At 40.4% G+C, this 144,179-nt stretch overlaps 2 long non-coding RNA genes across 2 annotated transcripts; one reads left to right on the top strand and one right to left on the bottom strand.

Annotated features, from left to right (window-relative positions):
* Positions 1-47,173: 47,173 nt before the first annotated feature.
* Positions 47,174-133,171, bottom strand: LOC137151886 (uncharacterized). The gene is made up of 3 exons (XR_010919393.1): positions 133,103-133,171; positions 68,835-69,042; positions 47,174-47,286 (listed from the first exon to the last, which is right to left on the bottom strand). It is a non-coding gene; the product is annotated as an uncharacterized lncRNA (long non-coding RNA).
* LOC137151885 (uncharacterized) lies at positions 58,077-58,850 on the top strand. The gene is made up of 2 exons (XR_010919392.1): positions 58,077-58,201; positions 58,638-58,850. It is a non-coding gene; the product is annotated as an uncharacterized lncRNA (long non-coding RNA).
* Positions 133,172-144,179: the final 11,008 nt, after the last annotated feature.

Here is a 144,179-nt window from a genome sequence, read left to right as displayed (position 1 = left end):
GAGGCATAACGCTGGGAAGCACTTTGTTTTATTTGCTCATATTGTACATCAAAATAAATCACCTCATCCAGCAATTCTCTGGCCTAGATCTGTTTGCTCACACTGCCACACACAATCCAGTCACACCTACTCACCTCCTCATTAAGGAGAGAATTGGAGATACAAGTTCTAATTTAATTTGATGAAGGCAAGTCACTGCATGTTCCTTAGAAGCCAGGCCCCGTCATCGATAACTGCGGCGTACTAAATATTTGCTCTAAACACACTTGCAGGAAGGTAAGTAAAAATAGTAGGAAGAATCTCAGGAAGCAGTTGGCAATCTTTAACTATTTCCCCTCTCCAGGAGCAGGGAAAGAAGAGGAGAAGGGGGTTTGCCACCAGGTTTTCCAACCTGGAGATGGTTGAAGTTGGTAAGTTTGTCTTGGTGGATGACAACTTGTGGGATAGTTCAGTCTATGTTAGTCAGATTCAAGGCAAGATAAAGGGCTTGATTCTGGGTTGTGAGTATAAAGTGAGCACTGTGACTGCAGTTCTGGGGGTAATTCTGGTATAACTTATGAGGTTATGCCATCCTGATTCTCCAATAGGAGCTTATACCAGAAATGCACAAGTTCAGACAGGAGCTCCTGTGGGTAGCTTTCCCTTGTCTCTGCAACAGTAGCCTGCAGGAGCACTGAAATCCCTGAACTGCTGGGCTTGTCGCTGCTCTTTGGGGAACTTGAAGAGCATCATAAGGGACATAAAAGAGTCTCAGCTAACATTGTGTAAAAATAGGCACAAGCAGTTCCTAAGGGAAATGCTAATTAAACCTGCAGAGGAAAAATTCCTTTCTGGCAGTGACTCCACTGCCAATAGTCACTGTAAAGTCTCCCAAAATCTGCGATAGTGCGATGCTTGTTCTGTGGCAGTCTGCAAAGCAACCTTTGCCCACTCCTGAGAAGCACTGCCTGAGATAGTTAGGGGCCCATTTCACTATAATCTGCTCAGCTGCTTTGCACTTTTCCTTCTTTCCCATATCTCCTGGCTCCAGAAATCCCCAGAGGTTTTCAATCACTAGCCCTGTACTTGTGTGTTCTCTGCGGGTGATTCTCCATATGACTGAAAGGTAAACAGGTTGCAATTTCCACACTCTACTTTCCAGACAATAAACCTGGGCAATAAAAGATAGCACAGGACGGGGTGATTGGAAAGGGACATATCTCCCCAGAGGACCTCAGCACAGCAGCAGACATGGAGCCTGGTATTCTTAGCTCTTATTCCCAAATAAAATCCCTGTGTATTAGTTTTGCACTTGATTTCAGAGCAGTCTCATGGTTGCTCTGGATTTTATCAGCCACTTATATTGACTTCACCCAGGCACTCAGCTGTTGCTAACCACTTCCCCTTTGGGCTTAGTTAGGATCCTTTTGGAGATTACAGCTCAGTTTGCTCAGCTAGTCAGTGACCTTGCACCTAAACCTAACTCGCAGAAGGGGAGAATCATTGCTTAAGTAGAGAGACAGAGCCGCTGACCTATGGCACAACACAATGAAGAATCAAGCCCAAAGCTATTTGGTAGTGACCTAAAGATCTGTTAGAGCCAAAGCCAGGGGCATTGGGGGCACAGCTCAAGTCTAATTGGTCAGATAGAAATAGTTCTTTCTTAAGGAAAAAGAAAAGAAGAGGAGAGAGAAATAAGGAAAAAATATGCAAAGCTAAAATATTATAGCATCAAGTGTCACCACAAGAATGAGAGGAGACCGCAGTCCTCTAATGCAGTCCGAGTCCTCAAACAGAACAGTTCCTGTTCCACTGGAGCTGGGTAGTTACAGCTCCGCACCCAAAGACAATTTTCCTGTCACTTGCTATTCCCCAGCCTCATTCATGACTCATCCGGCTCGTTGGTATGTGGTGGAAAACACATGACAGAGGCACTCCAAGAAACACTCTCTGAAAATGATGTCACGAGGTTCCATATTTAGCCTGACGATAAATCTAAATCAAATGTGCTTTGTGTACAAGTGAAGAGATGTGTTTCTAACTGCCAGCTCTGCACATTCGCTCTGGGATCTGAGGGTGTGTCTATACTGCAATTACACACCTCAGGCTGGCCCATGCCAGCTGATTCAGGCTCTTGGGGCTTGGTCTAAGGGGCAGTTTAATAGGGGTGTAGACATTCAGGCTTGGGCTGCAGCCCGAGCTCTGGGACCTTCCCACCTTGCAGAATCCTAGAGCCTGGGCTCTAGCCTGACTCCAAATGGCTACACCGCAATTAAACAGCCCCTTCGTCCAAACGCTGCAAGCCTGAGTCAGGCTAGCCGCGGGTTTTTAATTGCAGTATGGAGATACCTTGAAAGTCAAGCTGGACAATTCCTGGATCAAGGGTCTTCATCAGTAATAAAGGTTGCACAGGCAACATACTCTGTTATTCTTGGGGGAGATTTTCAAGGAATGGACAAGGATGTCGGGAATGGGAATTGGAAGGGAGAGATTCTAAGTGTGAAGGAAGAAGAATCAGGATTCAACAAAAGGGATAAGAAGGGAGAGGAGTCAGGTGACATGAAGGTGCTGGGCCTGGGGAACAGGGATGATTTGCTGTGAAAAAGAAAGGAAGGCCAGGGGAAGACCTGTGATGGGGAGATGAGAAATTCTGTTTTGCCATATTGAGTTTGAGTTGCAGGCTGGATATCTTGAAAGAAGGATCCCAGAAAAACAGTGGCAGACACAAGAATCAGTAGAAATGAGCAGAGAAGAACAGAGGTAAAGTAATAGATTTGGAAGTCACCAGCACAGAGATGTTCGTGTCAGCCACTGGAGTGGATGGGCTGATGCAGGGAGAGTGTGTGATAGGACGGGTAAGGGGGGAGGATGAAATCCTGTGGTGCACCAATGGAAAGGAAAGGAGGGGGCACTGCCAAAGGAGACCCTGAGGAGCTGTCCAAGACGTAGGTGGAGAGCCCCTCAAGCATGCAATCATGAAAGCTCTGAGAAGAAAGAGAGAGTTGAAAAGGATGGTGTGGTCAAGAGTGTTGAAAACAGCAAAAAGATCAAGGATGAAAAGGTCAGTGGTGACCTTAGAGCAAGTTCATATAAAAGAAATAGCTCTGTCCTGGCTCAGATAGTCCGAGGACATAATGTGACTGAAGGGACTGAAACTGGAACAGATGTTTTCCAATTATCAAGGAAGAAGCAGTACTCTCCTCCCGTGCTGAAATAAGCTCTAAGCAGTAATCAGGTGCTACTTTATTCTCTTGTGAAATTATTGTAACTTTCCTTACTGGCTTCTGCGATGTGACTGGCCTCTCCCCTCCCTCCCTCTCTTTTGCTCTTATCTGAAACTAAGTCTGCTGACTTTGGCAGCGTGACTAAAATAGGTTCCTCTTTTCTCTAAAGGCCTTGCAGTGTCCCATGAAACAACAAAAACCACTTGTGCTGGAAACTTCAGATGAATGCAACATCAGACAAAGTAGGCAGAAACTGAGAGAATTCCCATGGGTTAGGGTCAAAATGACACAATCATGGGAAAGAAAAACCACCATAGGTGAGTCCTAGAGGGTAGGGTAGGCTAACAGGATTGCCTAGGGCCAAGGAAAGTAAATGCTACCAAGTTTCAGAAATAGTTGTTGGTTGCTCTCGCTCCTGCATGACGCAGAAGTTCTCGAAATCAGGAACTTGGGGTTTCCTATAGATGATTTATTAACTCATTCACTAAATGCAGACAAAACTCATTAAGAAAAATGGAGTTTGTCTCATGGGAGGACTGTAGGAAATATTCACATGAAAAATGAGAAATTGGTTTGTCCACTTGAATATAATACCATTTTGAGAGAAACTGGCTTAGGTTTTTGGGTCTGGCCAAGCTCTGCTCAGTGTAGGGCACAACGGGTATGGGAGAAAGGCGTTGCTATGCCCACCCACCACCAGTGTGGGGCTAGTTTGGCCTCTCATGCTAGTTAAAGCAGCCTCATGGCTGCTCTTAGTTATTCCTGGCTGTTACAGCCTCCATTTTCACAGCTGGGGTAGAATAATCGAGAGAGAGAGCATCTGAGCAGCAGAAGAAAGGAAAAAGAGGAACAGAGCCAGGAGGATTTTCTTCACCATGAATAAAGCTGAAAGGCCCACATGGATCCCAGTCTAAGGTTAATTCCCCAGAAAGTGATATTTGTTTTCATTCACATCCCGCAATCCCTCCTTAGAGCCTTACAGTAGTCCATGGAAAGACAGAACTTCTCTCCCTCACACACACAGACTCCTATGATTTCCACTCCCTGAGATACTTAAACAGATGCAAAATGTAGCACAGCCTTAATTCTCAGCTGGTCAAACCCTACATATGGCACTGAGAAACCCTGAGAAATGGTTTCTTCCTTCTACTGTACATCACCTTAAAGAAAGCAATAGTGTTTATTATGTGTGTAATACTGCTGCCACTACTGGTATTTAACAGATATATACTGCTTCACTAATCATCTCTAAACCACACAGCACTTTATAAAAATGGGTAAGTAAAAAAGCATTATTCCCATTTTCCAAATGTGGAAACTGAGTCACAGAGAAGCTTACAGACATAGCCGTCTCACAGATTAAATCAGTGGCATAGCTGGGAATACGATCCAAACACAATCCACTAGGTCGCACTTAGAGATAGGTGAAGTCTTTCAGACAAATAGTTTATTCTTCCCTCCCCCCCCCCCCCAAAAAAAATAATTTCAGATTAAAAAATGATTCACTAATTGAAGTAAAATTTGGCTAATATTTTCAATCAAAAAAAATATTGAAAAAGTCAAAACCTTTTTGTTATAACATTTTCAAAATGACAGGTTTCAAATTTTCCTTTTAAGTTGATTTATTTTTTTTAAAGATAAAAACCACCCTGAAAAACAAAACAATAGAGAAGAATCAGGGGAAAAAATCATTTCAGGTCAGATGAAACATTTTGTCTGACCAGAAACAATTTAAAAAAATAAATAAATAAAATTTCAGTTTGGCCACCAAACCAAAACTCAATTGTTTGCTCAGCTCTATTCACACTAATTCTCAAGCACACTGTATTTTTGTTGCTGTTGATTCTGTTATAAATATGAGCAACAGGGGACTCAACGCCATCCGTCTTGTGCTCACCAACTGACAAAAGGGGTACACTGCATTGTCTAATCACATTCTGTCCCATCCCATGCTTCTGAAAAAATCACTTGAGATCATTGCATCAGGCACCTTCTTCACCCTCTCTCGGACATCAGGACTCCATGGGAATGCTGCAGTGATTTCACTGCTTGAGGGAGTAAAATCCCTGTATCATGAATGTGCACATTCCAGCATCAGGCAAAGAAAGCTCTTCTCATTATCAAGTGCATGGGTCTAATTCAATTTTCTACAATGCGATGCTCTCAGGAGTGAGCAAATTCGGTTCAGCTTTCGACAGTGTGTAATTATAAGCACTGTGAGCAAGAGTTTGATTTAACAGCACCTCTTTATAAATTACACAATGGGGTTTGCATTTCCCCCTTTTAAGGAGCAGAAAGAAAAGGAACAATTTCATAGACTAAGGCTTTTAAAAATTGCAATAAAAATGCAATTAAATAAAAGGTTTTCCACAGTTTATAGATCAGGCCGGCACAGAACTGACTGGCAATGAGGGCCAAATAGCAGAAATTTGGGGAATTAGGGAAGAATCAGTGAATGAGCCATCTCTTATTTTTCCATTTTTATTGAATACTAGGTGACAGATAAAACAGTGAATGCTACTTACTTTGTGTAATGATTGTATTTGATTCTGCAGCTGCTAAGAAGAACAGGCACAGTTTCTAAGAGACTGCACAACTCCTGGTCACGCAGCTTAATATAAATCTTGTTGATCAGTATTAAGCATTAGCCAGTGACTTTCTCACAATTCTTATCACTTCCACCTTTCTCCACCTGGTCTGACATGACTTGATTTCAAGAGCAAGAATCCCTCCCTCTGCTAACCTGCACTTCTATTAAAAAGCCCAAGCCATCATTAACAGTATTATCTCTGCTCTGCCATTTCAAACAAGGAACATACAATACATATTTGGCCTTTGTTTGCTCTTCTATCCATGGCAAAGCACAAAGAGAGGGAAGCAAGGAAAGTAATCAACAGTTTTCTATTATTTTCCTTCCATAGTTGGATGGCCTTCATACACCTGCTTCACATATTAGTTCATCTCTATTCCCACATGCCTCTTAATACTTTACAGCTTAGAAATGGCACCCACATAACTGGAACCTTCCACTTTAGTCTCCAAACCATAAATTATCTGTTCATAATATGCAACCCCCCCCCCATTAAATCTGTCTCGACTTTTACACTGCATAGTCCAAGCCTTTATCACTGCTATTCTAAAGGACAGATATGTTATTTTTAACTGTCTTTACCTCTTCTTTTACTTGTTCTATCTTTTGTGACTTAAACAATCAGTCTCTTTTTTTGTTCTTTTCTTTGTTTTTCATTTTTACTTGAGAACTTCTATTTTTATTCCTCCTTCTGCCAGGTCTTCCTTCTCTCTAACAACCTGTCAGCAAATAACACTTTCTCTGTTGACACAGCTCTTTTCCTTTTGATCACAGACCTAAGGCACTAATGTTACTTAGAAGCATGGGAAGGGGACTGTCACTTCTGAGGTGATGACTTGGATACAGATAAGCTGTTCTGAGTAAGGTATTAAAGCCACTATTCACATTCCTGTGTTTTGGGATACCACTTTGATCCCTGTATCCCTTTTTCTCAAGAGTATCCATACCCCTGGAGTTCATTCTCTGGCAAGGACAACTGTCCAATGCCTTTCTGAAAAGCGGCCAGAATAACATCTCTCTCTCAAATTTGCCCAAGAACAGGAAGCTGTTACTGTTGATTTTGAGAGCTAAGGCCCTAAATTAAAAGCCTGCATGTGATAACTGGTGAATCCACTGACAGATGCCAACCTAGATTTTTGCAGGATGTGGGAACTCCTTTAATTTATACTGCCCTCGCATCCCCACACAAAATGACACGTTTAAACCTCCCCTCCCCCCCAAGTTCTGAGACCCTAAATGACTCTCTTTTTTGTGTTCATCTTTATTTTGGTTCACTTCAAGCCATCAAGGTTCTGAGGCATAGAGTTTTCCCCAGAACTATACTGATATCCTGAAGAGCAGGCCCAGAAACAGTGTTGATTTGCTTGGATTTGTGAAAGCTCAATGGGTTTACCTCATGGTTTTTTTTTTTTGTTGGTTTTTTTTTTTTTTTTTTTTAATTTTTGTTTGGTTTGGGGTTTTCCTTTCTGCCAGTGGGCCCATTCCTGCGCCCTATGAAGTCAAAGGGAGTTTTGCTATTGATTTCGGTCACAGCCTGACTTAAAAACGTAAATAAGGCAATACAGAAGAAAAAGAAATCAGCATCTGGCAGTTCAGACCCTGAGTTGCTCACAGAAGTAGAATGTTACAATGCCTGTGCTGACTTATTAACATCCCAGAGTAATGGATGTGTTATTAATACTGCTGCATCATTCTCCCCAAGTTTCATTTTAGGCAATAAGTGGCACAATAATGAGCTATTAACCCACACAGTACTAAAGCATCACGATACACTGTGTATGTTCCCTGCTGTAAGAACAGTCATTCCAGATCAGACCAGTGATCTATCTATCTATCTAGCGCAGTATCCTATCTCCAAAAGTGACCAGTACCTGTTGCTCAGATGAAGGTATATTAAACTCTGCAGTGGACAACTATGAAATAATATGTGTAGAGAGAATATTTATTCCTAATCCCAACAGTTAGTGATTGTTTTTTAAGACAAATGGAGAAAGCGTTGGAACAGAAATATAAAAGCCCAACGGGAGTTGAACCAGAGGAGTTTACGTTGCAATCACCTTTGGGTTAAAGGAAATCTGGGCACTGTGAGGTGTTTCTTGTTTGATTTACGTTTATTTATCTCACTCTCTATCCTTCTAGATCAGTTTTCACCAGATTTCAGTTTTCAGCCTCCAGTTTTTTCTCTGAAAGTAACCTGTTGTCATTCTGATGTTGTGATTATATGGCAAGCATTTGCTTTCACCGTCCAATCAGGGACAGTTAATGTCCTATATGGAGTCCTCTTCCAAAGCAAGATTCAGTGTGTGATCTTCTCTCACCCACTCTTATAACATACCACTTGGTGTGGAAAAGCTTAGTTCCAGGAAGCAGAAATAGCAATGTCTCCAAAGCTGATGTATGTGTGATTGTGGAGGGGATGTAGAAAAATAGTGAATGGAGACTTCTGATTAAATAGGATGAGGAACAGGAAAGCAATACCTTCATGATACAGATTCAGACAACAAGGAGAGGTAGTCAATCGTTTGGAAGAGACCAACAAAGCAGGAGGTGGAGCAGAGGGAACAATAAGAATATCTCCTGCGCATCTTTCGAAAACAACCTCAAATTTCTTTATAGCCCTAAAGTCTTAGCACAAGCCATAGTGTCAATTTCATCTTCCCAAAGTCCACCACACATCCTCTTTGTAGAGCTCATAGGAGCCCAAATTAAAAACAAAACCAAAACAACCTTGTGTCCTCTAAACAGAATAGATTTGTTAAAGGACTATGTGTTCCTGGCCATAAACCAAAGTGGATCCTGAAATCCCTTTTAAATCACTATCCATTAGGAATAATGCTCCATTGCATTTTCCAAAAAGTAAAATATTATAAGCAATAAATTTAATTTTAAAAAAGCTCCATTTTTGTGAATCACTCCTGTATGCTGTTCAGCACTCCCAAAGCCCCATTCTCCCCTCACAAGATGGAAGTAGCTGTTATTGACTTGTGGGTTTATGACCATAGGGTATATGTAAGTCTCTGACTCCCATTGATTTCAAGGAGTGTTACTTGTATCCTAAGGTGAGAAAAGTGGGTCCTAGAACTAGCTGTGTGCTGAAATTTCTAATGCGACTGTTTTTGAGCTGTCACATTATTTTATGGACTCATGGATCTTTCTCCAATTTGGCTTTTTTGGATCAACTTTATTAAATATAATTTGCTCCCTCTTTCGTCTGCACCTCTCACCCACTCCCCTCCTAGCAACAAGAACTTCTCTATCATTTATAATGGCACTGAGATAAGAAAAGCTAGTAGAACGTCTATTAAAAGTTCAGCTTTGGCAGGACTTCAGCTCAACAGCTTTGAAATACACAGCAGATACCATATTTGTTAGGTCACATTGGACCTGATCCCAAGCCCTGGACCTTTAGGATCTAGTGTTGAATCAGGTGAATCATCTTTGGTAAACACAGATAACAATTCAGAAGTAGTGTTTTTCCTACCAAAAGGGTGACCATATTTTTCTGCTAATCAGTAAAGCATAGGGAATGTGACTAAACAATATTAAGGCCCTGACCCCAGTGGAGATCGTTGTAAAGATTATAAAGATCAAACAAAGTGCGTTCTCTTGTTTATATTTGAACCTACATCTCATGCAAAATTTGAAGATTAGATTTCATGTTTTATTTCTTAAAGAAAGTTGTTTAAATGTTTTCTTAACCATTACTTTTTTCTTTTTGACGTTAAAGGTAATTAAGTGTTGAAGTTGTAGAGATCCAGTTGATGCTGAGAAAATAAAAGATATGAGCTATGAAGAATTTTAACTAAAAATATATCCCCAGCAGTATTTGAACTCACCACAATACCCTTTGAAATTTAAGGTAGATAGGTTATCCATGATTCTGTAAAGTCATTATTTATAGGGTATAAATTAGCTACTAATGGCCTCCCATATTGTTCTGTGAATGCAACAGAAACACACAAAATAAAAAAATAAAAAACTAATTATAAGATTAAGAGTTCAAAGTTTGTTCTTTAGTTCATACCAAGAACTAAGTGCATGCAAAATGTCATGCAAATTATAGTGCATCAGGTGTGATCCTATTCCAACAACAAAAAAGTGAGATAATGAAAAAGGAGAATTTTCCTTCAGCTTTGTTGTAAGTTTTTATGTTAGCCAAATCACTTTGTTTTGTATGTGATATAAGAGGGATTTGGACTGCGCAGAAACAGAATCAGAATAAAAGGCCCAGTGGTTGGTATTTCCGGGGCAATCAGATATCTATTATAAAAGCTAATGGCTTAATCTTGCTTAACTTTAAGTACAGGCTGAAGTCCCATTGAAGTGCATGGGACCAGAGACAGTGCTTAATGTTAAGTACCTGCTCAAGTGCTTTGCTGAATGTTAGATCATGTTTACAATAGATGGTTATGGTTTTTTTAATCTGGCTCATTGTTTTTATCCTAAATAAATGAATTTGTCACTATTACTTAGATTATAAACTCCTGGGACAGTGTCTGTCTTTTTGTTCAGTGTTTGTACAATGCCTAGCACAATGGTCTATGACTAGGGTTCCTATGGCAATACAAATAATAAGGCCAGGTGCATGCTACAAACTTACACTGGTAGAATGATGCCGCACAGGGGTGCGGATTTTTCACACCACTGAAGGACGTAGTTATACCGATCTGACCCCTGGTGTAGACAGCGCTATGTCAACACCAGAGCTTCTCCCATTGACATAGCTACCGCCTCTCATAGAGGTGGATTAACTATGCTGACTGGAGCAGCTCTCCAGCTGGCGTAGTGACGTCTTCACTAAAGCGCGATAGTGCCACTGCTGCAGTGTTTTAAATGTAGACCTGCCCTAATAATATATACAATAATAACGTATGTTACACTGTGGCACAGATGATTATGTTCTCTGCAGGAAAAATCCCATTGATGTACATATTATGTACTCAAATAAAAATGGGTCAACTTCTTAAAGTACAAATTTTTGAAAACATCTCAAACAATTTTTTGTTTTTGGCTCAGAAAAGGTTGTGAATCCTGTCTCCATTTTTTTTGCCTCTTCCCCCCAGTCTCTCTAAAGAGAACGTGGGCCCAGTAACATGAGTTTAACTTTCTAACCTACAAAGCTAAATGGGTTGAAATTTTAGGCAAAATGTGTTAGCTCTGTCCCAATGGCAGCAGCATGAGTTACATGACAAAATTATAAACTCCTACTTTTCTTAGATGTCTTCCTTCATTTCTTTCACTCTCATTCCCATGTATGCACCCACACAGAGTTGTGAAGTCATATTTCAAACCTAGAGGAAATCAGGAGACTATCATTGTCACAGTTATTTTCAAAATTCAGATAATTGATTTGTGCACTTGTAAGAGCAAGAGGAGATGGGTGTAATTTCGAAGCTCATAATCAAAGATTCAGCACTTTGTGATCATATATAAAAAAGCAGGATGTAACTGACCAGTGGGTTTGTAAGAATTTTTTTCAAACCACAAGAATTAAAGTGAATTTCAGTAACAAACCTTCTTCAAGAAGTGCAGTTTACAAGCTCATGATTTCCATCCAAATTTGGACAGAGTAAAAGCAACAACAATAAATTCCACAGACCACTCCCACTGTTACAGCTGAGCCTAATCATAATCTCAAATGCCCAGGTGCTTGCACATCACCATTTAGCTGATAAAACTGGCTCTGGCACATGCATGTATTTGTCACAGCCAATGTATCTGAGATTAGAAGCAGGCAGAACACTCTCTGCTACACAGCTTGAAGCGTCAAGTTCATCAAGAGTTCATTTACTTACATGAAAGTCTAGTTATATTTTTTGGGGAAAGGTATTCACAGGATCATTTAACTGTAACAGAATTCCCATTTCTTCCCTTTTCTCCATGTTCATTATTATTGTTTATTAATATTTATATTGTGGTGGCACCCACTGACTCCTTTTCACAAACACAAAGCCATGCATGGTTCCCAAAGAGTTACAGTCTAAGGCCCCAGTCTTTCAGTGAGTTCTCCATGAACAGACACTTATATCCGTACAGAACGCCTTTGAAGCCAGTGGGGGTGCAGGTTCAGGCATCCCCTGTAAAAAAGCTCATTGCAGAATGGAAGACTTAGATGTAGCTTACACCCATGCATTTAAAGACAATGCAGCAGGATTACAAGGGTGTTTAAAGACATCATAACTTCTGGGTAGAGGTATTACAGGAGCCCAAAACCCTTCACTCCTTGCTCCGGCAAAACTCCCATTAGAGCGCATGGTCCCCATTTCCAGTGAATGCCCTAGCACTGGTGTGTATACAATAAATACCTCATCGCTTATGGGATTGAATCAAGCCTTGGATCATGGGAACAATCAGTGCATTCAGTAATCAATCATGTTAAAAAAAAATTAATGACGAGAAAGCTGTAATTTGTAACTAATGCTAGAAGTGAAGGAGACAAATCGATATCAGAATATTAGCAATTTTGAGCATGAGGCACCAATGCAATGTTAACAGTGGGATAAACACAAATGCCACAAGAATGATCTCCTGCTTGCAAAAAAAAATAAAACACAAAGCTAAATTATCTCTGGAAGATATATGCCCATAGGACAGCTGTAGAGGAAGAAAAAGAATCAAGCACCACCACAAAAATCTGAAAGAAGAGATAACAAACACTTTCTTTTTTCAGCCAGTCTCCCAAGTAGTGAACAAGGCAGCTGCATACAGAACCTACTTCTAGCGGTGAGCAAAAACACCCTGTGCTCAGGGAAATGGTTTCATTCTATCTGTTGGATTAATCTTTGCCATTTTGTGTAATGAAGAAAAGCTGAAAATCTACTAGTTCAGAATTCTGTTTTTGGTTGGGTTTTTTTTCTCATTTCAATTAATTGTCTAGCAGCACAATCAATTTAACAGGCTGCCTTTAGAAATCCCTTCACCATCGTGCTGTGCCTCAAAGGAGACAGTTTAACTAGATGATTTTATTAGGGATGCAATTAACACTCAGGTCCAACCCCCTTCCCTTCACCGCCTCAACTAATCCATCTTTTTATTTAGCCCAAATGAGCAAACTCTACATCAGACTTCTGTAATAAAGTCTCTGTTACTCTTAGTGGATTTCTGACAAGAAGAAGGCTTTAAAGACAAGCACTTCTGTTTTTTAAAGGAACATTATAAACTTGTTTAGAAGAGAGGAGACATCCATGATCTACTTATTCCTAATATGGAGAAAGTGAATGAGAAAGTGTGAGGTACAGACAACTTTGGAGTTTGAATTCAACATAGTGAGAAATGGGGTCACAGGAGAGTTGTGCCAATAACCGATATTTCAGTTCACTGCCACATCTCTCCCCCCCCCCCCAAAAAAAGGGGGGGGGAATATAATTTTGGGTTGAACTGAAGCTAATTTTTCTCAGAATTTTCATCCTATTAAAAAAATTCAGAACTATTTCATTTGAGGTTGAACAAAAATTGAAATGTTTCATTTTGTTTCTGGGCATTTTTAACCTTTTAAAAAAAATAAAAAATAAATAAAAGCCAAGGAAATCAAAGGCTAGATTCACAAAAATGAGAAGGAAGATTCACAGAAATGAAGAGGAACACTGAATCACCCAGTAGCTAGGGCACTCACATGGGACGTGGGAGGTCAATGTTCAAGTCCCTGCTCTAGAGCCATTCTCTTTCTGGCCCAATGACAGGTATTTTATATAAAGTAAGAAGGCTTCAACAGGAGACTGAGGCAGCACCACACCCAATAGCCTGGTGGTTAGGGCACTCCTGTAGGAGGAGACAGACTTCGTGTTAAGTTCCTAATGCAGAGCAGGGATTCAAACACATATCTTCAACCAATCCAAATTCATAGAATATTCTCACTGACCCATATCTGCTTTTGTCACCCTCTTCTCCCCACTTCCCCCTGCAAAAAAAGTTTTGGCTAAAATGTTTTGCCCAGCTCTAATTCACAAATTGTTAGAGGAGATTTTGCCTGAGCTATGTCATTAGAGCTTGTCAGAAATTTTATGTTTGTTTTTCCTGCTGTAATTTTTGATTTTTTCATTAAAAACAAGAGAAATCTTTTGGCTGACACCCCACATTTTTGTGGTTTTCTGTCCTTCGAGGAAAACTTGAGATTGTTTAAGAAAGCAGACACTTGTCACAAAAAAATTCATTTAGTCAAAAAACAGTTTTGATGGAATTGTTTTCAACCTACCTTATATGTCATGCTACAGCACCTCTGTAATTCTACAACTGCCTGTTCTATCTTTCCAGGAGTAACAATAAAAGGATATCAGGTTTCAGGAAAGCAGAATTTAGAGCATTAGATAATCTAATTAAAAAGGAGCGATATGAAGAAATAGTAAAGTTCACAAGTATTCAAGTATAGAGGATTCTAGATATACCACATGTAGGGCCCTGTATATTCTGAGAGTCTGCATCAATGGAATTTGATGAAGAATATACTTCTTGTGATCCAGAACCTAAGCCCTCATTTTTCAAAAGTGGTCCATTATTTTAAAGAGAATCTTGAAAGTGTGACCAGATGCAATGCTGCATTCCTGAGATGACAGAAAGATTTGGAAATGATAAGCCACCCTATTCATCTTAATTTATGTAACTCTGAAACCTAATGATGACAATGTAAATATCGTTAACTGTTTCATTCTTGATCATTTTCAGATGTGCTTATCTCACAATCCCAAATAGCCTCCTCTCTCTCTCCATGTGCAAACACCCCACCTGTCTCAAACTGCCCTGACCTCCAGCATCCTTGCCCTATTCTTCTGTGGTGCAGTTATGTCTGTCACAAATCTGTGGTAAAATGAAAAATAAAGGAAAGTGTATGAAGGCTAAGAAATAAGTAAAGCACAGGAGATGAGAGAAATAAGGACTTTTACAGGAATATCAAGAGAAATAGACATACTAAGGAAAAATGTCCATTAATAAAGAGGAAGAGGGATGGAATTAATAATGGCTCACAAATTTTAGATATTGATCTTCTTTTTTAGAAAATGTTCTGTAGGGAATAAACCTGAACAGACACAGAAATGGGCTGAATGATTTTAAAGCTCTTTTCCAAGAACTTTTCTGAGCCTATGAATTTCACAAATAGTCCCTTTAGAATGGACCAAACCAAAACTCTAGATCTGAAATCCCCAAAATGTTGGAATAGGCAAAGGGAATTTCAGAATCTAAATCCTGATTTAGGTCTTGAGCCATCTCTGGTTAGATAAAACTATATGAAACTGGGCTTCTACCTCAGACAATAAGTCTCTCGCTGGTACCCAAAAGTTAGTCCATGTTTGCTTGGAATTTGGCCCAGTTCTGTGGCAAAGTTGGTGAACTTTGCAAACACGGCCTATATTCGGTGTTTGTAATGAAGGCAAAAACAATTAAGTTTTCCTTGGATTTTGGTTTTTTTGGGAAAGATTTGCATAGCTCTGTTCAGACCAAATACAAAACATGACAGAAATGCGGATGTGTGGCCATACAGATTTAGGCCCAGATTCTTAGCTCCAGTTCTGAGCACTGAGTGGCACAAAGAGGAGATAATCTGTCCACAGTTGTCTAGTTTAGAAGCCCTGTGGTGGAGGGGACAGCAGAGTCAGTTTCTACAGCAACTTTCTTCGACTGGTATAGGGTCCATGTCAAGGGGAGGAAGCACTGGGGACTCTGTTCATTTATGGCACTTCTCAATGTATCTTATTTATTTTGGGATCTGAGCAGCTTGAGAATCTCTCTTTCTCTGGCAGATCTACCTCCTTCTCATATATCAAATATCTCTGTCTGAGCTGCATGGTGCATCATGGGAGATATAGTTCAGCTCGGTCACCTGGCTCATAGGGAAGAATTGTGGCCATTCTGTGACAAAGTTTTGATACTTTAACTTTTCGACCTGATTTGAGACATAAATAAATGTTGAAATAGTGGAATTTTCCTCAGGACAGAAATCCTTATTTTTGACTAGCTCTGTTTCTGGCCCTTCGTATTTTGAATTTAAAATTCTTCAAGATGGAACAGAACCAGCCTGCAGGATACATTGTTTTCCCTTTTCTTTCTATTAAGGTCATGAAGACTAATGGTGAAAAAGCCATTTAATAATTGCCATTGGCTAAATTGTGCCTATCCAGCTATATTTCAGCCTTCTCCATGATATCTTGCTAATGACCATAACTTCAGAGGGTCTCTTCATTGTGTGACCTAACTGCTCTTGGCTGCCAGACACTTTCATCAGTGGGCAATTTCCAAATGAGGAAAAATATTCACATGGGATGGTGTTAAAACCACTTCATCGATCTGGGTTAGCCCCTCAGACTTCAATCCATTGTTCCTTAGGCCAATCAAGAATGATTTATCTCTAGGGTTTCTTGCCCTCCTGTCCTCCTCTCTAGCCTCACAACCCAGAAGTCCCATGCTCAGTAAATGATATATGTCCGTTCAGTGTGCCCATATCATCTGAAGGCCATTGATTCCATTTCTTATGTTCACTGAAAACAGAGCAGCTATATGGTGAGCATTCCACCTTGAAATAAAATGAATCTGCATAGAACTGAAGTGATATTTCCTTGCTTGTATCCTACCACTACACCATGTCTCTTGGCTAAACAGTTTTCTCCTAGTGTTGGGGGGGAAGAGAAGGGGGGACGGGAATGACAAACAATTCAGAGTTCAAGGTTGATTCAGATAAGCATCTAAAAGTTAAGATGTTTACCTGAAACTTATCTAAACTACCCAGATCTCCTGAGTTTGCAAAATTGGAATGGAAATTTCATGCTAAAAGGCTTTTTTGAGAGTCTCCTGTTACTTCCTGAGGCTGAAAGACGAAGAAAGAGAAGAATAGGGAAAGCAACACCCTTATGCATTTTTGCTCCATGTGCCATTCACACTCTTGGCACTAAAATAAAAAGAATTAAGTCAAGGGGCAAATCTAGCCCTAAATTGATATAGCTCCACTCACTGCCATGGATCTGCTACATTGATTTACAGGAGCTGAAGATCTGGCCCAACAATATTAACATTTTTTCTTAGGGCTTGTGTATACGGCAAGTCAGTAAGTGGCTAGCTAGGCTGTAAATTTACAGCGAACTAGCCTGCTGTGCATTAAGTTGTTGTGCAGGCCCAGCTACTGTGTACTAAAAACTCTGCAGCAGTAGGTCAAAGATCACTATGGAACTTTTATTGCCCAGCCGCAAGTCCACACAGTAGTTAGTGCAAGACATGCTAGTTTGCTGTAGATTTCCACCCCAGCTTGCTGCACACTAAGTCTTCATGTGGACAAGCCCTAGCATTTTTGCTATATCATGACCCATCCTTGTGCAGTCCTATTCAGAACCGGAAAATGCAGAGGTTAAAAAAAAATCTAAAATAATGTGTGAGGTAAACAGGGAAATTCATGACACTTCTTGAAAACTCAGAAAAGGGTTTTCTTTTTACAGTGAAGGCTATTTTGAGAAAGTTCCTTTTTATTATTATTTTAGTTTTCACTCAGAAATCATGGTTTCTACAACAGCTGTGCAAAAACCCTTGTGGTTCAGAAAATGCCCAATATTAAAAGTAACAAAAGTAGTAATATTTGTTGCTTGTAATGAGTTAAAACTGGACTGCTTTTTTGTGAATGTTTGTGATTTATCTGCAAAACCTTTTAGAGTACATATATATACACTTGTGACCATTAAAATTTTGCCCGTTTTACCTAAACTAAATAGATCAGTTACCTCAGTGTCGACAATATTTGCTTGTACTTCTCAGTACTCAGTAGGAAATACCTTGAATGCCCCAAATACTGATGTTATCTAACAGCAAATGCTTGCTTAGTTATCTATGGCAACTGGCAAGTTTTTATGGTTCTCAACTGTAGACAGACAGATACACATTGCTGCTCATGTCCTCACTGTTCCTAATCTTTCTGCTGATATAAAATGTTAGTGGCCTTTAAGGACAGTAGATATTTGAGTGCATTTCAGTCTCAAGACTAATGTCTCAATGTCATGAGGAAAGATGATTCAATCATCATATATTCTTAAACTTTCTCCTTTTACTTTCAGGAATTCTAATCCTTTACAGTTTGACTAGCTGGCTTTCAAAAGCGACCCCAGAAGAGTACGCATGGGCACTTTCATTTCCTTTTCTAAAGTGATATTCAGAAAGTCATTTTAGCCCAGAGATTTCTTTAAATTACTTCTTCATTTTAGATTTGTACAAATCCGTGGCGGGGGTGGGGGCATGCCACAAAGACCTAATACCTCATCATGTCGTTCCCATTGACGTTATTTCTCCACTGATCTTTGACAGATTTCAGGGTTTCATCTTGTCACATGAGTCTAGTAGCATGATATTTTATTATCAGATTGGTGACTCGGGAATTTCCACCCCCATTATTGCACGATTTTGTAAGATCTGGAATTAAAATCTGTGGGCCTGATCCCCCATTGTTACCCCAGCTTTAGGCTGAAACTCCATTGGTTTCAGGAGTAACACCACTGATTTCAGGAGTAACACATTGACACAGGCTCTGCACCATCATTTACGTCCATGCAAAGTGAGCACAGAGTGATCCTACCAAATCAGACGTCTCCTCCCACTAATGCAGGTGATAGAGCATTACACTCACTTTACACCAGTGCAAAAGACCATGCAAGGTCCAAGAAAGAGGTGAATCAGGCTGTGTTAATCCAGGACCCTGCAATCATAGAATCATAGGATTAGAAGGAACTGCAAGGGTCTTGTAGTCCAACCCCCTACCAAGCTGAAGAATTTGTCACGTCTAACCCATCCAAGCCAGAAGGCTAGCCAGCATCTTCTTAAAAATCTCCAGTGAAGGAGCTTCCACAGCTTCTCTAGGCGGTTATAGGTTATCGTGGGGATAAAATGTCTCCAAATGGAGAGCGATAAGGAAGATGTAATGTGATGTCACACCAAAATGATGGCAAAATATTGCCCCCTTTTCTTCAAAATTATATTAGGATTGAGAAGATATTCAACACAGCATGTCTACATCACATTATTCACACACCTCTGATCTCACATATTCAAGTCCCTTATTCTCATCTCTTTTACATCGTTGACTCCACTAACGGCAGTGGATTTATGCCACTGTATGAGAAGAGAACCACGGCCTTAGTCCTGTATTTGAGAGAGTAAAGAAAATGTCATGTGGATTCACTCTGATTTACACCAGTACAAGCGAGAGGAGCATCACACCTAACTTATTTATTTATATGCTTATCTAGCGTAGCTATTCAGTCCTGCTGAGAGCATATGTGATTGTCTTAAAAGACTTAGAAGCGCTGGGTTAATGTTAATGGAATACTTTATTAGAGATTCTTTTTAATGGATCAGATTAAGATTTTTAATGGATCAGATTATAATTTCAGGATCCCTTGGACAAATTACATTTGGCCTCTTAGGAACTGTTTGCATTAGAGAAATCTGTACTGGCATAGCTGCATCCATGCAAAATCCTAATGTAGACATGCATCACAGGGGAGATATACTGCGGTAAATTAATTAAATCAGTGCAAATTTCCCTAATGGAGGTGGGCCCTTTGTCCCAGGATTATAATTCCTAACTGTGAAGTTGCTGTTCTGGGAGTGAGAAAGAAGCATGTCTAGAAATAACCTATTTATTAGCATGCACTAGTACAATCATTAGTTGTCACCATTATCTGGTACAGACAAGGTGGGTGAGGTAATATCTTTTTATTGGACCAACTTCCATTCGTGAAAGGCCTGAAGAAGAGGTCTGTGGAGCTCAAACGCTTGTCTCTCTCACCCACAGAAGTTGGTCCAATAAAAGATATTAGCTCACCCACCTTGTCTCTCTCGTAGCCTAGGACCAACACAGCTACAACAACACTGCAACCATTATCTGGTAGCCAGTGGCAAAGCAAGTTCAACCAGAGAGAAGGGTCCAACACTAGGGGAGGCAACCGCTCTTTCCCAGTGCAGTGGGGGAAATGGGTGGGCGTGGGGGGCTGAGGTGGGCCAGACAGAAAATTGGAGGAGGCTATATCCCTCCTTGCCATGGGCTCCCCCACCCGGACCAAGTCAGAGACCAAAAGCCAGAGCTGGCCAGTGCGAACGCTGGCTGATTGAAACCCGTAAGAGCTGTGTAGGTGGGGGGGACCCAGCTCTGGGGCTGGCAGAGCCATCAGGGAGCAACAACCCCGGGGAACCCAGGAGGCTGGGCCAGAGCAGTTCAGTCCAGGCCACTGTGCGTAGCCCTGGATCCTCCACCTGCTCTGGGTGTTGTGCCCCGGCGGGTGGGGATACGGGCCAAGGGCTGGTTTCTCTCTCCACTCTGCCTTCAGAGCTGGGTGGCTGGTGAGTGGCAGCTGCTATAGGATGGCTATGGGGGGAGGGGAGCTAAGGCAGAATTTGGAGTGGCTATAGCCCCCGCAAGGCTGCCCCAATTGCAGCTCCTGCCCAACATGTGGTTCTAAACAAAGGACATGTCTACACCACAAATGAATGTGTAATTGTAGCCTGGGTCATCGTACCTATGGTAGCTTTAAACTAGCTAGCACTGGTAACAGCTGTAGCGAAGAGGTGGCAGCACAGATCCTAGGCCTCGGCCAGCAACCCAGCTACATACCCCGAGTCCCTGGTGGGCTGGTACTGGGGTAAATAGCCTGCACTGAAGCACCATATTCTCACTACCACTGTTACCCCCACCTCCATTTGTTTTGTAGACAGACCCTAAGAGAGGGTATGCTGAATAGAAGACAAAAAAAGGCTTCCTGCAATGACTGAGAAGTGTCACTGGAAGTGTTTCTGCTCTCACTAACATTGGCTTTACACCAGTCTGATTCCATTGACTTTAGCAGACCTACTCTTGATTTACACTGATGTGAATCAGAATCAGGCCCTTGGTGAGAGAGGCACCGCTTCGCCTATACAATTATGTGAGCAAAGGAGTGCCCAGAAACGGAGTGGGGCAGATATATCTAGATGTGTGTGTGAATGTGTGTGTCATCTCTTTCAGAAATGGCAAAATTCAATTCCTGCACTAGGGGTCTGGTAAAATGACCGAAGGTCAGCTGAGCACATTTTTCAGCTGAACTCCACTAGAAACAAGATTAGCTCCTAACCATTACACCTGGGCTGCTAACTGCATTATTCTGGATATTAACAGAATTCAAAAGGTATCTTAAAATAACATCTTAATTTATACTGTGCATTATATCGTTAACATCTTGGCAGATATGATTTTTTTTTCTGATTAGCTCCATTATGGCTTGCTGTGTGCTATTGTGTGACACTGCCCTGATACATTGATGAGAAGCTCTCTAAATCCTGATTCTTTCTTTCTTCCAAATTGGCAGACACTGAATTTAATGCCATTTCCCTGAGCCTGAAACACCTCTCCTGTTACACTATTACCCTACTGATGTTACACTGGTATTAGGTTTTTTAATAACTCTTCCATCCAACATGCTACACTTAACATTTTATTTTATCAGCCTCTGTATAAATTACTAAATGTTTCCAGATGGAGAAAATTCAGAGGGATCAAATTTTTTTTCCCAGTGATCGCAATATTTCATGCTTATGAGGGCATACACATAGCAAAATAATCAGTTGTAAAATCACGAAATTATTTAAGCGCATCTTTAATATATTCAAGTTTTGCTTAAAGAAAATCCTACGAAGAGGAAAAAATAATCTGTTTTGGAAAAAAAAAGTACGAATATATTCTGATCCTTCATCAAATATATTACTACGCTGCTCAAAAATGTGTAGCTCATGATTTATACAAACATTAAATTTTGCTATGTTGCAGGTTTTTTGAAAAATATATGTCTGACTTTAGACCTCAGATATAATCACCATATAGCAAGCTTTCAATCTTTCAAGACATAATGAAAATGTATAGGATAATGTCTAGCCTACTATATAAGCAACAGGTTAATCTGGGACTTGTTCCTTATTTTTAGATGTAAAATCTATTAAAATGGTTCAAAAACCTTTTCTTTAAGTGAAAGCCTGAGAATAAACATTTTAATAAATCAAGCTAAGCAGAGTCTGAATATTCCATTTGTATTTGTGAGTTTTCTCTCTCTTCCTTCATGTTCTTTAATATAGCAGGAGCTGCCATTCTTGACTATTTCCTTTCTTATTTGTGACCGTCACTAGGATTCTTTGTCAGGTCTCCAGGAAGGTAAACATGAACTGTCTTCACACAATTCCATATTTTACATTGTTAAAGCTACAAACACATTCTCCATAACTATCCAATTCTGTACTCAGGCAGCTCAGACTCCTATTCGTAAACTTACATTAAACACTACACAGCCTAAGTTTGCAATGGAACAAGATAGTTTTCTTTAGCAGCATAGGATTTTTTTAAGAGCAAAGCAGACCAATGGCCCATATATTCTAGTATTCTGTTTCTGGTGGCAGCTAATATCCGATACTTCAGAGAAAGCTATAAAAATGATGACCCCAATTTAGCAAAACACTTATGCATGTGATTAATTTTAAACAGGTGCTTAAGGCTTTACTTCAGCCTTCATGACAAAGAAATTCATGACTTCCGTGAGAATTTAAGCATGTGCTTAAGATCCCAGTGCAGGATAGCACTAAAGCATGTACTTAACTTTAGGTATGTGCTGATGTCTCTCAATGGGAGTTAAGCTCATTAGAGCTAAGCATGGATTTAAATGCTTTCCTGAATCAGGGCCTAAGCAATTTGCTGAAGAGAAACAGACTTGAGTGCACAATTAAGTGTTTTGATGATTTGGGGTCTCAGGACCTGATTCTTATCTCTGACTCTTTTTACACTTTTGTAATTACCTATATTTCAGTGGCATTGCTCTTGCCTGCATCAGTGTGAGATCAGAAGAAGGACCCAATAATACACTCATCTAGGCCGAGGGATCTACACCTTGCGAGGATGCAGGCCAGTGAAGGGAGGTTGGGGAAACATGCATTTTCTTTTTCCAGTCCCCACACAGAAATCCAGGGGGAAATTGAGGCAGTCTGATGCCGGATTGTCTCTTCCACAGCCCCTTCCTTGCTGAGAAGTGGCTGGAGAAGCTGTGGCAGCTCAGCTCCATTAGAACTTCACTGCCCAGAGGCTGGAGAGGGGAATGGGACCGTCTCTAAGCTGACATCTAGGCATGGATTTGGGGGTGACACTATTGTCAACTCTGATGGCAGGAACTGACCCTGAAGAGACAAGCCATAGCCCTCTCATGAAATGATTTAAAACCAGAAAGCAAATGAAAAGACCCAGCTTTTATTATTAAAAAAAAAAAAATCCATATTATTTTTAAGCCAAATCTCAAAATTTTTGAGGCTTGACTCATGATAGCTTACTTGAGCTTGGCAACACAGTTGGTATTTTAAAAGGATCCTGAACACTTGACTCACACATTGTAGACAAAATAGCAGTTGCCATCCAGCACCCAATGAAACCAAGTAGATAATATTGTTTTGTTCCTGACAATATTGGGCCATTTTCTACCCATTAATCTCTAAGCTAAAGCATCTCGAGTCAGTTGTAGATGGAAAGATTTTTTTTTATGTGTACTATTTGATTCAAGCATTTCATAAAATGAAGCATTTTACTTTACAAAGACTTTCCTTTTACTCAAACCTTTCATACAGAGGTATGATCTCAAATACATCAGAGGAAAATTAAGGAACAATTATAGAGACAGGAGTTCTTTAAAACAATAATTGCAACAGCAACAACAATGTAAAAAGAAAGTTTGGCTCGCTTTTCAGAGCTTGTATGAGCAAAAGGAGCTCACGGGAACCTTTTATGTAGGAGGAACCCAGCACCAGCACTCAATTTTTACTGCTTCACTAGACTATAGCAAAGATAAAATGGGGCTATGGGATAAAGGATGATTTACAACTGATCAGCTATGTGTGTGAAAGAAAGAGAACTGGGAGCATGGCAGAGAGAAGAATTAATTATATATTACTTGTTTCAGAGGCATTTAGAGCGCATACCGCTCAACAGTTCTCTGCTACTCAGTAGGCCCATTATTTTTACACCCAAAATTTATTTCCATCAGACATAAACCTGCTGTTACTCCACTGTCTATTTTTAAGTCACTGCATGAAAATACTGATTCTTTTACATGAAATAATAGGAAATATTAAGCTTGTTAAAGAAATGACTCCCCTCCCCCCCCCCGCCATATTTAACAATTTTATTTTTTGCTTCTCTATCCCGCCTTCTTCCCCATATCCTACCACCATTCCTTTCTCTGGATCTTTATCATTGTTATATGCTTTTCCAGACACCAAGAACAACCTTCACATCTAATCTGAATGATTTGTATTTTAACTTAAGGAAAACAAACAAACTAGACAGGACAAATATGAAGTCTCCATGTGAGCAAGCACCGTGTGTGCACTCACTTGGTAACAGAAGCCATCTTTAATGGCTCACCGTAATGGACAGCTTCACAGATTAGGTTGATGCTACAGAGTTTTGCTGGCATAGCTATAGCAATGTGGAGTGTGAAAAAAATCTCACCTCCTAGCCGACATAGCTATGCCAACAAAACCCCCAGTGTAGACACAGCTATGCAGCTCAGAGAGCTCTTTTGTCAGTATAGCTAATGTCATTCAGGGAGGTGGATCTAGCTATGCTGGCAGAACTCCTTCTGTCAGGGGGATCCGCCAGCATAGCTATGCCAGCCAAGTTTCTGTAAGGTAGACAAGCCCAGAGACAGGCAGACTCCTTTGAAATGTAAAGGTACATAGTCATAACAATTACATAGCAGTAACAGACAGGGAAGGAGGTCAACATTTAGTTTGTAAAGGGTTGAAACACACAAATTTTACAGTGTCAGTTCCACATGGCTCAACCTCCCACTTTTCTACTAAATACGCACATTTCCCATTTGACCATTTCTTTCTGAGAACCAGCTAGCTCCCAAGAGTGCCTCTCTATCTTTAAACTAGTGCAGTGAATCTAAACCGTAAGCCATAGAGATTGGGTGGCCACATTTTAGTGGTTTCTCCAGCTAAATTGCCTTTTAAATTTTATTTTTCCATGCAAGTAAATGCTGTAGTTGCCACAGGGATGTTACACAGTCAAGAAAGAGAGGGGAGATGGTTCATGTAATTGCAAATGAAACGGGAATTAGTTCACAAGGAAATCTTGTATTAAAAAGTGGTTCATTCTTCACTCCTTCAAAAAAAAAAAAAACCACACACACACACACACACACACGTTAACACCACTAGACTAGTACTTGTTCTCTGGCTACAAAAAACAATCTCATATATGCTAGGCATGACCTAGGAATCACAGAAGATTAGGGTTGAAAGGGACCTCAGGAGGTCATCTAGTCCAATCCCCTGCTCAAAGCAGGACCAACCCCGACTAAATCACCCCAGCTAGGGCTTTGTCAAGGCACACCTTAAAAACCTCTAAGGATGGAGATTCCACCACCTCCCTAGGTAACCCATTCCAGTGCAGTTACTACACAGTAGATTGTGCAACCACAGTTGATAATTACTGCCTTAAATCTAGCATTTTGGCTGGAATACAGGCAGAATATTTTGTACTTTTAACAAAAATAGAGAGCTTTAATAGAAAATGCTGAGTTCGATAGTCAAGGCACGGAGTGTTCTGTTTGACAGTCTCAATATACCTTTCCCCAGCAGATCAGATTTCATCCTTTAAGGCTCTTTAGAATAACACAGGAATACCCATTATAATACTGTAAATAGTATTACTGGGCTCTATTTTCCGTAGTGGGTATGGGGGGGGCGAGGGGAACTAACCTTGTAAAAATGACTTCTTGATGTTGCATTTCCTTTGTGACTATCCACTCATTATAGTTACCTTTAAACTCAAAAATGTATTCTACCTTGTAAAAATCAATTGAGCTTTTAAGCAATTAAATTCTTTTCTGCTTGCTTATACGTCTTCTTTTTCAGATTAAAGCTTGTTCCTGGGCTACCTGTGTTGGCTCCTAGGCCCAAATGCAATCGCCTGCTCCACACTCCAGCAACTGAGCTTGGAGCTGCAAAGATTCACAGGGGAATAGGCGTATCTAGGGGATGGGGAATGCTCCCCCTAAGGCTTTGATGTGGCTGTGGAGCTGTTCAGTGGCTGCTATTTCTCCACTGAGGTTGTAGTAGCTCCAGCAGTCCTAACATGTCCCTTCACAAGAGAAGAGAAGGGGAAAAGGTACGTCTGAGTAGCAGTAGAACTTCTAGCCCAGACTCTGCCTCACTCTCTCCTGATCTCTGTGCATTGGATGGCAGAGAGTAACAACAAACCTGAAAACCCCATAGAAGACATTCATCCTTAGTACAGCCTCCTGAAATACACCCCACCTTGGTCCCGCCCTCTCATACAGTGGAACCACACATGTTCTGCTATCAACAGACCTTTAGCAGACACAGAAGCTGGGGCAGTGTTTACCCTTTAGGGCTGGTCTACACTTATCTGGTGATTTCACGGCAGTCGACGGGAGTTACGCAAGCTATGCAGAGCAGCTTGCGTAACTCCCATTGACTGTTGTGCTTCCCTTCTGTGCGGTGTCTTCACTTCACTGTGCCGACGGGACCCACGTTCCCATCAATGCAGTGCTACGCCACTTGAAGAGTGGTTTTACCGCGTTGACTTCTGGTGTCTTCTGGATCTTCTGAGTGGGTCTTTACTGACCACTTAAGCGATCCAGATAGGTCGATCTGACGGCAGCGACTTTGCCGCCGTCAGTGTAGATGTATCCTTAGTAAGGAGAAAATGCAAACATTTTCAACTGTCCGGTTCTTCTGTCCTATCCTACTCTGACCTCAACTTTAAATGGAATATGAAGAGCGTGGAGGAATTCCGGCACTTTTCAACAATATGCTGACAATTGACTTTAGAGCCCTTTCACGCTTTCTGATTTCCCTGGTCATTTTTCTCTTTCAGCATGGCCATCAGTTAGTCATGAATGTTGTGTTTTGGCTAAGATCAAATGTAGCATCAGTGTAATATCTGATGTGCCTTCTATCAGGGGCTTTTATTCTGTCCAAGCAGCAGGATTGGATTCAATGACCTAATGGGTCTTTCCCATGTTTTGTGGCTACCTTTCATTATCAAGAAACAAAGAGAAAATTAAATGGAGGATTTTTTGTGCTTATCTATCAAAGAAAATTGGTTTAATTAGGTGCCCAGCTCTTAGAAATGGAGGTTAAATAATAGGGTTATGATTACTGAGATACCACATCTGGCTATTGCTCCCAGGTTCTCTGCTCCAGCCTAAGAGACTTCTTTAACTTGCGCCAGCTTGCGATGGTCCTCTGGGGACCATGCATCAGCTGTGGCTAACCGGAGTTCATTGAACTTCAGCCACTCTCCCTCCCTGTCCGGTGCAGACTCTGCTCTCAGCCCAAGTAATTTGGACGGTCAGTCAGGGAGCTCTGCAGGGGAGGTGACTGAAAAACTCTTCCCCAGAATACTGAGATGTAGCAGAGCTGCTCTGCTACTTGTCAGGAATAGCCTCTGCAGACACTGCACCTCCACTCAAACAGGGGAATGGGTTGGACCATCCTCAGACACAAACCTCCAATTGTACTGGTAAAGAGCTGCAACACCTCCCACAGCAACAGTAGGCCTGTGGAGCTGGTGTGCAGAAGTGTACGCCCTGCATGAGCTCCTGGAACTCTGGTACTGCTTCTGCAGAGCTGCTGTGTTAGGGGCCCTCTGAAATGACAGAGGTGGGGCAGAATTTGTCCGAAGGGAACAATTATTATTACTATCACACACACTTACAAGGCATCCACTGCAGAATTGCTTCAGAATTGCATAGTTTGTGAAAGGCCCAGAGTGGACTGGTTGTAGGCTGGAGTTGCAGTTAGGAGTGGGGCGGGGGAGGGAAAGCTCAGTAATTTCCTGTCTTGTTTTCAGTCATTTGGATTTTATTATTTGAAGGGGATGCTGTTGGCTATGAGAAAACAATCTCAGAGCTGAAGGTGTTTTGTTATGTACAAAATTGCAGTGGCATCTTAACAAGCCACAGTGCATGTTTTCCTTTCCTGGTAATTCAAGATCCTATGGCAGTTTGCCTCGGAGGAGGTTGCTAACCACAGCGTCCTGGGCACATTCCATTTTGAGTAAATACATTTTCCCTATCAAATTTCTCACTGAATACATTATTCTGATTCACTTTCTGTCTTAGAGCTGTGAGCGGTGGTGGGGTGCACTGTTGAATCGTTGACTTGATCCACTCCGTAGGTGTCTGCATTTCCATAGCAGTTTAAATGCTGTCTGCATGTATATGCAGCCCTTTTGTGCATTCCTCGTGAACTCAAAAATCTTGCCAGAGCCAATGACTCTTGGGAGTGTAGGGAATATTCAGAACTGGAATCATGCAAGCCAATGGAAACAAAGGGTCTTTGGCCTCTCTCAGGATTGGGCCCACAATTTGTAATGTGCATTGGGATTCTTTGGCATGGAAAGTGCTATATACTTGTTAGATGATAGTTATTACCTTGATGTGTGGTTTAGCAATAATTAACTGAAATTAAACGGTTTTGAGACCAAGGCTATGCTGTGTTTTTAAAGGGAACTTGGGAGGAATAAAAAATCAAACTTTAGTAAATAGCAGGAGATTATAATATAAAAACCTTGGGTGGTTGGGATTTGGAAGCTATAGATAACATTTGATGCTCTGGCATTTGGAGAGATTCAAGCCCAAACTTTGATTATCACATTGATCAGTTGATTAAAACGTCACCTGAAACTGGGTATTATGTACGGTGCTGGACAGGAAGAGATATTATTTGAGCCAAGAAGCAGGAAAGGTTATTGCATCTCATATCTTCACTCCGTGCTTAGACTATAGTGATGCCATTTATAAGATAGCAGGAATGACATATCTGAACAAAGCAAATATTCTGTATGACTGTATGTGTTGTTGACTTATTCCGGGCCATCGGAAATTAAAACTTTGGAAACTGCAGCCATGGAGAAGAAAGAGCATGTATTATACAGAGCAAGGGAGAGAGCCTGTTCTTGCAAGATTTCGAGCCAAATTATGCAGACTCGAGAGGTCTAGCTAAACTTTTCTGTGCTTATCTGAACAAAACCTAAACAGGCTTTAGAGATTATTTGGTGGTGTTGTCGTCGTTGGTCATGGTGGTGGTTCAAACTCAGCTTTAATTTTTGCATTTCATGACTTTGGATGGCTTTCACTAAGCAAGCATAGGGCCAGATTCTGAAATCCCTGCTCATAAAAAGTGGGCATTTACTTGTATCCCACCCACTTTAATGTAATTACTTTCCAAGGTAAGGAATTCACAATCTGCACCTTAGCGTGGTGTTATCATAGTAGGCCAATTTGATTCTTGTAGGCCTTTTTTTCTTAAATTTTCTTAAAGGAACGCATTTTTTAAAAAAGAAAAAAGAAAACCAAAAACAAACCCAAAAAACCAACCAAGAGCAATGGACTCACTTGATCCTTCTGCTGCCTCCTAGCCCCTTCAGATCAGGAAGTGTACTTCTTTGCGGGTTCAGGAGACATGAAGCAGCTGATGGGCATTGTCCAGCTGCTATATCAATCCAAGAAATGCTCACCTGTTTGGGTAAAGAGCTACAAAGCTGCATAAACACAATGGAAGGGCTTTCCCATTTGATGCCTCTTAGCCTCCCCTGGGCAAGAAGGGGTGCAACTGTAGCGCAGAGGCACCAGTGTGTCAAATGATTTCTTGCCACTTAATTTCTAATATGTAAGAGTGCAAGTGGAGAGGCAACACCAGAGCCCCCATAACAGCCTCTGCATCTAGACAAAAAGTGCTTATACATGTGCAATGCATGCCTTATCATGTTGCATCCCTACTAACTGAATAGGAACTTTCTCTTGCACAAGGTCAGACAAGGTTTTCCAAATATTCCTATTCTGTAAATAACATTTTTTAAAATCTATTTTTCAGACCAAGGACCATTAAGTACTATAGACTTGATCCTGAAAACTCTGATTACGTGTTTTGGAAAAAAATTTCGACATTTGTTCCTATAGTATATCCAGGCCCCATTGGTAGTTTCAAACTTCAGTCAATTTTGCTGCAATCCTGTCTAAATCAGATAGCTGGGATATTTTGAAACCAAGAGACTGTATTCTTTTTCATCCCTGATGAACTCAAAAACAACTGCTCACATTTGTTGCTCAAATTTTCCAAAAGAAAAAGAATCACTTTGGCTCTGAGACCATGCACAGAAAATTTCATCATGAAAAGTGGCTGTTTCAGAGTTATGAATACACAAAACCAAGGGGTTATAATGGAAAGTATTTGGCAACCTGAACTAAAGTGGACCTATAGGTGACCACTACTATATCACTACCTATATGGATCCAAAACAGAACAAGGGATCTAAGTCTCCCCCAAACTTTGGTGAAGTTTAAATCTTCATCTGAATTTCACAACTGAAGGAATTTCACACACACTCAAATAGTATAATATATACCATAGTTAAACTGCCCGTAAATATTCATTTGACTAGCAATCTGGATACTATGAACTCTTAGAACAATCTGGATACTATGAACTCATAGAACCCTGGGTTCTAAGAGTTAACGCTTTGTTTATATTTGAAATAGTTACCATATGATCACAATTGGGAGACCCATTGGTATGTTTCTTTAGGCAAATAAGTATTGACTTAGGAAGGGTCCTGATTATTTTAAAACCTCTTCTTTTGACAGAAAGATTGCATTTGTAGTTTGTGAAAGTCCAGGCATCTGGAAAAGCGACTTGTCCTTGACATTAGAAAAGGCCTCCAGGAAGGAGTGCTTGCTTGTTTAGCACCTAAAGATCAGAGCTGATTCCTGCAATATATAAGATCGCTAAAACCTTCTTCATAATTTCAGCACTCTGGTGTGTTAATGCATAAGGTTCACAATGGGAAAGATCTCATTGTCAGAACCGAACATAAATTCACCCTATAGCATGGCATTATTTATATTGACTATTATGAAACAGATTTCAAGGACCATGGCTGTGATTATGCCTGACACTCTTAAGTGTCCTTTCCTTTGAATAAACTCACAGCTTGCTGTCAGTATCCTGTAGAATGAAGTATTTTAACTAAATAAATAAGTATACAATGAAATCTGTTTTAAGCAAAAGAAGCCAACAAAAATTGGTTTCTAAATGTAAGTGATCTCCCAATAAAGGCAGAGTAGAATGGTACTTAGTATGTTTCTGGATACATTGGAGAGGTCATTTATGGGAATAGGGGCTGTCTAACAGGGGTGCCTTTTGCACAGGTTTCACTAGGCTTTGAAAAGGAAAATCTTGCTGGTATTTCTCAGAGCCTGCTATGTGGTGCGTTTTTCTTTTCAAAGGTAAATGTGAGTATCGGTAGAAATGGAAATCCCCTTTCCAGCTTTGAGTGCAACATGTGTCCCACCAGTATCTCGAGTTGAGAATCATTCCTTTGTGACCAAACAGTGAATCATTATCAGGATGATTCAGGGAAATGAGACTGATTCGTTGTAAGTTTGCAGTAAGCTCCATTCTTTATTTGGACAGTGAGAAGTAAGACATAGATTTTTATTTCACTGAAGTTCATTTCTGATCCACGGTGTAAAAATTCTGACACTGGGCAAACCTCAGAAACTAGAATTTGTCTTGAAGATTTTAATTGCCTAGTGGAGAAAAAAACTGCTCTGATGCCAAAAAAAGAAGAGGGAAGTTGTATGTGTAAATATGTAGGAGAGGGTGACTCAAGGGACAGGCCCATCCAGCTGCTCAGGCGGTGTAAAGCAGGCAAAAATCTGCTGCCCCAGCCCCCGTAGGCAGCAGAGGAAATCCTTGGGTTCTAAAAGCTGCTATGTCTAGGGCAGGCTGAGAGTGGAAGGGGGTGTGGTTTGTGCTTTGCTGACCCTGCCCTGGCACTGTGGCCTCTGGGAGGCTGTTTCTGACAGCATGCGTCAGAGTAGCCTTGACGCTGCTTTAAGTTCTCCCTGCAAGATCAGAGAAGCAGAAAAAAACATCTTTGCCCTCCCCACCCTGCACTCCCCCTCCCTTCCCCTCCTCATGTCCTGCATGAGACACAGCTCACCTGGAACTGAAGATCTAGCCCCACATCTCTGGCAGGGAGGGAGGGAATATTTCTGAGTGAGGAACAGAAACCGTAGGGCATGCTCTGGCTTCCCCTGCATGGCTGAACAAATGGGAGAAAGCAAGCGCTCTTGGTCAGTCTGATCTTCTGCATGGGGCAGCCAGAACTCCTGCCTTGCACTCCCTGGCTCTCACTCGCCCCCTGCAGCACATATGTATATTTCACTGATCTCAGTGGTAGTTACTTGTAACCTACAGGGAGAGAATCTAGTCTCCTTCGTGAAAGAGAGGGTAGCCATTGGTCCATTGTGCCGAAGCCTCCCAAAGGGTTGCAGTTTAGTTGTGGTTCTCCCTCCCATTTCTACAAACACCTGTGGTTTGGGGTCAGTACAGGGGAGGACACTGCACTTGTAAAGGTTGCAGCAGTCACTGCTTCTGCTTGCGCCAACAGCTCTGGCTGCCGGCAACCCTCCTGCTCCTCCCAACGTAGCAGGGGTTTCTGCAGCTGCAGTCTGGCCCTGGGAGTCTAAGGCAAGGAAGAGATAGGAAGAAAGAATGTATGCGATTACGAGACCGAGAATGCATTCCCTTAAATAATGCCTCTGCCTGCTGGAGTTATCAGAGCATGCCTTTCCAATGCTGGTAATGTCACGTTAAGTTCAGTAGTTCAAAGCTGTGTATTTTGTTTGAGGCTCCTTGTAATTGAACAATGAGCTCATGAACAGCGGCTTCATTCAGTGAGGGCTGGAAAATTCCATCCATGTAAAATGACAAATTTCAAAGTGGCAAAAACCATCTTGTTCAAAGTATGAACCCTAATGGTGGCTTGCTCCCTCCTGCGCCAGCAGCGGGTACCGTAGGAAGTGGAGCAGCTGTCGAGTTGCTTCTGGGATCTATTTTGTGTGTGTGTGTGTGTGTATGTTTGGGAAAGTCTGGCTCTATGATGCTCTCAGATTAATCACTCTGCTAATGGACTAGCAAGTGCACAAATAATGTTATCAATGATGCAGACCATGGTTCCTTAATATGCCTCCAAACCAATTTGGTAAATTACTTCCATTATAGGATTTAGATAGTATCCCATTAAAGATCAAGCTTTTGGTAAAATGTCATTTCTCTGAAAGATATATGTTTACTTTTAGGTATCAAGGCCTGTTCAGTACTTTCATAAGGGAATGTACATTGTCCCTGCTTTCTTTATCTATTACTTTAAGTGTTCTCTCTAACTCTTAAAAGATGGGACCGCAAAAGCCAAGAAGTTCAGTGACACAGACTTTCTTTCATCAGTATAAAATGTTACCTAGATCATTTTTCACTGAGGTTTTGTCCTTGTGAATAAGATAAATGCACTACTCTCCTCGTCACGTCCTGAAAATTGTTTCCATAGTGCATGTATCTGAAGTCTTTCAAATTAAAGGGACACACCATCATAAAAAGACGTATATTAGAAAAAAAAATCCCTTAACAATATTGGTATTAATGTTAAAAAGACTGACTTTTCACCACTTATGCTGGCTGTTTGCTTTTGGCACTTCATTCATTTTAGACAGTGAAACTACACTGGCTGTCTTCGCTTTCAAGTTGCAGTCAGTATCCTTATCTGGTTTCCATGAACTAACACCCTTTTGTCATGTTTGTGTTTCCTGCACTGAAAGGGAATCTAAATAAAACACTTTTCATTTAAAAAAAAAAATCAATCGTGAACTCTCTTCTATTTGTATTAGATAATGTAATCTCCATTCCTCTTTTTCACGCAAAACCAAATTTTTGCTACTTTCACTACTTGATAGGATCTTTTTCAAATATCTCTATTAAATACTGAGTTTAGATTTAATAAAAGATACATTTTATCTTAGTGAAGTTAAAATTAAATATTTAAAAATTAAAAGGTATGACATGTTATAGGTCTTTGTCAATATCAAATATGTTTATGTGATGTTTTATTCTGTATTTAATATTTCCTGTTCACTGTAGGACATGATAAAAAGAGACATGAAAGCTTATGGCAAGCTTGTGTTATTCAAATGCTAAACTACCTAATCATTACAAACATATTGAGATGTAAGTATCGTGTCAGAGGTCAGTGTTTCATAAAGGAGCTGTTAATTCTTGAGAAGAGTTTCATTATAATAAAAATACCCAGTCAATTAGTAACTTTGTTCACATACCAAATAGTTTAATTATAATTTGTATTAAATGAGCATTTGGAATGCTTCACTTGATTTATCCTTCATCTTAAAAATATTAAAGAAAACATGCTACTGATATTTTCATTTGATAAGAAACTAAAGATTGGCAAAATCCGTTTTACTGCTAAGCTATGAGCTGAGATCAATCTTTATTGCACTTGAGGATTGAAAGTAGAAAGCTTCTGGTTCTGCTGCAGCTTTGTCAGCCTGGGCAATTTGCATTATGTTACCCATGATAGTAGTGTAAGGATTCATTGCCACAAATGTAATTTAAGAAAACACTTTCAGTTCTTTTCACTCCTTCTCAGTATTTTTCAGGCAGTTGGAATGCCTTTTGCTATGGGAAAAGAGATTACTTATTTCCTGCATTTAACTGAGTACAAATCTTGAAAGGCAGTAACTTTTTAGTTCCTGAGAGAACTTCTCTCTGGTCTTTTTAACACAGGAAAAAAATAAGGTGGGGTTTTAGCTCTGATGAAAGGTGGTAGATTTACAGCCCTGGAGACTGAAGTCCTCCCTTGAACAATAGCACAGGAAAAGCAGAGATAGCATTTTGTAAGCTTTCCCCACCCTGTCCCGCCAATTTCCATCAACCTGACACGTGAGGGACCACCTCTAGGGTCAGGAAGCTAGTTCAGCTTTTATGCTCATTTTATATAATTCTGGCATTAGTATGGCTTTGTAATTCTGCAGTTTAAGGGTGCTATGAAAAAAGACAGAAGCTCTGGGCTCTCTCTCGGTTTTACTGACTAGCAGCCAGAGGGTGAATTCCTGTCACTGGAGGACAAAACTCCAATTGAATTTACTGATGCCAAAGTTTCACCTGTGTATGAAGTTGCTGTACAATACAGAAACGGTTAACCATCTGTTTACTAATAGAACATTCTGTTGATTATACAGTTTGTCTGCGTTTACACTCAGTCTCTGTTCCTGCTATGTTACAGCCCAACATTCTCCAACTATACACCGGTAAATCTGGTTCCAGCCATGTCATATGTTTCCACAGCACTTATCTGTGCATGGATTTCACAACTAACAGGAGACCTGCTGCTGGTGTGGGAGGCATGGTATGAGGAGTTTCATAACTTTCTAAGTACTTCTGGCTTTCAGTAGAGGATGAGAAAGAATGGGCCATCCTTATCTATTGCCTTTGGGCAAAAGGACACTGATAACTGTGAACCCTGGGTCTTTGCTCCCAGCTACAAGGCAGACACTGTACTAATTTGCAACCCTATTCAGTGCTTGCAAGTAAGGTATTGACACCATGACAGATTCTTCTGTTTGCAGACACCATCTATGTGAGGTAGAAGGAACACATCACATTGGAAGTGGTGGATTCTCCATCACTTGATGTATTTCTGGAAGATATGCTCTAGCCAAACAAGTTATGCCTTAATCAAACAAGTAACTAGTTTCAATACAGGGGTAACTGGGTGAAATTATCTGGCTTGTGATATACAGAAGGTCAGACTAGATGGTGTAAAGGTCTTTCTGGCCTTGCACTTTATAGTGATATATATATAAATGTGATCCCCATTTTATCATGGTTATGAGCTCTCAGGACTTTCTTCTTTAGGATCATTTAATCTATACCATCTATGATCCATACCTATGTGATTGGCATTGATTGCATGATCTCGATGACAAGACACTGGGCTGGGAGTCACCATGAGATCTGGCTTCTGTTTCTGAATCTGATTCTGACTTGCCCTGTGACCTTGGGTGAGTCACTTCACCTCTCACACAATTGTCTATCTTAACCATTTAATAAATAAGTCAGATTACAATATATTAGAATATTATATAGATGGCAAGGTATTTGAGGAAGGAACTCTCTATTGCTATATGTACAGCACCCAAAACAGTAAGCCCCAAATCTCTTTGCTGGGACCATTAGGAACTACGATAATACAATAAATAAAAATGATGAATTAGAAGTGGGTGGCTGATATGGCAATAGAGTTGGATGCCATACTCCAGGGCAAAAGGGCTTTACCTCCCTGGAGCTAATAGATTAGATTTTCACTGGAATTTCCTACCACACAAACCTAATATCAGAACTGTCACTGACTTGGAGCACCCTGCCTTACTCTCCACACCCATTACAGAAATGACTCCTGGGGAGGAAATAAACAGTGTAAGAGATTCTTTTAGCTCCCATCTGCCATACTGCAGAAATCACGAGGCTGAGATTCAGGGCCTGATGCAAAGACCATCAGAATTGATTGGAGTCTTTTCATATGCTTTGGATCAGGACCCAGGAGACCAAAGTTTCTGTTGGCTCACTTAAGTGCATTGGTAACCCTGCTTGAGACACCAGTGGCAAAGATGACCCAGAAAGACTACAAATCCTTTGTTAATACCATAAATACCGCATATGTTTTCACTCACTGCCAACGAGCACATATTACCAGACTATTTTTAGTAGATGCTGGTGCAGAAGTCTGCCTTTTTAGTTACAGTGCCTACGTGCAACATTGCACTGAACACACCTGTGGTGTAACTGTTGGCTATGGCAAAGCTCTGACTTTAATTGTAGTCTTTTCCCATTTAAAGCAGTGAACATGCCTGCATTACCTCACACAGAACTACTATTATGGGGTTTGACTTGTTCAGAATTCTCACATGGCAGTTTGTGGACGGCTTAGCCTGGACTGAGACCAAGAACTAATTTTACACAGACTACTAAGCACCCTTCAGATGTTAATGAATATCAGCCACTAAGGAGGAGAACCTTGTTTATGATATGCAGTGCAGTACACTTCACTTCACTGTGTGCTGGAATTTTGCCAGGCAGGACTTCCAGAAGGGATGTAAGTTACTGTTGCCTGGGTACAGTTACGGGTATTTCTTAGCCACCTCATTTATTACAAAAGGCAGAAGAAAATGAGAAGTAACTTTTTAAAAAACGTTTTCCCAGTTTCCCCAGGTCTAGAGTCTGACCAATTTATATGTGAGAATATTCCTAGATTCTCCTACCCTCAGCCGAATCCTGTATTCATGTAAATTTTTGCAAGAAAAAACAAATGGTTAGCGAGTGATGCATACTGCATATCTGATAGGAAGATCAGGACATTGGTTTAATAGACATAAGGACATAAGTGCCTATTTCTAGAACCAAACACGATCCAGAAATTTGTTAAATCTCTGAAATGTTTAGATACAATTTTTATGAAATCCTGTCTTCGTTATTAATGCTTCCAGCCTAGATGGAAGCACAATTACAGGAAATCTTAAAAGCACCTATTCTTGAGAGATCTTCCATCTTGGTTTTCGCAGCCTCAAGATTCAGATAAGCTTTGGATAGAAGTACCCCAACATTTGTAACAGAACTCTGAAACTTTTGCATTTCACACAGTGCTATGGTATTTATCATTACAAATGACAGACAAATGTCCAAATGTTCAGTTTACAAGTTTACTGACTATTATTACCATTACATAATACCATATTCTTATCTGATACTACTAGATAATACCGTTTAGTATTTATTGAGCCCTAACCATGAGCTCGACACTGTGTAATGCATGAAAGTAAAGACATTCCTACTTCAAAGATCTTCAGATTTAATTGGTGAACACATAGAAAGTGGCTGAGACACAGTGGGAAATTCAGAGATAGGGAGAATTGAGAAGTAGAGCTGGTCAGGAATTTTCTGATGAAGCTCTCCAACAAAAATGCTGATTGATCGAACAAGAAATGTTTTGCAGAAACATCTGGGGTTCAATGAACGTTCAGTGAAACACAGGCAGGGCTGCTGGGAAGCCTGGGCTTCCAGGAACTTTGACTCTAGGAGAGTCCCACCAAGAGGAGCTCTTGGGCAAGGTTCCCCAGGGCTTCCAGGCGGCTGGCTCTCCATGCTGATTGACTCACATATAGACAGGTCTGGGAACTAGCTGTCCTGAACTTCTGAAAGCCCAGGGTCCCTGACTCCACAAGTCCATATGGAGGGGCTTCCCTGGAGCCAGAAACCCTGGGAGGCCTGGCAGCTGCTGACTAAAACTGACGTGATTCTTGTCAGTTTCATTTAGCAGCTGCCGGGGTTTAGGGGAGCCTCTTTCCTTTAATATTAGATGTCAGGGTTTCCAAACTGAAAATGCTTTGAAATTTTCTGTTTGCTGGAAATGTCAAACTATTGACATATCCCATGAACCGGAAATCCAGTTTCAGCCAGCTCGACTCTGAGGTTCTTTCTTTCTAGAGTTTTCACTGTCACCATAAACACAATGGTGAACATCTCTAATGATCAAGACCCTTTCACTAGGGTCCATCCACATCTCACATCTGTAACCTCTTCCCCTTGAGTGACTTCACCACATGCGGAATGCCCAGCCTCTACCACTATTGGAAATTGGGTCCCACCTAAAGGAATTATACCCTTCCATTTCACTTTTGCCCCTACCATCATGAAACTGGCTTTGTCATCTGCAAGATTGTCATTGCCATTTCTAAGGCAGGCCTGCTTTGGCACTGAAATTATCTGCTTTGTTATTCAGTTTGCCACCATGATATCTCAAAATGCAGTAAGTTTTAGAAGGATTGCAGTAGGTAGGCAAATAATATTGAAAGGAGCCTAATTTCATAGCTATTTCCCTATATCCTTAACGTTGAATTCTGAGGCAATTTCACTGTATACCCTGTTGCAGTGCGGTGGCAACCATAACTTAATTATTTGGCCAATTATAATATGAGGAAATATAACAAATAAAATGTGATGGTGTTGAATCAGCACATTTTCCACTCCATAGTAACCAATAGGATACAGAGGGGAAAACGTATTAACTGAGCAAAATCTCATAAATGTAATGCTACTTACAGATACGTGCTATTTAATCCCATGAAAGGATTTTATGCTTCTGTTCACATGGTGATACCAGATATCATCTTGCTGAAATCGACACTGGCACCAAAGTGCTGGTCTGATTTAACTTTTTAATTTTAATGTGTGCATTAAAAAAAAAAGTTGACTTGTTTGGTAATTTACAAATTTAGACATTATGGGCCTGATCCTTCAGTCCTGGGGAAAACACTCCCCATTAACTTCAATGGGAACTTTGCCTGCAGGGCGGTGAGCTCTCTGGGGAACAGTCTGTCTTCCACTTGTTCATTCAGGGTATGTCCACATTGTAATTAAGGACCTGCAGCTGGTCATGTCAGCTGACTCAGGCTCATGGAGCTCAGGCTACTGGGCTATTTAATTCTGGTGTAGATGTTCAGGCTTGGGCTGGAGCCCAGACTCCAGGACCCCCTGAGAGGGAAGGGTCCCAGGGCTCAGGCTGGAGCTTGAACCTGAATGTCTACACCACAATTAAACAGCCCAGTAGTTTGAGGCCCATGAGCCCAAATCAGCAAACATGGGCCGGCCACAGGTGTTTAACTGCAGTGTAGACATATCAACAGTGCCCGGCTCAATGCACTCTGATCCTTGATTAGGACTGCAAGGCACAACGACAATATAAATATGAAGAAGAATCACACTTTATACATTCAGTTGAGTTTAGTTTGCTGAATTATCGTCAGTTAATAATGGATGAACAAGGGAAAGATTTGAGGCTCAGTGTGGAAAAGGCATCCAAAAATTCAGGTGTTTCAGACTTCATCTGAATTATCCTGTTAAAGTTTTGCTAAATTAGGAAAGGTATTTTACAAGCTTTCTAAGCTCTGACCCTGAGTCCCTCTGTGACCTTGGTCAGGTCATTTAACCTCATCTGTTACTATTTGTACATCTGTAAAATGGGGGTAAAAATACTTACCCTACCTGACAGGGGAGCTGTGAAGATTACTCCCAGTCACATCAATGGGGCTAGGATTTCACCCTACGCCATTAATGTTTGTACAGAATTTTGAAGTTGTAAAGTGCTCAATAAGTGTTAATTAATAACAGTTAATGAATACTATTAGTATTGATTTTGATCTTGCTGAAAATAGTGTGAGGAGAGTCTCTTTCCTTCTGGCCTTGTGCCGTTGACTGCACCTAAAAAGTTTGGTGATGAGCAAAAGTTTGGGGGCAAAGTATTAGCTAGGTTTTCTAATTGTGATTAGTACACAGATGTTGGTTGGTCTGATAGGCACAGCATTATCTGACGTGGGAGTTGCAGTAGGCAATATTCTTTTACATGTGAACAATTATTTAAGAGACTTGTGTATTTCAATATTTTCTACCTTCCCTTAATTTTCATGCTTTAATACTTAATTTTTTCCTAACTAACATTCCCTTATTTGCAAACATAGGAAGAACCTTAGCAATGAAGTAGCAAAATTTGTATCTATTATAAAAAGAAAGAGACCTCAGGCGCACGATTTGCATTTGGATGTAAACTTTTCCAAAGCGTATGGATGTTTAGGTTCTATTTGACCTCATCTCTAATTTTGAATTTAGTGTGTTTGATGCTCTGGAAACATGGAGGGGCCCTAAGAAGCTTATATTAAGTCCTGTCCCAAAGTGGAAAGATTTCCTTGATTTTATGACTTTAAACCAAGCTCTAAATTGGACACATTAGAAGTTTACATTTGAGAGTCAATATTTTCTAGCTTCTCATTTTCATGCCAAAGATTGTTAACTTCAAAATGAGAGATGGCTAGAGCCCCAATCACACCTATTTACTGCAGGTGGAGGTACCTGTCTGTAATATCAGCTATATCAGGTGTATGTCAATTATGAGTTCTGATTTTTTTAGATTAGAGTGGATTGTACATTTTGTTTTTCTCATGAAAAGTGGTTGATACAAGAATCTCCAAGTCAGTAAATTAATTATATTTAGTACTAATAAGATACTAATAAGCCATCTTTTCATATATTTAAAAAAAAAAAAAAAAAAGAGAAAAAATGTGATAGACTCCAAAGACCTGACTGCTGCTAACTAATTCTTGTATTTTATATACAGGATGAGATAAGGGAAGTTGTAAGTAACAACATTTTCAAAAGAACAATTACTAATGCAGCAAAAATGTAACCCATTCTGTTTCTTTGTTATGCACCAATATTAAAGGGCCAATGCCTCTGCTGAATATGCTCCCATGTGTTCACAAAATGCACTGGAAGCCCGTATTAGAGAATCATAGAAATGTAGGACTGGAAGGGACTTTAAGTAGTCATCAGAACCAGCCTCTGTACTGAGGCAGGATCAAGTCAATCCAGACCATCCCTGACAGGTGTTTGTCCATCCTCTTCTTAAAAACCTTCAGTGATGGTGATTTGGCAACCTTCCATGGAGCCAATTCCAGAGCTTACCTACCCTTATAGTTAGACAGCTTTTCCTAATATCTAACCTAAATCTCCCTTGCTGCAGATTAAGCCCATTACTTCTTGTCCTACCGTCAGTGGACATGGAGAACAACTATAGGTACTGACGTTTGGTTTAGATGGTGTGTGGCCCTACCCACCTTCTGTTGGGGCCAGTGGTTGGGGCCAGCTCCCTGCCCGCATGGCTTCCATGTGGGGCTTTTCCCCCAACCCTCCTGCATTCTACCGGGGGCCGGGGCTTAGTGCCCCCCTCCCGGCTTCTGCCAGGGCCAGGGAGTTGGGTCCAGCTCCCCTCTCCACAGCTTCCCTAAGCGGCGGCGGCAGCCGGTGGAGCTGTCTTTTCCCCCACCATCCCGGATTCTGTTGGGGGTTTCTAGGGGCCAGGGCCAGGGCCAGGGCCAGGGCTTAGTTCCCCCCACCCACCCCTGGATGTCTGCTGCAGGGGGTGGCATCTGGTGCCCAATTTTCCAGGGGCTCCACAATTAGCCACCACTGCGCACTCCCCTGCCTAGCCCTAGCCTAGTAGTTGGGTTCCCTATGCCGGGACTTACCTGCTGCCTGGATTCCAACCTGGAGCCTGGCTGGGAGCCCAGCAGGGTGCCGGGAGGGGGGCTGCAGCCGCACACACACCGTTTGCCTAGGAGGCACATCCATGCAGGTATGAGTGGAGGCGGCCATTGGAGAGGTGCGGGGTGGCCCAGTATGTTTCCCCAGGTGAGCAGCAGCAGGAACTGTCTGGCGCTGCTTGCTGAGGACTTAGGATGAACACAGCTAAGGCTGTCCCTAAGCCTTTTTTTTTTCTGTTACACAGTGCTGAGGGGCGCGGGGCATGACTTGGGAGTTGCGGCCACCCCAGGGGTCTGTGCTGTGATTCAGTGACTCAGCCTCTGCTAGAGCAGGGAGGCACCCATAAAACACATTAAACCAATTAACAGCTAATGGGCACAATCAACAGCTGAGAGGCAGGCTGGGCATGCCAAACAGCATCTGCAGCTGCCAGTATTTTTTTTGTGGGTGCCTCAGCCCCTCAGCACCCATGGAGTTGGCACTGAGCATCTGATCACTGTCCTCTTTATAACAGCCTTTTTTGAAGACTTCTCCTCATCAGACTTCTCTGTTCAAGACTAAACAGTTTTTTTTAAACTGTTGCTCTCCTCTGGACTGTCTCCAAATTGTCTACATCTTTCCTAAAGTGTGTCACTCAGAATTGGACACAGTACTCCAGCCGAGGCCTAACCAGTGCCAAGTAGAACTGGACAATTGCCTCCTGTATCTTACATGCCACATTCTTGTTAATACAACCCAGAATGATATTAACCTTTTTTGCAACTGCACCCCATTTTTGACTCATTCAATTTATGATCCACTGAAACCGCCCGATTTTTTTTCAGTAGTAGTCCCACCTACCCAATTATTCCCCATTTTGTAGCTGTGCATTTGGTTTTTCCTTCCCTAGTGAAGTACTCTGCACTTGTCTTTATTGAATTTCAACTCGTTGATTTCTGACAAAGTCTCCAATTTGTCAAGATCATTTTGAATTCTAATACCTGTGGTTCCTCACTCTGCTCAGCCATGTTTTCTTAACACAGTCACTGCAACTCTTTCTCAGCCACACCATTGTGGCAGCCTTTAAGGTCCACATCTGCTGGAGGGTCTGCCTGGGAGAGTTTTGGGCATGGTGGGAAAGTCAGACAGGGGTCATCAATTGTAACCTTCTACTAATAACATGGTAGAGGGACAGGACATTTACAAGTTCAGTAGGGCTATGGCTATGATATCGTTTGTGTTTATTCTGTACAAAAATGTATGCAAGTTATATCCTGATATTCTAGTCAGTATTGATTCTTATACTATCCTTATCATAATAGTAATTTGAGCACCTTCCAGTAGCGCATTAAGTGATGTGACCAACATGAAAAACATGGTGTTTTTGTTGTGTTTTAAAATATATGTGTTGCTGTGTGTCTATATTAGAGAAGTCAGATCATTGAAATGCACCTTACAGATGGAGTGGAAGGTGGTGAGGTATGTGCTGGTTCTTAGCTCCCGTGGGAGTTTGTTCCAGTGTCTCAGACTGTCCCTCCCGAAACTTCTGTCTCCCGCAGAGACACGCTTTACCTTTGTTGTTGTGAGTTGTTGTGCCAGAGGAGTGAATTTGTTGACCATGGTCTTCATTCCAGAGCTTTAGGCAGTCTTTTAGGTAGCCTGAGCCGAGGTCATGGAGGACCTTGGAGATAAGGATCAAGATCTTGAATGGCATTGAACATTCTCACCTGCTGCCATACTAAACTCGGGATTTTCCAGAACACACACGGTTGGCCTAAACTCTGTTCCTATTGAAACTGGTAGAACTCCAATTTGACTTAATGGGAGCTGAATTAGGCCAAGATTCTCCCCTCCTCCAGTTTTATTTTCTAAATGCACAGTTGTAATGCTGATCTATCTGAAACCACATGAAATCTAAGCTCATGCTTGTGGTCCTTGGATGCCTCAGAAGCAGGCCTTTCTAGTGAAATACAACACAAAACAAAAACCTTTTAAAAAAGCTATAGATATCAACAGACAGACTCCTACAGATTGGAGTGAGCTTCAGATGGGAGCTTATATGCAGATGCTGAGATAAGGGCATTAATAACACTCTAACATTGTTGGAAAACTAAACATACCAGAAAAAAAAAGATACTTCCAAAATTAAATAATAAAAACACTTACACATTCAGCATTCATTTTGAATGGCACAGTATTTGCTGGCTCGTTCCTGCAGAGATCAGTTCAGAAGCTCAGAATGCAAGTGGATATTTTCTTTTCAAACTTTCTGTGAGGCAGCTGGAATTAAGTACACGAGAAGAAACCATTTCAGAAATAACAAAGACTAAAGAAATTCAGTAAAGAAACCAAAGAAAAATTGAGAAAAGTTGAGCACAGTAGCCCCCAGTAACGGAGAGACCACAGATGTCGTTATATATATCCTTCCACAGCCTTAAAGAGCACATACAAAACAACTCTTTCCTTACAATATACAATTAAATTAGTCAAAGTAAACTGTGGGTGACTGGGAGATTGTAATACTCTTGACCCTAGTGACATCAGAGAAAATAAACTTGTCTATATAAAACAAGACAAGCTTCTGTATCAGACTAAAAGGAAACAGTAAGGCTGGTTTCTTGGATTCCCTGATTCTTCTCAGCATGCTCAAAAAGGAGGTTACCATGCTGCAGGGAAATTCTGTAAATTTCCTCTTTTAAATTAAACCATCCCTCCACCCCAATAAAAATGTCCCAGCTTTTATGGAACCAACTGCTTAAAGGGACAGTGCCAATTTAAAACAAATAAAACGCACATTTATGTCTGAATTTTTTTAAACCTACTATTGTAACAAGTAACATCTAGGATTACTGTAACCAAAAGGGATTGGAAAGAGAAAAACTCCTTTTTTGGGGGGAGGGAGGGAGGGAAGGGGAGGAGGGAGAAAGGAAGTTTCCAGTTTATCTACCTTATGCTTTTGACAACAAATTGTATAATTAATTGCTAGACCTTTTTGCCCAGACATTTTTTACTATGATTTAAATCTAAAGAAATAATAATAGTCAGTGTCACTGCTTCCAAAATATAGAATCATTTAGTTAGTCACCTTTCCTTGTTGTTTATGTGGGTCCTTTATACAGAAATATCCTTTCTTTCAACAAGAAAATGTGATTGTAAAACATTAGCTGAGGGACTCAGGGGCAGGTGAAGTATCTGAAAGTATGCTTAGCACAATTTTTAACTGATTTATTTCCAGCTGATAGTGCCCCTTTCATTTTGATTGGTCTGCATGCACTTCCAGATGGCTGCTAATATTAATCTAATACTGCCAGTAACAAGAATGGGGTAAGTGTCAGGGTATTGTGAATAGTATCTTGATCTATAAACTGAATACTTAGTAGTGCCATTTGTGCCTCTCAAATTGTCTGCTATCTGTTCAATATGTTGAAAGATAGCTGGCCAATAAAAATATTTCTAGGGCACATTGCCATATATGAAGAAAATCTCCAGCAGCGTTGCAGTTATTCCTGCAGCTATCAAATTAGAGTCAACCAATATGAAACAACTGTCTTGGCATAAGAGGTGAATAATAGAAAAATGTATATTGGATTTTCAAATGTGCTGAGGAAACAGATAAAGTCTTAGCTGATTTTGAACTAGACAAGCCCGAGTTTTGGGTGGATGTGGCTGCTACCATCTTTATTCCAGTGCTCCAAAGCAAAGACTGTGACTTTCCATGCAGGGGCAATATGGACCTCACACCTCTGACACAGATGCTTTGGCTACCGGGAAATATATACCCCTTTCTGCCCTGAGCATATGTGTGGGATGAGGCAGGGAATTGGCTGAGCCTTGGTTCTTCTCAATATGGCAGACAGTGCAGCTAAGCAGGTGTGGGTGTTGTAATTTACTGCTGGTTTATACCAGCAGCAAATGACTATGAACCTTGGCTCAAAGGGAGGCAGGAAGAGAACTGTGCCTCATAGGGGTGTCCCAGATGCATAAATACCTACTGGGGCTGCTCTTGGAGTGGGGCAGATTAAACAGCACCTCTCACATGTAACACAGTCTAGCCATATGTATACAAAGGACAGGGGTAATTTTTCCTTCGTATTGAATCTATTTTTGATTTTTTTATAGCACCTAGTATCTCATAAATTGGCATTTTGCTGCCAGGAAGTAAGGCATCAGCAGGGGAGAAGAGAATAACTTTAATTTTGTAATCCATGGCGCCTTAATCCCAGTCCAGTGCTCTACTCACTAGTCCACACTGCCTCCCCTAAAATGGGTGAGAAATGTGGTTAGTCTACAATAGGGGAAAGAGGTCAAGGGTGGGTTTTATTTTAGGTGTCCTGACTCCTTTCTATCAAACCTGAATTGTGTTTGTGTGATTATTCAAATTATTTGATGTTTTACAGCACTGGAGAAAGCTCTTGCTAGACATTGTCTCTCCTTGACTGAAATATTGAACATGAAGACTCCAAAATTCCTGCTCTTTTAACATTTCAAAGGCACTAGAAATTTAGGCCTGATGTTAATCTCAATGGTTTTAAACCAGTAGAACTGCCTTGATTTAAAATGAGTTATTCCTTATTGTTTTGCAGTGTTGTAGCTGTGCTGGTCCCCGGACACGAGAGGCAAGGTGGGTGAGGTAATATCTTTTAGTGGACCCGCTTCTGTTGGTGGAAGGGACAGGCTTTCGAGCTTCACAGAGGTCTTGGTCAGGTCTGAGGAAGATAACCAGAGTGTCCAAGCTAAATACAAGCTGGGACATATTGTTAAGCATAAGGGGCTCAGACATGTTGTAGGAGACCACTTAAAATGAAGTGGGCAATTAATACCTCTACAGTCATAGGACAAAGGAAAGTGTTACAAATTTTTGGTCTCTGTTAAATCCATGTTTTGGTGGTGTTGTTTGTTTGTATTTTACTGCTGATTTACACTAGTGCTAGTGCAGGTGAGAAGAATTAGCTTGTTAGGGTATTTTTAGCAGTTAACATGCAGTTGCAAATTTGCAGTTTTGGAGTTGCAGTTAGAGCTGTTCTAAATAACTAATTAACTAAATAAATGAAAGAAACTTTTTATTTTGGACAAAAACTGGCTTTTGGATTAAACGAAAATTTTAATGGAAAAAATGGCATTTTCATCTACATTTCTGGAGTTTTCATTAAAAAAAAAAAACCTTCCCGCACACTGAAAATTGTTTTGGATTCCAACAATTTCAGTCAACAAAAATGAAAAATGGTGGAGTTTTCAAGTTTCCAGTTTTTCAACAAAAATCTGAAAAAAATTATTGAACATGAAAAATGTGTTTTCTTGGAATCTTTTTTCATAGCAAATAAAATATATTTTTGACCAGTTGTAATGTGGTTGTTAATTTGCATTTGCAGTTATGCAACAAAAAACAACATATTTAGGCCCTTAATCTTAATACGAATAATTTGTATGCCTCTTGGGCAAGCGGTGTGGTCTAGCGTATGCAGCCACTGGATTGCTGGGTGACTTTGCTGCCCTGTGCCTCAGTTTCCCCATCTGTAAAATAAAGGAAATAATGCTGACTTTCTTTGATCTATGTATTAAAAGTGATATATAATAATTAGATATTATTATACACGAGGTACACTGTGTTGCTAAGAACATACTTGGTTGTATATGCAATAATGTCTATCTCATGTTCTCATTCTCCCTCTTTCCCACACACTGCAGTATCCACGTGATTAGTCGTAATGTTTTGGCCTATTACTGTGATATATTTTTAAAATAAAGAGTGGCATATGCAGGCCTCTGATGTAATTTTATTTCTAGAACAACTCTCATCACAAAATATTCCTATAGCTGCCACTGAAAAATAGAGCGCTAGACTAGGACTATGTCTACACTCCCCGCACAATTCGGCAGCAGTGGACTCTATGTAGCTTGTGTATCTCCTATCGACTTCCTAACTTCTACTTAGGAAATGCCCTCCTGTTGACGCAGCATTGCTCTCCTTGGTGGGGGGTGGATTAGCAGCTTCGATTCCCTGGTCGATTGAGCAGGTCTCCACTTCCGCTCAATCGACCTCAGAGAATCGAACCAGTGGCGCAGACTGTGTCGCTGCCAGTATAGCTATAGCCTTAGACTAAGGACATCCAGATTCTATTCCTGGCTCTGGCCTCTGGGTGATGTTGGACAAGTCACTTCACCTCTCCGTGGCTCAGTTTCCTCTGCCAACCTTTGTCTATTTAGATTGTAACCTCTTTGGGGCAGGGCTTGTGTCTTACTATGTGTTCATAGAGCACAATGTGGGCCTGATGCTGGTTGGGGCCTCTAGGTGCTACTTCAGTAGAAATAATGATGACACAGGAGTCAAATCTCAGTTTGGAAGGGCTGCATATTTCCAGATTTCCCCCTTATCCTCTGCTCATTCCATCCATTCTGTTTAGAATATGGACCCATATTTAATATCACCTAGTAATCAACTGACCCTTATATTTTTCTCCCCCTAAGCTTTCCCTAGGTGATGTATTAACTGAACCTTGTGCTAGGCTTCCACTGTCACACACAAAGTTTTCTGTCATCCCGAATTCGTCTCAACCTGCTGTAATAACATTCATTCAAATCAAATTTACTTGGTTTGCATGAATGCGTCACATTGTCTCCAGCAGAATTTTCCTCGCAAATGTAATTCAGCATTAAACAGCGTAGCATTAAGGAAAGAGAAAAAGCCCCTGTTAATAATCATAGAGGTTGGCTACAAGAGCAGCACAGACTTCGAGCAGGACAATTGGGCTCCATTAGCTGGGGCAGAGATTGCAATGCAGCAATGGCATTTGCATGGGTAAAAGGATTTAATGGGGAAAATGGCAGTGCAGGATTAAAGGGCAGGTGGAAGTGAGAGTCCTTCGGTGTGAGCTGCCACTTCTGCTTTGCCAGATTCCAATTGTGGAAGCCTGAATTATTTGCAAATATCCAGGATTTTTGGCTAGAGAAATGTATTTGATTTCCTAGGTGCATTTCCTTCAAATTCATGGCATTTCCACAAAATCCTCATTAACAGCTCGATCCTTCACCCACTGATGTCAATGGTAAAATTCAAGATCAGGGTTAGCTGCTGTTCTCTGCAAGGTCTTCTGGGCTGTGGCAGAACATTGCCATGTATTTTAACTGTGACACTTTTCATAGAGATGTACTCTGTACAGTGCATGGAGCTGCACCACAGGGATCTAAGTGAATAATTAGGAAGCAATGTCGGTGGGCGGGGGGAGGAATGGACAGTGGCAGAGACTGGAAGTGGAGATGGGAGACTTTTGTCCACATGGAAAATGTTAAACACTTGAACTCTTCCATGTCCCTGCTATGTCGCTTCAGATGCCCTGCACACACATTCTGTATTTCTCCCCCAGTTCCCTGCTCTTGCTTTCCATGTCCTCCCTCCCTTGCCTCAGTTCTAGTCTCCCTTCTATGCTACTAGGGTCCCTGCTCCTTCCTCCGTCCCCTCTCCTTCCTGCTCCTCTCCATGTGTCTATTCCTCAATCCTCCCGCTGAACCACCCCTATTCTGAGGCTAGGAAGAATGACTCCATGACACAATGCTATGTGCCCCAATCCTGTACCCCCAGCTCATGTCCCTTCTGGTCACATGCTGCCCTTACCAATGCCCACCTAAGTCCACACCCCTTTTAAGATTCCAGCCCTCTACATTTCTCACACTGTCCTTCCCCCAATCAATGCCCCACCAAACTTCTGGCTGAGCCCACTATTTGGTGTCACTTTAAGGGTAGCTTATACCTGTAAATGTTATTCATTATACCCTTAGAATAGCTAGTTATGTCTTTTCCCTTAAAACTTTTAAAGGTTTACTCCTCAATCTGGTCAACAAAACAAACAAAAGTAGACTTCTGAGGCCAAGCTTATGTTAGCAACATCATGCATCAAAACAAGATTAGCATGAACTACACCTACATTTTCAATAAGCTATAACGATTTTAAAATTCTCCCCCTGATTTTTACCCAACTTCCCTGAAGAATTCCACCCTGGGACAAGACGTGGTACGTAAAAATCTCAAGAAGATCAGTTTCTTCAGGGAGATGTTGGGTGGGAGGTTTGAAATCGGGCTTATAACGAGAAGCAAACCTTCAGGGGTGAAGTATGTTAGGTAGGCAGTATGAAGAAACTCACGTTAGCGTTGCATGTGCCATACCTGTTCAGTGGGTAAATAGACATGGGTCTCCAGGCCTGTCAGTCAAGCGCTAAATTCTTTATAGCAATACATATTTTTAAGCAAGACTTCCATTTGATAAGGCTTACTTCTTACTCAGAATTGCAGACATACCTCTACACAATCTGAGAACAGTAGGAGATTCTTTCTGACAGATGGCCTGGGAAGTTTATGCCTGCTCCCTTCCCCCACACCTAGCCAACGTGTGGTTTGCTAATGCTAAATATCTCAAAAAATCAGTCTCTGAGACACAGAAACATTTTGCGATCAAGGGTGGGATGTACCTGTCATATGAGGAAGCATGGTCTATTGGTTAAAGCAGGTGACTGGTTATCAAGCAAACTGTTCATATGTGCTGTGCTACATGACAGCTGCAGATTGTATAGTTAACATTTTGTGATTTTTGGAGCATTTTTTATTAACTCTTTCCTAACTGGAAAAACCAGTGGGTTCCTTTAACTTGGATGGCACTTCCCAGGATATGCAAAAATAACCAGAAAGAAATAACCACCTAGTGTGTGTATATATATACATATATGCTATATATATATATATATATATATATACCTTCCTAGGCTTTCATAAAATCAGGAACAGAGCCTCACAGAGGTACCTAGAGAACTGTTATTCTATATTACGCATGAGTAAAAGCTGATGTTAACAGGTGCCCTTGTAGCGTAACCCATCCAGTTTGTTCAAATGGCCATGTTAAGTTAGTGCTGTGTTTGAGTGTGGGAGCTGGGGAGGTACATTTATTGGAAGTAAATGGAATGATGCTTTTAAAAAGTACTTTTGACTTATGCAAACCCGGGGGGCTTGAGATGGTAGAGAATGGGTGGATTTATTAGCGCAGATATCAGCCTGTGATTCAGAGAACGATTAGCCAGAATCCTCGACAGGCTGGAGAAATATGAGCTGATATGACAGCCTTTCCTTGGATCCGGTCAAGACATATTTTTGTGCATGTGTGTTTGTTTAATGCTGGTGAGAGGTGCTGGATTGACAGCCCTGCAGTCTGAAGCGCTCTGTTTATCCTCAGATTGGGTACAGCACAAGTCTCCTCATTCTGCTCCACTAATAACCCTCAAACCAGACCCAGAGGGGCCAGTGTTAGGAGTGTCAGGGTACGACAGCCTCTGGCTTCACTCAGTCATCAGCTTCTCAGCTGAGACAACTATCAAAGGTGGTCAGAACAACCAGTGGTAAAAATGTTTCTTGGTGATGTACAATGCGGGAAATGGGCTGAGACCACCAAACTCATGTCACATAGGACACCAAATTTTGTATTTGACAAATGAGATATTGTTTGTTTTAGCAGTGGAGGAAAGGTTGGTATTTTAACTGCACCTTACAAATTTAAGAGGCTGCAGGAACAGCATTTAGATCCTGTTGTAATTGACCCTGCCGATTCATGTATATGAACATCTCAATGAGAATTCTTAATTGGAAACTCAAACAAAACGAAGAAAGCCCTGCAAAGAAAAGAAACCAGGATTCATCTATTTTCCTTACAAAAGGAGTGAAGATAAAGGTGAAAATCAGGTTTCAGAATTCAAGTATTTCACTGTAGACACATTCACAGCTAAAGAATAGCTTGTTGTGGCAAAGAGTAAGAGGAAGCCTGAAGTCAGTTTTTGGACTAAACTAAGCTGAATCTGGACATGTTTCCATTTGGATCAGTTCCATTGCATATCCTATCTTCCTATCTCAAAATCCAAAATGCTGCCCCGATCTTTGTTTTAAGCCATCTGGCATGGAAAATCTGCCAGGATGACTCTTATCTTCAAATGATGCAAGCCAAAGAGATTCCCTAGGTTCAGTGGGAACAATCTATCCAGGGGCACCTTTCATACCGGAAGACACAGGGTATGTGAGATTTGAACACCACAGCTGGTTCCAAGAGTTGAATTCTCAAGGTCTGCATAGTAAGCACTAGATATTGCTGTGAGAAGGAGAACTGCAAAGCAAACAAATTACATCAGCTACTAAGAAGGGATAACTGAAGCCTACCACGCTTTGATCATACCCATTCCAACCCTGACATGCAGAGATGGCAAGGTAAGGATGAGATACATCGAAGAACAGGGTGACAATGGGGAACTCAACATTTCCAGTGTACATCTGAAATGTATGGCACATCTTCAAACCACTGAAGCATCTGCAATTTATCCATTAGTAGCTTTACAGAGGTGGAATAGGAAAAAATGTAAGGGAAGGAGGAAGATCCTTAATGTGTATTTTCTTTTATTGTCCTCGTCTTTCCTACATTCTTAACAGGAGATTAATAAAGTCATTTGGCAGATGGAACACAATCCAGGCACTAGAAACCTTACTGAGTAAATCTTTATTAACTGTAATTATGCCTACAGGTGAGGCAATAGCTAAGCGACTCAAGTTTCCCTGCTGTTTAATTTAATCAAAGGAGTCGTGAATACTTTAACAAGTCCTTTTAGAAAAGGACAAAGATAATTTCCGCCTATTATTGAATTACACAGGACACAATGAATCCATTACACAGCATTTAATATACACCAAGAGTATATGAGGTGAGAAAGCAAAAAAAATAGAGAAGGGAAAGAATAAAGCCAGATAAGGGCTTTATGGTTCTAAGCCTGGAATTTTGCACTGTTTTCTCATATGACTTTGCTGTTGCAATTTACACAGTCTTTATGGATTTCACAAAGTAGTCAAAACAACCAGGGCCGAATTTAACAAGAATAAAGACTGACTTGACTTCTTACTACTTGCAGTTTACAGTATCTAATACTAATAACATTTAAAGATGGACCATAACCCAAACCCTGGATCCTAAATCCCACAAACTTTGGTGGGAAAGCGGCTGGAATCTTGAGTTAGATTTCACCATTTCTGTAAAGGGCCCAGGCCCAAAAAAGCCCTACACTTCAGAAGCCTTGAGATCTGGATCCAAATATGAATTCTGTAGCTAGTGCTCAGCCCTACCTGACATTACAGGCCTGTTCAACTTCAAAGCACTTTGCCTCACAATGGTCTTGGGAGAGAGAGGAGTTATATTATCTCCATTTTACAGATGAGGCAACCTGATTTAACTATAAGGTTCTGCAATTTGCCTAAGAAAACACAGAGTCAGCACCAGAGCCATTACTAGAAGTCTCACATTCCTGACCCCCCAGACCTGTGATCAGGTCACCCTTTTCTATTCCCCATGTAGATGTCATTCATAGATTCCAAAGCCAGAATAGGAATCATTGGGATCATCTATACTGACTTCCCGTATAACACAGGCCATGGAACTCCCCTGGCATAATTCCTGGAGCAGAGCTTTTAGAAAAAAATCCAATCTTGATTTAAAAATTGTCAGTAATAAAGAATCCATCACAACCCCTGATAAATTGTTCCAATGGTTAATTACCCTCATTGTTAAAAATGTGCACCTTATTTTCAGTCTGAATTTGTCTAGCTTCAATTTCCAGCCATTGGATCATGTTATACCTTTCTCTCCTAGATTGAAGAGCCCATTATTAAATATTTACTCCTTACATAGATGCTTTTAGGCTGTAAAGAAGTCACTCCTTTCCTTTCTGTTTGTTAAGCTAAATAGATTCATTTGAGCTCCTTGAATCTATCACTGTAAGGCATGTTTTCTAATCCTTTAATCATTCTTATGGCTTTTCCCTGAATTTTCTTCAATTTATCAATATCCTTCTTGAATTGTGGATACGAGAATGGACACAGTATTCCAGTACAGTCGTATCAGAGCCAGATACAGAAGAGAAATAACCTATGTCTATCTGAGATTCCAGTTTACATATCCAAGGATCTCACTGGCCCTTTTGCCCATAGTGTCACACTGGGAATTCACAGGAGTTAATGAATGCCACTGGATGTAAGTATAAAGAAGCCATTAAAGGGAAAGAGGCATGGACAAACCTCTGAAAAATGGTCTTCAATCCTGTGTGTTACTTGCAGTGATCTGCATTGTATCCCTCTGCAACCTTCCTATGCCATCTGTGTGTTTTCAGGTGGATCCATTCCTACGACTATTTCTGCTACAGTGGTGCCTAAGTGTCCTCAATCTCGGATGGAACCTCATTGTACTAGGCAGTATACATACACACAGAAAGATAGTCCCTGTCTCAAAGAGCTTACAATTTATACAGCCAGACAAATGGTCTGAGTTCACAATTTAAATGGAAGACAAAGAGAGGTGAAGTAACGGGCCCAAGGTCACAGCAGATCAGTGACAGAGCCAGGAATAGAATCCACATCTCCTGATTTGCCCATAGTGCATTTATATTGTTTCCGAGTCTGGTATAAAATCTAGCCTTCTGAGATCCCGAACTGAAATATTATTGCATTTAAGGGCCTTTGACTTCAACGGGCTTTGGCTCAAGAGCTGAGCTATAAAAACCCTATTATATTAAATGCCAACTTGGTAAATCATAATAATAAATTCTGGATAACAAGACTTATTAGATCATCCAGGCCTACCCTCCGGGGGCCAGTGCAGGATTAGCCTCTCCAGAACACTTTCCAGTGTTGTGTCTAAACTGTTTTTAAAACTCCTAAGCAATGCCACATCTACAATTTCCCCCGGGAGACTGTTTCACAACTCGTCTTCAGAAAGCTTTTACCCAATATTTGTGTAAAATGTTTCCGTTTTTAAACATCTCCATCATACTTGGGTGTATCACACTAAATAATTCTTCTCATTCCTTCATGTTTACAAACGTTCAGAGAGCGTAGACTCTTATCATGGCTCTCCTTAGTCAGTGTTTAGGCAAGCTGTACATATTTAGCCCTTTTAACCTTTCCTCTTGAGCCAGGCCCTTCAGCTCCCGGATTATATTTGCTGCTTTCCACTGAACTCCCACTAATTTGCTTATCTTTCTGGCAATGCAGCAGCCCAGAACTGAACTGGGCATTCCATTCAAAATTCATCATCCAAAAAACACAACCTGCTGCTCATTTCCCTCCACTCACCTTTCCCAGGAAGTCCAAAATTGTCCATGTTTATATCATCCAATCTTCAGGGCACCCTCCCGGTTTCTGCACTCCCTTCAATGTCAGGAGACAACCAGGCACCAGCCTCACTAGAACTCTGTAGGGTGGAGTTTCAAAAGGGCTCCTCAGAACCATCCCAATCAGGGCTAGATTTTCCTAACAGTTCCACTTCCCTTTAGACATCTTACTAAGTGGCCAGGTTTTCAGGAGTGCCCAGGAGCTCCCACTGAGACATTTGTAGCCAGATTTTCAAACTAGCTCAGCAGTCAATGTGCATCCAGTGTGCTCTTAGGAAAAAACATCTGGCCATTGATGTAGGTGTCTAAATGCAAGCTGGAATCTTTGGACAATTTGGCCCCCTTTCTGGGTGCTCAGGAGTTAGCAACCTGATTGAATCCAATGGGAACTGTCTGACCTCGCTGTCAGTGGTCCTGGTGCACCTTCATTCACCCGACAGCACCTAGAGAAGTTCTATTGTGAAGGGTATTTTCAATGGACTCATACATTCCCAGGGGTTAAAATAAGGGAGCAGAGGAGAGAAGGAACACAGCTCATCTCGTGAAAGCAGAAGGACAACTCAACCTCCGTGGCTGGTGCTGCTAGAGGTATAGGGAGCTCCCTTCCTTACCCCCCACTTTCCCCCACCCCCGTTCAATTCATTTTAATCATTGCTCCTGTAGCAGCTGGCTTCCCTTGTCTACTATTCCCAGATGGGTACAAGACAAATTGCACAAGGAAGTTGGGCAATGGTAACATCATTGGTTTATTATTAGAACTGGGTAGGAAACAATTGTCCCATCCCACTAGAATTTACATGTTTCTGAAAATTTTCATTGTCCCAAATCAGGATGAAAAAAAGTCTAAATCTTGAAAATGTTCCCGAACTCAAAAGGCAAATAAATAAATAAATAAATAAATTCAGTTCAGGTGATTCAAAAAGTTCTGTTTCAATAATTTCAAAAGGTTTCATTTTGATTTCCACCTTTTATGTTTAATTACAAAATTTTGAAACCAAAAAAGTCATTCCAAACCAAAAATGGAACTTTTGATTTTGAAAATATCAAAATGGGATGTTTTGACAATTTCAGAACTTTTTTTCCTATTTTTTTTTAAATTGGGAAGTTCATCAAAACTGACCCTTTTCTGAAAAAAAAAAAAAAAAAAAAAAAAAAAGACTTTGATTTTGATGAAATGGAATTTTCTAACTGAAAAAAAGTTTCTTTGAAAGATTCCCAGCCAGCTCTACTTATTACACAAAGAAGTTTAGCACTTCCTAAGCTAAATCTCTACAATATTATTTTTAAAACTGCATAATTTATGACTTTAAAGGTACATTTGGCATTTACAGCTAAAACACAAAACAAAACACATGTATAGAGTCCCATACTCCCCTCTGCTTCTGTTAGAGGAAAGGAGCCTGGCATCCACCTACACAGCTGAGGAAGTGTTCCACAGCATTCTCCCTGTATATAGCCATGGTCCAAGTACCTGCAAACAATCTGTGCAAGTCAAATTTGGGTAACTTCCAAATGTGTACTGTGAGTTGTCAATGAGGGATGGGGGGGGGGGGTGTTCCTAAAGGAGCCAGTGATTGCAGTCCCTAGTTCTGCATGAATAGCCTTATCTCTGCAGTGCAGGAAGCCAGAGTGGGGTAGACAGTAACATAAAAGCTTGTCCATGATGGCCTGCGTCTCCAGCACTTCCCCTAAGGGCTATAGGTTTAGGGGCCTGAACCCCTGGCTCCAATAGTAAAATTCTGGGTTAAGTCTGCACATTTCAATCACTTGGTGTGAATAACCCCTCTTTACTTTTAAAATATCAGAATTTTAAATTCAGAGATTTTAAAGTTAGGATTTGTCACTCAGGTATTGGGATAGAGCGGCTTGTTTTTGGTAAGTGCGGGGGGGATGCTGCTTTTCAGCAGTGCCTGAAATTAACCCTGTCATAACTGCCTGCTCTAGCAAAGCCTACATCAGAACATTCATTATCACCCCCCACCCCATTTTCATATGCTGATCATTTTCTGAAAAATAAATTCTTTGCTGCCTGGAATTTTCCACGGTTGTACTTTACCCAGGGGTGATTTTGTGCATGTGGAAACTGTTAGAGTTATGGAATACTTTTTATTCTGTGTTTAAGAATAAGTAGATGAGTGAGAGAGTGTAAGTGTAACTATATAGGTAGAAAGATATACATAGCTCCTGAAATACAGAGATCTATATCTAAATATTGGTATCAGATGATCCAAGCGGTATCTTAATGATCCAAGCAACAGCTTTGGAAATACCCAGGTTCTTTGGCATTCAGGTGTTAAATCCCAGCATGGATGAGACTCAGCCCTTCATCCTTATTAAATAGGCACAATTAATTTTCTTGAATTTTACTGGCATGTGTATATATAGGCATGAATAATATTTTTAAATTTGCGATGTGTATGTTAATAGCTAAACTCCTCCTTTTGTGGTGAGCACAGTTTGTGTCAGCATGTTTTTAAATTGATTACAGCCCCAATTGTTAGCAATTAAAAAGCTAGGAGCTTGATTTTCTACCACTACTAATTGCACCAACAATTTATTTGCAGTCACAATTGGCTGAACATTGGAACCTAAAGATCCCATTCCATTTTTTGAAAGTGCAGGAATTTGTCCCAGTAGCATGGTCAGACTCTCTTCCTCCATACAACGTGCTGGGCACCAGGTGGTCGTTTTATGTGTGGATAGTTTACAAAGTGCTTTGGGATCAATCTAGATGCAGGCACTGTATAAATTAATATATACAGACACATACTGAATCTACAGTACATGTATGGTCTGCAAAGCACTTTGGGTTCTGGTGCTTATAGATGAAAACCAAGAGTGTTTTTACCGTTATTTTGTTTGTGTCTGGGCAGTTTATTTATTGACTTTTACTATAAAGCCACCATAATAACAAACACCACCTGACATACGTATTTCTCATTTGAATCAGCTGCTGAAACTCAAGGCACCTGTACCAAACTACTAGGGTTTGAAAGAATAAATATCAGAGGACTTGACAATTTGCCACCATATTGGCATCATATTTCATTTAAGACAAAACCAAAAAATGTGTCTTAGTCTGTGTGACAGATGCATTTGCCTAAAGCTGTTATCAGGAAGAATGCAGAATATCTTGTCAAATGCCAGATGATTTTTTAAAATATATATGCTCAAGGAAAGAATGTAGACAAAGTGTGCTGATCATCTATATCCAGAAGCGGATAAATCCTGCTGTTATTGATCTACTCAGGTTTGGAATTTGCAAGATACATGCACCTTTGGATGTCTGCTCTGTGGTGGTTTAGTCATTTTCTTCTGGGCATGGAGAAGATAAGTTTAAGGTCTATTCTCAATTTATTTTTAATTTTAATTTATTGCATAAGCTGCAACACACGGGGTGCGAGCAGATCCCCACAGCTGCCCATTATGCCTTATTAAGTGAGACAGAAAATTTTTCAAGAGTGGAGGAGAGGGTTTTTTAAAAACAGTGACATTATAAATCCAGCATTGTGGGGTTTAAAGTATCAATCCATCTGCTCTGGTGGTTCACTCTTCTCCTCTACTGAGATCAAATTCTTAGTTAGGGGAATTTCAAATAGAATTAACCTTCTGCTTCTTTGGTGTGCCAACTGGGGGATCATTTCTTCCCTCATTGATGGAGTGTGAACGGATTTTATGTTTTTTAGCCTGCTTTGTTCAAACATCTGTAGTGGATGAATGGTGGTGACAACTAGGTGGCTATGAAACTGAACATGGGGTGGTATGGAGGCTGCTGGGGAAACCTTGCAATGGGCCCATTCCCATCAGTAGGTTTGCTGTAAGAGAGAAGCTTTGGAGTTACTTTGTGACCGAAAGTAACAATTGCATTAAAAATTAAAAGGAAAAGCTAAAAACGCAAATATCTTTGCTTATCTTCTTACTAAGTGAGGAAACTCTGAGCCTGGTAGTAGCAGATATAGTTTATGAGTAATTGTTAGGGGTTCAAGTTAAATGAAAACATAACAAGACAACCAAACCTGTGAATGGAAATACTGCCCTTCACTCCCATTCAAGAAAATATCTTAACACTGCATTCTGAGTCCTACTCTTGACATGTAGAATTTGTGTCTAACTTGCTTCAAAGTGAATTCAGCTATCATGACGGAGCATTGACAGGCCTCAAGACTCCAGTCCTTTGTTTAAGGATTCAGAGACATAACATAGACAGTGCCATGTACAGACACGCTGTGTCACCAGTGTACCTCATCACTGATCTGAAGGGAAAAGCTACAGGGTTGAGAAGGTAGTTCAGTCTCCACTATTTAAGCACTTGAACTTTCTACAAACATGGGGTGAAACATTAGTCGGAGCTGAAGACAATGGCAAACTGCCACTGACAGAAGGGGGCCAGGATTTCACCCACTGTCAATCAGGGAGCCAGTCAGTGCCAGTTGTGAGACTGATTTTTATAGTGTAAACAAATCCCACTGGAAACTAGACTGAGGCCCAGTTTAGCGGATGGACAGATTGCCATACTAGCACACCTTCCTATTTTAGATGCAGCTTATACTAGGTCCTCAATGAAATAGGCTATACCAGCAAACCCTCTTTTTTACCCGTATAATTGTATGTACACTAGGTCTTTTGCCGGTATAGAAATGGCATAGAGAATCCCCCTTTATCGAACTGTACTATACTGGCAAAAGTTTCTAGTGTAGACCTGATCTTCAAGCACAAACTCTCTTCACACAGGCCAGTATGCCAACAGGATCAACTTCTGGTGACTGAAACTGAGACAAATTCAACCCAGTAACCTAGAAACAAAATGCTCCATAGTCCATTACTGGTGCTCTGAGCCATCTGGTCCCCTGCTGTAACATATAATTCCTAATGCATAAGGATGAATAACTACAGGTCTTCTCATCTTTGAAAGCAGCAAAATTATCCACTCCTTTCATTATATTTATCACATTCTCCTAAAATACTCAGGCTTATCACCAAGTATTATGTCTCGTTACTGCAGGTCAGCATGATGATATATTGTGCGGAATAACAGACCACATCATGCTGACTGAGGGAATAGAGCCTATTTCCTTCTGCCTGCATCATTTGCAATTCTGTTCCACGAGCAGTTACTGACTGAGGTGAGCTCACTAATAAAGGGGAAAATATATTAGAGACTGTTATATGGAATGACATAGGACGGACCTCCCACTATTTCAAATGAATGAAACCAACTCCACGTATGTGGTGACAGGAGGATATTGCCTTCAAAAATATATATTGGGGGGTGAAAGCTAAGCTGTTATTATGTGTAAAGCAGCTGGAGAAAGTGATAGTGTTAACGGCATTAGAACAAAGATTCTCTGTTGTCTGTAATTAAATTTTTTCCCCTGCTTTACACCAGATTACTCTTCAGGTCACATGAGCCTACTTTAAGCATCATCCTTAAAACCAGCCTGGAACCAATCACTGGAAACCCTTAAACCTCTGGGAATTTAGTGGCTCAGTGGTTTCCACATCGCTCTGTCTTCTGAAGTAAGAACAGCTGAAAACCTGCCCTGATCAGAAAGCTGATAAAAGGTCCTGAGTGAGACTGGAACTGGGGTGGTCTCTACGCAGATCACACTTAGCTTACACCTCTTGTCATTGACCCATCACACATTTGGCACAAAAGCACACTGACATTGCTTTGTGCTTGAATCAGATAGAAATACCCCTCTTATTATTCTCACTCTCAGAATCGATGCCCTCCTGAAAGGGAAAATGTTGCTCTGAGGGAGGGAACACAATGCCAAAGTGGGCTCTGCTTGGGTGAGTGGTATATTGGGATCTTTATAAGAGGCATTTTTCAACAGGACTGCAGCAAACACAGCCTCCCCTAGATTACATTTTGCTATTCTTTTAAAATGTCTACCACTTTAGCCAGCCTATAGGTTTACCCTGGCTTTCTTTGTACCCACATTCCTCTTTAACTGGTGCTGCTGTAATAAGAGAAAACCTAGTCTATTATATACCAAAGACTTTTAGCCTGAAGCAGATTCATAGGTTTAAAATGGGCATAGGACTTGGATGGCACAGGGAATTGGTTGTGGGCTCATTTCTAGGCAACCAGTTTAAATATGACAAAAAAGTTGTGGCTGTTTGGTGGATTATGTGAAGTGAATTGTTGGTTTTAGTCCAATTCTGAGGGAAGAGGATACCCATGTCAGCATTAGTAGTCTGAGCAAGAGGCTAACGATTGAATGGCATGAAAACTGAACTTTCTTTTCCCCTTGGTAGGTGAGCCCTTTGAGTCAGGGTTGGTGGGATGGTATAAAGAACTTAATGTCTGAGGCTGGTCTGCATTGCAAGAGAAGCAGAGTGGCTGTTTAAAGCAGGAGCCTTGGAGAAAAAGTGACTGACGCAGCACATAGTTTTTCCACACTAGCCCTATCCTTGCTTAAACCAGTATTCCTTCTTCGGTGCAGACTTCTAGAGAAAAGCAGATGTGTTTGCAATTTGTTTTTCTTTTGAATTCTCTTAGTGACAGCTTGCCATGCTCTTAAACATGTGATTTTGGAACTCACATAGTTTGAAGAAGTAAAACAGGAAATAATTCTCTTCTCTCAGGCTCTTTTCTGGAAACAAAAAGGCACTTAAGTGAAAAAAGCTCTGCTGGAGCCCCGATTGGAGTGATGCCAGAACGGAGACGCAGCAGTTCACAAAAGAGCCCTCGTCGTTCAAATGGCAAGGGGTCAGAGCAAATAAAAGAGCCCTCGTAGCTCAAGAAGGAACTCCAATACCAATCATGATGGGAGGTCAGACTGAATGAAAGTGGGCAGGCCAAGCCCGGTACTGGCAGTTCTGATGAAGTTCAGTCTATGTTCCCTTCCCTCATTATCACAGACATGGCCTCCAGCGTGATCCTTGCCCCCACCTCAAGAGCAGCATGCCATGCAGAGTGACAAGGCTCTCTCTCTAAACATTCAGCCGCTCAGTGGGCTTCTCGGCTCCAACAGCTCTGACTTTCTTGACAGCTAGTGCAAGTTAGAATTCTTTTCTTCTGGGGTAACTCCTCAGTACCAGACAAATGGGCACAAGGGAAGCTGGCAATGAAGCTTGAGCCTACCAAGTCAGTAGAAAGTCAAATAGATCGTCAGATAGTCAAAGGCATTTAGGCATCTAATTCCCATTGATTTTCAATGGAGGTTAGGAGACTAAAATACTTTTGTGGGTCTGGCCCAAACTTACTCTGAAGGAGATACTTGGAGGATGAATGATTAATAATAAAATGCTTTGCATAATACTTTTCAAAGAATTTCAGAATGCTTTATAAATACAAAGAAGACAGTTCACAGAACAGGAGTCCTGACTCCTAGTCCCCTTTTCTAGTAAGTTGACATTACTATTTCTTTCTTCTTTTTTTTTTCATCGCAAAGCGTCACTGCAGACATAGGGAGCAGTGCAGTACCACCATTCATTCCTATCCATTGCTCGTTCCTCCATTACCCCCAGCCTGGTCATATCCCTGCATATGATGTCCCACCATCTAATCAGTGGTCAGCCTTGAGGTCAGATTGACCTTGGTTGTATCTGCATTATATTCTTTGCCATTCTATCATCTATTTGTCTTCTACTGTGTTTCCACCACCGCAGTATTTTCAATTGTAGCCAAGCCTGTACCTGGATTCCACATCTTATTCTAATTTTTGTTCAACTAAAACAAGTTTAAGAATGTTTTTCTCCTTATGCTTAACTTTTTAAAATAAAGTTAATGTATCTACTAGATATGTAAATATTCACTGCTGGTGCCATTAAAGGCTTGTTTTTAAAGCCCAGCTAAAGAATATTCTGAGGGACTGTGCAACTGAGTGAATTAAGACAGAAAACTGATAAGGGTAAACAAAGAAAATGACATTTTGTGCTTATACTTGTAGGCTGGTGTGGGTGTTTGCAACAATAGCTTTACCATGCTACTGCAACCCACCCAGGGATAACTCTTCAGATAGTTCTAGGAAGCTGGTAAAAAAAAAAAAAAACCTGTCAGAAACTTTGCACAATGGGGATATATTAGATGATTGCTGAAAATCTCTTCTAACTGTAATATAAGAGACTACTTTCCCACGAACTCACGTCAAGTCCTTCTGTTCTCCAAAACTGCCCAGCTGCAAAGGTTTTAGTAGGGATCTGTCATTCTTGATTACTGAGTCCTGAAAGCTTTACATTTATATCTGCACCTCCACTGTGTGCGAAGTCTATTTGGCGGCAAGGGTTAATGCCTGTTAATGTTACTCAGGCTGATAACATATGGCATGTCTTCGATGTCCAGGTAAACAGTGGCAGCCAATAGTGCTGTTTATCATGTGTACTTAGTAAGGAGTTATAGGTATTGACAGATTGGATCAGACAAGTGGTCCATTTAGTCCAGTATACCTGTCTCTGACAGCAGCCAGTGCTGATTGGCTTCAGAGGAAGGTGTGAGAAACTTTGTAGTTGAAAGTTATGGAATAAACCAGACTTTGTTTATTAACCCAGGCAGTTCATGATTGGCTTATCCCTGAAAGAATGAGGGTTCATTTATACCCTATCTAATGTACCTGGGTATTTTTATTAAACCATACACATGCCTACTATTTTGGAACCTACTTTCTTCACCTCTCTCATATCATGTGGCACTGATTAATGATGTGTTTTGTAAACAAAAAAACCCCCAACTATTTTACCAGCTTTAAATTTGGTGATGGAAATTTGCATGTCTTAGGTTGCTGACCTCACCCACAGTTCTTCACATTTTTGTCACCTCCAGATTGGATTACTGTAAAGTGCTCTAGCTGGGGCTACACCCTTTATGTCATTCAGAAACTGAAGACAGAACAAAATGCCTCATCAGAGGTATTTCTCAAAGGGAGCACATTGCTCTGATGTGCACTGGCTACGAGCTGATTTCCAAGGGAAGTTTAATGACAAGCAAAATATATTTTAAACAACAACAATAATTCAGGGCTTCTTTATATACCACATAAAGAAATACATAAAGAGAGTACAAACCCATTTTCCCCTTTCACTTTTAAGGCAACAAGTTTGACCTAATTGAGCCCAATTTTAAATAGATTTAGTCCTGACTACCTTAAAAACCACCTCTCCCAAAGAATAACACCATCCCCGGGAGCTGCTGAGGTGCTTCAGCTAACAGCTTCCTGGTTTGAACAGGAGGAAGCTAGTGGCAAAGCCCAAATCTTTTAACCTTCAGTATATCCTGCAAGGCTTATATGTTTTCCCAGTCTCTCTTGTGGAGCCAGGGGTGGGAAAGATGAGCAGCAGAGGGTGGCAGTGGTTTGTTTCTGAGGTTGGAAGGTCTTCTAAAAATTATTTTCTTTCTTGGCAGGTCTGTTAAATTGTTGAGGTTTCTAAATGCATGGGCAGGCCCCAGTGCATCAGATGAGCATTTTTATCAGTTTAAATACATTGAATTGTTATTACCGAACCATTTACATCATATCTGAAAAGGATATTCAAATCCAAACAGATACATCTAACAGTCAGATGTACAGTAGAGATTGCTTACATTTTCTTCAGCAAACCATCTCACACTGTTTTTAAATGTGTTGTTTTCATCACTCTTAGGTTTATGGTGATGTGTTCTTTTTTTCCCCCATCCTCCTTTCCCCTTTGTTTTGTGTTGTGTCCTTCCTGTTCTTTGTTTGGTGTTTTTCCACAGAGTATGCTGCACTTCTGCAGTTTGCTTATTAGCATTCTCTTTCTTGTCTTATGTCTTTATTAAATTTCCATTCTCTCTGTCTCTCGTAACTTTCCCCCTCCTTCATTTGCCATTGATGTTGCCCTTTTTCTTTGTCTGTTCTGTGTTCCTTTTCCTTCTTGTGTGCCTTTCATTCTCCTTCTGTTGTGATTAAGATTTTATTTTTATGCAAATTTCAAAGCAAAATATTGTTATTCCCAAATGTCACACACACACACACATATCTGAATGAAACCCAGGCACTCCTCAGTCTTTACCTTTTGTTGTAGATTTCCCCCACCTTGCTGCTAAGGTTTCTTTCTGTCTCTATGTTAATCTCTCATTTCCTTCTTTGATGGTATTTTCTTTAATGGTAGAATTGTTCTTGTTTGATGATATATTAAACTCTTTATTCCTTATCAGTCTTTTATGTTTGATTGATGTTGGCCTTCTTTTGTAACTGTTTTCTTTGAATGTCTTTTTTTATTATTATTAATTCAATTCTTGGTCCATGATTTCTGTTGTTGCACCACCATTTTCCTTTAATTCAGGATGGTCCTAGAGTAGGCTACCCCACAGGTGAAGTCAAATTCTGGTACCCAACCCTGTCCCTTCCCCCCAAATCCACAAACACTAAAACCAATAAATTGACATCTGTAATGTAGTGTATGTGCGCCTTTGAATCAAGAAACCTTCCATTCTAATTATCCACTGACTTACACCTTCTATAACCATCTACATCTATGCAAAGTGAGTGGAAAGTGGGTGCATTCTTGTTTAGTGCCTTGGGAATTGAACCACAAACTCCTGATTTCCAATCCATTGTCTTAACCAGAAGACCATTCCTGATACCAAATAGAACACGTGTCGTGAACATGAACTGAGTCTCTAATCAGTGCACTGGAATTCTGCTTTTGAACTTTTATTCCAGAGAGAAAAACCACAGAACTCAGTTTTCCATCTTTCTGAATCGATTGAGTGGTCAGTGTAGATCCGCTCAATTGATCAGGAAGTCAATGTTAGTAAACCACCCCATCAAGTGGCGTAGTGCTGTGTTCCCATCGGTGCAGTGCAGTGAAGATGCTGCGCAGAGGGAAGCACAGCAGCCGACAGGAATTACACAAGCTACTTTGCATAGCTTGCGTAACTCCCGTCGACTGCCGCCAAATCTCCAGGTAAGAATAGACCAAGGCTCGGATACACTGGGCATGAACTCATGTATGTTGGTGTAATTCAGGAGTAACTCTTCTGAAGTCAGTCAATTTATACTAGACTAGGGCAGCCTTTAAAGCAAAGAGTAGCTATGGAAGAATTAAAGCAACAGTTTTGCTTCTAGAAGTAACTGCTCCAGAGACAATAATTTCTCCCAAATAATTCAATTAACTGGCTGCTGAACGCAAATGAAACAATGATGTCATCTTTTCTGGAATTTATAGCACAAAGCTATTCTTACTGAGCTGATGAGAATTAAATATCACGGAAGTGTTTTTTAAGAAATTAAAACAAAAAACTCAATCCCAATTCGGCCCTAAGATTCTGAAATTCCCGATCTACAAATTAAATTCACTCATCTCCATAATTAAACTCAGGTATTTATCTTTACACAGTTAGATGATATATGGCCTTGAATTCCAGATTTCTGCTAAGTTCTTCATCTCTTTCCTTTGTATTTATATCTTTGCATCATTGGTACTTCCCTTATGGTAACTCAAGTAGAATGTGGTCATTGAAATGTTATCGGCAATTTTTGTGTAATTATACTCACATTATCTGAATAGAATCACTTATATGGGAAGGAGTTTCTAGTGAGTCAACAAGTCTATTCACCTTAGTCCTCCATCACTTCACAAAAACTGAAAAAGGGAGATTATGCAGTAGTTGTCCTTTAATCTTGCCAACAAATACCATATAGTTACCATAGATATTTCTTATTTTGCATGTAGGGGAAACTGTGGTATTGTAGAGTTATTGTAACCAAGTTTTTAATGGTGACCACTGCATTTACAATATATGAATGCCAAACAATGCTGGAAATAGACAAACTGTCACATTGAGAAGTATATAACTTACACTGAACTGACAGTGTGAAGACTACCCAGAGCTCGTCTACAAGTTTATGATAAAAAGTTGAAAAAAACCAACAAAAACCTAATTAAGAAAGAAATACATGAATATAGCTTAATTTTGAAAGTATATATCAACAACTTAAGGATGAATTAAAAATCCTACAAGGATGATGTAATTAACTAAAATCAAGCATCATAAACTCAGGTTAATCATAAAAGAAATCCAAACATGTTAAGGTATGGAAATGCACAGTTAAGTCATCCAAATAACCTTAACTCTGCCCTGATACATGCAATAACCATGTAACTATGATCAATATATTTTAGTGTTTTTGGTCCCAGTTTAAATGAAACTGGTTTTTAAAAAGTTAAGGCTTTTTTCATCTTTGTTTTTCCTGATGGTGCCACTACATGGCAAAGTTAATGTTGTTTGGTTGGCATAACTGTGCATTTCCTAGCTGCGTTTTTGACTGGAATTCACCTGGAATTCAACCTATGGAGCAACAAAGGTTTGAGTCCTGTTTAAACTAAAATTTACAATAATTTTAATCAACAAGGGTCAAAACATGATGACAAAAATCACATGTAGGTGTGTCATAAGTTCTTGGTTCAGGCTGAATCAGTTTACTCTCTTAGGTTATGTCTACACTGCCCCACAATTCGGAATATGGGGGTTTGAATAGCAGTGCTCACAAAAGTGTTGTTTAATTCCCCCATGTGGATGATTCAGGCATGAATTTAAAGGGGCCTCGTTCATATAAGTGTAATCCTGTGGGGCAGTGTAGACAAGCCTTTAGATATCTTAGTGGTTGACTTCAATGCTGCAGTGACTGGTAGTCTATAAATATGTACAGAGACAGCCAGATTCATCTGTATTCCACCAGATTAGTTCCTGTTTACTTCTGTTTGCTGCAGTAATTTTTACATGGATACTCTTGAATTTTGAATCTTGAATGAATTTTTTTCTCTTCAAAATTACAGCAATCTCACAGAGAAGTTTAATGAACCCAACCCCAGCAAATGTTGGCAAGAAAAACAATTCATTTTCAGTTTTTGCCACATTTACTCACTTTGTATAGCATCCTACAGTAAGATGGGTAGAACAAACAGCATTATCATGGTTTTATTTGCACGTGTGTATTTTCCCGAGATTCTTCTGTGCCCTTTGGAATTCAAACACTATACTACAGCTTTGGTTTCTGAGATGAAAGTCCCATATCCAGGTTAGCCCTTTTTTCTTTCTGACCCCTCCCCATCCTTCCTTAGAAAACTAAACACTACTTATTTCTCCCAGTGTTTCCTTGCTCAACAAAAATACCAGCAAACCAACCTTATTTTATTTTTGTATCTCTCAGCAGCTTCTAATAAAGTAAATTGAGCAATATTCTTGGTTTATTGTATTGATAAACAGACTGTAAAGTGTTTTATTATATGCTACTTCTTATATGAAAGACAGTAGACAAACATAAATTGCAGTTGTAACTGTAAAGTACTACAAATATATTTTCCCTTTAGGGCTTTCTAGTATATTTGGCTGAACAAAAAATAAAATAAAATACACTTGTTTATTGTGTATATTTTCACTGTAATTAAATGTCTCTACAGCTTCCACTAACTCAGACACTAAGTCCTACCTCCCCTCACTCAAAACAGTCTAAAAGCTCACAAATATCCTGTTAGAACTATCTAATCTGTTCTGAATGGTAATAGGTGGGGAAAGTAGTCTCTTTCTCCGTAAATTGTCTCCAGAGCTTTGTACCTCTCAGCTCCCACAGCCCCATCCTCCCCAGCCCACAATCATTTCAATCATAAAATGTATCAAGTTCAAAATACTGGATTTTAAAAAAAATCTTTTAAGACTGGTGGGTCTTCCTTAAATCACACCGGTACTATAAGGGGTCCAGAACTGCACCCAAGTGCAAATCAAATTCCTGACCCAAAGCGCATTGAAGTCAATGGGATTCTTTCCACTAACTTCAATGGTCTTTGAATCAAGCCCTAATGAGCACCGAGCAGGGATCAAAGGGATGGATTCCTTCTTTCAGGGTGAGGAATATCATTGTGGCAACTACTACAACCCATAGCTTTAATAGTAGCTGCAACCTCTGTGACACCCTCACCTAGAGATGGAGTTCAGGCCAAGACTTTTGTATTGCTGCAGATACACAGGCCCTGCACCCTCCTTCTGCAGTGTAGTAGTGTCCTGTAGCACATGGATAGTTGTGAATCTCTGCATAGTGGGATGACCACATCTTTGGTACATTGATGGTATATCTAAGGACATGGTAGTAGCATTGGTGGTAGCGTTTTGTTCTGTTACCAGCATCACTGGAGAAAAGGAGAGAAAAATATACATATGTAAGCAAACCAGACTTCACTGACTATTAGCACATAGCCTCAGAGACCTTAAAAAACCCAGTTGACTCTTCAATGAAAGTGGGCCCAATTCTGATCTCGTACTCCAATTTGCACTGGTGCAAGAATCAACTGAAGTCAATGGAATTACAATAGTGTAAAAACTAGTGTAAATGTTAGTAGAATCTGGCCCAGTGTGTTTGGTTAGTGGGCTTTGTTTAGTATGGATGTTCCCTTCAGCTTCTGCAGTTCAAGGCTATATCAGCATTGCTCTTCCAGACCTCCCATTCAGGGGAGAAAAAAACAAAAACCCAATGGTGATATTGCAGTGGTTCTTTGAAGAAAGGGTGGAGGTGAAGTAGTGGATATTTGGAGGAAGAATCCCCACAATTATGTCAGAGGTGAGGCACTCAAAGCTAACTTCTCACTCTTTCAGTCTCCCTTTTCCGGTTACCTTGTGTATGGTTTAGGGCAGCTATTTAATGCATCTTTGATAATATGCAGAAAAGTACAGCTTCCTCGTTACACTTCAACAGTTTGTGTTCCACTCTGAATAGAAAGGAGGATTATACAGGCACAAAAACACTTCCTGCAGAAGCTGAACAGAGCTTTATTGTACTCAGACTGAAACAGTTACAGTTAACGTCTGGTTCTTCAGTCATAGTTAACTCTCCTGAGCAAGACTCTCCTTTCTGCACAGACTCTTCCACACCTTGACTTGCCTTCAGACAAGACTCTGGACTGGGCTTCTCTGACAGTCCAGCAGCTCACCCAATGAAGAAGAAAGGTTCCCCAGTCACTCTGAATGGCCCATTTGTCTCCCCACATTCTCATTTGTTCCTGAGTCTCACTCCCGCTCATATTTCCCAGAATGGTGCTACTGTTCTTTAAGAAGGGCTCAGTGAACAGCCCTGCCCCCCAAACACTCCCCCTAACAGTCTAGTTTAGATCGGTACCTGCCATTTTAACTTTGAACATTTTGCTCAATTTCATATTGTTTTAAATATGCTTCTAGGATCCACATACCACTGCACTTTAGATCAGTAAACACCAATGCCAAAAGAACTCATTCTTCCACATGCCTATATTTGCATAACATGTTCAGAAAATTTCCCTCAGAGTTATATTCCCCACCAGTTCTCCAATCGTGCAGGCTTTGCACAATAGCGTCTAGTCTCTGAGCTCAAGGGGCTCGGCTCTCCCAGCATAGGGCATGAGTAACTTCCATTGACTTCAGTGGGAATAACTCATCCCGCAATCAAAGATTAGGGCCCAAGACTGCTACACCTTTGAGGGCATATCACTCTTCTTTCTATTGGCACCCACCTTCCTGCAGTAATGACACAATTCAGCTAAGCATGGGAGGAGACGACTCATACAGCCTTGTCTTTTTAAGGCCATTACAGTAAACAAGATCTGAAAAAAACACACAGGGTTGTGGCTTACAAAAATCAATCACATGCACTCATGACAAAGTTTGGCTAGATCTGCCTAGTAATTCAAACAGCTGAACATGGTTATTTTGCTCACCAAACTCTGTGGGCATTGTAAAGGATACAAGCAACAGGACACCAAAATAAACTAATGAAACAAATAATGTTCCTTTTCCCAGGTCTCAGGGAAGGTGCATACGAGTTTATAATGCCTTTACCTCAGGGCCCTGTTCAGAGCTTCCAAACTTTTAATCATCAAAACAAAAGTCTTTAGGCCCAGACAGGCCCATCTCCTGGAGTCTGAGAGGTGTCTCATCCTGCCTGCTTCTAATCCTCTCTCACTTTCCCTGCTTAGATTTCTTCTCCTGTTTAAATAGTCCAGCCCCAGGATGGGGTGGGGCCCTCCTTGAATGCACCCTAACTATACTGCCGTTAATAACGCACATCTCTTTTCTTGTGTAGTTTCTTCTTCTTCCTGTAATGTGCTTTTACACTTCTTATGTGCATCCTCTCAAATAGTGATGAGGGAAACATCAGCCTGAAATATGAGCAATTTGGTAGGTGGAAAAAATAAGCACCCTCTGAGGAAAGCCTATGTCCACCTGTTGAGATCTAACAACCTCATGGTGTTACCATACTCAGCCATAGGGAATATGGAATAGTACCAAAGCAAATGTTAAGGTAGCCTACAACAATCTGAAAAAAAAAATTTTTGTTTAGTAAGTAGGGTAGACACAAACAAACAGGGAGACTTCGGCATGTGGAGCAAACCTACTATCAAAACACCATCATCAAAATAAAGACAAGAATATCTGCAAAGGAAATAAAGCATGAATCACATCATAATTGTCTTGAATGCCATTCCATTCTCTGCCTCCAAAATACATTTACAGCATGCGTACGTACGTGTGTGCACTCACGCATGCACCCACCATTTCTGCTGGTTGGCAGAAAAACTCAGTGAATGTCTGAGTGAATGTCCTTTTTTCCCCCACTTGAAGGTAAACAAGCCACTCATAGTAAATGAAAAGGAAAAATCATTTCCTATAGTAAAGAATGCATTACATGTCTGCATTTAGTTGTCATTAAGATTGTGCTATAAAAGAAGCATGCTAAATTATTTCTAGACCCCAGGCTTTCCATTGGTTGGTGTGACAGCCTATATCTGTGGAATCTGGACCCGCGTTCAGCAAGGTAATCAACCATATGGGGTAACTGTATTGACTTTAACACAATTACTCATGTGCTTAAAGTTAGGCACATTGCTTCAGTGTCTTGCTGAATCAAGGGCTTGATCTATTGGCCCACACATCCGATGTAGTGAAACTGGTGGAAATATGTCAAGACAGTGAGCTCTAGCTGGTAAATCTTACTCTTATCTTAAATCTGGAGGCCATGTGTTATGGCTATCACAGTGCAAATGCAAACGCCACAGACCTAGGGGACTATTAAATTGCAGGTTGTCAGATGCAATACCGATTTGGTGCAGCAGGGAGGTGGCTCTTTGATGCTGTCATAAAGCACTTTGCTATAATTCTACCAAGACAGAGTTTGGATTGAAATTGTTGAGTAAATAAACGTATCTTGATGGCGTTATAGAGCAAGCACAGTCTGAAGTAAATTTTCAGCTTTTACTTGAAGTACAAATACATTTATTGGCAACCTTTAATTATGACGATCTGTGAAACGTTGCTCATGTCATGAAACATCCTATTACAATAAATTAATGGGTATAAAGGTTCCCTCCTTCCACCCAAAAATCTCAACTTTAAGTAAGCTGTGTAAAAGTTATAAAACTGCACTTAGCAAATCAATGCTTCACATATGAAGACTGTATCAGAGATGACATTTTCCTCTTCTCTTCTTCATTGTTGCTGGGAATTGAACAAATACTGGTAATACAGCAATGGTGCCGTATACTTAATGCAAATGTTTGACCGGCTTGATCTAGTCAGTTTGATATTTAAAGGTGAATTGCAAATCTTAGATAAAAATGATGTTAAGTCTGGATATACATGATGAATGCCTCCACTAACCAGGCTGGGGATTTTTCTGCACAGCATTGGTTTTAGCTTATCTTTATTAACAGCTGAGGCTAGTCCTGCTTTGAGCAGGGGGTTGGACTAGATGACCTCCTGAGGTCCCTTCCAACTCTAATATTCTATGATTCTATGATTTGAAGGAACAAAATATATGTTACAAAAGAAAATCCACTAAATTATTCCTAGTTTCTAGATTTCCCATTCTTCTGCATATGTCTTCTAAACTGTAGACCAGGGGTATCAAACTCATTTGCTATGGCGGGCCAGATTTGAATTAAATGTACTTCAAGTGGGCCATACATACCATAAATCGAAATACTAGGCACAACCATTTTTATATAGTATTATATTTTATTTGCTCGATATCAGCGATATAAAAACTGCAGTAAATTCACTTCTACAACTACTACTATTGTACGATTAAAAGAATCGATCAATGATTAAGAATTATAGTACTGCGCGATGCCCCAAGACCACACTGTCTCTCTCCCGCCTTTTGGAGCGCTGTGTCTCGTGCACACAGTGCTTCACGCGCTGCCAACAGAGTACACAGATCTTGTGGCAGCATGTGACACCATGAGATCTCGCAGCGCTGTATTCTGAGAGTACAACACCACGAGATGTTGCTGCAGAACATGCTGCCGCCAGGGGCCAAACCAAAAAGGTTGGTGGGCTGTATCCGGCCCCCGGGCCGGATGTTTGACACCCCTACTGAAGACTTTTGTGGGCAAGGAACCATTTTAATTTTGTATTGTTGAGCATTCCTAGAGTTAAGCCAAACTTGCAAAATTAAAGGGAAAACTTTACTTTTTTTATGGACAAATATCAACTAGCTATCCTTATCATAAACATCAATCTACACAACTTCCTCCCCTCTGCTCTACAACCATGTGCATACACCTAAGTCTCTCTGACAAACACCTGGAGACAAAAAAACACTCTGTGTCTTTCTCACACATGTGAGCACCTCCACGTATGTACAAAACTACCTGGAAATGTCTCGTAAAAGCACCTGCCCACAACTTGAACAAGTTCTCTCTCACACATATGCATGCATCTCCATAGGATCAATGGCATCAGTGGTGTCAGAGAATGGTGCATGCCATGAAGTGACAACGGATTTCACCAAGGAGAAAAAAAATTACTGCTTTTGTTTAGCAAAGCCTTGCAAAATCTGATAATGACCAGGAAGCACTTCCTGAGAGAGCAGGACTACAGATGGACCTAAATTAAAACCCTGGAGCCAAACATCACCCAATTTTGTAAAGGACTCAAAACCAAAACCTGACTTCTTAGCAGAATGCCACAAACTGAGCCTTGTTTCCTATAATTAGCTGAACAACTCTCCAGGTCTGAATAACTCTGTGCTCTGCGGGGTTCAAAATCCAGATTCAGATTTTGCACTTTGCTCCCCAAAACCCCAATGAAAACAATTCTTATTAAGCCACTTTTCTATTTTGTGTAAATATTTCAGCAGTTTAAGATTTATTAAGGCCCAATCCTGCAGTCTGAAGTAGAATAATAAAATCTGGAAAGGCTTATTGGGTTGTTTAATCCATCATTTGCCCATTCCAAAAATTTTGAAATCCCCAAAGGGAAGATGCTATTGAGGAAGTGCAACCTGTTACTACTAGTGTAATAAAAACCTGCTTAGGTAAATCCCACATTGAAGTAGATTCATTTAAGCAGTTTCAACAATAGAAAGAGAAGAGATGATAAAGTCCAATTAAAGAAATCTGATCTGTTTCCAAGAAGTAATGTTCTCAGATATTCACATTTATGTCTAGGGGGTAAATACCTCTATCAAGCCTCAGTTCACCTGATTTCTGAAAATAAAATAAAATACAATAAAATGCCTTCATAATTTTTAAACAATTCAGACTTGACTGTGCCTTGAACTACACACCAGTGGCAGGTGGTAGGGATCCTGGCAGAGCTGATTGCCCTCTGTGCTCTTCATATTCTCTCTCACTCAGACACTGGCACTTTGACTGGATGACAAACTGCATTACTTCTGGTGACTCTCCCCACTCCCTCTTTCCCTGACCTTTTCTCTTTGTCTTGGGAAGTTGTTGACACGGAATTAATGCAGATGCCCTCTCTATTAAGTTGCATGGCAATTTGCTATGTACATTTGCCCTCTTCCCCCTTGGGAGAATATTGTATAGAACAGATGCTCCATGACACCACTCTCCTCTGGATGTTCACCCCTGCCCCAGTTCATGAGTTCACGTGTTGTTCTTGTGGCGCAGTGGAGACAGCTATACAGTGCAAGCTGCTGGAGCGGGGGGATAGTGAAGGAGAGGTACTACACTCCACCTTGCCTTTCTTCCCTTGCTATGTTTCTCAAGAGTTCCTATGGATTGGCTCCCCGCTTTGCAGTGGAAAGTAGCATTTTGGCCAAGATATCTATATGTTCTCTAGGGGGACTCTAGTAGTTCCCTCCATTTAGAATGAATCCAACCCTCATTCCCAGAGCTATCATGCCATTCCTCTGTCATTAAGTTCATATCTTACTCCTAATATCTCCCTGCAGTTCTGTTAACCAAAGTCTCCTTCACTTTCTCAGACAGCAGATCACTATGTAAATGAGGAACCAAATTTTCTCTCCAGCAGTTCTGAGCCATTAGGATTTCCACATTATTTAACTGTCTAACTGTCCAACCCTTTATCTCTGGGAAATTTAAAATAATGCCTTAGCTGCAAATAATGAAAATGAGTTTAGTTCCTAACCTACGGTCCTTCAACAAAGCTGATGCTGCTGAAAAATAAAAGCAGATCTCCCCTCAACATCTTTCAACTCTCGGTAATCCCCACACCAAACTGAAAAGGATAAATAAAGGATTATAAGACAGCAGAGTTAATGGGGATAACTTCATCCCGACAACGTAAGACTCTTCTCATTGCTCTCCATATCTTGAGCAGATGGGCTATCACGCAATGTAAGTAAATACTATATACTTATGTGTATTGACTGAAGTCCTAACCACACTTGTAAAACAACAATATAAAAACAAGTAGTATGCCATGTAAACAATGCAGTAAAAAAACTCCATGTATTAAAACAATCTTAACAGGTTTATAAGGTTGGAAAGAGGTAAAAAAAACCCCAACCCTCTGGATTATAAACTCAAGGGACCTGAGGTATACAATTAAAGAGCCATCAGTATCCTCTTGGACAAAGGATGCCCACACTTTCTCTTCAGGGACCACCCTCCAGCAGGGCTCTCAAACTGTCACCATGGTCCCCAATAACCCTAAGTTAGTCAGGAAAGTTCTAGAAGGGGCAAAATGCCTTACCTGATCCAGTGTACTTTTCTCTCTCTGCTATTTATACAAAGTCAGTCATTTTAGTGTTTAGGCCCCCACCCTTTCAAACAAACTAGAAGCTGATTTTCAGACCTAATTCTAGATCAGATTTCAGCTAGGATTTAGATGTAAATTCAAATCAGGGCTGAGGTTCTAGTTATGATTCAAATTCAGTGATGCTGTTCTTGTGATATTTTGATGTCAATATCTTCTTTCTTTCCAAGATACCATTTGAGGCTAAAATTTCATGAAGACTGTTGTTTTCTTGAGATTTTAGCCACCACCATGTTGCAACCAGAAATATGACCCCTTCTAGCTCGGAGTCTAACTTAAGACAGAGGGTGGATTTCAACTCAGAGATTTCTATCAAAATCTTAGCTGTGGAAATTAAAGAGGGGGGAAAAAATCCTTTTGACAATGGGAAAGGCCTATTGTTTAACCTAGTGGTTCCCAACCTGTGGCTTGGGGGCCAAAAGTGGCCCACAGCTCCCCTTCTGCTAGCTGCAGAAGGGAGCCATTGTCTAAGGATCCAGCCAGAGCACGTTTCTGAGGGGCTAAAAGACCAGTGCAGGCTCCTTGTTGCAGCCAAGGGGATGGAAGATCAGCACTCCCCTCCCCTTGGCTGTAGCAGGGAGCACGGCAAAGCACTCTGTCTGGGTCCATAGGCATTGGGGTCCCTGCTGGAGTCAGAGGGAGGGGAGATCAGCGCTCCCTTCCCCCAGCTCCAGCAGAGAGCAAAGTTCTCTCTCTGGGTTCCTAGGTGCTGGGGTTCCTGATGGAGCCAGAGGGAGGAGAGCACTGATCTCCCGTCCCCCTGGATGTAGAGGTGGAGCTCACAGGGCTACAGGGCATGCACGGTTTCCCCGCTGCATCCAGGGAGATGGGAGATCTCCTTGCTGAACTCCTTCCATCTGGCTGCAGTGGGGGGAGGAAGGGGCCCTGCTGGCAGAGACTGGTGGCCCTTCAGGGTTGTAAAAATTATATCTGTGGTCCTCGAGCCAAAAAGGTTGGGCACCATAACCATTCCATCTCTCAGAATCTTTCTGTTTCCACAACAGAATACGAGTAGTGTGTCTGCATAAGCTGTCTGGCATTTTCAAAATTCAGGGATAAAGAATAGAATCTTGTTTGGCGTTAAACTGACAGAAAGTGTATGTATTTTTGACACAGTAAGAATTTTTGTCCATCTCTCACCACTCTAACTCTCTCAGAAATTGACCCAGTATATCATAATCTCCCCTTTTCAACATTAAGCATGTTGCCAGGTATTGAGCATTGTTAGAAATAGAACAGAAGAGAATACACAGATATCCTTTATTGCTTTAATGCAGAACACATTATGGAGTTATGAGAATTCATTTACACGTCTAAAATTGGCTGGGACACTCACTTTGAAACCTGTGTTAAAATGTATACACTTGGGAATTTTAGCTCCTGCCAGAGACCCATACAAATCAGTTTCCTCTATGTCCATTTCACTTTCAGATGTGGCCTGTTAATTTTTGTTTTGCAGATTCTGTTCATGCAAAACTTTATGCATGAAAGGATAGGACGAATCAAGATAAGGGAAAATGTCAGGCGAATATTATCTCTTTCTACATATACTTGTACTTTCTGACTGCCAATAGAATCCCTATTATACCTTGCTTTTGTCTACGTTGTTATGCCTAACATTCCAGTACAACAAGAATGGGGCTGAAGGATAGCCTTGCCTGATGCCTTTTCAAAATTACAAAGTCTTCAAATCAATCCGTTCAGACCGTTATAGGTAGACAATACCCAGCATTCAGTGAAATTGATGAATATTACACGGAATGCAAAAATGTATATATAGAGCAACAAAGGAAAAATATGAAGTTTCACACTGAAGCTTTCACATGTCTTCTGTGCTTTGTGTGATTTTCTGCCTTCATTGTGGAATATACACACTTTTCCAAAATCTGTTGAAAGAGCTGGCAAAAAGATAATTCCTGTGTTTATGGGAGGAGGGAACAAACATTTAATTATAGTGTTAAATATAGCAAGAGTTCCCACTCCACACACTGACATGTCCTTTTCTTTAAACAAATGATTTTTGGAGATTGTGTGTTTTGAATGAAACTGCCAGATTTTGCTTGGTTAAAGTCACAATTGATTATTGGGGTTGTTAGCCACACAAAAGCAGAAAGAGAAAGAGAAATATGTTGCCCGATCCCCAACTGGCGTAAATTGACATAGCTCCATTGACTTGAAAGGAGCTGTGTCAGTTTACATCAGCCGGACCAGGCCTATTGAATTTTATGGGAATGCTATCCTTTCTTTATTTTTTTTTTAAATGCAGGGCCACAGCTTTCATGGCATCCATAATTTCTCTTATCAACCTATCTGTATCCAATGCAGCTAATGTTTTGCTTACCTTCAATTTTTTGGGGGGGGAAATATTTCTTCCTGGTTCTAAACATAAATTTGGTTTCCTCATCAAGAAGCTCATTTAGCTGCAGCTTGATTGCAAGTAATTTGCCCTAACTGTTGCCGTCTTTTAATTGTTTGTGCCTTTTTCTAATCTATAAACTGTAACTTCAGGCAGGCCATTTTTTGTCTTACCATTTTCTCTTTGGAGAGGCATATCTAATAACCCACCTCATATCCTGTGGCTTTAGGCATCTGAATCATATGAACAGAAGGAATAGACTCTCCATTCAACTCCAAATTCATTTAAAAAAACCAAACCAAAACAAACCCTCCATAAAATCTCTGTATTTTGAAAAAGAAAAAAAGAAAACTTCATCCATGAAATTTAGTTTCATTTTTGTTGGGAAATAAATATGCATCACCATCAGTACAGAAGTGTCTTGCCACTCAGGTTCCACAATGTTCTCCTGTGATCTGAGAGACATGAAAATCAAAATACCAATTGCAGCACAGCTAAAATCTTTTAATTAGTCAGAGTCCAGTGTATTTTAGTCCCACAATTCTGATTGACATCATTTACTCTACTTGAGACAGAATCCACAAGCTCATTAGAGTCTCTGGACTTTCTTAAGTAAGGCTATGCATAAGGTAGCCTTTTTAAAGTAATCTTATTAGCAGCTCTACCAAATATGGTATCCATGCCAAATCTTTTTAATTCCTCCAACCTAATCCCTTTTGCCCCCAAAGTATACCACAACCTATTAGGCAGATTAGCAATACATTCAGAAGTAATCCCTCCCCAAACGAGAAAACTATATATATTTTTTTCTGATCCCCACACTTTTGTTTGTGTTAATTATCCTAAAGCTAGCTGACAGAGTGAATAATACTCTTTTCCCCTCTAGTGTGAATAGCAATGAAGGTATTTGCATAACTTTTTTTTCTGTTGCAAAATAAAGTGTTTTCTTTGCATTTTTCTGATCAACCCCCTTCTCCTGCTCTCATAGAAGTCAACGTCAAACCTCACAAATGAATGTTCTCAACTAGGTCTTCTTTTAAGTCATAGGAAAAGAGTATACAACACACAAAGGAATTAGGCAGCCGTGGGATAGTGAAAGAAGGCCAATCAAAATACTATTTCTGAGTATTGAAAGATTAAACTCCCAGGACAGGCATTTTATCACGTGATCTCAAGTCTCTGGTTAAGTATTGTACTTTGTCTGACGGGGGCTGGGGATTCTACCTAGCAGAGAGCTTTCAGAAAAAGAAATGGTAAGTTATTTTGTGAGTGAGATAATAAGCGTTTGGGAAGCTTTATCACTGCTTTGAGATATTTTCCTTTGCAGCGTTTAAACCTCTAAAAATAATGAAGATAAATTATGAAATGAAGATTGCTTTAACGTAGCTCAGCTTCAGAAGAATGCTGATGTGCTGTTTTAATAACAAGTCTTCATATTAGAGTTTTGTGAAAGAACCTATATATACATATATATATAGGCAAACACACACGTGTGCACATAGTATATGTGCATATCCCTCATATCAATCTGATTTCTTATTAAATAAAGTAAATCAGTAGACTGGAGTGCCAGCATTACCAGTACTAAGTCTTTTGGGAAGAAGATATATCAGCCTTGAAATAGAGTTTAAATTTTCAAAGCTGGATGGCTCACTCCAAGTCAGATAAGTGTACAAACAGTCATACGTGTAACTGAAATTCATCCACAATTTATCTGAACTTCATTGCAGTGGCGTACCTCCGGCTGGGCCTGGGTGGGCCATGCCCAACCCACTTTGAAAGCAGGCCCACCAAATCAGATTTTAAGCAATTCATCCTGTCCTTTTATCAGACTCTGTTTCGCTTGTGACACAAGGCTTGTACCCACCCATGTCAACTGCCGGCCCCGTCAAAAAATCAGTTCTGGCTATGCCTCTGCTTCATTGATCATGAAATCAAGGTTGAAATTTCACATGTTGACTATATTGCAACAGCATCAGGTACAGCATATACTGTGGGACTTTACGTACGCACCAGGCTGGAATGAAGGAGTTTCGAGGCTTTTACACACACGCATACATGCACGCACACATGCACTCGCGCGTTAACACAACATTTATGAATTGTGAAAAAGAAAGAGTTTGGTTTTGAATAGAGGTTCCTGGCCAGTTCTGATTTTATCAGAACCAAGTCACCCATCCCTAACTGATACCATTTAAGATGAGAGATTCCAGCCCTCTTTTAGACACAGGGTTATGTTTTTAAAAGTGCCTAAGTGGCTTAGGATCCCACTGATAAAGGGCACTTAGTGATTTAGACACCAAGGAATCTAAGACCCATTGAACATCAATGTAATTTAGGCTCCCAAGTACCGGAGGTTATGTCTACACTGCAAATAAAAACCTGCGGGTGGCCCATGCCAGCTAGCTTGGGTTCATGGGGCTTGGTCTGTGTGGCTGTTTCATTGCAGTGCAGACTTCTGGGCTTGGGCTGCAGACTGATCTCTGGGACCCTCCCACTTCGCAAGGTCCTAGAGCCCAGGCGTCTATACTGCAATGAAACAACCCTTCAGCCTGAGCCCCACGACCCTGCATCGGCTGGCACAGGCCAGCAATAGGTGTTTAATTGCACTGTAAATACACCCTAAATCTCCGTTGAAAATGGGACTTGCGCTTCTAAGTCACTTAGGTGCTTTTATCCCAAATCTCCCTTGTAACCAAGGGAGGATTTGTCTGTATTGGGATGACAGGGTCAGGTATGTAGTTAGTTAGTGCTACACCTAAAAGTGCTGAGTTTTGGCATTAAAAAGGGGGTATAGTAATTAAGAGAATCAAGACATAAAGTACAGAAAATGGCACTACAATGTTGAGTGGGAATAGTAAAATCTGATGTGGCCATATGCATTAAGGAAATTATCACGTTACTAACTGATTTTCCATATTGCTAAGCTTTGATCACAGAAAGTATTTTTTCTGTACTGTAACTGAATTCTGGTCTAATGAATCCCTTGGGTATCCTCCCCTTTGACCGTGGCTGTATATCCAAGTAATCGCCATATGTGGATCCATGAGCGGGTGAATTTCTCATAACAGATACATGCTGATCTGAACATCCATCTTGCAAGGCCAGAACAAGCTTTATTATGCTTGTTTGGTGCTCGTGCAGATGATTCAGGCGTAGCCAGCTCTAGCTGCCACTCCCACAAGCTGTGAAATCATTAACATGAAGCTGAGGGAAACGCAGAAAAAAATGCAAAAAACTTTTTCTTACCTTTGGAAAGATTAGTTTTTTTAAAGGATCACTTCTAATCCGATTTTTACATAAAAGAAACCTCATTAATCAGTACAAGTGAAGGGGAAACACATCATCAGCAATGAAAACTGCCTTTTGGAAAGTGAAATTTGATCCATAAGGGGAGCAGTCACTACCCAAAGGGGTGCTAAAAAGGTGTGAATTTCTTTCCAGTCTTTGAAAACTTCAGTGAAAACCAAATAAAAATCATTTCCAGTGTGAGCTTTATGACCAGTCAAAGAGGAAACCAAAATATACGAGTCAGGATACATTATGCAGATCTGAGAAAAGAATTTTGGTTTGTTTTTCTTCTATTGGAAGTGACTGAATTCCACCCTCTGCCAGATTGATGGAGTTTCACAACAAATATCCATATATAAATACTTGCAAAAACTGTACATTTCAGACATCTACTGTGCTGGGAAAGGGGAAAAGTTGAGTCAAGAGAGTGGGAATAATTTAAAAAAATGCAGATATTGAGTTTGATTCTGATCCCAGACTGCTACAAATCAGGAATAATCCAGTTGAGTAAAATAAATGGAGAGACATTGTGAGATTAGAATCATGTGTCAATATTTATTATTATGGATTTTTTTCGTATCCAAAATAATTAATCAGGATCAGGCTGTCTTTGTACTGGATGTGGGGCAAGCAACAGTTCCTTGTATGTGTACATCATGCAACATAAGCGGTCTCTGCACCAAACAATTTACTATCTCAGAACATTCCTATGACAAAATTAGAACTTGCATGATAAAGAATTGTATTAGATAGGCATGGTAAATCAGAGCAGTGGAATTTGCTTATATTGATCACTGGCTTCAGATGAAGAATATAGTAGCTTACGGGAGCATCAGTCAGACACATTTATAACCTGGTTAACCTGGTCTAGTGCCAAAATGTTTAACAGAGCTCATCTCTAATTTTGGAGATAATTCCTGTGTCCCCATGCAGTGATCTCATGAAAAGAAATTTTTCCTAAAATACCGACTAGGGAGTTCCAGCCTGCAGAGAGAACAGACTAGCAGAAACAAGATCCTCCATGAGATTCTGAGAAGAGCCATTTGGCTGGACCTTCTCTCAGAGAAAAACTGGCCAAATTCTATCCTCAGGCAAAAACCATAAATGTTCATAAATTTCCAGAAGATGAAAGGGGAAGGGGCGGTGCTTAAAAAATTAGCTTCTTTCAGCAAATGTACATTTTTTCTACCTTAGAAAATTTTATTCCCTGTATTTAAGAAAAAAATTGAGACAAAAATGAACAAGTTTCACTTTTTTTCAAGAGGCTGTGACTACTTCAGTGAGAGGAATTTTTTTTCCCCTAGCAGGTTTAGTCTGCTGCTAAGCAAAATTCTCAGGACCAAACTCTGTTCTCAGGTACCAATGACTCCCTTAAAACCTATGCATCTGCTCAGGATTTACCGCGGAGAATCTGAGAACAGAGTGTGGTCCCTAGGGGGCTGCACTCAATGATTAGTGCCACTTACCCTGAGCAGCAGCAAAGCTTCTGTTTCCTTGGAAATATTTGAGACAGTCTCAGGGTGAGCTATGAAGTTATTAATGTTGCTTGATATTTGCTTTGACAGCTGCTCTGTACTCTCTTTAATCATCTTCATCATGGTTCGCAGCTCTTTCTTCCCTTCATTTCATTTTTGCCTAGGCGTCTTAGGGAGAATGATGCAACACACAAGCTGATAAATCTGCCAGCCCTTCACATTTTTTCTTCACTTTTCAGTCTCACTATTTGGCGTTTTCCTAGGGCTCAATAAGAGAACTGACAAATCTTCTAGCCTCAAATACCTTTGGAGTACAGCATTTTTCAAAGATTCTGATACTCAGGGGAGAAAATTAGTCTGCAGCCTACATCTGTTCAACAGGTAATTTGGTTATGTGTTAAAAGGGCTCGATCAATACTTGAGAAAACTTTTTAAAAAGCATATTATGAACATTAGCCACATGCTTTTATTATATTTGTCTGCATTTCCTTTCCGGTTATCGATAATGTTTGGAGGAACAATTTCTGCTTAACAACAACTTTCTCCTTTGGAAGCCACTTTTCTGAATGATGTCATATTTTATTACCTTGATTCCATTCCCTCAGGTAAATTATTCCATCTTAATATGGAACTATATTCTTGTTTGTATGCTGTCAGCAAAACTAACAGTTTAAATCATATAACTACAGTACAAACTCAACCACTCCAGAGTCATCCAAATCTCTGTTATCAGGGGCCAGTTCCCCACCTATTCTGTGTAAGTGAAGTTCAGATACAGTTTGGTTTGGACTCCCATTCTCCATGCTTAATAGGATGAGGGTGCCCTCTTTAAGAAAAGAGATTCTGTTCCCCCACAGCAACCTGAGGAGACTTTGGGTGATTCTGCACAAAATCAATTAGAGAATCTTTGCAACTGTTCCATGTCAAAGGTAGGTAATATTTCATAATAGCAAAACTGAGGCACAGACAGGCTCTGCTTTCAATTATCCCAGTGTAAATCTGGAGTCATTCCACAGAAGCCAACAGAATTACACCAGATTTATACACAGAGGGTCAGATCCTCAGCTAGTGCAAATAGACATAGCTCTATTGACTTTAACTGAGAGATGCTGATTTACACCTGTTAAAAATCTGGCTCAAAATCTGACTCAGGGAGGGTAAGTGCCTTGACCAAATTACAGAGGAATCAGTGTCTGAGATGAGATTAGAATCTGGGAGTATCTGGATGCCAGTCCCATGCTCACATATGACATCTCTAAGAGTTCATGTTGATGGGAAATCCCATTCAGATAAAATACAAATGTAAACTGAACTGTCATCAAAGGCAAACATTTTAATGAGGTTGACGAAAAGTTTAGTTGAACTTTTTTCTTCCTATTATTATAAATATTATTTATTTATTTTTAATGGTTTCTGTTGTTTTAGGACTGGAAGCATACATGGGGAAATCACAAAAATGAAAAAAGCTTGTTCTCATGGAGTGAAATACTAGCCTCATTGAAGCTATGGGAGTTTAGCCATGGACTTCATTGGATCCATGATTTCACCCTCATTTTCAACCTGACTGGAAGCAGAAAGGACTGGAGATCTGTCAAGAAAGTCCATGCTTACAAAGTTTCCTATCCAAATCCTGACAACCCATCCCCATTGATCTCAGTATCTGGTATCCTCCGAGATCTTTGTTCAACCAAGATTCTTTATTTATATAGCCCTTTACAGCTCCAAAGCATTCTGTAAACATCAGTGAATCCTCCCAATAACTCTGAGTATTATCAATCTCATTTTACAGCTGGAGAAACTGAGAGATAAAGGACCACATGCTGATCTCATTAACAACAGTTCAGTTTTGCAAACCGAAGTAGTCTGGCTAAATTTGATACATATCTCAAGTTTTGGATGCTCACCCAGACAGAAAAAAGAAATCTTCTGCACCTTTCAGCTATCACAAACACAAAAATACTGTTGTACTGTTAGTTTTACAAATAGGAGTCCTAACTTTACATTCCTAGGATCAAATTCTGCTTTCAGTCACATACATGCATCTTGTTAATTTACAGGGAAAAGTCATTTGGAATTATGATTTGCGGGTAATAATTATTCCAGTGTCCACCTCATTGTTACATAGCATTTATATGGGAATTGCTATTCCAGCCACTAATTCCTTTTTGCCTGATTACTGATGATTATTAATAATTATTATTTATTTGTATCGCTGTATCACCTAGGAACCTCATCAGACCAGGAGCCCATTCTGATAGGTATTCTGCAAACATCAATTATACCATGTGGCTGCCCCAAAGGCAACATTTAACCAAGGTGGAGGGGGGTAGAGTTTCCCTCAACTGAATCTATCGTGTTTATGTTATTTTTCCAGCCAGTTAGGCCAAGCCACGTGTGATAACAGGTTGCAGCTCTGTTGATCTAACCACAAAACACATGGGAGATGCTGCAGTCCTCACAGACACTACTGTGTATCACGGTATTTAACTTTTTCTCATTAATTTCCTTTGTTGTATACAGAGCACTCAGTAGCTAAATAATCTGATGAAACAGATAAAACATCTAAGGTTTGTAAATTGGTTCTGAGTTTGGTACATTGATAGCCCTGGAGGCTGTGCTTCTCCAGTATTCCACAAAACGGGCCGAGCAAGTGCAGGTGGCAGTGTATGCTTTCCTTCCCTTCACTGCCTTGCCAATTTGCCACAAACCTCACCAGGAGGGCCCACCTTTGTGGGGCTGAGAGGCTAATTATTCTCTGGGCCCTTGCAGTCCCTCTTCACCTCTGCTACGGCTGCCGATAAGGGTGCAGACTCAAGGGTGGTTGTTGTATGTGAAGTGGATCACACACATTTCAGCTAGGTTCCAAGCAGCCATCAGACACTGATGCATTTTTGTCATTGGCGGTCTGGATGGCTTTGAACTGGTGACTTAGGAATTAAAATGCTCCATATATCATCTACCCATAGAGTTATCTGTCGGTGTCTCCCTAACAGTGCAACAGGGACTGGAAAATGGATCTGACATATGACCAGATCTCACCGGTCCTCACCTCTCCACACCTGAGTAACAGAACCTCTGGTGAAAAGGGTTGCTCCGAAGCGTCCACTGTCTGATGGTTAGGGCCTGAGCAGTCCAGGGCTTGTGCTCTGACAGGCCAAAAATAAAACAATAAATAATTCAGTCAGAATTGCTCTTTGTGCAATCTTTTCAATTAACGGTGTAACGAGGTAGAGCCGGGATAGTTCAAGTGAAGAACAAAACCAGAAAAAGGGAGAGGGGAAAAAAGGAAAATAAAAAGGGTGAGCAAATGAAAAGGAGGGGGAGAAATTGAGTCTGCAGTGCAGACACCACTTGAGCATATGCTCTGTCCCATGGACTGTAATGGTTATGTCGACGTTGCAATCAGCAGTATGACGGCAGCATGTGAGGCCATAGCATCATGGCTGGTGACACGGGCTAGCAGCCTGAATATGTACTCATGGTCCTGGGCAGGCTTGTAATTGGGTGGCTAGCCAGTGCTGTTGTGGTTTCACTGCTATTTTTAACAATCTACCTATATCAAAACTAGCTCAGGTATGCTTGCACATGTTGCAATCACACCTCTGTTTCCATTGGAGACATACCAAATGGGGTTTAAGCATATAATTGTTTCCTGAATCGGGCCCTTGGAGAATAAGGGGTTGACTGAGCAAACTGAATAGGAGAAAGAGGAAAAGAAATGAGGAGGATGAGAGAGAGAGAAAGGGGAATAGAAATGCGAAAAATTAGGAAAGGAGAAAAAGAGATGAGAGTTTGGAAAGAAACAGCGATGAAAGGAAGAAAAGAAACAGAAGAAAGGAAAAGTATGTAAGAGAAAGAGAAACAGGAAATATAATCAATTAGAAAAAGGAAAAAGCAAGGAAAAAGAGTAAAATGCATGAGAAAAACAAACGAAAACCAGGAACAAATGAACCAAACATTGAATGTAAAAAAGGAAAAGGAGCAAGGACATCTCTGAATGAGAAGAGATGTGAAGAGAAACTTGAGAAGTAGAGAAAAAGCTGCAGGAAACCATGATAAAGATAAAGGCAAAAGACAAAATAGCCTGGTGGGAATTAAAGATCTAAGCTTCTGTACCCACATGCCTCTTCTCTTTTGCTTCCGTCATGATATTACTCATCACACATTCAGCCTTCATGACAGCGAGAGACTAATACATGCTTAGGACAGCCAAACAGAGTATCTAGAAAATGAAGCCACACAAATTTCATGCAAACTATTTTTGGGTCCTGGGAACTTTTCATCGAGACTCAAAACAAAACTTTTTGCTGTCCCTGGACAGACATCAGTTTTTCAAAACAAAGGATGATGATATGTTGCCTTTAGTTTCGCAGAAGGTTTTGTGATAGTCTTGTGCAAAAGTAGACTTTTAGGATCACACACAACCTTTGCAAACTACAGAGATTAACAAAACTCACCTAATTTTGTTCTGAGTTTGGTCTTCACTGTACCTGAAATTTCCAGGGTGAAAAAGCATGTTAAAAGAACCAACAACCATGTGAACTGACACCCACATGTTTTCCAATGTTCTATTTGTAAAGTAAACATGAACAAAAAGGTAGAGAAAAATAATCACACATGAAGAAAAAATACTGTGCTTGGAAAAAAAACCCGACAGCCTTTGGGTCTGCAGTGATAAAAGAAATCAAAAGGAAAATGTTCCTCCTTATATTTTTATGATTCAAGCACAGTATGTGAGTGGATCAGCCAATCCAATACAACTGGAAAGGTTATTTTCTTGTTTTAGAGCTCAGACTTTGTTTTAGGTTATTTTCAGTGGTGTTGATGGAATGAGAGAAAGAAATTAAATTTCACCTACACTCCACTAGAGATATGTGGAGGGAATTTATCTGCAGAGCCGAGCTACGGATCTCATCCTAAGGTACTGAGTATCCACAACTCTCACTGCCTTCAGTGGGAGCTGTAAGTGTTCATCAAGTGCTCAGCACGTCTAAGGATTTGGCCCCATGTGTGGATTTCTGAAAATAAATTTTGGCTAGACAGTTCTCCTCTAAAGGTAGATAGAGTTTCACCGAAAATGTTGCCACATGCTGTGTTATACTGCATTCATAAAACGTGCCATTACCCCCTTTCTTCTAGGCTTCTAAAAAGTGAGACACTCAAGCCATGCCTAAAATATAAAAGGTGAGAGACACCTGGACAGAACCATACAGAAAAGAGTGGGTATTCGTATACAGAAGGTACTTTTGCACAAAAGGAAATGACTACACAAGATGCACAACACTAAAAAATCAGGCCCATACAGAATAAAACTGCTGTAATTGACAGGAGAATTATTTTAGAGTATAATTGTGCCACGTGTACTCATACTGAACAGTACTTTGCTCTGCCACTAGACCAAGTAAAAACAATGCTTTGTCATTAGTTTCAAGGTATTGTTTAGCATGATTAACAGTAGCATAATTTGGCCATTAGTTTGGAGCTTGACTACAAGATAGTTAGGAATGGTGGGATGTTGCAGGAGGATGGGTAGGACCGGTAGTTGGACTGCTATCAGATATGAAAGCCAACCAATCTTCACGCAACTAACTAGTTTATTTGCATACTGCCATCCTATAGGTTAAAAATACTGTAGATGCTGTTTTGATCTCCCCCCCCGTCGTTAAACTTTAAAAAGACATATTTCATGGCTATGTCCAGAGTCCTACTGTTTATATAACTGTGAAATATTGTTGTTTTTTTCCACAAGCTGGCAGCCACATTTCTTCTACATCTATTATAGAGAAAAAGGGAATGAATACTCCTATACCCATTATATATAGATCATGAGACTGAATCTACCTTTTTATTCCAAGAGTTAGAGATGACTGCATAAGTCACAAATTACAAAGCAATTTTGAAACATGACAGCAGCAGAGACACAAGGTGCTAGTAGTACTTAGCACAATGTACCGCACAGATGCAGCATCCAGAGATTTAATAGTAAAAGAAGTTTCTATCTTTCTCATTACTAGGCAACTTCTATATCCAATGGATGCAGGGGATACTTGTTCTACATCGTATTTGTTTCTCTAAATGTGCTAGTTAAATGCTGTTGATTTGTGAATCTGGTATCAATGCCATAAAATATAAATGTGTCATGCAGTTTGGGATGTACATTCAGACAAATATGCCCATATACCTGCATCTGTGAATTGAGATCCATAATGTAAACAGTTAATAAATCCATTATTTAGTATAAATTCAAGTTGCAAAGCGTCTTTACTGGTTGGCAAAGAGAATGTTCTCTCCAATGTCAGAAATGAACTGCAGGACACTAATAAAACATGATACAAATAACAAATACATTTCTTCCATATTGAATAATTTGATATTTACTGAGGTCTCTTATACCAAGATCTATTGGAAGTGGTATAATCTAAAGTGTAAAATTTATAGCCGAGTTTTAGAGATAAAACATGGATAAAAGACCCATTATTTAAGAATATGATTCCAACTCTTCCATCTAATTTGAATATTGTTTAATACACAGATTTGGTGGAGAGAAAGGCATTTGCACTGACTAAAAGTTACAATAGTGATTTGAAAACAAATTAGAAAAATAAGGCAGGGTACATTACGTTTTCATGAAGTTTTGCATATACTTAGATTTTGGAATAAATCGATCCACTTTTTTGGAGCTATATTGGCTTTTTGTTCATTATATAATTACCTTTTCTTTCAATTCTCACTCACATCTAGCAAACAATCTAGTTGCTGTATGCTGGCTAATTTAAATTTGATGGGTCAAATCCTCAGCTAGCGTAAATTTCCATTGACCTCAGTGGAGGCACTCTGATTTATACTCTAGCCAAGTTCCGCTCTCAAACAAAGTAAATTCGGAGTAGCCTGATTGGATTTACAATAATGTGAGAGCAGACTCTTGCCCTAATTCTGCTTTCATTTGTGTCAGTGTTCATTCAAAGAAACACCATTTACTTCAGTGTTAATATGGATTTAAACCAGTGCGAGAGTAGAACTTGCTCTTGTAAGACCCAATTTCACCCCTTACTGGTTTTACATTGATGTAACTGCATTGACACTGCCTGATTTATGCCAGTGTAAGGGGAGACAGAATTTAGCCCACTGAATTCAAAATCTCTTCTATTTTTCAACACTGATTAAAAGTGCTAGTGTATCAGCTCTAGAGACTTAGCTTTTCTACTTATCACCAGAACAAGTACAGCAACTACAGCAATGGTGTAATTTTCCTCCACACCATTATTCCACCACCCAGCATTGTGCTGCACGTTTGCCCTAGAGGGGTAAAAAAGTCAGTACAGCTCACGTGACCCGTATAGCTCTTTGTTTTTTGCTGAGACTGCTAATTAGTGATAATTACATGAATAGCTTTCTTATGTGAGATAGATACTTCTTCACTAGAAATGGATAGAGACCCACTCCGGACACCTCCTTTCACAAAGCCCTTCTGCCAGCTGTCAGATGGTAATGATTTTTAGTATTTATGAACTTGAAGCCAGATTGCAACCAGTGACCTGAAGGTGAAAAGCTCCATAAGCCATTCTCAGTCCCCTGAGCCAACCAGCTGCATACAATGGCAGGCAAGAAATGACCATTCTGGCCATCCTCTCTAACCTCCTGCATTTCACAGAAGTTGCCCCCAAGTTATAGCCACTAATGTCTTACTGGACCTGTTCTTGAATCTTTGCAGTGATGTGGTCTCTGACACTTCCCTTGAGAGTCTACACTGATCAATTACTTGGAATGCTATTGCTAGTATAAAAAACAAGGGATTTATTTCTTGTTTGTACCCTGCTATGTTCTTAAGCAAGGGGCTGATCCAATGTCCATTAAAGTCAATGGATGGATTGATTTCAATGGGCACTATATCAGGCCTCAACTGCACTGAGAAGTAGGGGAAGAGGCTTTCTGAATTCTTCTCCTCCAGTCTGACAGCTAATCCAATGTATTCACATATAACAGGCCGGAATTTACCCCAAAGATTTTCGGTTCATACCTAGGACTGTCTTTCATTCCTGTAAGGGTGGAAATGCAAGTACTTCCTGCACCAAACACCACACAAAAAGAAAATGATAAGAGTTTGATTGGGTACTGCAGAATTATTTTTCTTAGTCTGTATAGATTTATTCATTTCATCCATAGGCTGAGTTTAGTTTTGTCTGTGCAATGGGACTTCGGGCTGGTGAACAGAGCAGGGAGTGCTGGGGACCAGATCTTGATAGATAATCCTTCCCACAGCCAACCCATACTGCTCGCCTACTGACTTGCTTGCATTGGCATACTCTGCTCTATTCATAGCATAGATAGGTAATGTCCCTGAGAAAAGTAAACAACGTGGAAGGAGTAAGTCCCTGGCCTTATGTAGAATACAGGATTTGAGTGTAAGTCTGGTGGTTGTCACCCTGGCTCTCTATGCTCAGTTTAGTTACTGTGTAAAGCGAGTTCAATGGTGATGCTTACCTGCCCATAAAGAATGGTGTTTAGAGTTAATAAATGCATGTAAATTGCTCTGAACACCTTGGATGAAAGAAACTGTGTAAATGCAAATTACAGTGGTCTTGTCTATCCCCTCTGAAGTCTAACGTACTTGGATGTGATTGTGATCCAGGTCAGCTGTAGTGTGTATATTTGAGGGGATCTCTGAAATGGCACCACAGCAGTGAATTTAAGTAAACAATTTAGTAAAGCAATGCAACTCATCTTTAAGTTCAAACAAGAAGTGGAGCTTATTATTTTAGGCACAGTCCAGCATTTGGTTACAGTAGCTACATTTTAAAACTTACTTACTTTCCATTTCTCATATAAATCAGCCCCAATATTCTCCTCAGAACTTTAGGGGCCAGCACCTCAGTGGGTGTAAATCAGCATAGCCATAGTGATTTCAATGGAGTGATATAGATTTACACCAGGTGGGGCCTTGGCTCAGTGAGATGTCTACACAAAATTTAGTGATGGATGCTTACTCCATCACTAGTGTCCATAAAAAGGCAAAGAAAGGCTCGATGCAACTCTGAAAGCTCCTGACTCTCACTCAGAGAGTAAATAGCAAATTAGCAGGTGATCAGCAAAGTAAACCATCTTTGGGCTCCAGCAGGCTAGCCGTGTTAGTCTGTATATAGGAAAACAATGAGAGTCCTATAGCACCTTAAAGAATAAAAAATGTCTGTGGGCATAAGCTTTTGTGGGCTGCAACCCACTTCGTCAGATACATGAAATGGAAATCACAGATAGGAGGTATATATACGCATCCAAGGGTAAGAAACAACAATAGGGAGGGCAAGTGCTAACAAAGTCAATTCAGTTAGAGTAGATGAGGCCTATTCACAATCGTTGATTAGAAAGTGAGAATGTGTGAACAGTGACAATTACTTCTTGTAATGAGATAACCATTCCAAGTCCCTATTCAGACCAGTCTGATTGTGTCAAGTTTGCATATGAGTTCCTCCTCTGCAGTTTCTCGGTGAAGTCTGTTTTTGAAGATTTTTTGTAGAAGTATGGCAGCTTTCAAGTCAGCTACAGGGTGTCCTGGGAGATTGAAGTGCTCTCAAGCCCAGCATTAGTCTTTTCACAGTCTCATTGATCATCAAAAACCATAGTCAGGTTTGAGCCTGAGAAGGGTGGAGTGGGACTTAAGTGGTCTTCAAAGGCCAAATCCTGATTGCCTTACTTCCATGAGTCATGCTGCTGAAGTCAGTTGTATCAATAAGGTGGGCAGATTTGGCCCCAAACAGCAGCCTGCATTCTTCACTGCATTCCATTTAGCATTGGAATTCCACATTGATATGGGCCTCCTTTCTCCCAAACTAATATTGGTTTCTGTCTACATAGCAGTTCATTGGTGAAAAATCTAAGGGGAGGCACTGCCATCTTGATTATGATGTCAATGGGAAAAAGAAAGAAAAAGAAGGAGGGAGATAAACATGGAGAAAATTTAAAGGATGAAGGAAGGGAAAGATGTGTGAGTGAGAGAGAAAAATGCAATTTTTCAGTTCTTATTTCTCCTGGAAAATGTTCTCTTTCTCCTAAGAATAAAAGTTCTCTCTCTTACAACCCCAGCTCCCTCTGTGCAGCAGAAAGTCTTTCCCAAGGGGACCTACACTTTTTTCCACTGGGTATTTAAAATCTTTCATGCCAATTTCCTTGAATGTCTTGGTAACCATACATTGTCCCTAAAGACAATGTGATATATAGACCTTCCCAGGAAGGTCAACATTAAATACATGTAATGCATGTAGGAGGAAGACAACAGAAACTGCTACTAGGATCACAAAAAAACCTCTGTGCATCAGCTTAATCAGTTATCTCACTATAAGTCAGCAAGTTGGGAGGTATTGCCAATATGGAGGAGTACTGGAATATCATACAAGATGATCTGGATGACCTTGAAAACTCAAGTAATAGAAATGGATGAAATGTAATAGTGCAAAGTCATACACTTAGGGTCAAACAACAAGAATTTTTGCTATAAGTTGAGGACTTATCAGTTGAAGGTGACTGAGGAGGGGAAAGACCTGGGTGTATTGGTTGATCAGGAAATGACTATGAGCCGCCAATATGATGCGACCATGAAAAAGGCTAATGTAGTCCTAGGATGCATCAGGTGAGGTATTTCTAGTAGAGACAGGGAAATATTCATGCCATTATACAGGGCAGTGGTGAGACCTCATCTAGAAAACTGCACAATTCTGGTCTCCCATAAGAAAGATGGATTCAAACTGGAAGAGGTGTAGACAAGGGCTACTAAGATGACTTGAAGAATGGAAAACCTACATTCTGAGAGGAGACTCAAAGAGCTTGGCTTGTTTAACCTAACCAAATGAAGGCTGAGGAGGAGATATGATTGCTGTCTATAAATACCAGGGAGGAAGAGGAGTTATTTAAATTAAGCAACAATGTGGATACAAGAACAAATGGATATAAATTGGCCATCAACGAGTATAGGCTTGAAATTAGATGAAGGTTTCTAACCATAGGAGGAATGAGGTTCTGGAACAGCCTTCCCAGGGGAGTAGTGGGGGCAAAAAACTTAGCCGGTTTCAAGACTGAGTTTGAGAAGTTTATGGAGGGGATGGTATGATGAAATTACCTACAGTGGCATGTAGCTAATCCATGACTGCTAGTAAGCAAATATCTCCAATGGCTGATGATGGGACACTAGATGGGGAGAGTCCTGAGTTACTACAGAGAATTCTTTCCCAGGTGTCTGGCTGCTGGGTCTTGCCCACATGCTCAGGGTCTAATTGATCACTATATTTGGGGTTGGGAAGGAATTTTTCCCCAAGTCAGATTGGCAAAGACCATGGTGTTTTTTCGCTTTCCTCTGCGGCAAGGGGCACAAGTCACTTGCTGGTTTTAACTAGCAGATTCTCTTTAACTTGATGTCTTTACATCATGATTTGAGGACTTCAGTTACTCAGTCAGAGGTTATGGGTCTATTACAGGAATGGGTGGGTGAGGTTCGGTGGCCTGCAATGTTCAGAAGGTCAAACTAGATGATCATGATGGTCCCTTCTGACCTTAAAGTCTATTGAGTTTATGAGTCTAATTGATTAAGGAGATACAGAAACTTTAGTTCAGCTCTGTGTAGCATGGAAGCTTGTATCCCTTGCCAACAGAAGTTGGTCCAATAAAAGATATTACCTCACCCACCTTGTCTCTCTAATATCCTGGGACCGACATAGCTATAACACTGCATATTATCCTACCACTGTCATATTACAACAGTATCTAGGGCCAGATGTATAAATCAATGTAGCGATGCCAATTTATATCAGATGAGGATGAGGATCTGGTTAATTAGAAAAACAGAGATCATCCCAGCTGCAGATTAAAGGAAACAGATCTTCTCCTTTAGACAGAGACAAAACATCCAGGAGACTCAAAGTCTCTGGGTATGATCTAAATTACACATGGGAAAAGAGAAAAAAAGATAGGGATTTTCCTTTGACAGGGCAAGTGAAAAGAAAGCGTATAAATGGAGAAAGAGATGAGTGGAAGACAGGGATACATAAAACAGAGAAGGACAATGGTAACAGGAAGTCAGGGTTTTTTAATTTTACTGAAAAGATTCCCAGAGAACCACTGATGTCCCCCTATTGAAGGAACTAATTTGTGGGAAAACTGCATTTAGCCCCATAGTCTATTCCATCTTTTGCCTTGTCTTGCTTATCATACTTCCACTTATTGCTCTTGTAGTTGGGCTCCAAGTTTAAGCTCACTGAACTCAATGACAAAACTTGAACTCACTTCAACAGGGCCAGTATTTTAATCTTAATATATTAGCAACACTACTTACTATTTTATTATTAATAATGAACTGCAAAGCTGAACTGTAAAGGGAATTTACTGTACTGCACTCCTCCTTTTTTGTTGCACTAAATGACTGGGTTCAGATTCACCTGTAATAAAACATGGTCCTAAATATGTCTCTTCATTCCCTTGACGATAATCCCACTTTTGGATTTGCTTTGCTTCAGTGCCAAACATTTTTATGTCCTGAGGAAGCATGCTGGCATTATCACCTCATTTAGCCTTCACTTGAGCAAAAAGCACAGCAGTTTCTCCTTGCAGATTCTACTCTTAAGAAAAAATAAAACAAGCCTGAGCCAATAATAATAGTGATTTTTAAAAAAGCAATATGGGGTACTTTTCCAGTAATCTTTCAATTCTGATCCACCATAAATGTTTTGAAATGGATAGCCTAGATTTTGATACCAGCTGCAGTGACTAAACTATGGTACAGTAATTGAAATACTGAGTGTCCAATGTGAGTTGGTGTCTGAAATTAACAATAATAAATACTTATTATTTGTATTGAGATAATCCAAATTTAAAGCATTTCACAAACAGTTGAGTTAACGTCCCAACAGCCTGATATCCACTTTATAGATAAATACGCTTAGTCCCAGAGAAGTTCAGAGATTTTCCCAAGAACGTGTAGCAAAGTAAAGACAGTGACAAAGATGGAATTCAATAGTCTCAGTTTGTTTACTTCCATTGACTTCTGTGGTCCTTGTGACTGTTTACTACTTCTGATAATCAAGCCATTTATTTAGGTTCCCAGTGTGGATTTCAGTGCAGACACAAATGAAATGAGACACTGGCGTCTTGACTCTTTAGGTCTTGACCTTGCCATATAGCTCTTTAACTTTCAGGGTGCCACCAGTGATTATGTCTGTAATGAGGCAGAATAGTCTCCCTTAGAGGCTGGTAGGGAGGAACCAGTCTCCTCCGCCTGGTGAGTGGAACCAGGCCAGGCCAGGCCCGTCCCCAGCACCAGAAGAAACAGGAAGTATAAGAGGTGGGGCCTCCAGCTCAGTTGGGCTGGAGTCAGACGTCTTTGACTTGCTACCAGCTCCTGGACCAGGGACCAAGACATGCCAACCCCTGCCTCTGGAAGAGAACCTCAAGGGAGGGGGAGCTGCTGGGACTGCCAGCTGCCAAGTACCCTGAGGAGACAGAAGACCCATGAGCATTGGTGCCCTTCCAAACAGGTAGGGAGTAGCCCAGGGAAACTAGACATTAGTTCAGTTGTGTTGCTGAAACCACAGTCAGTGTTTTCGGCAGGATCCCTGCTGACCCAGTGGCAGAATTCCTCGCCAGTGTTAGGGCCTTGGGCTGGGACCCGGTGCAGAAGGGTAGGCCTGGGTCCCCCTACCTCTTGCTGCCAACGCACCCACCTCAGGCTGAACGGCCTGCGCTTGTTTGCTGTCTGCCCCAGACAGAGATCTGAGCTACAGATTCCTACTGCTCCACCCTACCCAGAGGGCTTGAGCCTGACTGTGTTTGCCATCTGCCCCAGTCAGGGACCTGAGCTAAAGACTGCTAATTTCCTGGGTCTGCACCAAAGAGCCAGGGCCCTAGTCTCTTTATTGACACATGCAGTGCTTTTCCCCTGTCTATTGGCTATCAGCCTCTAGGTGGCATAGTTAGGGGCAGTGGCCTCCCTCTGAGGCTGACAGGGAGGAACCACTCAAAGCCACTACAATAGCCAAGCCCAGATGTTTTCAAGTGGTGATTTTTGAATGCTAAATGTATATTTTGGATCTAATTCTCTTCCAGCTGAAGTTTTAGATCTGACTTCCCTGGAGAGCAGGCTTAGGCCCCTGTTGTTAAAAGTGGAACGTATCTTGACTCCCTGTTAATCAGCAGATTTCTTGAGTGCTGCTCCCAGATCTAGGCTAACTCATTTCTAGAACTAACCATTTAGGGTAACGTGAGGGCAAAGCTACACTCCGCGTGACATGTCACTCGGTTTGAATATGTAGGCCTTCTGTTCAGCTCTAATATTGGAATATTAAGCCAAGAACTTATCTAAGTACAAAGATTAAACATATCTCTGAGGAATGCACAACATTATTACAGTGGAATTATGAGGTTAAAACGCTGCACAGAGGTTGCAAAGTATCTGAGAGGAGGGATTGAAAGGATAAATCCTTATTTAATGTAGCTGCTCCATCCCATTTGCTAATGAAATTGGTATGTAAAGTGCAGTGAAAAGAGTGATCTGCATGAATGCTAGATGTTTCAATAGGAGTCATGTTGCATCCTTCTATGGAAAGTGATTGGTTACTGTCATTTTTCTTTAGGCTTGTTTTTCATTTTAGATCAGAACAAACTGTATCAAATATAAAGGTAGTAGCCGATAATTCATTCTTAAAAAGACAGACAGAGATAGGTAGCCAATGTTGTGGCCTTTTTCTGGAAAAATTATGGCCAGTCACTTTGCATGAAATTGTCATTTTATTAATATATTATTCTTTCAAATACTTTCCCACTTAACCAGGAATTAAACAGTATCAGATCCATCTGAAAGCAGCACATATGAGCCTCGTCACCTACAGAAAATTATTTTTTTACTTGCTTGGGAAACAGATTTGTGTTTATATATTTGAGCATTAAGGATGTGTTCTAGTAAAGCATTTTAACACGTATGAAGGTGCTTTGCTAGACGTCATCCTCAGAAAAAAAGAGATGTATGTTTGTTTGGTGAATATTCCTAAAACATGTGGTTGGGACTGTATCAAAGGTAAATCATTTGATCCCAAGTCACTCGTACTGCAACGTTAGTTGTTAAAAAGCTGTAAATACATGGGGAGTGTTTCCTTCAGTTTATGCAGGTATGTTTGTACATTACTTAAATAAATAAAATATTGCAAGCATATGATGTCACAAACATGAAACATAGCACATTGATGACATCACGGAAAAGGGCAACAAAAGTGATTGGGGTATGGAAAAGATTCCATATGAAGAGAAATTAATAAGACTGGGACATTTTGTCTCGGAAAAGAGATGACTGGGGGGAAGAAGACAGAAATTTATAAAAGCATGACTGGTGTGGAGAAAGTAAATAAGGAAGTGTTATTTACTCCTCCTCATAACACAAGAACTAGGGGTCACCAAATGAAATAATAGGCAGCATGTTTAAAATGAACAAAAGGAAGTATTTCTTCACACAACGCACAGTCAACCTGTGGAACTCCTTGCCAGAGAATGTTGTGAAAGCCAAGACTATAATGGTGTTCAAAAAAGAACTAGATAAAATTCATGGAGGATAGGTCCATCAATTGCTATTAGACAGGATAGGCAGAGATTGCTGTTTGCCAGAGGCTGGGAATGGCCTATGGGATGGATCACTTGATAATTCCCTGTTCTGTTCATTCCCTCTGAAGCACCTGGCATTGGCCATTGTTGAAAGACAGGATACTGGGCTAGATGGACCATTGGTCAGACCCAGTATGGCCATTCTTATGTTCTTAGTCATGAAGTGCTGTATGGAATTTTTAATAGCTTGCAAATGGGAGTTTCTGCTTCATTTTATGTTATATATTATGGGCACTATAAATACACATATTGTGATACTTATAGTAAGCAGCCACCCACAGGTCAGAGAAAAATCCTTCTCATAGCACAGGTGCATTTTAATAGAAATCAGAAAAAACTACTGGAAACAGATCTCCAGATGCCATAGGGTTTGAGGATTAAGCAAATGCAGGGCCAAATTAAAGCAATCTGGTGCCATAGGCACAACCAACGTGAGGTCCCATGACCTCTCCCCCACTCTGTGCCCCCACCCTGCTTGAAGTGACTGCAGGTTTCAGAGTTCAGATGAATGAGGCATGAGCACCTCTTACAGTTACTGTTACAGGCTGCCTGTACACTCAGACAGGCACCACTTACGCTCAGCTCGAGTTTCCAAGCTTTTCTTTGCAACCATGAGGGCTAGAAACTCTCATCTCTGTATGTGATTCCATGTAGCTCTAGTCCAGGACTATAGATCCTCTGTGTACACCCTGGGAACTAGAAACTCCTGAGTTCTTTGCCCACCTAAGCTACAGGCTGGCCTTACAATACATTACACTGAGATTAAAAATACCATTTTTGAGGTAAACATCATGGTCTATTTTATAAATGAGAAGGCTGATCCATGGGAAAGTCAAATGACATGCCGAAGATTAAACAAATAGTTTGTGTTGTAACTAGGACCAGATCATCAGCAGTGGCAGAGCAGCACCCAGACCAACTGCAAAGGCATGGTGCAATATTGATTTGAAACCATTTTTACATGTACCTCATCCTTGGACTGGCTGGGCATTATCTTGGCCATTGGTGTAACTGAGCATAGCCTCAACGCTCTCAAAGAGCTGTTCCAGTCCTGGCAATCAGCAGCGCAAAGCAGAACTACAATTATTCCTCACTTGTTTCTATCACACTCAACACCAGAGAGATACCCGCTGGTCTAGAACCACTAGCCCAATTCTATCACCCAGGGGCTCCTCAGGTAGCTTTTTAAACTGGCTTTCCACAGTGTACAAAGCAGCCAATCAAGGGGATGATCCGGTCCCATGATTCTTAAATCAGTTCCTAATCCAGTGCTCTCCACAGCTAAATCACTTAATCTTTTTGAGACTCAGCTCCCCCACTGTAGAATGGGGACAATAATTTATTTATATGAGCAATAACAGAAAGGCAGTGGCACATTCAGTAAACATTACGAGTAGAACTGGTCAGACATTTTTTGATGGATCATTTTTTTATTCAAAAAATGTCAATTTGTTTAAATAGGAACAGTTTGCAAAACAGTGTCGGGGCTTGACAAATTTCCCAGCTAAAAAAAAATATTTAAAAATGTTTCAAAACTGTTGAAATATTTAGATATTTTCAAAGTGAAAATTTTTTGGTTTTCCTATTCAAAACAATTTTTTGGTTTGAAATTTAAACTAATACTGGGAAAAGGTTAAAAAAGAAAAAAGTCAAAAGTGAAACAATACATTTCAATATGATTTAAATATTTTTTTCAGTGGACCAGAATCCAAAAAATCAAACAGTTTTTCTGTTCACAAATATTTTCAAGATTTTTTAGTTTTTGGCTGTATTCAAAATGGGGGAAAATGTTGAACTCTTACAAATATTCATAGGAAAAGAAAACTATTTCCCAGTGAGCTCTAATTATTAGCTATATTTTACAGATGGAGAAACTAAGATGTCTACACTGCAACCCAGGTAATCAGACATGATGCTCGAGGTAGCATGCTCAAAATAGCAGTGTGGATGTTGTAGCATGGGCAGTGGGTTGGGCTAGCTAACCAAGTCTAAATACCCCTGATCCCTGGCTCCTTACTCAGGAGGCTAACCTTAGCCACTGCCTGTGCCGCACTGTTTGCACTGCTATTTTTAGTGTGCAAACTCAAGCAGAACTAGCACATGTCTGTATACACAGGCTGGGAGGCATGCTCCCAGTAGCAGTGTAGACATGCCCTAAGGCTCAGAGAATGTAAATGACTTGTTCTGATGAGAATTGTGATCTAATGACTTTGTGTGAACCCTGTATGATCACATACATTTACATAAAAAGGCCAGAGTATAACTAGATTATGGAGGTACAACAGTGATTCCATATATAAGGCTGTAAATAACCTACTACTAATTAGCCTGATTATGGCTATCCCTTAGCCACTTAACTTCCTCTAAAACATCCCTTTGTCTCTGATCTCCGAAGTCTAACAAGAGTAGTAGCTGATCAGGGGAGGGTTTTTTTAAGCTTATGATTGAGTAGATATGGACTTTCGAGAATTGAGAAAAGTACGTGTTTCCCTCAGCTATTAGAAGAGTTTTTAGGGATTTTTTGGAAAGCTCTCTCTCTCAAAAAAAACCCCCATGTCTAGAGATTTCAAACTATACAGAGGAAACATAGCAGAGATTTTTTACCAAATTGGAGGTGAATCAGTTATGTATTTCTGAGATATGCAAGTAAAAATAATTAGGTGTAAATCATATCTGGAAAATTCTCATATCACTTTTTTGGTTCATCATATCTCAAGAACATTGTGGCCTAAGAATTTCTACCTGAGTTTATTCAAAAGGTCTGGATGAGATCTAATGCCTTCAGAAGGAATGGAGTTGCATAGGTTTCTAGTTGTTCACTCCCAAACTGGCAGCATCAGTATGATCCGCTGCACTTTATAAGCCCGATAAAGGTCTGACAGACCCTGTGTGTTTTGCCAAAGTAGGATGGTCTCCTACAGTCTACCAGTGTTTTCACAGACTTTGGAAATTGGAAACATCTCCAAAGATCTGGCATACTTTTACACTGCCCAGCAATCACTGTGCTGGGGGCAGGTGTCTCTCCACCACATGCAGGATCTAACCACACACAAACACATGTGCAAATACAAATTCCTCCCTATAAATGTGGGTTAATGAGCTCTCTCCTCCTAATTCCTGCACAGCTTCTAATTCCTGAATGGACTCATCTGGTGCTTATAAACCCCACATCTGGTTTGCGGAAGATACAATAATTTCCCATGGGTTCCTCAAGACCTTCTAAAATCTACATAGGCTCCAAAGGAGCTTAGAAAGAAACAGCTTCATTGGCCAGAGCAAGGAACCTTCTCTAATATATGCATGCATTTACTAATATGTCCATTCCTGTTATAAGTGTATATACAAAAACCGGCCCCAGTAAAGGAAGAAATACATGTACATTGGCAAAGATAGGGCTCGTATACTTCTTGCTCCCACATTTTTTTATACAACTTATATTGTGCATGTATCACAGCCTCAAAATATGCTTGGAAACAATTTCAGACACAAATAAATATATATATTTAGGCTGATAATACCATCAAGACATTTCTTCCCCCAATTCCCCTCTTAACCCACTTCCTCAGGAAATATCATTGAAAACAGTTGGTTTTGCAGTCACACTTGAAGGTGAACAATCTCAGGCTCTATCAGACCAAGAAGAGAAACGTGTTCCAGAATCAATGGACTTGCAATGAAAATGCCCTGCCTCCCTCTTCCCCAGCACTTCTCCTGCTCCCTCATTTATTTAAGAGCTGTTAGTTTGAGGTCAGAGCGCATGGAGAGAGATGATCTCTAAGGTAATCAGAACTGAAACTGTTAAGGTTTTAATGAATAAAATGACCTTGAATTACACCTGGGGGGGAAGAGAACCCTCAGACAGAACAACCCCTGGAGCACCGTTTTAATATGCTCCATGCCTCAAATACTGATTGATAAGTAAGTAGTCAGTAGAAGATGTGATTTCAAAGTGGTCTTCTTATGTAACTCGAAACTTGCACTAACAAGACTGAAGATAACAAAGGCATGAATGGATATAGCGAGGTCAATGCCTGAGATGAACAAAGCCAAATGAAGCTATAAAAAGGGGCTTTCGTTTACTTAGGTTGTGTGGACATCCAGGACTAGGGGTGGTTAATTGCATGATCTTATGTGCATTTTGGCAATGCTGAGTGGTGGATATTTGCAAAATCCTACAACCTGCATATATGTGTAATGGTGAGCTTGGGAGTCTGAATGATTTGTTTATTTCATCCCCCATACTTTAGCTTTATGATTATTATTGCCACAAGTGAGCAGGGGAAACATGGACTGTGTAAAATATGAAAACTAGTGGTGGTTTTGATATAATCATCCGACAGGTAAAACACAATGAACCAAGCCAAACATGGCCATGGTCCATCTCACAATCTAGATGTATGGGCATTTAGATGTGTACATATCTAACTTAACTAGACTGGGAGGCATGGAAATGTTTTAGTTTCCCTACAACCCCATTCAGCATGGTTTCTGTCTCTACTCCTCGGTCTGAAAGGAAGCAGAGGTAAGCTTTCTGCCAAATCTGAGGAGAATGAACCAAGTCATTTTTGACTCATGAGGAATTGGAATAGTTAACATAAATCATGTTTAAAAATTTCTTATACTTTTTTTTTTCCTGCATTATACCTTTAGAATAGTGTGGCCTAGGAACTTCAGATTGGGTTTACAAAAAAACTGGGATGGCTTTATATCCATAGAAATGGTACACCTTTAAAATCTCTGTGCAATGCATAATTTATCAGTCTATGTTTTCTGATAATATGATTAACAGGGAAAATTAATCCTATCCCTTCACTCTCAACCTATGATATGAAATATCCAACTTTTAATATGTTTCTATCAGTAGAAGGAGTACACGTTAGCTGTGGGTAAATCAGAAATTTACCATTTACTCTGCTTCTTTTTTCCAAGTCAGAGGCCACCAGGAAACCAATGAATTGCAAAGCAATAAGAGAAACTTTAATGCAAAAATCTACAAAACAATAATGCAGCTCATACTACTTAGAATAAAACATAACTGCTATATAAATCATTCTTATAGTTTTGTACTCCTGTCCATAAACATGCAGTTTTTCTAAAGAAAAGCAGAAGTAAATGATTCATTGTGGGGACATAATTACAGTACAAATGTGGCAATGCTTTCACCCTTCCTCCTTGAGAAAAAAAATCTTCTAAATCAGAAATAAGTATTCTTGTCATATCACAGTATCTTATATGGAACAAATGTGAATCCTTAGAGTGAGAACAATTAAATATTCAGAAGGAAAAAGAAGAAGAACGGAAGACAACATTGCAGTGCTGATCCTACAAACACTGTCATATCTAAAAACAGGGATGTGAATAATTGAAGGTGTAATTATTAAGTTAGCAACTGATGAGAAGCCCTAGGAGATGGGGTGAGGGGAGAGAAATCAAAGAATCCCCAAGACATAATCCAATATAGAAATAACTTTATCCCTTTAAATATTAAAATTCATCATCCAAATTTCAGTGTCATGAAAAAAGGAAAATATCTCCTGAGAAAATTTGCATAGAAAAATATCCACAGCACAACATGATTATTCATCAGTCTATACTAGATATGAAGGAAGAGAGAAAAAACACAGTACATTTGTACATATATACTCCAGTACAAAAAGGACACTGATCTAAAGCCCAGGAAAGTCAAGGGGAGTCTTTCCATTCACTTTAATGGGCTTTGGATCAGGCCCGAACTGTACTAAGGTGAAAGTAAAATTGAAAGCACATATGAGTGATCTGGGTGCATATTTCTCTCAAAGAATGCTAGAGTGAAGAAAAAAAAAATCCTCAAACATTAGAAACCCAGGAAACCACAGAATCATGTAGGACCGGAAGGCAGCTCAATAGATCACCTACTCCACTCTCCTGCACTGAGGCAGCACTAAGTATTATCTAGACCAGTGTTTCTCAATGACCAGTCCGTAGACTGGCTCTGGTCCCTGAGATCTCCCTGACACAGTTTAGGAAGGCAGCAAACCCGTCCCTGTTAACAAAAAGGTTGAGAAACACTGATCTAGACTATCCCTGACAGGAGTTTGTCTAATCTATTCTTAAAAACCTCCAGTGATGAAGATTCCACAGACCTCCCTAGGCAATTTATTCCAGTGCTTAACTACCCTTACAATTTTCCTAATGGCTAACCTAAATCTGCCTTGCTGCAATTTAAGCCATTACTTTTTGTCCTGTCCTCAGTGGCAAAGTAGAACAATTTATCACCCTTTTCTTCATCACAATCTTTTACCATACTTGAAGACTTATGTCCTCCCTCAGTCTTCTCTTCTCCAGATTAAACAAACCCATTTTGTTCAATCTTTCCTCATTGGACATATTTTCTAGACCTTTAATTATTTTTGTTGCTTTCCTCTGGATTTTCTCCAATTTGTCTACCACATCTTTCCCGAAGTGTGATACACAAAACTGGACACAATACTTCAGCTGAGTCCAGTACTGAGTAAAGTGGAAGAATTGTCTCTCATGTCTTGCTTACAACACTCCTGCAAATACATCACAGAATGTTAACTTTTTTTTTTTTTGGCAACCGTATAACATTGTTGACTCATATGTAGTTTGTGATCTACTATAACCCCCGCCCACCCTCCGGATTCTTTTTGCAGTACTCCTTCCTAGGCAGTAATTGATCATTTTGCATGTGTGCAATTAATTATTCCTCCCTAAGTGTAACAATTTGCATTGTCCTTATTGGATTTCATCTTATTTATTTCAGACCATTTCTCCATTTCATCATGATCATTTTGAATGCTAATTCTGTCCTCAAAAGTGCTCGCAACCCCTCCCAGCTTGGTATCATTCCCAAACTTTAAGTGTATTCTTTATGCCATTATCCAAATAATTTATAAAGATATTAAATAGAACTGGAGCCAGGACAAATCCCTGAAGGACCCCACTCGATAAGCCATTCCAGCTCAATTGTGAACCATTGATAACTGTTCTCTGAGTATGATTTTCCAGACATTTGTGCACACACCTTATAGTAAGATCATCTAAACTATATTAGTTTGTTTGTGAAAAGGTCATGTGAAGTAGTATCAAAAGCCTTGCTAAAGTCAGGATATTATACTTCTATTGCTTCTCTTCTGTCCACAAGGCTTGTTACTCTGGAAAAGGATATGAGGTTGGTTTGACGTGATTTGTTCTTGACAAATCCATGTTGACTGTGATTTATCTTATTTTCTTCTAGATGCTTACAAATTGATTGTTGGATCATTTGCTTCATTATCTTTCCAGGTACCAAAGTTAAGATGACTGATCTGTAATTCCCTGGATTGTTTTAATCCCTTTAATAAATAGGTACTATATTTGCCTTTCCCAGTCTTCTGGTATCTCTCCTGTCCTCCACGAGTTCTCATAGATGATCACTTGTGGCTCAGAGATCTCTTCAGCCAGTCCCTTAAATATTCTAGGTTGTACTTCATCAGGCACTGCCAACGTGAAGACAACTAACTTATCAAGTAATTCTTAACTTGTTCTTTCCCTATTTTAGCCTCAGATACTACCCCATTTACACTGATGTTCACTGCTAACTTTTTTGATGAAAACAAAACAAGACATTTAACATTTTGCCATTGCAGTATTTTCTGTTGTCTTGCCCTCCTTATTGAGTAATGCGCTTACCCTGTCCTTGGTCTTCCTCTTGCTTCTTGTGTATTTGTAAAATGCTTTCTGTTACCTTTTATATCCCTAGTTTAAGTACCTTGGCCTTTCTAATTTTGTCCCTACATACTTGTGTTGTTTTTTTATATTAATCCTTTGTAATTTGACCTAGATCATTGATCTCCTGATTAAACCAGGGTGTCCTCTTACCATACTTCCTATCTTTCCTATGCATTGGTATAGTTTGCTCTTGTACCATTAATAACATCTCTTTAAAAAACTGCCAGCTATCCTAAACTCTTTTTTCTCTTACATTTGCTTTCCATAGGATCTTATCTACCAATTATCTGAGTTTGCTAATGTCTGCCTTCTTGAAATTCGTTGTCTTTAATGCAGTGTTTTCCCTTCTAACATTTATTAGAATCATGAACTCTACCATTTCATAATCACTTTCACCCAAGCTGCCTTCCAACTTCAGATTCTCAACCAGTTCCTCTGTGTTTGTCAGAATCAAATCCAGAATAGCCTTTACCCTAGTCGCTTTCTCCAAATTCTGTAATAAAAAGTTGTCACCAATGCAGTCCAAATGCTTGTTAGATAATCTGTGTCCTGCTGTATTACTTTCCCAAAAGATGTCTGGATAAGTTGAACTCCTGTACTTTAGATAATTTTGTTAGTTGTTTTAAAAAAACCTCACCCACCTCCTTTTCCTGGGTAGATGGTTTATAATGGACACCCACCATGACATCATCCTTGTGTTTACCTCTTTATTCCTTACCCAGAGATTTTCAAAAGGTCTGACTCCCACTTTTCTCTCAACCTCAGTACAAGTATATAATCTTTGATATAGAAGGCAGCACCTTCTCCCTTTTTTCCTGCATGTTCTTCCTGAACAAGCTGTATCCTTCTTTACCAATATTCCAGTCATGTGAATTACCCCAGTGTCAAGACAGCTCTTCTCAGCAAAGTACCAAAACTACCTTGACTCTGCCTCCATTCAGATATCAGCCTGTTATCTTTGCATGTAGAATCTTATCCATCCATAACAAACAGGACAAGAGGGGTCCAGGTGGAACAGGTGACATTCAAGACCAACCTAGATGGGCAGGATAACAGTTGACGGGAAGTACTTGCACAGCCCTGCCTTCTCCATCCTGTCAGTCGTCAGAGGGGTGTCCCACTACTGCAAACCATGGAGGCCTAACAGAGGTCCTCTTAGGATGTGTAAGAGGGGCTATTGATCCCTCACACATCTTAGTTTGATGGTTCCCCTCTTGCCTCCGCTAGCCATAGGAAGCCTGGCAACTCACTTTATAAGATTTTTGGTTGGAAATGTTCTCTTTTTTCCAAGCAACAAGCCTCCTGAGCAATTTGGAATGTCCAACCTGAGACACCTTATAGGTTCCTGATTCTCAGGAAGAGTTAAGTGCCCATTCTCTGTAAAGTTGTCTTGAGATGGGCCCAACTTTACTAGTCATTTTTGAATATGTAAGTCTTAATAATGTTTGAAATCAGACTCCCCTCAATAAAATGTTGGTGCCCTATACTAGATTTCAGCTAGAGCAGTCTAGTACATTACGTTCTATTCCTCTTTTCATCATTTGGTGGTACCTTATTGCCTAGATCCCATGGTGGGAACAGAAAGGGAAAAAAAAAGAGAAAGAGAGAGAGAGAGAAACCCTGAAAGGAATGTAGATAAAATTTAAAGAATAACTAAGCAAATAGCATTTTTGTCTTTTTCTCAAAATATTTTACAAAAAGATTTCCACCGCACAAAAGGCCCAGTGCTCTCAGAAGTGCCCTTCCTTTCTTCCACAACAATATTTAGCTTTCAGCAACAGTCCAAAATGTTAGTAAATATAGACCTTTGCCTTTTGGGCTAATTTAATTAAAAGTGATCCTGGTTCTTACTATGCCTCCTTAAAATACTGTTGATCAAAATAGTCTGGGAAACCACTCCCTCAATGCTTTAGAACAATGCATAATTCTGTTTAACGCACCAAGCAGTGAGCAATGCAGGCTTATCATAACTACTTGGCAGGCTGCCATACCACAACCTAACACTTCTCTTTTTTCTGAATGAAAAAGATGGAAGCCCAGTGGACAGTTTCTGACACCTTTGAGAAAATTGAGCTTCATAGTTTGCTCGTTACTCATTAAGCATCCAAAGCTCAAGAAACACACATACCCATAACTGCCCAGTGCATTTGAATGTATGCATCTCTAATATACAGATACACAATGGGCATTGGGAATGCACTAAGAATGGAGGAAGTTAAATTTCAACTCCACTTGTATATCAGCAGAAAAGCCTGTGTGCGCATTCTTGGTACATAAACCAGCTCAGAAAAAAAACCTGTTATATTCAATTCAACATTTATAATTAAATGCTTTAGATGTAATATCCAGGTGTGTAGAGACTATCTATAGCTGTAACTTAAATGAGAATAAGTTCCAGCATGAATAGCTATAGGTCAATTCTTATAAATAAGATAGCAGTGATTGTGTCTATTTGAACATCAACTGTGATTGAAACAGTAGCATTTGCTCCACTATGACTTATGGTCTTCATTTCATGAAAATGCAGTTCCCACACATCATAATATTTACTTCAGTTTACTGCTAAATAGGCTTGGTTGCATAAACCCATCTCCTGGTGGGGAAAAGAACCAACAACTCTTCAACATCCTTTTCTGCTGACAGTGTTCAGAAGAAGCCTGTCCACATTACATTTGACACATGGTTCAAGGGATCTGTGCTTCAACGCTAATAATATAGACTAAATTCAATATGAATTCAAACATATGGGACAAATCCTGAAAGATATTGAGCACCCTCCACCCCCCTTTTCAAATTTTTGGGAGCTCTGAGTGCTCACAACCTCTCAGATTTGGACCTATTGTAATTGCAAGGACGTTAGCAACAAAAATTCAAAGCTAAATCCAATTATCACGTGGCTGGTTTATCTTGTAAAAGGCAAGGGCCTTCATTCTAGGGAAAAAAATGTAATACATGAAAAGATTTTTCACTGATGAAATGGAAAAAACATTTTAGTGAACTTTGGATTCTACTCTTCTTCTGATGGACTTTGAGCCTGATTGACATCAGTATACTCCAGTTTCACACTGGTTTAACTGCATTGATTTTCATGATGTTACCATGTCATGCTGCAGTGACACACAACTGAATCAGCCCCTTTGTTCTTTTATCTTGTGCATATTCATTGATCCCTTTTTACGAACAAGTCTACAAGAGAATCAAATTCAGTTATCTCAATTTATTTTAAGCTAAAAAACAAAGATGATGATCAAGAATCCTTGTGCATCTACAGTTACCAAAGACACGAATCTGTCACTGAAACACCTGTGGAATTGTTCCCTGATCTCAATGTTTCTTCAGACTTGAACCTTAAACGATATAAAATCACAAGTCTTTGTATGCACTGACTTGAAAACCAACAGTGCCACTGTTGGTGGCACTGAGATCAACCAAAAGAAGGTAGGTATCTTGGGAATGGTAAGACCATTCTGCCTAAATTTTCTTTCTGTGTCTGCAACATTACTGCACTATTTATCACTCCCCCACACCTCTCCTGTCTCCAACTATTGCTCCTGGGTTAGGATTTTTAGTGGTTAGAGCACAGGATCAGAAGGCAAATTTCCTGAGATTCTAACTCAGTGACTCATTATGCGACCTTCACTAAGCTATTTAACTCTGTGCCTCAGTTCACTCATTGGTAGAAAGATTATAATAATATTATCCACCTCATAAAGATGTTGTGAGCATTAATTAATGTTTGTAAAGTGCTTTGTTAAGTGTTGTTGTTATGTTATGCGTTGGGCTACAGCCAACACAGGACAATAAAGAGAAAACTCACTTGGTGGGATACCTAATAAACTAGGCCTGTAAGTGTGGGGAGGGGTAGCTCATATGTCACTCAACTTTAACTGCTAATCTTTAGAAACTGTGTGTGTTGTTCATTCAAAGAACAATCTTTAGAAACTGTGTGTGTTGTTCATTCAAAGAAAGTACTATGCATTATTATTACTCCGAGGCATTTTTCCTGTATTGAACAGACTTCTGTAATGTGATGGACTAATGACACGTTGTTTCATCACAATGAGTCACATCCTTCCCCATCAAAAATACTTCAATTAAGAATCATTTAAAAAAAAAAAAAGGAAAACAGCCAGACCCAAAGTCTGTATCTAGCCCACTGCACCTGTTAAATACAGTCTGCCCTCTAGTTCCAAGCAGGGGAGAAGTAAAACACTGGATACAAGCTGGTAGTACTTGTCTGTACATGAACATGTTCCCCCGTAAGAGATCACTTTAGAACATATGGCAACTCCCCACAAAAGTTGTCTAGAAATTTATGCATTAATTTTTGTTTCTTAAAACAGAAAAGAAGGGCTTCCTGTTGAGAAAATGTGAAGTTAATAAATCTATTTTTCGAGATTTCCTGTGTTGCTTCTCCCCTCCTTCCAGTGCATAAAGTGCCAGGAACACAGTGAAAGAACTCACTATAGAGACTGCAGGTTAATGGCTCAGCCCTGCAAAATGCTGAGACTCCTCAACTCCCACTGAAGTCAATGGGCCTTGGGGATGGTCCTGTGCCTGGTTTGGATCTTAAGTATCTCCCAGCATCAGTTCCTACAGCCTTGTCTATACTAGCCTTTTGGGGGGAATTCTCCTACTTTTCTTTTACCACTGTTGCAACTCTAGCAGTAGCGGGAGTGTTAGTGTGTGGAAAACACAACCATTCTCACCATCAAGAGTATGTGAACAGTGGAGTTGGAAGATGTAATTTCCAGGTCAGGTAGACGTACTTGCACTAGCTCTGACTGAACTAGAGCACTAAAAATAGCAGCGTTGCTGTGGCTGTAAGAGCAGCTGGCTTCCCCAAGTACAATCCCATCCGAGATCTTAGGTACATATTTGGGGTAGCTAGCTTTTCCCCAAGTATGTACTTAGGGTCTTGGGTGGGACTGCACTTGGGGTGGCCAGCCCATCACACCGCCCATGCAACCACAGCTACACTGACAGTTTTAGCACACTCTAACTCAATAAAAACTAGCATGGGTATGTCTACCCAAGCTTGAAATTACCCCTCCACCACCAGTGTGGATACCCCACACCATGTAGATTTGCCCTGTCCATGCTGGTATGGCCACTATTGTTACCACTGCACTCATGGTAGAGAAACAGTGGAACAGTTCCCCAGAACTCTACTGTAGATGCAGACAAGCCGCACAGATTGTTTTTTTAAAAACAAAATATGTAAATCCTTTGCACTGAGTACCATCTACAGCATCCATTTTACCATCTAGTAGAGCAGCTCTCCGCCCTCTTTGTTCCAGAGAACACCGTATGTGTCACGTGGTGCAATGTCACAACTCTGTTTAGAATGTGAATAGTCTGATGTCTCTCTCTCCAGATTGACTCATTCTGCCTCCTCTCTGGTGGCAGCTGAACCATCTCACTGCAGCTTGGAACTGACGCCATTCCAGGAGAATAGTGCTTCTTGACTTGACCTGACAATGTCAGCCAATGAGTGTTTCTTGTGCTGTTATGTCATTTCCAGGAAGGCAGCTACACAATTAGCATTACTGCCAGAAGAAAGATCTGAAAATCTGCCAATGTTCACTTTGCATAGCACGTTTTGCAGGTGAAGTATCTCAGTCTATTGGCAAGCAGTGTAAAATACATACCTCTAGTTCACAAGTGTGTTTGATTTCCATGTATTAATTATTATTGCTGTTTAGGAGCAGATTCTGCACCACTTACTTATGTTCAATAGTACCTTAATGTGTAAGTAATCCTATTTAGTTCAACGGGATTACCTAAACAGTAAGGTAGGGAAGCTTTTGGATGCAATATCTACTTATATATCAAGGTCATTTTACATTTCAGGGCTAAAAATTAACAGCTCCCTGCCCTAAGGAACTTTCAACCTAAAGGCACAATACCATACCAAACACACACATAATGGTGCCTGTTGCATTATGGATAAATGCTTCACAGAAGAGGCATGTTTTTAAATGTTTTGTGAAGAGGAACTGAACTTGACATACACGAAGAGGAAACTGTCCAGCCACAAGGTTCCAGAAACAGGAAAGGCTAGATTGGGTGAAGGAGACAAAAGCAGCAGTCAGAATTGAAATGTGGACAAACCAATGTGAATGGGAGGGGTGCAAGAGGAATTAGTGGGGAGATGATTGCTCAGGCTCCAGTAACAAACTTGTAAATAAATAGTCCACAGGCATGTGTTACCTTGAAAATAAGAAATATATTTGAACAAAGCATCAGACACTAAATTAATCAGTATGTGTAACCCAGAGTACTTTAAATTATTTTTCATGGAAATATTTATGTGCTGCTGCTGAACTTTCCTATTTTCATAGGAAGGATCAGTGTCAAAGAGCCTGGTATAAAACCAGCAATGAACTCACAACCTTTTAAGTCATGTTGTCATGTGGGGAAGGCCGGAGTAATTTAAAGCAGAGCTACCTCAAATTGGCAGGGAACAATGGCCCTATTGTTGCATTTGGTTGCACTTGTCCAGTAATGGGTAAGATTTGCTGAATGATGTCAAGACCTTTTAAAATGTCAAGTGTTTCTGACTCCAGCAACTTATGTCTGAAAGCTCCTAAAAGAATGACGGGGTCTGAAATGCAAAGATGGATTACTGGCTACTTTTGGAAGAACTTTCCTTTGTGAGCAACAAGGAGAAGGCTAGGAGAAAAAGAACCAGACGAGCCTGGGACAAGGTATATTTGTAACAATCTGTGAGATTTTTGTTTGCTAATTAATTTAAGAATCGTGCAACTAACCTGACCTGATGCTCCCCTGTGGGTTGGGTGCTAAATACCTGACCTGCTAGATACCTATGGGCATGGGGGGGAGGCAAGGAGGCAAGGGAAATCTACTTACAAAGCATGTAAGAAAGTGCAAAGCAAATGCACAGCAAGATTACACCAGTTGGACAGTGACTGGATTAGTATAGTTTCATCATCTTCACTAACATTTTGTTGGAAGGAAGGCAACACCTTCCTTACTTGTGGAAGGTAAAGAAACTGAAAGGAATGAGGCAAAAAATCTGAATGTTTCTCAAACTGAGCTGAGCAGGAAAAAGAGCAATACTAGAGCTGGTCAAACTATCCGTTACAAATAATAGTCCTTATGAATTTAGGTCTTAATTCTGAAAGAGGCCGAACTCTCTGAACTCCCTCTGGTTGTACTGGCCAGAAAAAAAAATCAGACTTCTTTTGTGGAATGTTTTAGGAGAAAAAAGGGGTCGGTCTCCTTTCTTCCTGTTGATCAAATTTTGAAAGTTTTTGACCTGCTCTATAGTTGGTTGAAAATTAGGATGAACCTTCCCCAAAAGCATTTAAGAAAAATGTACACCATTTTAAAATCTGAATGTCCAACTGGTTTTGACAGGGTACAATATAGTAAGTATTTTGCAGACTTGAGCCCAAGTGCTCATGTAATTTGCATTAGCAATGCAATGATCAAGGGTTGTTTCTGATATTGTAGTGTATCTTGTGTTGCTAGGTGAGCAATTCAAAACATGTCATATCTAAATCCATGACATGTAGGTAAAATGATTCAACTATGTCACACAGTCACATTTTTCTTTGCACCTCATACCTGCGGTGAACTCATATGGAATGAGAGCAGATTCAGCCTATTTTTTTAAAGGAGCAGCAGTCGTAACACATGAAAAAAATTACAACAATATGAAGTCTAAACTCTACAGCATTACACCATGGTCTCGTACTTTTAAAATTTTGAATCAAAGATGGAAAAATAAGAGGAAGGGAAAGACAGGGGCAACAATTTTATTGTGTGCATGGCAAGCTACGCTATTTAACTTGATCATTATTCACTCCCCAAAATAACTAGACAGAGTGCCGAGGATATAGAACCCAGGAATAGCTATAGCACCAAGGGATGAACAATATACATTGTTGTTGAGGAAGCACTTTCATTCTAAGACGCCGCTGTCTTCAGGTACTTATAATTTCCTGAAAAAAATTCCCTCCTTAGGCAAAACTTTTTCATATTGTTCTCACCCCAAAGGGGATTTTAACAATTCTCTTTAGTGCTTTTTAAGATTTTCAAACAGGAAGAAAAGATGAGTTATCTATGTTCAATTTTTTTAACCATTTTATATATTTTGTTTTATTCTTTACTCTCTTCATCCAAACTTAGTGGATATTATAGAGTTCAGGATCATTACTTTGAGTAATTTATAACTCACTTGTCTTATGTCAGTTTGTTTGTTTGTTTGCTTTTGCTACATTTGATCATTTATACCAGAGAACTGAGCAGGGCCACCTAACCATCATTTTAAGGCTTTGTGGGCTGGGATGTACATCAGAAACTATAGAGTGCATACAAAAAGATCATATTTCTTACCCAGTTCCTGCAAAATAGACATCAATTTATTTTGACAAGGAAAGTGAGGTAATATATTTTATTGGACCAATTTCTATTGGTGAAAGAGACAAGTTTATGAACTTACACAGAATTCCTCTTCATGTCTCTTTCATCTACAGAAGTTGGTCCAGTAAAAGATATTACCTCATCCACCTTGCTTTGCTAATATCCTAGAAACACCGATGCAAACGTCAATTTAGTTTGACAATCGCTTTGTATTAATTCATAATCTGTTTTCAGTTATATCTAGAGATAGGCAAATAATTCATAAGAAATAAATCAGATTTGATTAGTTTTGCCTCTTTCTATTTGCAAAATGTCCACAAAGGGGCTGTGATTTCTTTTTAAAATGTACTCATTAAATAATTTCAGAGAGGCTCTCTTGATCTGTAGGTTGTATGTGAACAGTTCATAGTGAACAGTGCTGATGAAAGGGGCCTGAAGGGCAAACAATTGTAGCAGGGCCCCGAGTTCAGGGGCCTCCACAAAATGCCTGTAACTAGGATGAAATGGAGATGAAATTGGTTGGGGTTGGATCACAGGAAACATGAGGTACCAGAGCCCCAAATTTCTCTCTATGGGCCTGATTGCGAGTAACTAATATTTGAAATTTCAGATGCTCTGATTGGACACAAATCACATGATTCATTTCAGTTCCCTGGTTCGAAGAGTATAACTCTGGGAATCATAATTCACTGCAAATACTCATGATCAAAAATCACATTCTGGTCCTACTCTGCAATATTTGTTTGATATTCAGTTATATGGGGAACACTGCTAGAGTAGGCATAGTGAACACAAAATGGGCACAAACATAATAAAAGAGAATTTGTTTTAAAATTATAATTTAGTTGGGGTTGGTCCAGCTTTGAGCAGGGGTTGGACTAGATGACCTCCTGAGGTCCCTTCCAACCCTAATCTTTTATGATTTCGTAATGAATACTAGCAAACTATTATTTTGTTGTAGTCACCCAACTCTAGTTATATTTCGTAGCAAGCTGCACTGGCCAATGGGCCTCAGAATGGTTTTATTGTACATCACAAGCACTTGGGCACATTTCTCTAGTTTAATATCGCTGCTTATCAGCGTTACTGAGATTACATTGCAGCTGGCTCAACAATCTGCTTGGACAGGTCATTGATCTAATAGCATAGTTGTAAATGTGGCATTTGTAAAGCTGGCAGACTTCTTCTGCAGTGCATGTCCACTGACAGTCTTTAGATCTGCTAAAGTCATGCTGCAGATATCCTCGTCTTCATTGGAACATTGCTGGTAGCCCAAGTCTCTCCAAGCTGCCTGCTTGCTCTGTTTCTAGATGTTGCTTTGTTTGACTGTTAATCACACTCTCTTTTATTCTTTAGGTCTCACTGGACTGACCACTTTTAGTATGTTTTATGCACCATGTACTGGGTAATAACATGCAATAACTCCAGGTTTCTAAAACTGAATTTGCTCTTTATTAAGTGAACTTTTTTCAGAGGGGCTGCAACTATAGCTGACACTCTAGTCATGGGCACATACAGTTTGACTTCCTGGTGCTTCCTCCAAATAGTTCCCTGTAGCAACATGTGCTCCTCCCTTCAAGTTCAAAGACATTTGCTATGTCAGTTATTGCACTGTGACTTGAAACCATTGATTTAGAGAGACAGAAAGAGAATGTATGCATCCTTTAACTGTATGTAGTACTATCATGGTACCAATGACGCCCTTTGGATGGTGTAGACGTTCTGTTTGGATAAGCATTTAATGAAGCTTATTCAACCTATCCAAACATTTTTTCTTCTTCAAAATTAAGATGAAAGTCTTGTGAACATAGGTTCTCTCATGAATTTTCTGGTGCAGGACATACCACAGCAACATTTATCATTGTATCTAAACAACTAATTTTCCAGGGCAATCCCAAGGTATGGGCCGAATGCATGGCCACACTTGAACATATCCTTTGAGGGCTCTAAATCTTTTAGCAACCACTATTAGCATTTAGCTATGACCTCCAATGTCTTCAAGGCATTTGGCAATTCTCCAAAAAGGACCATATTTTTGGAGTTTAATGTACCCACTCTACACACACCCAAATGATATATCCTTTGAAAGCTTATTTTATGTACGTTAATATGAATTATGATGTGGAGCTGCCAAGTGGCACCATAAGCCTGAAGGCGAAGTGAAACAACTATACCCAAAACGAGAAAGTGTCATTTTTGCACAGCTCCAGAAACACTGCAGCATGATTAACTACAGTTTTTACAGTTAATTTCAACACCTTAATGTGTTGTATATGGGTCAAAGCTACCAAATGACACTATATTAAAAGATTTTGATTAGATTTGCATGAGCGTTTTTCTTCAGAAATGATGAAGCTGTTTAACAAGTGGCAAAAATGGTGACTATCGACATTTTGCAATATAGTATCATGATGTTTCCACAGTGCATATTCTTAATTGTCAAAGTATCTCTCAAGTGATTATAACAGTTTTTTGTATTTTCAATTGAAATTTGCTGACCAGATCAGTCTCAGACTGAAGGGTGTGTACCAGTAGCAGCAGATAGCGTGCACATAATTTGTACTGTATAGTGGGTAGATATAAATGTGCATGAATTCCTAATATAATACCTTTCCATTTGCAAGCTTTTGTACAAACAGCATCTAGTCTTCCTGGCAGAAGGTTTTACTTTGTAATTGCCTGTGTACGCAGTATTAGCCTTTGAAATATTCTAGGAACTAGCTTTTTAAATTCAGTGTTAGAGATAATACACAGCATCATATTGGTCTTCAGTCAGAATGCCCCCTAAACAAAAATGGCAATTTTGATACTAATGTATAGGAGAAATTTAACACAAGTCTGTACACTTGTTCAAAATGAAAAATGGCAGTGGTGGTGATGCTAACAATATATTTCGGGAATTTTACCTGTACTGGGAAGTTATAGTATATGAAGACAGAAGATAAACAAGCCTCCTAAAGCTTACATATGAGAGAAAGATTCTCCACAAACCATGAAAAACACGTTATTTGTCAGATGTTGACAAAGCATAAATGGAGAGATTTGTGAGAGAGGTGCACTTGATTCTGATAGGACACGTAGCTTTTTCAGCCCAGTCAAGAAATCTGGCATCAAAACATTTGCTTATATGGCCAAGAGGACCCATTTTAAGTGTAGCAAGGGAGGGACAGTCACAGCAGATATCAGTCCAGCAATTGTTTTCTGCAGCGTTCTGTTTATAGCAAGATGCAGAAATGAAGTTTCAGTCATCTGGTCTACACTAGAGAGTTTTGTCAACAAAGTCAGCTTTTGTCGACAAAACAGTGCTGGTGTACACACTGCAATCGCCCCCTCGCCCCCCACTCTGCTGACAAAACTGCTGTGTTTTTTCAACGAAATAAAACTCTCTCAATGAAAAGCGTAGGGCTTTTGTCAGCAGAATTAGGGCAACGCAGTGTCAGTGTAGATACTGTGTCCCCTTACAGCAGTGGAGGGGCTGTCATTCTTGTCAATTTCATGGCGGCTGGAGCATGGCTCCCAGCAGCGAGCCAAGATGCAGGCAGCTGCCACCCAGTTCCTGGCTGCGAGCCGGGACCGGGAAGTGGAGAAGTCCCCACACAGCTGCCCCGGCTCCTGGCTGGGATCGGGGAGGGGAGAAGTCCTCATGCAGCTGCCCCAGCTCCCGGCTGGGATCGGGGGGCAACCCCCAGGGAGCCTGGGATTCTGTGAGCTCCCCACACTGACCCTTAGGCTAATAGAAGTGGTCCTGATGAGGACACACACTGCTGACCCAAGGAGAGCAGTATGGACAATAGCCATCGTTGTAATTATAGCAGTGACTGAAAGTCAACATATGTCGACAAATTTTTCTAGTGTAGACAAGGCCAATGGCAACTATTCTTAGTCACCCAATAGGACCTGTGCCTATTTCCCTTGCTGATGGAACAATGAGAAGAACAGACAAAGCTGAATGAGGGCATCAGCTGGAAGCTCAAGCAGAAAGAATCCATGAGTTAAGAGCATTCAAGAAAGAAACCACAGTGTACATCAGAGATGCCAGGGCTGTCATACAAATGATGGCTGGAGACAAATTCCACACATTTGATGAATTGGCTGCTAAGTACTTAAGGCAGGTCCTAAAAGGATTTGACAAAACTAATTCTGTAATCAAAGTCTTTGACAACAATGACTCTGTGAAAACTGCAGAAAGACCACAGAGGACAGGATCTAAAGTTGGAAACAAGAAATACCAGGTAATTGGTGGATGCTCTGTGCCTCCACAAAAGAAGTTTCTAATTGTGGCATCCAGCAAGCAGTCACTTGTAAAATTCCTCTTTGAATGTATGGTTCAAAATGCACCTGAGAGTGCAGGAGCACACCCCACACAAATGCTCCTTCTTGCTGAAGACTTTTCCAGTGGTGCAGTAATAAAGTCCATCACCAGTAGAGGTGTTAAAGAAGCCCCAGGCTTGTACAGTACTCAGGAGGAAGTGGGCACAAGGATGCTTACACATCCTGTATGTGCCATTATGACTTTTGAGTCTCTTGGAGTCAAAGGATTCATAGTAATCAGGTCACCTGATACAGATGTTTTGGTCCTTGCTGTTCACCACTCCCAAAAATGGAACACGTAGATAACTTGTGGATTGAAACTGGCAGCATTACCAGCACAAGTGACAAGTGTCGCTTCATACCTGTGCATGCTGTTTGTGACACATTCACTCCTGCCTTCTGAAACATACTTCCTGCTGTACATATATGAACAGGACATGACTCTGTGTTTAATGTCAAAACAAAGGGATCTTACTGCTTCAAAGATCCTGCCAAACTAGGAGAGAGTGACAGACAAGCTGCAATTTCTGCAGCAAGGAAGTTGGTAGCAGTGCTGTATACAAATGATGGCTGGAGTTAGAAAGATGAGGAGACGCCCAGAGACCTGAATTCTTGTGCCTTAGTCTAGCCATCAAAAAGGACAAGTCACTGGCCAAACTCCATGTAAGGACAGTTTTGAAAAGCACGTCAAAAGAGCATCTTGGCAAACAAAGATTTGGATGTCTTCGCACAGTTAGAAACCAGGTATTGGCTCACAACTGCGACATGGATGGAAAAATGTGGATGATGAACTACTGCCTGTATTCCTCAAGATGGCAATGGCATCTGAGCTTCTACAAGACTATTTGTGCCTGTACCAGTAGGGATCTCTGCACAATCGACTGTGTCTGTAGTCAGAAGAGGACTGTGAACATATAAAGGCAAAGATGACTGTGGTAACCCAGGCAATCTTGACATACCGATAAACAAGATGATGTTGACTAGAAATGTAACCAATGCAACTATATTTCAATGATACCTGTACAAGCTGCTTATTAGATTTTTTTTGTTTTTGTTTTACCCTTTAGATTATTGTTGTGATGCTTTGAGGTCACAAAGAAATAAATGTTGTGTCTTGATATAATATATAGAGTCATTAAACTAACAGATACAAATACAAATATTTCAAAGTGGTCATTTTAGCATGTTGATGGTGTCATTGTTTATTCCTGTTTCTATTGTAATGGCACTGCTTGACATCATATATCATCTTAAAGTAGACATAATAAGCTTTCAAGTGTGTCTCTCTCTGTGTGTAAATCAACCAAATCAGTTGTGTCTGCACTCTCCTTTTCTGTGCACCCCATTGAGACTGAAAGGTGAATCTGGGGCTGCATCCTCATTGCTCCCTCACTGGTAATATCCTGACACAGCCTATATTTTCAGCTGCCAAAACTCTTCCCGGAGTCTCTGTAACAGGAAACCTTTTGCTCCAGCTTAAAAAGTTCTCCTTCACTCCCACACCTATGACTACTTTCTCCCACCATGCAGAGCACACCTCAGCATGTTAAGTGGGTTACTAAAGTCTGTCCGCACCACTCACACCTTATTCCAAGAAACAACCCCACAAATCTCTAGAACCAGTACTATCTATTCCTGTTCCTAGCTGGAACGTGGACATCCAGACGAATGAGAATTTAAAAATAAATTAATCAAATATACTCAGATTACAGACAGACCCAGACTAGACCCCTGGATTCAAAATGCCTCTTGAATTTGGAAATTGAGCTCCAGAGGCTAACTTTGTATTTATCTCCTCTTCCTATAACACACTAGTAAAACTTCAGCTCCAAATATGCCACTAAGCTCTAAAACGTCAGACCAACTCTAATTCAAATCTTTAAAAAGGTTGCACATTCACCCCAAAATCCTGACTTCATATGCTTGAGTTCCAAAATACCGACATCTTTCCAAGGATATATGCAGTTTTCATTTATGTCTGAGGTGTGTGACTCTGATATTAATGCAGCTTGTTTTGTTACTCTGAAATGAAATCTGTGCCTTACATGACCAAAAAGAATTTCAGAAGTAATAACAAACGTGTTTCCTCTTCCTTTTTTCTCTTTCAAGTTCAGGACACACGGTATTATCTCCCTTCAATGCAATTGAAAGTTATAGATGTTGAACTTGTTTAGACAAAATAAGAAGTATCCTGGACTTTCAACCAAAACTTGAACACGCCCAGACTTTTTTGGAAGTTCAGAGAATTTAGTTATACTACCCTTCATTGAAAGGGGGAAAGAGGTTAATTAAGTGCTGGCAAAAGATCCTGGCTTGACAACCATGAAGACTGAAGTCCTCTCTCCAAAGAACAAATACAGCTCAGGCAACTACTCTGCAAGTTTCCCCCCCACCAATGGATCTCATTCCTAACCTGAGTCTTGTCATGGTTAGAGTAAGGATAGTTGAGGCTACAGCAAAACCCCCAAACAAGCAAAAACCATTCCCCTAAATATTTATTCCATTTTTTAAAGTGAATTAACTTATGCCATAGCCTACTTCTTGGATAAAAATCTGGCCACAAAGAATTCAATGGTAAAACTCTCCTGGTGCCGGTTTTTTGTTTCTTTCCACAAATATTTGAGCAATTCACTTTTACTGGCAAAAGATGTTCACAGGAAGCAATTTTAAAACTGCACATATGAATATTTGCAGAAGCTACATTTTAAATTCCCACAGGTAAATATTTGAGTCTTAAGTGCTTGCTTGTTTATCGAATCAGGGAAAGAGAAATGACATGACGTGAATTATCTGAACAATCACTATTGAGCAACGCAGTATTATTGCAATATTTGTAATTAAAACAGAGAATTAAAAAACAAAACCATTGAAAATATTTTTGTTGAATAAATTTGAATAATGGATAAATCTGAAGAAACTGCAATCTCCTTCCAAGAGCGGAAAAGGTGGCTAAATTAATTGAATAAATTATTCATTGTAAATTATTTGCTCCACTCTAGTACTGACTCTATATACATTAAACTCCTGGTGTGTCTACTGAGATTGCTAACAAGGGTACCAATTATGGTACCAATGGTGTTGTGATTTTATTTTAGGGGAAAAAACGATCCACGCAGCTCTGTACTTCCTGGTTTGAACTGGTATTACAAGTTAAAATATTGAAAAACTTTGGATTCCTCCATTCCACTCAAAACCAGAAAATACTGGACATCTGAAAAGAAAGCCTGTTTGCAGGAGATTTACAGCCTGATTTTTCAGTCAACAGAATTTGAATACATTTGGATGAGCACTCAGACTTTGGGATGCTTAAATCAGGCTCCAAATGGTTTGATGTTTGCTTGTATCTAGTTATAGAGCAATGAAATAGAAATCTGTGCCCAACGACAAAGAGATCTCCAGCTTACCCATCTTTGTTTCCAGGATATGTAATAAAAAGCTTTATGAACTTGTCTATGGCAAAGAAATAAGGTTTGCATCATGTCTTGAGAAAGATACTTTCTCTATACCTGATGAGGACTTTGGAACAATCAAAGTAAAGACAGCCACAGAAAAATCCATCCTGAGTTTTCCAAAAGACCCAATGCCTGCTAGAACATGACTTCGGAAATATCAGCCAGCTTTATTTTAGCCATCTGGATGTGTTTGGTAAAGCTACCAGTACTTTATATTCTTTCCAGACTTTCAAAATTATGAGTGGACACTGACAAAGGAAATCTAATGTCTAGTTAGCTCATTAGAGATGGACAGATAAAGAGGATCTATACTCGGAGAAGCTTCTTGTTCAGTGTGCACATGTAATGTAAGCAGGGTCTGAATGAGCTCTCCTCTGACATCTAGTGATGGGCTGGGGGAAAACCCTTCAGAAGCAGACCATGCTTTCATAGACATGCCTAGTCTGCTGCGGTGTGCGGCAGATGGAGATGCTTTGCCAAAGTGATTAGTTTTGACTGGTCTGGGGTTACAAATCACCCTAGTATATGAATGCAGGAGTGATGGAACGCTATCATCCTTATTGCACGAGTTAAGGGCAGCAGAATTTTCCTTAATGTGCCCTGGTTGAGGGGGTCACCCTAAACTGAACCTCACTTCTTAAGCATCAGGTAGGGATGCCAAATCCCAGTGGGGGAAAGAATGACTAGGGACAGGTGTTTCTATCTGATGATGTGGACTCCTAGATGCCATTTGAGCTTCCTCTCTTTAGTGTTTAAAAACAGAGTTGATTAGACTCAACTGAGAGTCTTTTTTTCTGGTTGGTGATTCATGGAGCTGACATCACTGCTGAGCAGGTCGGGGGGGCTAAGGCTTAGGACTTGTGTGGGGACAGTGTTGCAGCAAAAGACAGAGGCATTGCTCAACGCCCCCCCTCCACACCCGCAAGAGGTGGAAGATGAAGCCCCATGAATGGACCTCTGAACAAGCAAATTCCACCAACTGTGAGTGGGGTGCAGCAGAGGGAGAGGGGAGTGGTTTGTTAAGAGACATTGGTCAGTCGGACTTTTACACCGCAAGGTGAGAAACTGAACCAAAGGACGCTGCCCAACGCACTGTGGTGTGGCTGTTTGCCTACGGTCACATACTTTTGAATTGTGATTGTGGCGTTTTCCCAAATTAATGTTGAATCCCCTTTTTCCTTTTAATAAAAGTTTTATTTTGTGGTACACAGGCCCAGTGCTTGTGAGTGAAAGGTGATAACAAGTTTGCACCTCGATGGGATTAGGGTTCTCCACCTGTGTAAACTAAAGAGGCCATATTGCTCCAAGATTTTGAAATAACCAAATTAGAGACTATCTTGGTGGGACAAAACTATAACGATCTTAGTTAGCTACACAGATGTCCAGCCAAGCTGCTGTGGTTCAAAACAAATTGATGTTTCATTGCATTAATGCTGAATCCCAGACTTCTTGTAGGAACGATACAACACTGGACGCTGTCCCCTATTTCCAAGTTATGGCCTATATTCTCTGAACTTGCTTGGCCCTTCTTTAGTTAAACCTTTTATTTTGCAATCCAATAAATTGAGAAGTTGGCATTCTGCATATTCTGTAGTTCATCAGTCATCCCTATAAATCATGTCCTGAAAAGTAATAAACACCATGGTTTGCGCTGTATGAACAGGAAGTAATAAATAATGCAGAGCTAGAAGGATTGTGATTCGGTAAGTTACTCTGCATGACACAAATGTTTTCAAACTGACTTCATGCACTTTTAATTATTCTTGTACTTAGATAAACTTACTTGTCCCTTTACCCAGTTGCCTCAGACCTGTAAAAATTAACAGGTAAATTTATTACTATGGAACTATATATATATTGACAACTACAAGTGGGGGAGGGAAAGGAAGAGGGCCACTAATTAAATGACAGTCAGACATGTCAAAGGCTTCAAGGACAAAGAAGAGGCAGCAAGGATACAAATCAGTGAGCACGGAGATTTGCATTATTAAATTGTCCCCCTTTTTATAATCACTGAGCTACATAATTGTTTTTCATTTAGACAAGAAATGACAGATCCATAATACTGAAAAATTCAGTGGTTAAAAAGCTTTTTGAAATATAGACTTGACACAAATATGTTATAAATGCCAAACCGCTATTTTTATTTAATTTTTGGACTCAAAGAAAAATGTTTTTCTGGCATGAAATTTTAGTTTAAAGTGCAATATTCATATCAGTTGAGGATTTCAACGATAAAGGTTACCCAGGCTAGTATTCAGGGAAACAACATTTGAAGCCTACACAAGAAGGAATTAGCTACTCAGAGTGGGGAGAATTTTTCTCAGGTGGATTATAGAGTCCTTGGAGTCTCTCTTCAATTCAATTGTAGGGCTTGCCAGAGAGCAAGAATAACATTTCATGGAAAATTTAAGCATTTGGTTTAATTCTACATCAGGACAAAACTGAGCCTTTAGAAACTTGAAAAAGAGAGAGAGAGAGAGAGACAGACAGCGTGAGCCACCAGCCTTGTGATTAGGGCACTCACCTGGGCTATAGGAAACTCAGGTTCACACTCCTGTTCTGAATCAGGAAGAGGGAAAAGTTTGGCTCTCAACACAATGCCAATTTCCAATGAAAAAACATTTTGTCAAAAAATTCCTGACCAGCTGTAGTCAACTGGTTAAGTGTCAAGTTGGTGGGGGGGTTGCTGTAGAATAAACAATGTTTTCAAACTTGGGTGCTTAAAGTTAGGCTCCGAAGTCCATATTTAGGCTCCTAAGTAAAAGTGGCCTGATTTCCACATGTGTTGAGCACCAACAAATTGAACTGAAGTCAATACGAGTTGATGATGCTCAACGCCTTTGGGAATCAGGTTATTTTTATATAGGTCTCTAAACATGGCTGGCCTTAGGGGTGGGTGATCTGCGTGACCGCCCAGAGCACAGTGGTTGGGGGAAGAGGGGAAGGGTGCACCGGAGTCAACACCCCCTCCACACACACACATAGCCAGCACAAAGTCCCTTTAAGCCCCAAGCACTTGGCCCAGAGCTGCGAAGGAGCAGGGCTGGAGGCACCTCAGCCAGGTGCTCCCACTGTGCACCAGGGTCTAGCTGCTAGTCATGGCCAGGCTGCAGAGGGACAGGACTTCCTCTTCCCCTCCATGGGCCACTCCCATGGCCTGGTCAGACCCACCTCCGCGAACCTCCCCTGGAAGCTCTGCACTTTCCTCCCCCACTCCCTGCTTCCTGCCCCAACGCTCCCCAGCCGCTGGGGGAGAGGTCACTGTACTGGGAGCTGCACCCCACCCCATTTACCCAGAACACCATTTTCACTAAGGCCGGCCCTGTCTATAAATTTAGGACCCTAACTTTTGGCACCCTGGTTTGAACATTTTGGCTGGTATCTATAGGAACGTCCCCCGGGATTCTAAAACTGCCCACATGCAGAGCAAGGAGTCCATGGCCTGTGAAAGAGATACAGTACATTATTGCCTTTCTGTGACTGCTCTGTTGAGATGAATTGGCCCTTTTATGAAAGGTGGATGCAGTCCCTCTCTCAATCACTAAGCTGTGGTGCTTAAGGGCTTTCTTCTGAGAATAAAGTTTCTCTCTCTCTGTGGCTATTTGCCAGAGCTTAGGAAAAGACGTAGTGGAGTTTGTAAAACATTCTGACGTTGCAGGGATCTTCACAGTGGGTCAAAACTTACCTGTTTCTCTTGGGAGCCACAGTTCATCAAGATACTTAAATATGTGAGTAGCCCATTGACATCAATGGGGCTACTCCCATGCTTAAAGTAATGCACATGCCCAAGGACCTGGCTAAATCATGGCGTAGGTGTTGAGGGTCCACTGCATAAGAGGGGGCTGCATTAAGGAAGCTCCACAATTTGGAGAGCCATATAAAAGCCTGTTTCTCTCCACACTGAACTGCCCGCCCCCTCAGTTGTGTTGTACCTCTGCTGTGTACGGGAGATGAAGTTGATGAATCTGAGGGAACTCTTTCATGTGGCCATAAATAGAGAAGCTGGGAGGACTGGGTTAGCTTGCAGACCCGAACTTAATATATTAAAATAAACAGCTAAGTAAAAATAGTTATTCCTTGGAGTGTTGTCTGTAAATTTAAATCAGAATAGATGAAGCTTGTATTAAGAGTAGCTATTTTCAAAGCGTTTTCCATTACTAATGCAATGAAAATACATGTAAGAGAACCAGGGTTGGGATAGGGAGGCAGTGGTCAGGAACAGATGTGGATCAGGTTGAAGCTAGCATTCTGGTTTCAGGTTCATGGTTGAACCAGACATAGTGTTATGGCTCTAATTTGATGGCAATGAGCTTCCATGAGTTGTGTTCACAAGATTTCCCCCATCTTGGGTCAAAAGTGAACAAGGCCGCTTTCAGATTTGCAGCCAACCCAGAAACAAACCAGAATGACATGCTAGGATCTGGGCATTTGAATCCAAACCCACTCCGAATCTCAAAGGGTTCTGATTCAAGATTCCAAATTTGGCCCATCTTATACACATTATATAAGGATGAAAAAATATGACCTAGAAACAGGGGTAATACTAGAGGGGAAAGGGAAGCGAATGCTCTCAATAGTTAGCACTCGCTTTTTTCAAACACTTTGGCCTTTTGCTTCTCTTCTCTAGCATATACATCAGTTCCAGAGGTCATCCATGGAGAACCATTTGCATCAATTACTGATCTCCACGTTCCCCATGAGTAGCTGGGCACATAAAGGCTAGCATAAGACAGAAAAGATTCCCCTTGGCTGATGTCAGGAAAGGACTTGCCATTCAGGGAAGCACTCAGAAACAAATATCAGGCTGTGGAAGCCTCTGAAGTTTTTCACCTAACAACTGATATCTGGTCAGCCCAGAGTTTAACCCACTGCCTGCATTAAGACATCAGGTAGATTTTCTAGACATGCTCATTTGAGAACTCAACTCAGTTCACATAAATTCTTAGCACTGTCCGGGCTAGGGACATTGCTCTATGTTAAGGAGCAGCTTAGAAGATCCAATAATGTCCCCTGATTCACAACAGGCATCTTTCACCCACATATCATGTAAGTTCTGCCCACGCTGGGGGAGTAACTGCTGTAGCTTGAGCCATTTATAAATCAGGGTGTTGCTAGCAGAGCTCTAGCTCCGTTTTCTTGATGACCATGGAATGGGAATTATTCTGAGAATGGGGTTAGCAAATCACATGAGTGTGATAAAGATATTATAGAAGAGTGTGCTGTGTGTGTTATGAGAGGGGAACCTGCAGCAGCACCCAGCTCATGGACAGGTTAACAGCTCAGAGCCGACAGGCACACAGGAAAGAGTGGATGAGAATTGCTAAGGAGATAAGAGCAGACACATTCAAGCCCTTGTGTATGCTGGACTCAAGTGGGCATCCCTTTGAGCTGCTCAGCAGCTGGAAAAAGGGGAAAAAATTCTCCAGCATCCTGAATCACTTCGCCAAAGCACACTCAGCACTGAGAGTAAAGATAAGGGAAAGAAGTCTGTGCTGGGCCAGGAGAAGGGGTGCTACGGACCTTTCCAATCCTGGGCTGCTCAAGGGGCTGGAGAGGCTCTTGGCATAGTTTAGTCAGACCCAGGCCCCCATGTATGTTACAACCACCTCCAGGGGCTGCTCTGTGGACCAAAACCCTGCCCAGAATGGAGCTATGGGCTACAGCTCCACCCCTGAACACACCTCCTATGACAGGGCTTGCAAGAGGGTCCTTAGAAGGCAGCCTGTGGTAATCTCTGCAGTGTCTGTGCTGGGGAAATGTACACCTGGCCTAATCCAGGGCTTGTAGGGCCATTTTACACTACTCTGGAGCTTTTACCTGGCATACAGGGGATTTGCCCAATTCTCCAGCATCCTGAATCCCTTCGCCAAGGCACATTCAGCACTTACTTGGCATAAAGTGAGCACAGCAAGGCTGAGGATAGGAACCATGTGTACATACTGTCCATGGGATAGACTTGGAAATAATATCCTTGGTTGGCATCCATTCATTCCATAGGCCAACACCTGCAGAGCCTTTTGTTACCGACCTCCAGACCACAGGGTCTGAGTTTGTTTGCAAAGTTCCATGTAGCAAAATTTACATGACTGCCCGAAGTGCCAAGTGGATTTCTGTAAGTGACTCAGGTTTGCTGCCAAAGATGGCACAACTGTGTACAGAAAGTAGTTGAAGCTACCACCACCAGTGGAATGAAAAATGAAGCGGTGCAGGAGAGCGCATTTAGAAAGAGCTAGACCTTTTACTGACGGAGACAGAATTGATCCTATAAAATTAATCTGCTGTATTTGAATGGATAGAAACCGAATACCAAGGGAGACAGACAGACTGCAGATAGTGTAGCAATAGAATAAAAAGATGTGCCTGGGAATACCCACTGCATTTCCTTCCCAGTAATGGCTGCGGAAACCATTGCAGGCTTCTAGAGAGGCAAGCATCTCTGCTAATTAGCAATATAATTTGTGTCTAGTGTTTGCTGCCCATTATGATGGCTTATTCTCTCTGACTGCTAGCAGAAGTAAACAGGAAGGGCATTTGGAAACCTCATGAAAAATATCCACAGTTTTAGGGCATTTGGGCTTGAAAAATGTATAGCTGTTGATGGATTAAAACACACACACACACACACACACACACACAAACTCTAGTAAACATGCAAAGAGTTATTGATGAAAGGAAAATAGATAATAAGAAAGTGAAAGATTTTGTTTATAGACTTGACTGGTTGACTGGGGTATAATAATGGGACCTGCTTCCAATTTATCCTATGTGAAAATAATTGGTGTACGGGAGAAGGATTTGTTCATAATAAATGGATCTCCTTACATTGAAGCAGAATGGTATCAGTATGAATATACTAGAATGATGGCATAATTTAGTGGGAATGATACCAGAGGTTGATGTTGTTAGCTTCAGCATTTCTGAAGGCATGTTACACTTGCAGGCACAGCTTACCTCCACACAAAAGGTACACAAGGTAAAAGTAGTGGCAGCTCTGTTGAGGAACTGTTCCAATTGAGTTAATTAGACTGCACTCATCCTTCAGTCATGTTGCTGCCAAAACATGCCAGGAGCTGGGAAAGGGAGGGAGTCAAATGCCACAGTGACTTTAGCCCAGGCAAACTGAGATGCTCAGTGTAGTTTTGTAAGGAACAAGTACAGAGATTACAGAGGACCCTTGTGCTGTTTGGGGGTGGGAGGGGAGCGGGGAGACCAGACGAGAGGACTAGAACCTCATGTACACTAGATCAATGCTTCTCACCCCCCTGGGAGGGCATGGGGGCAGGATGTGGCTTTACACCATTTTTCCACCCAACCCCAACACTTGGGAGACAAACTAAAGTCTTAGGGCTGCTTTAACTTGTGCCAATGGATAACAGATCCCAGGAAGCCCCTCTGTTCCATTCTGGAGTACCTCAAATTCCAGTGGGTGGGGAATAGAGGCTATGCCAGACCAATGTCAGTTAAAGATTCGTGTACAATGGGGGAATACTCAGCTGCTGTCTTAAGGCAGCTTTACAATCTCTTCTGCATTGCTGATTTATGAGTGGCTGAAAATGTTTATGCCTCAGAAATTTTATGACCCCTATACTATCTGATCCTACCATGATTTTATTACTTTTTAAAATAGAAGTGGTAATAGGATATGGAGCCTGTTACAAATTCAAATCTAGCCTGGGTCGACAGTTACCACCTGATGGCATTTCAGAGAATGACTGTGAAATCAGTCACTCCTGCCATTCAAGTTCCTTGTTTCTAGAACAAGGATTCACTTCACTAGAGTAAGCCCCAGTAACTGGCACACTTCTTGACTGTCTCAGCAGAGAGGCTGAGGATCAACTGGATCATAGAGATGGAACACACTTAGGGGTGGTCCCTTCAGATAAACAGTGAGACAGATTAGCAGGACAGTATAGGAAAACTTACACTGTGGCTGTTACTGCAGATTTTTTTTTCCTGTGGATAATCAGAGGACTTAAAAGTCCATGGTTTTCAAATCTGGACTCTTTCAGGTGTACTGCAACACAAATATATCACCAGACAGAAAAGAACATGGTACTGACAGAGATCTCAAAGAACAAAAAATGATAATTAGGATCTCTAGCATGCGAATGGTTATATTGGTTGTTGAATGGAGGTACGAGGAGCTACTTCAGGCTAAGTGGAATATAAAGCCATTTATGCTCATCTCAGGGTGATAAAGACATCTATACACATCTTCTGATATTAGTGGAGAAAAAGAGCAAGGGGCCTCTGTGGAAAAGATCCATAAAAATATATACTATGCCGAACAAAATGTGGTGAATAATTTATGTAATACATTAAAGATATAAAATTATAGGCATTTTTTAAATTAAATCCCTAACTCTTTATTTTACATTGGAGGTCTCCATCAGCCACTTCCAACACTAGGGCTGTCAAGCCCTCAAAAGGTTGGCATAGATCAGGGCTATAACTTATATTTTATTTCCTAGCACTCCAAAATATTGCTCCAATTTGAATTTATTAAGAATAATTAAAAAATGTATGTCAGAGAGGGCAACATATGAAAGATACTTTAAAACTAAGTCACAAAGTTTGTCAATGGTTAAATAAGAACATTCCTTTTCTCCTCATATACAGAGAAGCCAGATACATCTCTGGAGTACCTGCCCTGAAGTCAATGGAGTGGCACCAGGGGTGAATTTGGCCTGTGATATTTAAGTGCCACTCTAAAGCCACACCTTGTAAGTAAGCTTTTTGATTTATAAAAAGATCAACTAAATTCATGTTTTCAGATTCTTCAGGTGTGCTAAATGGGCTATGCGGACTGCTGCTTCTCCACTGCGGTGTACCCAAGTCATACTGATAGAAAACTAGCAAGAAATTACTCACAACACCCAATCATAGACATTCCTATATGAGATTATGGTTGGAAGATTTTCTTCTTTTCCCTTCCCTCCCACTCATCCAGTCCAACTAGCATAAAAAAGCCAGCATTTATAATAATGTGACTCACAGTTTGAAGCAAACCAAATATATGACCAATACTTGAGCTCCACAAATTGGTGTGATATGCAATTGCCAATTATGCATCAAAGCAGTGGTCTAAATGAATACCTCCTCTCTCAGAAGTCCTTTTCAACATCAGTAGCTTGCATGTGCTTTCCCTCTCTTGAGTATCATCCAGCAGTTGGTCTTTTATATTGGTTTGTTTCACCTAGTATAAGCCCCAGTCCTGTACTGGGATCTGCATGAATCTCAACGTTGGGGGCTGGCTCTCTCAGGGGCTGCCCTATTCTCTACTCATTCCAGGATACCATAGCAACAGGAACCAAGAGCTGGCAGAGCCCCAAGTGAAGCTCACAGGGCCTTTCTTGGTAGAGGATCTGGAACTGTGGAACTACCTTCCACCAAAAATCAGGTTGGTTACAGAAAAGTGCAATACACAAGATTCACATTTTGGCAAAGCCTTCTCCTGTAGTAACAACTTTAAAGGATGGTCCCAGAAGCAGTTTGCTGAAGAGACTATTCAGAAACTTTCCAATGCTGAAACTAATATAAATAATTAAAATATGTTTTAAAACAAACAAGTCTAAGTAGATTAACAACATAGTACAAGGAAGGGAAGGAGGTTAGAGTCCTTTAAAGAGATTGATGCTCTGCCTAATGTTGTTAGTGCATAGATGCCACCACAAAAGGATGCATTAATAAGATATTGTAGATATATAGAGCAAAGATATTGTACAGAAATAGATTTGTGGGTGGGAACAGGGATATGTGTATATCTTGTGCTTTCTTTTGCATGTCATGTTTTGCCTAATGAAATGTCAAGAAAAAATAAACAGGTTATTTCAACATAAATCACTTCTCTTTCAGGTGCTGGATTTGAGGCCTTTTGTCTGGGGTTTCTGCACTCCCCAAAGCAGATTAACATTACAGGTGCATGTCTGAACTGTTTCTTATTTGAAAAGTCTGAGCAAAGTAGATTAGCCATTTTTGAATTATATGATTGGTGGTGGGGTGGGGGAGGGGGGGAGGGGGAAATACACATATATTTTGAATAATCTCCAAATGAGTGAAATTTGAGGAATTCACTGAGGAAGGAAATCAACTCAAGCTTGAAAAAAAAAATCAGTAAAACATGCATCTAAAGCGCGTAGATGAATATTTGTACACATGATAAAACTTTTTCTTTTGGTTGTTCTTTTTCTCTGCCCTGTCCACCACTGTTTTTAACTCTGGATCAGTTGCAAACATTGGCCAACACAGATATGTACAAGTTTGTTAAGGTGTTTTTGTTAAAGATGCCTTAAATAAAGATTCCTGCATTAAGGATGAGTTTAAGTATGTCACAATTTATCTTCCCCCCTCCCTATACTATGGAAATTAAATGCAAACAGTTGTGTGAATGCAATATAAGAGTGATAAGCCTTGCTCAAAAACCTCAGAAAATTTAAAAAAGCATAAGCCTGATTATCTATTGCTTTATATCTTGTATAATCATTTAGATCTGTGTAAAGTGATCTGAAAAGAGCTGTTCTCTTGCAGTCAATTACACCATCATCAGTAATAAAAATTCTGCAATCAGAATTTAACTCACAATTTTGCTGGTGTTGCGTAAAGCAGAATAGCATCCAGATCGTTCTCCCATCATTACGTTAGCTCTACTGAGCCAAGAGAATTGAAAATATATATTTGTTAAGTAAAGTGAGACACACACACACAGGTTCAATATTTCACACTTAAGCACTTCAGTGAGGGAACTTAATGTCCAAAATTGCACACATACAGTCTCCAAATCAGAAAAGTGGGCTTACAAGAAGTAAATACATTAAGTAAGAAGGTGCCTTTTCTCCCACCCCAAGCCACTTCCCTTTAATTGGGTCTCTCTCTCTCTTTTGTGTGTGTGTGTGTGGTTTAGATAAGCTAAGAAGAAAAAGAGACATAACAACCATTACTAATATTCAAATTAACTGACGCCCAGGCTCGGGTTTTATGTACAAAAATAGCTACGTCACTGAGTATTATTTTTGCCATTGCTGAATGTTTTTGATTAAACACCAGGCATACCTCCCTAATACATATTATCAGAATTCTGCAGAATAAACACACAGAAGCAGCACAGTTCAAATAAAGAACTAGCAAGAGAGCACCAGCAGGTAGGAATACTAGAAGAGACACACACCTGTAAATATGCCAATGTACAGAGGAGGCTTTGGGGGAAAAACAAACCTGCATCGTGACTCTGATGAAGTTGGCAGAATATAACAGAGGCAGCTCATGAAAGAAACACTCACCAGAAGTTTTAGATGACTGTATTATTTACTCAGTCTACCATAGAATTAAGCAGATTGAGGCACTGGTTATTTCCTATGCAGTAATGACCAGTGAGAATGAAGACACAGCCTGGGGGTGTTCTAAAGGCTTTATTCTGCAGATGTTGCACCAGATGTTAGGATCTGATCAGATTTCACAAGCCACGCTTGGTTAATAGTTGATGGGAAACCTTCAGAGAACATGGTACCTAAGTTCTTTAGGAACTGGTGTTGGTGATGCAGCAGGTGGGAATACACTCCTTTTGAGTCAGTTCTGAACCAATATCCCAGCATGTTGCTGGGGGAGACATTGTGCACCTGAAGGTGTTGTCTTTTGAACACGATAGCTCAACTACTTGAGTTTATTAAAGTTCCCATAATACTTTCTTTAAGAGTAGGCTGTTAACTCAGGCAGCTCAGCCAGATTCCAGTTTGACATTATATTTTGCCCATGTAAATTCCCCCTATAGTTTCAGTAGTGTACTGTATTTTTAACTTAATATTCTATGATTGTTCTACTGTAGTGTCTACTAATCAGCTACTTCATTCCAACCTAATATTCGTTCTGTGGTAGGTAGAATGATCCTTATGCTGCATAAGCGTTAGATTATTATTATTATTATTATCCCTCAGAGCAGTGATCATGAATCACCTAATGATAGTAAAGAGCTTAGAGATAGTTGGATGAAGAGATGCTCTAGACATGAAAAGTATTAAACTGAAAATTAAAATAAACAAAAATAGCCCTAAATAATTTTAGGGATATGATTGTTTTTAAGGGTGACAGTTTCAAGTGGTCTGTGAAGTGGATTACAAGAGAAGTAACCTCCTGTACATTAGTCAGACTGACTGAACCATCTCTCAGTATTCCACTCAGCTTATAAGAGGATACATTACAAATGCATCCAGAAATGTTCAATCAAGAAAGTTGTTTGAAATGCTAAATATAAATATATTATACAGAATCAATGAATGGGGGGGAGTTTTACAGCACATTCAACTGCTCTCACTCTCATGCTTTTTTGAGTATTATCAATGTCCTGTGGTTCTCCGTCTGAGAGTGCCAAGAACAACTCACTCGTGGTTCACAGTATCAGCACTCAAAAAATTCACAACAGTACTTTACAATTACTCAGAAGAGACACAGACCAGGGAGCATACATAAATAGATATATGTTTCCTGTCTATAAGGCCATGTCTGATCACAGGAGCCAACTGGGTGGGAGCTTTATAAACATAAATAAATATTTAAAAATAAAGTCACTGAAATTCTGGATTCCAGCTCTATTTACAAATAAATACATTTTTTTTTTCAAAATACAACATATTGACCCATAACACAAAAAACATGCGGCACCCCAAGACAGCCTCAGAGAAAAGCAGGGCTTTAAAATCTTTGTTTTATAGGATCCTTTTGGAATGCACCATGAGATTACATCCGGGCTCTGCCTGGAAGTGTTAGGCTAAAAGTTAGTTTCTTCTCCTTTGCCATTTCTGAGGTCTTCCCAAAAGAAATGTGTTCTTCTAAATCCTAACACATTTCCAAACTAGAGAGCAATTCAAACCAAATATGGAAACCTTTAGAAGAGCTTTGGCATTATATATGTTCCCTGCATTCACATAGGTTACGTTACTTCGTAATTAAAAAATAACCAAAAAACAACAAAAATTTTATTTGAAGGTGCATTAACAATTTGTTGCAAATAAACCAATCAATCTTAACACAGTGGAAGAATACTTATTCTCATACCTTGGACTACTCTCTGAATCTATTGTTTTGACAAAAAAATCTCCCTCTCAATGGATGAGAGGCACAATGTCTTCCTATAGACCAAGAAAGCTGCTAGATCGATGTGCTTACCTCCTACAGCATTCAGGACTGTTTCTTCAGAATGTTGCTCCTACAACTTCCTGTCACTATTGGGTCATCTCAAAAGTGCTTGGTAACTTCTCTGAGCACATATAAAGTGTCATGGTCTGAATCTTCAGGTGTGCTAAAACAGAACTTGCCCCTCCCTGGGCAATGCGGATAGCTTTCTGCCTCCCCAGTCCTAGGTGAACTAGGTGCCAGTTTGGCCCTTAGCACATGATAGAATAGTCTATGGTGGAGCGTGGGTTGAACACACTGTTGGTATAGAAGCACTGTCCCCACCATTCCCAACCAGGCTTTCAGCAGTCTCCGTGATTTAGGCTTTCAGCGGTCTATATCTCTTAGGCCCTGATCCTGCATCGTAATCTGTGTGGACAACGTGAGCGGCTCAGTACAAAGTCACCCAGTGTGGCTCAGTGGTTTCAAGCAGGAAGTGGGATTCAGGATCCTGGGGTTCTATGCTTACTTCTATCACTGCTTTGCTGTGTGGTCTTGGCCAAAACACCTCAACTCGCTATATCTGTATAATGAGTCTGATGATATTACTTACCTTTCTCACAGGGGTGCTGTGAAGGATTAATTAATGACTGTTCCTAAAGCATTTTGGATGTAAGTTGTTCTGCAAGGGGAATTTTGGGGGAGTGTTCCTTACATGATTTTCTAATTAAGGGCAATTTTGGGGGATTTTTGTCTTACATGATCTTTTAATTTTATTCCTGCCCTTCTAGTTCATACAGCAGCAGCACCTGGTGGCACTGTCATACTCAAGTGTCTATTTATCAGCCTCTTCATTATAAAACTCCCTATTTGCAGGGATTCATAACCTTAGAATAGAAACGCTGTTTCTCTTTGCTCTTCTACAGTAGTTATATGTATACCTGAGCCATCTTTAAAACCCATTCTCTCCTTTTTTTAAACACAGTATGCTTAATAAGAATGTAGAAAGTAAATACAGTGACGAGCACAGTATAAAAGACCAAGATAGATATGTTGGTACAGCTACAAAGGCAGTATAACCCCTCCCTGCCCTTGCCCCCTCCCCCTCCCTGTCTCTCTCTCTCTCTCACACAAACACTTGAACTTCAGTCTTTGTCGGACTGTAGCTCGCTGTGGAATTGTTAGACCATTCTTCCCATGGGTGCGAAGTAAGAACTCTGCAGGAGATACACTGAACATGAAATCTCCACAGCCTATCAGTAAAAAGTGATTTAGCTCAGGTGTTGCTGTAATTGTGAGATACTGGGAAAAATCAATATTTAATGGCAAACTCCCAATTCCACTCTGGCAATGCTCTCCTGATAGTAACAATGGACTAGAATTTAAAACACAAAAACCAATATTGGCTGAAATAAGTTCCTTTAAAAATGTTATTGCTCACTCACAATGCATCTTTGTACTTCATTATTTCTGTAATACATAATCATATATTTCTAGTTTAGGTTCTAAACTCCTAACCTTAGGGACCATGTTTTTATACAGTGCCATGCATACCTAGTGTATAGCTTATTGGACAGAAAGTATCTTTTTGTTCTGTGCTGTACAGTGACTAGCACATTGGGTCCTGGTAATACAAATAAATAATAATAATAATAGTTACCTAAAAATTGCAGATATACACATATTCATGTGACAAATTACACAGCCATGTGGCAGATTGCATTTAAGATGAAAGTTTGGCCAACTTCTCTCACTAATTTGTCTATTTTAGCATTGTTTCTAAAATTTCAAAGTTCTGAGAACCTCAAACAGCCACCAATCAATAAAATAAAAGTAATATGCCAGAGATGATTTCTTCCCCCGCAAAAAATTACACTAATCCAAGGCCACAGATGAACAATATTCAGTATGTGCTATTATTATTACAGTCAGTTAGGAAATGCTATTTTTCCCCATGAAAAGATTTGACAAAAAACAAAATATTTTAATTTTAATTGAAAATTTTTCTTAGAAATATTTCAGTTCTTTGCCAAACCCTCTTCTCCTTCCAAATATTTTCTACTCAGAAACAAAAACAAAGATTTGGGAGTGGGGATATATATAAAAAAAAACCCAAAAACTGATTTTTTTTCCCCAGGAAAATTTCCATTACATCAAAAAGCATTTTCTATTTTAAAAAAATATATTTTTACACACATTTTTGACCAGGACCAGTGATTTTTATTATTTGCATTTCAATAACCTTGTGGACCCAACCTGAAACTGAAGCCCCATTGTGCTATGCACGCATGTGTGTATACATATAGGCGAGGTCTACACTAGGAAATTAAGTCGGCATAACTACATTGGCCCCGGATGTGAAAAATCTACATTCTTGAGCAATACAGTTAAACCAGCCTAACCCCTGGTGCAGACAGTGTTGACAGGAGAACTCTCCTGTCGACATAGCCACTGCCTCTTGGGGAGGTGGATTAACTATGCCAGTGGGAGAAGCCGTCCCAGCAGCCTTCACTGAAGCACTGCTGCTGCGCTACTGCATCATTTTAAGTGTAGACCTTATACACAGAAAGGATCTTACAATCTACGGTATAAGACGAGAAGGGACAGATTTTATGTCTAGAAAAGCTATTTTAGGTAATTTTCATAGGATTCTTAAAAAAATATATTCATTGTTATTTTTCTCCCCCCGTCCCCAGGCTTCCCATAGTAACCAAGGAAGTCTGGTTTTACAGAAAGACGAGATGTATACATAAATGCTTTTAAAATGTGCTAAAACATTTCTAATATAATTTTTCTGTAACATATGAGACACATACAGAATGATGATGATGTGGATGCAGTAGAAAGGTTCAGATAACTCACTAATAGCTTTACCACTCATGATCAATGCATTCATCCCAAATTCATGCTAATAGGACTTCGATATCACACTTCACCATCATGTATCCTCTCTCACACAAACTGTGCGTCTCTGTGTCTATATACATGCAAGTATGTACAGCATATTTATAGAGGAAATTGATTTTTACAAGGTTAGTGAGAATCCTACATGACATCCAAGAGCCTTAACAACCCCCTGCAGGTGAATGCACCACCCAAAATGGTAAAATGTAATTTGTACAGATGTTTCGACTGATCTGCATCCATCTGTATGTTCATCCCAGGATAAGCATTCCATCTGCTGCAGCTCCAGCTACTGCAGTTTTGCTATATCAGCTTTAGAGACACGGAGACATCTATGGAATACCTAAATCTCTGTGTGAGATAGAAAGTTAGCAGGGGTAGAGCAGTGGCATAGAAGGCCTATACATGGGTCAGTACTACAGCAGTAGAACTGTGTGAAATAGTCTATTTGAAAATAAAAGCACTTAAAATGTGGCATCAATCATCAGCAGATAAGGCTTGCTAATCTTCAGTGACCCTCAGCAGATTCAATAGAGGTTGCATTAACAATAGTGGGGACAGGGGCAATGATCTCTGTTGCTGTAGTATCTATTGTTGCTGAGTTCTGTGTGTGGAATTGCTGGTGTGATTTCTCATCTAAACTCTATGTCCTGCCTATCTGCCTGATTTGAATCCCTCTTCATTCCTCCCCACTCCCACCATGTGCTAAATGCCAAGCTGAGAAAAATGTTGGCACTATTTACCAGTGTTCTAATCTGTTGACGGGAAGAGGTGTGTGGGAAAGTTGGTTCACCTTACACAACGCAGATGGTCCAGCTGTCAGATATGTGAATACATGTTTGTCAGAGAGCCATCATCAGAAGAGAAAAACAAGAAAAAGAGGGTCAAGTACTGAAGCAGCAGCTGCAGCATTCAACAGCATGACACACCATTCTATACAGTACACCGCCATTATCATCCTAGAATCTGAGAGCCTTTCATTAGTGCATTAAGCAAAGTGACTAATATTGGAGCAAAGTGATTAATATTGGTCACAGCAACCAATATGGGGTTCATTCTCTCTCTCATCCTCTGAGAAATTCACTGTGTACATGTAGTTTATCAAAAAACAAAACCTCCATGTAACCTGTTAAACGAGTTGAGGGAGGAGGTTGATGGCTGGCTGACCTGCTCCCATCTCCTGATTCTAGGTTTGTGGACCAAGACAAGAGCCACGGCTGACCGAATGGTGCATGATGGTGGGTTTGTCTACATACTCTGTTTGGCACACTTTGTAAATTTGTATCTGTGTCTTATGTTAATTTTTTTTTTTTTTTAAAACCCAGATCCTGGGTCACTTCTGCTTGAAAATTTCACAAGCTGCAATTTGAAGCCAATGTAGCTTTTGCTTGATTTTAATGAGAGTGCTTCAGTGAGAGAAATAGTCAATGTCACTAAATGCAATGAAAAAGTGAAATCTCCAGGGCCATGAAACCACTTGAAATTAACAGGAAAACAAAACCATCACTAACACACAACTCTAAGGGGCTAGCAATGTGTAGCACCACTGAGTTCTTTGGGACTTCTGCACATCCCACTTACCAAATTTCTTCTCTAGCAAATAGCAGCTCACAAAGATAAAAGTCTCAGTGCCAAAAATGAGAGAAACGATAGTCCCAATTTTCACCATCAAAAACTAGATTTCAGTGATAGAAGAAGAAACAGCTTGGACACTGTTCAGAGAAAATTCTTCCAAAGTTTTAGGGTACACACATTCAATAGGATTTAAAAGAAGTGGGGGCAGACGTCAACATCTATAAAAGGAAAGAAACAGGCTCACTCTTTCAGTTGCTCTCACACACTGAGCAGTATATTACCAGCTGGGAAGATCAAAGTTTGAGAGGAGTTCTGAAAGGGGAAAGCTACTACATACAGTAGTAGCTGATTACACATTCCTCAAAGAGTCTAAAAAATGGGATTATTATTAAAATTGGATTATTTTAAGTCTTTCTCCACAGCATCTTGTAATAATCAGGTTGGTTTTTCTCTGTAACGGCAGCAGTTTCATGAAGGAGAAAACTAAGTGCTGAAGTTCACTGTGTGTAACCTCCTACAGTACCTCTGATTAGAGGAATTCTAGCCTTCATTGTAACCCATTTGGCAGAGAAATATGGATGTATATTACAGTCTTTTCACAGATAATTTTTATTATTTACTTTCTAAACAGTAGTTGACTTGTTATCCAAATCAGATATACACTGCTCAGCAATCATACTAATAATAGTGGACAAATCAACTTCTTTGTGTGTATCAGCAACATTCTCTCATCTGCCTTCTTATTAATGTTCCATATTGGTTGTGTTATGCAATGTTCAGCATAGCATGCTGTGTAGCGTATGAAACAAAATAACAACACAAGAACCCAAGAAACAGCAACTAACAGTGCTACGTACTGCATGAAATATTTTGAATTCTCAAAGAAGAGAATTATGCTCTCTATCCTGTTCCTCTTGAAGTCCATAGTAAAATTCCCGTTGCCTTAAGCAGTACAGGATTGGGTGCTTAATGAAGGGTGAACCTTAAAATGTTCTGAATTTATCAGAGAAGAATCCCTAAATTGGACGCTTCCTCATCTGTACTGTTAGTCCTCTTGTGCCTGCAAAACTGAGTGGGGGTCTCATTAGAAAGCAATTTTTTGTGATATTTTAGCATTTTCCAGTTTCTGGTTTGGTTGGGAATTTTTCAAAAAAGATCAGCCTCTTATGATATCTGTCACCAGAGGTTACTCAAGACAATCTGACACCCTAGGCAAAACTTCAGTGTGCCGCCTCCCTCCTCATAGGCCAAAGCATGGCAGATTTGGCCCAACTGCCCCGCCACCATGGGTCACAACACCTCTCAAATATGGCCTGACTGCTTCTCCGTCATAGTCAAATTTGAATGAATGGCAGTGCATCCTGGTGAAGTGGCTTGCAGCGCCACTCAAATTTGGCTAAGCCCCCCGCTATCATGATGGAGGAATGCCCAGGCCAAATCTGTCACCCGAAGTACCTGCCAGAAATCTGCTGCCCTAGATGGCTGCCTACTTTGACTACAGTTAGAGCAGGCCCCTGCCTGTCGCTTCCCTTCCATTCCCAGCTGGAACCAGGAGGTTCAGAGGGTGTCACGGGGCCCAATCACCACTAGGACACCTTTTCCTGGTTGCTTAGTTTAGGGATTAGCTTTTTCCAGGTCCAATGCCCCCTTCTGTTGCTCATTGCATGGCCTGCTCCCTGCCTTTCTCACTCTCTGTGACTCAGGGTTTTCTCCCTTCATGGCTTGGCCTCTGTACAGGTCACCATAGTCCTCCCGCTCCAGAGTGTCAAAGTCCTTCTGTACAAACTGTCTCAGGCAGTTTTCCCATTCACTTTCCAGAGGGTGCCACTTCCCCAGTGGCAGATAGGGGAATCCAGGCCTTCCCTCTTTCTACTCCAGGTTCCAGGCCAGGGACCCTCTAATCAGCTGCTCTGAGATATGTTCCCTCTTAAACTTTGCTGCCGTTTCCCTGAGCCTTTTTCTACACCGTCTCCCCAAGGTTTCCTTCCTTCCCTCTCTCATGTTTAGAGAGTGGATACAGGCTCCCTTACTGCAGCCGCCTTCTGTCAGCAGTTTCCTGGCTTCATATTAGCCCCACATGTTCTTTCTGAGCTGGACTTTATCATCATTCAGGGAATTACTTAGGCTACCTAATTCACCTCAGCTGTGGCCTGTCCTGTTAATTGGCTCCTTCTCAGCCTCATTGTAGATTAGTGTGGGGGTGGCATAAAAATGAATAACAAGGGGGGAAAAAAGTCAGCCTAATATTTTTGAACCTCAATAAAAGTTCTGTTTGAATTTGGGATGGAAATAACAACAGGCAGACCAAGATATGCAGAATGCAGTTAATTAAACTAGAATTTAAGATTTAGTACATTACTCTCGCAATGACTGAGTTTAGGGCTGCAATTGTGTAATTGACCCTCACACCATGCAGGGGAATTGGTTCCAACCAAGCACTGACTCAAAGGAAAGCATTCAACCCATTGCATCACCAACACCACTTCCCGCAGCACTTTAGGGTTGCATTAAAGGTCTCCCATCCAAGTTCTGAGTATGTACCTGTCTGAGCCTCTGGGTACATACTTAAACAGCTAGTCAGAGCTACCATCTGCATACACTGCTATTTTCAGTTCAGTAGTTCAAGCAGAGCTAGCGTGGGTATGCCTACAAGTGTAGATAAAGCCTGAGAGTCATAGTCACAGCGTTCAGATATGGATGGGTGGGTCATCTAGTCCACTTTTCTTCCTGCACAAAAGTGTCCTGTATGTTTACTAATTTTGGTCCTATCTAGTTTTAAACATGTCTGCTGATGAGGCTTCTATCATTTCCCTTTAGAAGAGACATTACTAGGTTAATAAATCTCACTGTCAGGAAGATTTTCCATGATGTTCAGCCTAAATTTCCACTCAGCTCCATCCCATTACTCCTAGTTATATCCCCTTACTATGCTAAATAATTTCTTTCTTGGTGGTTATAGCCTTCCAAAAATGTCTAGACTTGTGCATCCACTCAACCATTGCTTAAGCAAGGTCTACATATTTTGGCTTTATTTTTTCTCATCTTTCCAGCTCTATAAGCATTTTTGCCATTCTTTTCTGAGATTGATCACAATTACCAGAAAAATATTGAAAAACAATGAGATTCTATGGGTGCCACAGTCTGCAACTTCTGTGCAAAATATTTTTCTCTGTACTTAAGGCATATAACGTTAGGGTTTGACCTGACCCCCACTCCCCAAATTTCTTTCCCTCAATATATTGGTTTCATAATTACAGTTAAACCCAATAACATATGAAAATTTTAGTAAGAAAGCTAATTTAAATTACTCTAATTTTAAATATTTTTTCTTTGCTACCCATTTTACCTCTGGTCTCAGCAGCTTTTGCATGGTGAAATGGGGAAAATATAGCTAAGATGGTGTAAAGGTGTCCAGGCTCAAAGAACTCAGGAATATGAAATGTCATTTTTATGTTTAAAGATTTCTCTGATGTCCTGTGCCCTAAATGGTAAGCAATAATTGCCATATATGTGCACAGAAAAGTCATGAATTTGCAGGAGCAAGCTGTGATTCTTGACCCATAGTTGAAATCATCTACATCTCACAACCCAGTTGCACACACAGACATATTCAGTTTGGTATTTGACCCCAAAACAGAATGTTGCCAGTCAGAAGTGAATGATTGCTTTGCAGAAGCTATGCCTGAAAACGATGAACTTCCTGTTTTACAATTCTGGAGAAATGCTAGAAATGGCTTCCCGCTGTTGACTTCAGCTGCTGTAAAATTATTAAGCATGCCATGTGGAAGTACAGATGTTGAATGAAGCTTCAGCAGGCTCAGATACATACAGCAGCCAGAATGAAGTTCAGTGAATGAAGAAACTCTAGCAAAGCAGATGATTGTGTAAGCGAACCATAATATTCGTAATTGGGCAAATTGCAATGTCTATGTTTCTTTTTAGATAGTATACAATTCAAAGATGATCAAAACTGAAACACTTGATTTAAACAAATGCAGTAATAAAAATATATATATTACCCAGTTTATACCACCTGAATCTGAAAAGAAAAAAAAAAAAAGATAAAACCAAAGAAT

The sequence above is a fragment of the Emydura macquarii genome, unplaced genomic scaffold (assembly GCF_026122565.2).
Source record: "Emydura macquarii macquarii isolate MOO-44397 ecotype Brisbane River unplaced genomic scaffold, CSIRO-AGI_Emac_v2 contig_1119, whole genome shotgun sequence".
NCBI classification, from domain to species: Eukaryota; Metazoa; Chordata; order Testudines; family Chelidae; genus Emydura; species Emydura macquarii.
This window is presented reverse-complemented; position numbering and strand designations above follow the sequence as displayed.